The sequence below is a fragment of the Python bivittatus genome, unplaced genomic scaffold, assembly GCF_059951505.1.
Source record: "Python bivittatus isolate LINGU-HERP-01145 unplaced genomic scaffold, Pbiv_v1 ctg000020_np1212, whole genome shotgun sequence".
NCBI classification, from domain to species: Eukaryota; Metazoa; Chordata; class Lepidosauria; order Squamata; family Pythonidae; genus Python; species Python bivittatus.
Window position 1 is genome coordinate 12,879,739 of NW_028277030.1, and position 118,692 is coordinate 12,998,430.

Here is a 118,692-nt window from a genome sequence, read left to right on the forward strand (position 1 = left end):
GAAAGCTATGTGGTTCTTTCTTCTTGCTATATGGGGCTTGGAAATGTGAGAGGAAAACTGTTCATCAAATTATGATAACAGAAAATAAGAAGCAATTATACCATTATCCCTTGTGCAGTGATGGAGGATTTATACCTAAGGGCAGCACAGATATTCTGTAGATCACTAGCTAGTGAAAGAAGCAGCAGCGGAGGACAGGAATAAATGGGCAGCTTTCAAAATGGGAAGAAGCCAGCTCTCCCTGCCTTCCTGATGAATCTGCACTGGGAACAGTGTTGCTGCTTAACTCATCACTCAGTCACTTTGAGTAAAAGAGGAACAGTGAAGTGGCCAACTCGGCTGACAGGAACAAACTTCAGAGGCAAACTCTAGGGTCTGCAACTCCTGAGATGACCAAGCAACCATCCGGACAGTAGCAGGTGGTGGAAGTAGTGCCAGCAGTTACCTCAACAGACACAGCTCACTTCCACATCCTTTCTTATTTCCTTAAGCATTTTCTAGCTAGCAATGGCACACCAACACAGATATAATTACAAATACTCGTGAAACTTCAGTTTAACTAACTCATTGGGAAGAGGAGATAGCTGTTATTTCCAACTGTCCATTAAAGCACAAAATACGTCATTTGCAGTAATTTCTGTCATTTGTGTAAATCATTATGCAGACAATATAAATCGTAGCAAATGATATAATTTGCATCAGTGATCTTATGCAAATAACTTCATTGGCATGAATGAAGTAAAATTAACTTAAGTTTAAGTGCCAAATCCAGACTATTTTTGATGCAATGGACTCATTTTATTGTGGGGTAATGTTCAATCGAATTTGGATAGTTGCACCCCAGGCCCACTGAATGAGGGTTCCATTAGATTGAGGTTTCCCTGTATCCATCTCTATGTTTTTTTAATTATTTTTTAAACTGTTATTCTCTTCTAAAGCAAAATGGGGCTTATTCCCAAGTAAATGAGTCCAACATTAGTGTAGGAAAAAAAATTCTTTTATTCCTGGAGTCATGGTGGTATTGTGATTGGAGTTTAAAAAGTAAAAGTGAACATATTCATTATATTGATCTTCTTCAAATCAGAGTCAGCACATAGCGCTTTTGCTTTTGAGTGTTTGCTTTGCTTTAACATTTTAGGAGTGTAAATGCAGCTGTTAGTGCAAAGAAGACGGAAGAAGAGAGGGTAGAATAGGAAAATGACTTATGTATCTCCCAGCAACACATATGGCTCTGTAATGAGACGGAGACTATTATACCATAAAGACCAGATGATATCACATTATAAAGGAAGTCTTGATTTACTGGACCAGTTGAGGGGAGGGGTCCCAAATATCCATTAAAGGGCAAATTACATCACTTGCAATGATGTATGTCCCCTCCATAATGACATCCTTATGCAGATGTTATGAATTAGTACAAATGACATAAAACCAATGAAAATTTAACTGCCCCACCTCAGACTACTCTGGACACATCGGACTTATCTGTTATTTTGGGGGGATGTCCAGACAGGAATTTGGTCTCTTGCGCCCAAAATCTGTTAAATGGGGGTCCATTAAGTTGAGCTTCCGTGGTATGTTGAAGATTTCAAAAACCAGATAGTACTGGAAAGACTCCAAAAGTGACTTTCAGATACAGAGCTACTGACTACGATGGCTGAATGGGTCTTCCATCTACAGAGGTTCTATATCACTATAAACTCTTTGCTGAGATGCAGCGTTAGGAAGAGTGAAGCTGAGACAGGAGTTGGGGTCAGATGGAACTTGATTGGCTCCCCTGATCCTGTTGGGGTATAGGCTGTAACAAACACCTCTGCAGGGTGCACTAGCTGTGGCATCATCTTTAGTACTTCAGTTAAGCAGGCGAGATTATTCTACTAAGCAACATACCAGCTATAGTATCATTACGAGAAGGGTACTACCAGGCAATGAAGTAGATTAGTGTGACTGAAATACCTTTCCACAACTGTGTAGATTGTCCTTACTTTCTGTCCAGTCTTATTAGAAATCCATCCCAAGCTCTGGAACCATTACTCTACCCCATTGGAGTTGGGCAGCCAATAAATTTAAATAAATAAATAAATAAAGCAATACCCTGCTTTTTCCAAAATGCTAAAACAGGATTTCTCAAACTCTCTGCAACTGTGGGTCACTGAGTAAGCATTCAGAAAGTGTAGAGTCCATCCAGTTAAAAACCTCCATGATGTTTCATCTGTAAGAGCATGGAATTTCACATGTTGGGTAAATAAGATAATCAATGTATTTGTATATGCCTTCTCATCCCCTCCATTTTAAAGGAATTTTCAAAACTAATTTTTGTACCCAAAAAGTCAATCCAGAACTATTTACTGATTTATTGTATGCATCCTGTGCCATAATTTAGCATAAATTTTCTATCTTTAAAGTTCTTCAGTAGAAATATCTGAGTCCTAAGAGTAAGTAGATATTTAGCCCAGTAAACCACATGCTTAGATACTCATCACTGTATTTCCTGTTCACGCTTTTCTTTTTCAGTTGCTTGCACAAGACACTGTTCCACTTAGCTTCAGCACATGCAGAGTCACACTTAGTAACTCCACTTGAGACCTGTTCACTATTGTCAGTTTTCTGAATTTTAGTAATTGTGTTGCAAGTTGCATGCTTCAATGAACTAATTTCAGCCACTGAAATATTCTCATGAAAGCACCTAACTCTTGGTGCTCATGGGGGAAGCAGGACTGAGGCAGTGAGTGGGCTCTGGTCCATGAATATGGGGAGACTGTTACAGACCACCTGGTAGACTTCTGTGGACAACAACTCTTTGAGAATCACTGGTCTAGAATCCGAGAGAAATATTACATAGATAGAGGAGTTTCTCAGCTGATAAGTACATGCACAGTAGAGGATGGAAGCAATGGCAGATAAAGCAGAGCTGGGACATGCATTCCCAGTTCTCCTAATCTTGTCTAGGATGGAGAAATTAATTTGCATAAATGTTCTAGGACAGTGGTGGTTTTATTCACCACTGTCACTGATCACTTTCCTCATGATTCCCCAACAGAATTTGCTTATTCATATCGGTTGGGTGAAATTTTTAGTGGATTGACATATTCTTTTCCCCCAGCCTAAGACTCCTTGTCTTACTAGTCACTACCAGCTCAGGACCCATCAGAGTATACATAAAATTAGGATTTATCTCAGTATTTTACCAGTTTGTTTAATTTGATCCATATTTGACCTTGTAATGCCCATTCTTTATGTTTGGAAAAATTCTTGTAGAATTCTTTGCTATTTATTTTGCCTAAATAAATATTTTTTCTTAATCATTTAATATCATCAGTACATTTGGCCTTGTCAATGCTCACCTTTATAAACAAATTTAAAGGCACACTTTACAGATCCTTAGAGGAATCCATTATTTATTTCTTCATTGTGGGATTTCTCTCAGTTGGTTCAATACTCTTTTAATTTTCTCAAAGCATAAATTAAAGTAAGTGTAATTTTGTAGATGGCTTTCTAAAAATCTGTGTTACACTGGCTGCTTTCCAGTCCTTTGGCACAGAAGCAGAATTTAGGAATATGTGTTGTACATTTTTATTGGAAATTAGCCATTGAACATGTGAATAACTTAAGAACTTTTGGATAGATGCTATTTCTTTGACTTCTAATTTCTCTGTAAATAAAATCTAGACCTTCACCTCTTCTTACCACTATTTGATTAATTCCTTTGAATTCTGAATCTGCCATATGTCTTCTGTAGTAAAGACAGATGCAAATAATTAATTATGTTTCATTGCAGTTTTCTCATCTAGCACACCTGTAGTCAATAGTTCAGCTACCGTAGGTAGGTAGGTAGGTAAGTAGGTATGTAGGTAGATAGATCAATCAATCTATACCAGGAAAAGAAATAAACTTAAAAGAAGGGAGTTAATATAACTATAAAAACTTTTTTTACATTTATCATTTTGGGATAGTAGCAATAAGGATTTAAATTGCACTTATTTATCTCAATATGACTTTAGGAGAAGTTATGCACTCTTGACCCAATAAACCTCATTTATGGTTTAGTGAATATCAAAGTATTTTTTGCCTCTCTTTGGGCACTTGTACCTGGATCTTTGTTTTGTTTGTTCCTTATTCTGCCGTCTCTGTTAATTGAGCTGACAAATTCTAGGACACTTGTGGTCTCTTTGAAATTGCTAAAAAAATTGTGTTTTCATTTGCAAGGATGATGTTCTGCAGAACCTTCAGACAGTCTGTTTTCTCATTGGTGGTAACTCTTGCCTCAACCCACCCCTCAGCTTCAGATCAAATAGCATTCTGCTCACAAGTCCTTAAAAGAGGAAAGGTAATTTGATGGCTTCACAGACCCTCCTTCATAGCAACAGCTCAGAACTTCAAAGTACGAGACTATTGCTTAATTTATTATGATTATATTTAAGCATCTGCTCATTGAAGTGGTCTGACCATTTTTGTTTCTCCTCTGAAATAGGGGAAGTCAGGAAGGGATTTTTATTGTTGTAGGACCATCATTTCTTGCTCCTACAGGCAATTTTTTGCATCCTGTTCCTGTTGCCTGTGCCTAGGCATTGTTTCTAATGTATCTTCCATTCTCTTCTAGTTCTGCCATTGCAACAACATAATACATCTAAGCAAGTATCTTAGACATACATATCTGAGCTGCAAAAACCCAGATAGCTACCAGATGGCAATAATGTCAGCTGTCTACTGACATCTCATGGTGGTCCAGATTTTTGCCGTTCAGATATGGCATGTTCAACAGCCCATGTTCAACAACTAACAGTAGGATTTTAAATACAATTCAAGAATAGTGGCTTGGCAGCTTCACAGCTCCATCTTTACAGTAAGTGCTCAAATTTTGTGCATGCATATGAATTATCAGACAAATGTACCTAATACATCCTGGAAGTGTGCACTGTTTTATTTCCTTTCTGTACAGATGAAGTTTTCTGGATCCAGGAACTACAGCAGCTTGACATGGCTCACTGAACCAATTACGGTTTGTTTCTTGCTCTCTCCTATTGGTTGGCTGGACACAGGGCACTGATTGGCACTCTCTCTGTTCTCCACATTCAAGGGCTGCAGTTGTGATGTCAATCACACAGCTGGCTTCAAAACAGCTTGGAGAGATTGGGGAGTAGAAAGGGTGAAGCTTGGATGTGCCCTGTTGCTGCCTTTTGCTCGTGAGAGGTTTCTGCTTCTCCTTAAATCGGGTTTTCATTCCCTGAAGGAAGTCTTTTCTAATAGTTTCCTTGATGTTGCTTATTAGCTATAGGTTTTATGGCTTTGATTTGATTGTTCTTTTGCTGATAAATGATAGATAATTCAATTTCTATTATTGGTATATGGAGTGACCCCATTCCCAACTTTTGGAAGTGATTTGACAATTCAGTTATGCTGGGTCTAGGAATGCCAAACTGGTGTGATGATAGAGAAACATTGTAATTTGATTTTGATATGAAATGTTTACTTCCTAGTCTATGTGCATAAAATCAAACGGTAGCTTTCACATATCTTAATTTAAATGGGAAAGGCACATTAGAAGAAAGGAGATGTATTTATTTTTTCCTTCTTTTTCGTCTTCACATCCCTTTGGCTTCATGTTGGTATAATTGGAGAGCACTGAAATTTTATATTTCCTCATTTTGGCAGCTTCTTTTAAAATGAGTCCTGCTTCATGATCTAACCAGTGACAAATGGCACAGAAGTTTCACTTGCAATACTAAAGCAGAATAATCTTACTTCCTAGGGTGTGATGGCAAAGGAACGTGTGTGTGTGTGTTTGTGTATAAATGATTTTTTTCACAAGAGCAATGAGGACTGATAGAGGCTCTACCAGCTGAGATTTTGACCTAAATAGTTTCGGCAGCATAACACTCACTGAGTTTTCCATTTGTGGTTGCACATTGGAAGCCAATTAAATTAGGCGGCTATTTGTTTCAGAATATCTGTCTCCAAGCTGCTTAAACAGAAATGCAAACAATTGCTATTTGGAGAGTTCTCTGCACAGGGAAATGGATGCTATGCTGCTGGTTTGCAGAAACCTCAGCCAAAGGCCAATTTGTTATAATTTGCAGGATGCATCATTCCCTCACCAATTCCCCCTCCAAAAACAACAACCCACCATTCCCCAATTTCTCTGCAGTCAGCTTCTCTGAATTTGGCATATACTCAGTAGTGCTAGTATTTTGCATCATGGAGAAGTATTTCTTTGCATATCACAAATATACAACGGTAATAATGTTTGTCACTACTTTGTATCTCGTGCAAATTGCTCATATGTAGTTACTGCCTCTCTCCATTGTCTCTGCTGTAACTGCACAGCAGAGGCAACACTGCAGTCTTATATTTTCATGGCACTTTGTCCATCTTCTCCTTGGCATCCTTCCACTTCAGGCCAAGATTCACGAGGCCAAGAACCTTCTCCTGTTGCCAAGGGATCCATAAACTTATGAGAAGGCTTGTTCACACAGCATCCCCCCTGTGCTACATATACAAATGTTGGTTGACATACAGATGCAAAAGCAGGCTTAGCACCACTGTGCTACATATGTACAAGCTGGTGAAGAGGCCACATTTTGAGAGTGAAAGTAAGTACAAAATGCACCAGCACTGCATGCTATTTTGAATGTGCACTACGAATGGAAAACTGATGCATATCCTCTGTTTCATTATGCACATTTAGTATTTAGACAAAAGAATGTATATTGACCTAACTTTAACGCAGATCCTAGCTGTTTCTTCTCCTAGGCCTTCCTTTCTTTGGTAGAGGGGTGAGGAAAGGAGTTACAATTACCAATCAACTTCTGAGTCTTGCCCTTTGCCTTTGGGGTTAAAGACAGAGATCTGGAGATGGAATCAGGATTTTGGGAGAGGGGGACAAGTGGGACTTTGGAAGAGAAGGAAAAATATTCCTAAGGGTTTGAGGCCTGAATTGGCCTTTTTTAAAGGGTGGGTTCAGCCTGTGATCCAGAGATTTTGCAGATCTTCCTCAGATAGCAAGATTTTCCACCATTACCTGTATATTACCCGAGGGATAAAAGGGAATCCAAGGTATGGTATCCCAATCTGATAGCAGCCCTACTATTTGAGTCTTCTTTTCATCTGTCAAAAAAGAGAGAGGGTTGTCTTTTTAATATACAGGGAAGAATTATTTGCTACTTAAATATAAATCAGGAATGATTGTGGATGAAAACACATAGCATTTGAAGCCTGATGGAAGCAGATCTATAACTATATATCCTTGCTCTGGATGGACTGATAGTGTAGAGTTCTGCACAGAGATAAATGAAATGCCTTGCCAAATGACAAGTGTCTGAATAAATGCTCAAAAATTCCAAGGGTTATTCGTTATGGCTCTGTGTTGCTCTTTAAAGTTTAATTTCTGCTTCAAGGGAATGACCTTCATACTAAAGGGGAGGAAAGGGACTTTGAAACAGTCCTCTAAGTGGGGGGAAAGGGAGGAGGCTTATGATGTGCCTTTTGGAGATCAGTTCTGCTGTCTGGCAAGCACAAATTAAAGTCTTCTATCATCAGTGGTGGATCAACTTTTAAGGCTGTCCATAATGGTCATGGTTCTGAAAGGTTGCTGCTAGAGAAGATGAGGTTTAGAACAGCAGAAGCAACCTTCATTACAGTTTATCTGGACATAGCTGGCAGGATGTAATAAACTGAACGAGACAAAAATGACAAGTCTCTGGGCTTGAGATTTTCAGACAAAAAATGGCAATTTAAACAAAATTGACATACACTTAACTCTATTTTCAGCTGGGGGTAGGGAAGCACTGCAGAGTAAGAATCAGGTTGATGTGGTTAAAATTCATTTCTCATTTCCAGTGCAGTTCACTGGTAATGAAAAGTAATGGCTATTTGTAAATCACCAAGAGAATTAGCAATGATAAAAATTTAAAATCTATTTATGGGCCTGCTCTGCTTTTGAAATGCTTAAAGAAACATACCTGTTTCTGCTTCAGAGCCCCATAAATGCTGGTTGCTATCTACATAGATGCCTCTGAATTTATTTTAGTACATTGTGGTGAATCTATCATTTGTAGTTATCTCTGTGTGTCTCTGTTAAAAAAAAAAAAACTTCAAAAGTACATGCAAATGAAACATTTTTAAAAATTATTATAAGGTACATTAAACTAACTTTGGGAATGGTTTGAAGTATTATATAAGTTTGCTGAAACTAAGCATATTTCAATAATGGAATGGGAAGCTGCCTGAGAATCATACATAACAGCACTACTTTGAGTTTGATTAAATCAAATAAACATATTCAAATACAGAATGACAATATCAAATACTAACCCCAAAATTAACCATTCTGTCTTTGAGTCATTAAAGCAGCCGTGTCTGTTTCCAGAATTGTATGGCTATAGCATGAGCCTGGAAAGACACAAATGCTTTAATGAGTCACAGACAGGTGCTGGGTTTGCATTCATTACATTCTGAAGTACCTCTTCTAAATCATATTTGAAGCACTGCTCAGCCCTTTTTTATTCCTATAAAGCTCCATCCAACAGTGTGCTATGTTATGTATATAATTTAGGAATCAAACATAAAAGGGACACACTTTGTAAACATCCCTGTTACAATGCTAATACATTTATCAGAAGAATTTAGAGTGATCAATCTATTGGAGCGGAAAATTGTTTTTAGTCACTAATTCATTGTATTAAGCCACAATGCAGGCTCCATTTTATTCACACCAATTTCCAGCCAGAAACAACATTTGGGATACATTATGGCACCTGAAAGGTATTTCTCAGGAATTTAAATAGTAAGGACTACATCAATGAGACATTTTTATGGAGTCCTATCTGCACACTATACATAAGTGGTGCTTGGGCTTTAGTAATAAATAATTTAATTGCTGCTGCCTGAGATCTATAAGAGGCTTGAATAGACAACGTTGATCTCTATACGTTCTGGAGAGCATGTTTTAGATGTGCATTCCATCTTCCTATAGTTTGGAAGAGTATTCCCAGATCCATAGACAGAAGCTAAACAAGGCAGGAGCCACAGTAGGTCCAGTTATTAAATAGTTGTAACTCACATCTATTTAGTTTTCATCTGTGGACTTTAGAATTCTTTTCAAAGACCATAACCTTGGTTTTATCATAATCTATATACTACTAAAACTCTCCTGTCTGTCTGTCTGTAACCTTCAATTAGCTGAAATGGTGCATCATAGCACAACAATTTTTGAAGGAAGGTACTTCAAATCGGCTAACTTAAAGAATTCGTACAAAATCCGGGGCCCATTACTCTCATGTAATTGAAATTTCAAAGATCCTCACACTAGTTGTATTGGCAAAGTTGTGGCTGCTGCAATGCCGTTGTGCCGCTGCGGTCAGCCACGGCCATGTGATCATGATTTCTGACACTTCCTGCCAGCTTCCCACAAGCAAAGTCAGTGGGGAAGCTGGCAGGAAGTCAGAAATCGCTCCCGCTCCCACTGGTTTTTTGCCCTTCCATGGTCATTCTGTTGATTTCTTTAGGTAAGTAAATTTTGACCTATTATTGAAGCTTGTTTTCCACTACAATTATTCTTCTATTTATGATCTATGACCCAATGGGTCATAGGTTATCTAGATAATCTCTAAAACTTCCTCTGTACAATGTTCTGCAAGGAACATCAAGGCTCTTCTTAGGCCACCCTGGGTCAGTGCCAACAGGACTACATCATTTGCATAAAGAAGGGTTGAAACATGTTCGTGTACCAGTGTTGGGCGGATGATGTGCCAAATTATATAAAGCCAAAACCTGGAGATTTATATTAATACAATAAAGAAGGCAGAATTGAACCCTGCCTAACTCTTTACCCATCAAGATTTCCCTGATATAATGGCCCTGCAAAGAACACCAGATTTTTATTCCAGAATTTTCATGACATTTTTGCAATAAAAAGAATTCACATCTATTGAAGGAGAATTCCTTCATTCTTTGACATACTCTATTCCTGTAAATTAAGTTAAAGGAAGACTTAAAATCTACTCAAGGAAACATATAATGCTGCTCTGGGATTAGTTGTATATTTTGAACCAAAAATTGTAGTATTAAGGCTTGGTTTATTAGAGAGCATCTGCCAATATGGATTCTGCCTCAACCCAATCCAGTGTCTTCTATCTGAAATAGATAGCATACATTTTGTTCATAAGTTGACAATAGAATAGATTGTTAATTAGAAGGAACATTCATTTTACCTTTTTAATAAATAGAGACTATTATTGACAAACTCTATTCCCATGGAAATCTTGCAGTACTACCTGTACATGTAAAAAGGGAAGCTAATACAGGGATCCACTAACATAAAGTACCACGTATAATTGCTGTAGTAATAAAAGCATTGCCTGCTGTTTTTTCCATTTAATCCGTTTAGTCCATTTCTGCAAAGGTTACTTTACAAGTAGTCCTTGTAAATGAGCACAACTGGGACTGGAATTTCTGTTGCTAAGCAATGCAGTCATAAAGTGAGATGGCACGTGACTGCTTCGCTTAACAACTGCAATCCTGGCACTCCCAGTTGCCGTCGTTAACTGAGAATAGTGGGTCGTTCAGTGGAGGGAGTCCCAGGTAAGGAGCATGGGGGTGCCATAAGGATGTGGGGGAGGTCCTGGGAGGCCCAGCACAGGCTGCACACAAGTTGGGGGGGGTTTGCTGCAATGCAGTGCAAAGCCACAGCTGCCCCTGGAAGCCTCAGCCGCTCCAGCCCGGCCCACCAGTGCTCACGACTGCAGAGGCACTGAAACTCCCCCACCTGCCTATCTCCCCCCCATCTTTGCCCTTTTGGCTGCCCTCACAGCAGTACTCAGTGGAAGGGCTGGGGCTGGGCCTGGGCCTGGGGCTGGGGCTGAAGTAAAGGCCCAGGGCCTTCAGTAGTCTCAGCCAGTTGCCACCACCCCCAGGCCTCTACTTTAGCCCCACCACTGCTGCTGTCACCAAGAAATGCTGCCTCAAGACCCACACCACAGCCAGCCACCCCAGCACCATTGCACAAAGCCCCAGTTGCCCCCGCTGCCCTATACACCACAGGCTCTGCCATGCCCAGCTGACCTTTGCCATTTTCTTCCTGCTGCTGACGAGGTGCACCTGGCCTGACCCTACTATATGCAAGACACTGCTGGCTGTGCCAGGCCTTCTTCCTGAGGCCGCTTGTGCTGTTCTCCAAGCTGCTCTCACCATTCCTTCTCCAAATCGCATGTCCCATTCTTGCGACCTTTTGGAAACCTTTTGGTCTTCCCCAGGTCTTGCAAGAACAGGCTCATTATTCTTGGGAAGGCAGGTAGACTGGTCCTGCCTTTGGCCACTAGGTAAACTGGGTGAGCCTTAGCCCTCTGGAGCTAAAGCTTTTTAGCTTTTTAGCTAAAGCTTTTTAGCCTTAGCCCTCTGGAGCTACAGCTTTGCAAAAAGCTCCTGGAGTGCAATGTGCCAAAAAGCTTTAACTCCGGAGGGCTAAGGCTGGCCCAGTCTACTTGTGGGAAGCAGAAAGCAGAGGGTTGAAGGGGGCCATGAGAGCCTGGTCAACCCACCTGTTGTGGCTGGAGGACCAAAGTTCCCGAGAGCGGGCCAGTCTACCCATGAAGGAAGAAAAAAAGAGGAGAGGGAGGGAAGAAGGGGTGCTGCTGTGAAGAAGCTGACTGTGAAGTGCACAAGTGGCAATCACATGACCACGGGGATGCTGCAATGGTCAGAAGTGCGAGGATCGGTCGTAAAGTTACTTTTTCAGCGCTGTCGTATCTTCAAATGGTCACTAAACAGGGCAGTCATTAAACAAGGACCACCTGTTATCCCTTACACCACTTCTTCTGAAATATTCTTGGGTACTGTAGCAGTTCTTGGGTTCAACCTGATTCAACCTGGGCTTTGCCTAGATAGGGCAAAAGATATTGGTGCCCTTTTTGTTCTGTAATCTGAATCAAACTATGACTTGGTGTTGCCTTCCTTATTCCTGGGATTTTATGGGATTTTACCTTGCTTAACATTGGTTGTGAGTGGAGGTGGAATTAGATTCATTCTGGTGCATCTTTTTCTCCCTTTTCTCCAGCTATGAAGTGAGAGGTGCTGTACATTATCTCCAAGTTTAATTAAGGCACATAAGCAGAAAACAGTAAAGGCTCCTTACGTTATCTTAGTCAGAGTTATTTATTACAACGGAAGCTAGATAAACCAGCTACAGGACTGAACAACAGCAGTATTTCTGTTCTATTCCAGTTTTTATGGTATTTATCTTTGGGGGAGAGAGAATAAATACAAAAGAAATCTTCTAAAAAGAGGAGACTCTGGTGGTAAAACACAAGCTGACGCTGCTGAAGGTTAAGCACTGTCAGCCTGAATCCAGTGTTTTTTAAGGACAACATAGGAAGTCCAACTAGCTCCATTACTGCATTTCTGCAATTATCCTCTCTTAGAGAATCAGTCACAGGATGTCTTTTATGATTTATAACCATTAACAGTATTTAATGCACAGAGTAAAAGTCATGATAAGGAGAATCAGGTCACAGAGTCTAATAGCATATGTTGTAGGGTTTGAAGGAAAAGTAAAGCATACCTCGTTAAATTCAAAGACGTACATAATATATAGCATGGGCTGAGAAAATGCCACCCTTTCCTTAAATCAGTATTTCTCAACTTCAGCAACTTTAAGATGTGTGGACTCCAACTCCCAGAATTCCCCAGCCAGCATGAATTCCCCAGCCAGAATTCCCCAGCCAGCAGTTGAAGTCCACACATCTTAATGTTGCTGCCTTAAATTAACGTGGGGGGCATGAATACCAGTACATATGCTCACACGCATGTATGCATAGGTGCACACACAGACTTATGTAATCCTCAGCCTTTCAGATTCTATGTATTTAAGATTTTAGCTGTGCCTATCATTTAGTGCAGCCACTGGCCAGCTTTTTGTATCACTCAATAGCCCCTCATAGAAAAAGTTGCCATGCGTGCCTACTACATAAATTGATTATGGCGCTTTGTAAGGCATTAAAGACCTAGATGTTCCCCCATGCAAAGGCTCCAGGAAGTTAAATCAGCCCTATTGGTGGATTTGTTGTTTGGTCTGTATGGATTAAGATTGGATTTTTAGGCCCAGGCTTTTGTTATGTATTATTATTATCATCTTTTCCAAGTCAGGGAACAGAGATTTATTTTTATTAATTCTATAAACAATTTATATAGCCACCCATCTCATGCCGTTGATTCTGGGCAGCACACAAAGGATTAAAATCCACAAAACATAAAACAACAAAGAAACATCTAAATTAAAGATGAGTTTGTTCCATAAGTGACTTGTAGCTACTTTGCAGGAGCAATTTGCTTGCACAAAATCTTGCAGTTTATGCTAAACAACTGAAGGGATCAATAACTAAATTGGCAATATCTAAATTGGCAATGTTAACTTCATAGCTTTAGAGCATGCGCAGAGTTCTCTATAGCCAAGCTTCAATACTAACAGCACTTAGCGAAATTGCAAGAGGAAGCAACTAACCACAGATGAGCTAGCTCAGATAATAGGGAAAACTCCTCCTGAAGAGACTAAGTCTGCGGCCTGATAAGCGGAGGGAGGACCCAGAACGAGGGTCTGCAGGGACTGACAAGGTATAAGAGTTAGGGGGAACTCCTTTAAATTAATGTAAGCAAACAAGGGCGGGGAATAATGTATTCTGCTAAAGTTTCTTTGACTGGCTGTAAAACTCATCTTCATTATAATGGTACTAAGATCTGCCTTTTTAAAAATACTATAAAAGGCTGTGGTTTTGTCTCCAAGGGTGTGCCACCCTGCTCTCTCTTAGTGCATGGTGTGAGCACCCAGACTTTTGCTTGGCCAAATAAAACGCTGCTTAGAGAAGTCCCTGCTTGAAGTCTTGTGCTGTTGATTGATTTCAAGTTTTCTGGGTAGCCGAGAACCTTACACAACTATAATGACTGTTGCCTTTTGGTCTCCTTTATTATTTTGTCCCAGTGAATTGTTCACTACCATAGGTTTAAATCAAGTCTGTTAGAGAACCATCAAACCTAAATTCCTGTGGTTCTTTCCTTAGCTTTGTGTAACAACTGGATTAGGCAGCAATACCTTAAGAGATCATAGAAATGGAACATTTTACACATGTCTTATTTTTGGATTATATTCTTTTGTTAGGAGGGCACTGAGTAAAAAAAAAAAAAAAATTAAAAATCATGAACTTAATTTAAATTGCATCTCTGTCACTAATCACAGTTTAGTTTCCTTTGAGAATTAACATAATCCCAAAGAAAGGCACACATGCTTAGAATACAAGTTATTTGAGAGAGAGAGAGAGCTCTATTTAATCATGTAAAATTAATGTAAGTTATCTAAGCACATAGATTAAACGACCAGGCAAATGTATAAAGAAGCAACCGCATAGCTAGTAGGTCAGGAAATTGGGGCTTCAGTTTCCAAAGATCAGTTGTCAGAAGAATTAATCTTAAAAAAAAAAAGAAAAAAAAGTGTCTTCCCTGCCTGTCATTTAAATGATATTTGCAATCATTCCAAAGAGCAATACAAACTGTTTTACAGTCAGAAAATGGTGAGTTTAGCCCATGGTCTTCCTGTGAACGCTAGTTCACAACATAAATTTGCCTCTCTGTCACACAAGACTTTGTCTCTTGCTATAACTTTTGTTTAATTATTTGCTATTTATGGCTTTGAAACAAAAGTCGTGTCCCTGTTATCAGTTTTAAAAGAAAAGAGACGTAGCTGGATTTCATTCCATCCAAAGAGAATCACACTTATTTTTTGTAATATTATTGTATAGGATATGTATATGTATATGTATATGTATATGTATATGTATATGTATATGTATACATACACACATACATGCACATATATACATACATACATACAAGTTGGGTGGGTTCACACATTGTGTAAAGTCATAATGGTTGGTTTTATATACTGCACTGTACCATGATCTTAAGCATGGTTTGTTCTATAAGTCAACTTTACTTGTAAGCCATATAAACCATAATTTTGGAGCCATGGTTCAAGCAATGCACTAAACCAAAATCAAACAAAACACCTTATAGATTAACTGGGATCCCTGAATTCACCATTGTAAGTTGTAAAGCATGATTTATGGCTTAGCATTACAGGTTAATGTAATTTACACCATGGCTTAACGTGCAATGTGAATACAGCTAAAGAAGGTATGATAGGTGAAAAAGAGCTGAGTGAAAGATTTACTAGGTGGAAAGGAGGACACAATACACTGTTGCATTTAATGGCTGTACAGATGAATTTTGACACCGTAGTACTCACAAAGGAGAACAGGGGGAAAGAGGTGACAGCTTCCTGGTCAGGCAACAGCTGCCAAACCTCCTGAGCCCCTTACCCCATTATGGCATGAAGCATAATTCACTTCTTCACTAAATGTGGGAAAATAAGATCCCATTGACAAATGTCAGTATTGCAAAGGAATAGAACAATGCCGGGAAGTTCAGTTAGGGCTGCCACATCTGGGCTGCTAAACTCCAGACTGCAAAAGTCCAGATGATCACTATATGGCAGAATTGCTGCCATCTAGGGGTCAACCAGATTTTTGCCACTCAAATATAGCAACCCAATTCAGTGACAGAACTAACTAAAAGATTCTGCATATCTGAAGTTAGGACAGAGGAACTTCCAGCTCTTAAGAAATGAAACCATGAGATAACGCTGAGGATTTTCAAGCCTCATTCAATGGCCAAAGATTTCCCGTGGCTGACAAGAGAAGATGATGGGTGATTCTCCCTTTCCTACCTGGTCTCCACTGAAGATCCATCCTTGAGGGTGAAGAAAGCCAGAAGTAAGACTTGGGGGATCCAGTAGTAGCTAGAGATGGGGGGGGGGGGTTAGCAGCATTCACTGAATATGAGTAATCCAGTATGTATATAGGAAAAAACACATGCCCTTCCTTCCTCTGCATGAATTCTTGAATGAGTTCACTAAAGAGGCCTTAAAAACTTTCCTATATACTCAGGATTGGACCTCCTGAATAAGCTGATTTCTTTGGAAAGAGATTTGGGACTTAGTCTTTCTGGAGTGACCTTCTGGTAATCAGTTCCGGCAGTATGGATTCCAAAGACCTGTTGTCTGATCTGCTGGGTTTTCGTTCATGCTCTCTAGAATCTATTATGCTAATAGTGTAGTGACTACATTTCTCCCACAGAAATCTCTTGGAATTTCTGTAACAGTTCTATGAAGTTCCATTTCTGAATAAGTTGGTGAAATACTCCAGTCTTGTTTTATTTCATTTGTTCCACACAAAATTACTTTTCACCATTCATTCTTATCAAGCCACCTATAGTTTGGTCCTGCAAAAATGAAGCAACGCAGCCTCAGTTAATCACCAGTGACAGTGTAGTGATAACATACCATATTATCTCAAGGTTGCTGTTTTACAGCATCCATCATTTTCTCCACAACTAGTAAAAGAAAGGACTTGAAGTTGCATATTTGCAAAGAAATATCAGTTCATATTTCAGTACACCTATATATCTTTTAATGTCTTGCCAATGAAACAAGACAAGAAAACAGAACTTTACAGTGTACTGGGATAGAGTATCTAGTTCAATAATCTGGGGAGAAAACAACAACAACAAACCTCTCTATCTACATAAATGAAGTAAAGATGGCTGGATATAAATCTATTCCTCCCTTAAAAGATTTGGCAAGCAAGCTTCTTAAAATGGCCCAATGGACAACCAATTCAGCACTTGGAATCTCAGAACTGCATCAGTAATGTTGCCATGTAGCCTTAATGTGAATTCTGAGGCTAAGCAAACTGTCTAGGGTGATGAATGCAGAATGCGTGCTTTCTAACTATAAAGAAGCAAATATATCTTTTTATTATATTTGTAATCAGAGTTCATAGCTGATAATCATTTTTCAACATTATTTCTATCATAAAAGGCCCTGTAGTAGCTCAATAAAGCTTCAGGAACTCAAGGCTTTAATGTTCTGGCGAGTAGTTTTGTTTTTCTCTCTGAAATGAACCCTGTGTAAATCACTTCCCAAGAAGTCCTGGTGTGGAGGATGTTGATCAAGAAGGGGGCAGGAGCCGGGGGAGATTTAAAGAACAATTAAAAGGAATAGTACCTTTCCAGAGTCAAAACCATAAAAGGTTTCTCAGGGAAATTACTAGTGGTATACACAAAATGGAAAACATGCTTTTGTTTGGAACTGGAAACCAAATTGCATCCTGGAAGTTTCATCTTACTGTTTGAGATCACCCACAGTACAGCAGAAACAAAATTCAATACAATTGGAATGTTTCAGGTTTTGGGTGATTGGTCCATGGGAAACCTCTTGGACTGCAACAACTAGATAGCAGCAAAGAGGTCCTGAAGATGCTGACACTGCTGTCAGGTGGTGGTCCGCTGGATTTTTGCAACCCAGACCAGATTGCCTTAGCCTTAGCCTTCCTTTAGAGGCATCATTTGTCCTGGAGGGTCTAAGTATGTTAACTGAAGGGAATGCAAGTACAGACAGGTTTTTGATCTCTCACATAAGGTACAATTTCAATCAGATATCTTCCCACGGCAGGAGGGCATCACAGCAGAAAATATTAAATTTATTCCAGTCAGCCCATTAAGGAACATTAAAAAAAAAGTTTTAAAATAAAGCTGCCCTTCTAAATCTGTGTGGTCTACACTTCTGGCTAACCTTGAAGACAGTCAGGAACATGAACTGTCTTCCTTCAGCCAGTGCATTTGTTAGACAGACAACTGGCAGCACAGCAAAGTTGTGAACCAAACAGGATGGGGCTACTTGCAGCAATGGCAACCACCACATATTCTTCCCCATCAGAACCTGTCAGCAGGAATGGATGCTTGTAGAGGTACCCTGAAGACCAGTGAGAATCCATAAGAAAAAAAAATAGCTCATATTTTGTTTATGCAAAAAAGCATAACTTCAGGTTTACTATGTGTTAGCTATCCGGTTTTAGATTATATATATTTTTACCTCATAGATTGTAATATTTTAGATTTACACTTGCACAGGTAATTAACACACCATTATGGTAGCATATGTTAGATTTTTATTATAAAGACTCCTTGTTATGCTAGTATTTTATCTCACGCATTTGATTTTACTGTTGTGTTGTATATTTTCAAATCTTGATGGTCTTTGACCAAATAAACAGTATTTCATTGTGTTCAGAAAAGCATAGGAAAATTTTCTCAGTGTGTTTAACTTTGTAGATATTTTATTCGGGTAAGGCACTTGAGATCAAGAGATGAGAAGAGATATACATGTATAATAAATACATGAATAGATAACGGGAGAAAGATGTATAATTCCTATTTGCATTTTGGATCAAGGAGAGAAGTGCGGAAATCCTGTCTTGTCAAAGCAGATGGAGAATAGCTGCTGAATCTTCACTGGATTTTTTGTGCTCTTGAAGGATAGGAGGACTTTTCACTGACCATGAAAAATGGTTAAGTAGGAACCCCTTCCCTTGCAGTTGAGGATCAGCAGGAGTAGAGAATCTACAAAATGGTCAAATATGCATAGATGGAATATGCACTTAGTTGAAAGTTTACTCTGAACTAAAGTCAGTACATAAAACAACTCTGAGAAATTCTTTAATTGCAATCCTGTATCTGGTTAAGTAGAAATCCTTTGGTGTGAGACGCATAGGTGCAACTTAATTTGTGAGATTATACTTAATATAGAATTATGTTTCAGTCACTTTTAATCAAGAAGGGTTTTTGTTTGTTGGTTTAATTAAGGGTGTGAAAATCCTGTGTACTAAAATTCAAGGCAAGGAGTGAGAAGTGCAGCAAATCCAGGAAAGGCAGTACTTTGACAGAGGAGTTGGTCAGAATAGATGGAGCTAGTCGATAGTGAATGAGTGAAAGAAAGAAATTCTGGCTGAATGAATACTGAGCATTCCAACTTGCCATAATAGATGAACATGCCTCCGATTGAAACAGGGCCCAAAAATTGGCTGTGGATGTTTGCATAATACAGTTTGGAATTACTGACTTAAAACTGAATTCAAGATATCCTGTTTCTGCATAGCTTACTGGAGTTCTTCTGAATCAATCAAGGCCATAGGTTTCTCATGCTCAAGCTAGAAAGAAACTTCATTTAACAGCCAATTATGTCCTAAGACTAAAAGAGGCTTCGCTTTCCTTTTCTTTTCGCTCTTGCCTGTTCTTTCTTATTTTCCAGCTAGTATCCTATTGATTAATTTCTGTATTTTGCTATGAAATTGGCAAATATTTTACTGGTGCGACAGGCCGATGCATTTTGTTTGATTTCTGCAGGCTTCTGATGCCCCTCGTCACCATAGCAACAGTGTCTCGGTGTGTAATCCATCTTCAACGTGTACCCCAATGAAGAAGAAATGTGTTTTGGTTTTAATTATCTCCATTTGGAATACAAAGAGAAAGCAACTAAAAATGCCTGTCTCTAGGTAATAAGGAGAGATAAGAATGAATGAGCGTTAGTGACCCAGGGTCAGGCAGAGAAGTTAGCATAAGACAAAGTTTTAAAAATATTCTTGACTGTTTAAAAAGAGAGGAAGACATCCATTGTCACTGATCCATAAATGGCAGCAAAATTTACGTTCTTCTATTATCAGCCCTTATTCATCATCTGCTCTGTGGGCAGGGCTAGAGTCAACCTTTGTCTATTTGTTATTGCTTCTTTTGATAAAATAGTGGAGATAAAATCTTACTAGGAATGTTTCTTACCATGTTCCCTTCTGGCTATTCCTTTCTTAGAGGAAAAGCATGGTTAAGAACCATAGGCTGTTTGTGGTTCTGTAGCCTGATCTTATGGAGGTTGAACTAACAGCCAATCTGAATTCAACAGAACTCACTATGATGTACCACGGCTGTTAAATGCCCATCAGTGATTGGTTCCGGAGGGCCTTAAAGACCTAGCTCTTCTCCTGGGCTTTGGGCTAGGGTGGATGGAGCCCCTTCCTGGTTGTATGATATGTTTGTTGTTGTTGACCTGTGATGGAAGGCATGAGCGGGGAAGGTTCTGGAATGGAGCTTCAAGGTTGCCAGGAGGGGGAGAGACATTCCAGGGGAAGCACCTCCTCAGACCCCAGCTGGAGTGTGTGAAAGCCACAAGAATGAGACTGGCTCCTCCTTAGGGCCTCATGGTTATAGTAACTGTTGCTGTGGTGTAGATTTAGCCTGGTGAGATTCTGTCTATTAGGTGTGAGCTAATAAAGGAGCTTAACTGTTCTGGACTGTCTCACTGTTGTTCTTGGACTGAACCTGACATCAATCTCGCCAGACTCATACTCCCATCAAGAGGGAGGAATTCTTAAGCATGAAGAATTATGAGAGGTCCCAAGGGGTTCCCTGGGAGATTGTGATTTATTTTAAAAAAGCATAGACCAAAGAAAAACTCTCCAACTTTGAACACTGGGTTGGCCCGCTGGAGTGTGCACAGACCCCGGGCAGGGGTGGGGATTATGCACAGGCATGCGTGAGCTGAGGAGTATGAGCTGAGCACAGGAGTGTGAGAATGAGCTAAGTGGAGGAGTGTGATCCGGGTGGAGGAGTGAGCAAGGAGTGAGCCAAGAAGAGAAGGGGAGAAGCAACAGGTAATGCGAGGGTGTGCATGAGACAGAGACACTGCCGGGGCCTCTGTGCCGGGGCACCTACCCTTCTGAAGATCTGGGGCTGGCCTGGCCCATGCACCAGCAGCAGCAGACACACACTTGCTGTCTATTAGGTGTAAGCTAATAAAGGAACTTAACTGTTCTGGACTGTGTTTCTGTTGTTCTTGGGCTGAACCTGACATGACCAAATTCACCATCTTATTACTGTTATATGTTCTACTTTTTGATCATATGCATATACATATACAGGGTCTGGCAGCATCTAAGGTGAATAAAATAAATAAATAAAATGTATTATACAGTTCAAATGTTATTGGCTAGAGAAGCTTGGTGAGCAGAAAAATATATTGTTCACAAGAGCAGCCAGTTACTATAGCTAAAACACATAACAGTTCCAACACGTGAGTTTTCTCTTGTCATAAATTCTGATACATTTAATGCAGTACAACCTTTTACAGAGAAGAACAGTCTTTGTACAGATATTAGAGCACAAGCCTTGCTGAATCAGAAAGGAAAACAATGTGCCTATCCTCATTAATGTTACATTCACACAATTATAGTTGGATGACTCTAGAACAGGGTTTCTTAAACTTTTTGCCATCACACCTCCTTTTAGTGTAATCTTAACATACATACTTCTCTTGAAAATCCAGACATCAAAATAAACACAAATGAACAATGAAAACGATACAATGAAACTTTATTTTTAATTAAGACATTAAAAATACAAAAGCAAAGGTTCTTCGCACCTCCCCTGGACTCTGTCTGCGCTTCCCAAGGGAGGTATACCTCACAGTTTGGGAAATCCTGCTCTAGAAGATACTATGAGCAGGGGTGTCTGTGGGGTGGGAGGTGGGGTGGGGTTGCCTGTCCAAAAAGACAAGGTGGCAGCTGTGACTGTGTCATTGAAGCACCCCCCCCCCTTTTTAATGCACACTGTCCATGTGACACATGCAAAATCACCATATTTTTAAATCAACCCCCCTGTGGACTTTCCCTGACTATAACTCATTAGTGGGGAAGTGGTAAAATTAGGAGGTACATGAAATGGGACAAGTTTGGTTTTGAGCTCAGAACAAAGTACAGGTAGTCCCCAGGTTAAGAATGCCTGGTTTAAGGATGACCCATAGTTAAGAACAGAGCCTATTGTAACAAAATTTAAGTTAAAAACACAATAATTTGAGTTAATTACACAATACTACTTATAAGTATTATACAATAATACTGTTCTGGCTTACATACAAATTCGACTTAAGGGCAGACCTTGGGAACGGAACTCATTCTTAAACTAGGGACTACCTATAGCTACACTCAAACTGTTCTATTGAAAAAAAATAGTTGGCTGCATCCCACCGGAACATTTGACATGGCTTAAATATTTTGTTTCAACCTAGAAACAACACTCTTGCAACGTGTGAGCTAGGAACACTCAAACAACCTGTAGGGATAGTTCATTTCAAGGTTGTCCTCTAGGAGCAGAACAGTCAAAACAGCCAAGTTTTGTACCTGGCTACTCAAAGCATTTGTTTTAAGAGTGAAAACTTTTGAATTTGATTTTTTTCTGAACCTAGAAATTCCATATAGCCCTCACAACGAGTAGTCTTATTTTCAATTAAGCTACCTAATAAATCTTTAAACTATTTTCACTCACTATGTTTTGTGGCAATGAGTTCTAAGAAAAAGTGCTTACCATAGTTTCTTCTGACTTTCCTGCTAAACCATTTCGTTGGGTGATACTCCCTACAGTATCTAGTACAATGCAGAAGAAGGGGGGGAAACCTAGCCTCTCTTTCTTGCTGTCACAAAATAGTTCTCAAAAATGATTCAGAGGCCGTTTGTTACCAAGTACTTCTCAGAGAAAGCTGAAAAACAATAACCTCTTTAAAGTGAACCGGAATGAGAAGTGTGTACAAATCGTCTCTTGGTGAGGATGAGGGAGAAGTTTAAATGCACTTTTTTCTTTTCAGGTCTTTCTGTAAGCAAACCTTTCTAGTCAAGTAATTTGGCAAATGAGTGACATTTTTACTTGCAATTATAAAGTGGCTGCAAGGCATTTGAGTCAGCAGGAATGCCAGCCAGAAGTCTTGTGGCTGTAAAAATGAACCAACAGCAAACTTTCTTCTAACAAATGTCATTTTACCAAGCCTGTGAGCTTTAACATTTTGATTTATTGGAGTGAAGAGCAGTAGAAAACATCAGACCTACTGAGGTTCTTAAGCTTTTAGCACACTCTGTTCTCATACTTGATTTCAAAGTCAGGAAACTGGTCAACTGTGCATTCAGAAATTGAGATTGGCAGGTGCTTGGTCCTTTCTAAAGAACCCTTTTCATTTACTTTAAACAAAAACTCAGCATAAAAATAATTAGTGCTCCTTTTTTGTACCTTCCATAAGTATTCTGTTTTTTTTCTGATCACTGTCCTTTTGCAGAATACACTAGAAGTCAGAAGCTTCAATTCTTTTGCAGTGTTCAGCTGACTGATTAATTGTATATATACACACCTATCGTGCTATTTTGTTTTTGAGGTAAGCAATCATATGTAAAGCATGGAAAAGGAGTAAGAAAAAGTAAGACCCCCAAAAGAGAAAGGAAGGAAGGAAGGAAGGAAGGAAGGAAGGAAGGAAGGAAGGAAGGAAGGAAGGAAGGAAGGAAGGAAGGAAGGAAGGACGGACTAGTTTTCATGTACCATTCAATGTACAGGTAGTCCTTGTTTAGCAACTGCCTCATTTAGCAACAGTTTTCAGTTACAACGGTGATGAAAAAGTAACTTTATGACCAGTCATTGCATTTACAACCTTTCCAGGTGTGTAAAGCAAAGGAAAGCTGAAGTAAGGTCATTAGCTCAGTCATGGTTTCACTTAGCAGCCGCTTCACTTAACAACCAAGCTGCCGGTCCCAATTGTGGTTGCTAAACAAAGACTATCTGTATTCCTCCATATTTTTTTATCCTCACAAACTAGCTTTGTTTCCACAACAGCCATAATTATTTAAAAACAAGAAAATAAAAGCTAAGAAATGCCTTTCTTCCCTTATTATTTCTGCTGCTTTATCTGCTTTATCAATTGATTTTTAATTGTATCAGTGCTTTTATTTATTTTTTTTAATGAACCTTTTCTCACTTGCTTCTGCTGTGACATAAACATACCCCAGTAACCTTTTCTGTGTGCTCCAGTTTATCTGGCCCCTGACCCACACCAGAGGCAGACTTGAGTAGTCCTTAGCTGTTCCAGTTCTAAAATAATGTTTTTTTTCTTCCTTTTGTTCTACGGGTATTCTCTGATCAATTGATCAATTTCCCCACAGATACTATTTATCATATTTCATCAACCATTGTGCCAGTTACACAGTCTGGTGACTTCTTGGCATAAGCATAGCTCCTATTGGCCATTTCAAGTTAGTACAATATGACTTCTCCCCTCTGGTCTTTGGGCACTGTCCTCCATGGACATTCTATTTTGAGCAACAAGAGAGTCTGATTCTTTCAAGTCCTCAACTTGGAGATCTGGATCAGCATCAGCCTGAACAGCAACTCAGCAGAAGTGGTGGCAGCAGAGGGAGGGGAAGCAGGAGGTGAAGCAGGTGAAAGCAGGAGAAAGAAATCTGGCTGCCATTCTGCCACTTCACAGTACCATCTTGCCAAGTCTGCCAGCTGTTCTTTGAGCTGCTTTGGAACATGGGCTTAGGGATCTTCTGGAGTAGTGCTAAAGAAGTGTTCAGCTTCTGAGTTCTCTTGTGGAAGAGCACTCAACATTTTCCTCAAAAATCCCTATCATCAGCTGATACACGAATTTTGACAGATGGCTAAATCTGTGAACGTTGCCATCTATTAAATTTGCCTCTTCCCCTACCCTATTCCATATGAAGGCAAGTGACTAGTAGATGTTTTCTTAATGACTGATGGTGTTTTATGAGAAGTTAAGGAAACAAAGCCACCAATCCTTGTTCTTAACACACCCTGAACACCATAAAGAAGAGAGGTATCATTTGTGGGCATTATGTGGATCACCAGTGGTGGCATCAAATGTTATGCCAGTATAGTTATCTGCTGGCTCAAAGACAAATGGTTTAACTTAGCCATGAGAATGGCCTCTAAATCAGTGATTTACTTGTATACTGATTTACTCCATTACAAATGCTATCATAAAATGCCAGTAATTATAAACATAAGCCTCTCAAAATCAGTGGCAGATGGAGTGGCATAAAAGCTCAGTAAAATAACGAAAGAATATTTCCTAAAAATAGATAATCCCTAAAATTATCTCCAGTTTTATTGCTATAATAGCTACATCATTTATCTCTATCTCTATTTTCTAGCTACTGAGGAAACAGTATAATAAGTGATATTCTTTTAACCATCGGCCTAACAAAATTAAAATAAACTCAGCTTCAGGTAACTTTCATGCAGTTTTCTCAGCATGATCAGAAGGGGTTTCTTATAGCCTTCTCCTGGTAGGGTTTTGGATTTCCCAATCTAGTTTACAGTACTGGACTTGTGACCCAGCTACCGATGTACAAGTGCTCAGAGAAAAAAATCAAACAACAAACACTAAATATAGTGAATAAATCACTGATTTTTCAGAGCCAATCCAGAAAACATAGAACTCAGTTATTATTCTACTTTATACTACTCTACTCCACTCACATACCCACCAACTCAGTTGTTGACAATAACCAAAAAGTTGGCAAGGCTTTGAGCAAGTCCAACCACAGAGGCAGGCAGTAAATGTATTTTCTTTTGTTTGGATCAACCCCGTTTCCCTTCCAGGATAAAGGGTAAATATTTTATATGGGCTCTTGAAAACATTGGACAAAATTTATTGCCAAAAGAAAAAGAGGAATATCCTCTATATTTTCTTACTGTGGGGACACAAGCAAAAGTTATAAGGAATTTCCAGTATCAGCCCTCAAGTACTGCTATAAAGGCATATGCTGTATCTTTAATCATGTCAAGAGACAGTTGCTGAAAGAGGAAGGAGTGTGTTTCAAATAACTTTCACATTCAAAAGTATTTATCATTATACAGTACTATGGAGCTATATTTTTATCGGATATCATAAACTGGTCAAGTTGGATGGCTAGTTTATATTTGGATGCACCCTAGTTTATATTTGTCTTGATGTAAAAGGATGTAAAATTGAAATAAAAAAAGCTAATGGAACAATCCAAAAGTAGGGATAAAATAATAGCTCTCTTTTTACATATTTTAACTGAAAATAAGGACTTGTGTGGAGGCTGGAAATAAGGAGTTGAATGGAAACAATATAATTTACAAATAAAAACTAGTGGTGCAATGATATATCCTTGTTTGACTTCAGTGGCATTAAAAGAAAATTTCACTTGTATGTTAGAATTTGGATATAATGATTTTATCCAAATCAAATCAAAAGAAGCCAATCAATACTGGAGATGGCTAATTTAATCCAAAACCTATTCCTATCAATCAAGTCAAATGCAGCTCAAGTCACCACAGTGAATGTATAGTTTGAATATACTTTACATGACATGCTTATTGGCCAGAAGGGTCAGCTGAAACAATGGTCTAATGTTCCATACCCTCCTCTAAAACTAGCTTGTTCTTCCCAAATATGGTTTGAGGCACCTAGCCAACTTTTTCTGGGCTTGAAAGCTAAGTAGAGTAAATCCTGATTATTACTTGGATAGGACACCAGCAAAGTGTACCAGCCAGTAGGCTAAACTGAAAGTAAAAAAACTTCCTGGAACAAGGAAATGGCAAGCCATTTCTACACTGTTGCCATGAAAATTACATGAGCATGTCCAAATAGTCACCAAGAAGATTTAACTTCAGCACATTGTTACCTATTAATCCTTCAATTTATTCAATTAATATTTTGCAGACAATTTAATAGCAATGTTTTCAAGACTGATCTCTAATTAGGTGGACAAATATGATCTTTCTTGAAAACAGAAGCAATGGTACTTGTGTTGCATCTCTTAGGAAATGGACTGGATGTGCTGATAATTATTAAGGTAGCTGGTGTTTTGGTGTGCTAGAGACAGATGTGAGTTGCATCTGGATCTTACATTTTTAAAAATTAGGTTACAACATGAATGTCTGTAGTCTCCTCCCACTTTCCTTCTTAGCATCCTGATCATGTAGATTTCATGAGTTTTGAGAGCTATAAAGAAGGCCATTCTTCATTCTTTCTCTATGCCATCTACTTGATGAAGGGATCTGGAGATCTGCAGAGGCTGCACATTGCTGGTGATCTTTGAACAGACTCAAGAAAGGTTGACTGCATTTCCTTTTTATGTAACATCAGATAATTTATTGTATCTATTCTAAATTATTAATAATACCAAGAAGCCATGGAATATTATAAACAAGAGGGAAGGAAGGAAGGAAGGAAGGAAGGAAGGAAGGAAGGAAGGAAGGAAGGAAGGAAGGAAGGAAGGAAGGAAGGAAGGAAGGAAGGAAAGGAGTCAACACTTTTGACCAATTCTGATCTGTGTGATAGGGTGCCCCAATGTTAGAAGCTCCAAGTTCTCCTCTTCTTGCTGGCCATGGATAGCAAAGCAAAAGTGGAAGTGGAATTTCCACACCCTTCAGAATCTACACTTGCATTTTCTGTAAACAAATTGCTGTTAGAGGTTTTGAAAATTGCACAAATGAATAAGTTAAAGTATTGTTTACAAATGACACCTGTTACTTACATATTTGATTTAATTCCCCAGTGAATTTCAGGACAAAAACATTGCAACTGTGACTAGTGGACTTTCTCTTGCAGGGACACTAGCTTGCAAGTATCACTGGTGGCCAAGAAACCCCTACCCAAATCACACAGCAGCAGCATGGTTTTTTTGCAAATTAATTTCCCTCTAATCCCCATAACAAAATTTGAAAAGAATGGTCTACTGATCACATTTTGTGGGGAGATTACCCAGAGAATGGGAAGGGCATTTGGGGACACTTTGAAACATCTATAAAACCAATCAAACAAGAAAATTCAACAGCTACATTAGTCAAACAGTTTTATGAATTGTTTGCCATTTGAAATAAAGAGATTGAAATCACTTTGTAGTCTTCAATTGACCCTTGGGGTCTCCCTTTGAGCTTTTACATCTGACAGTAACAATGCTAACTTAACTGAAAAGCAAACTGGTATATGTGTGAAGTCATACACACATACAACTGAGCTATAGCGTGTCCGGTAAATAACCTTCTCATGACAGAAAGTGGAAATGTGCATTCAATAATTTTAAAAGAGTGGAATTAATTAGTAAACACCAATGTTGGGGTATAATGAAGGAAGGAGGCTTGTCAGTTTACTTTGATAAACTAGAATGCGACAGTTTCCTTCTCTTCGCTGATAACAGTGTAATGCTATTAGCAACTGATTCAGCGTTGAAGCCTGATATCTGGCAATGTGCTTCATATGTAGCCTGTCTGCTGACTAGGGAAATCACATTGCCAGAACTGTAAATAATACAAAAGTCTCACAAGTAGTTAGCAATAAGGCAAGCTTCACCCTGACATCCCCCCCCCCCCGCCCCACACCTCCTCACAAGACTAAATGGGATTCTTGGTGAGACGAAGGTCTCCATGTTTTCAAAGGTTCCTGGCTTAGTTAAAATGAAACAAATTGCTTTTCCACTCACTCCTCTCCAGAGAATAAAGGAGGCTGAAACTGAAGAAATATGAGTCTAAAGAGACTGTATGCTCAAATATCTATCTGCCTACCTATCTAAATGCATGTCATTTAAACAAATGGCCTTTTAAAGCAGAATCTTACATGCTAAAGAGATTCATTCAGATATATATATATATATATATATATATATATATATATCTGAATGAATCTCTTTAGCATGTAAGATATATATATATATATATCAAGACATTTATGAATTCATTACAGACACAGGAGGAAGATGATAGAATTGTTTTGACAGATGTCCTGTGAGATGCCCTTTCATTCTGATTTTTCTTAACTGCCAGAATATTCCTCTGAGGATGTCCTTGTATAATGAAGATCTGAGGGATAGAGTATTTGATTACATGCTACTGTGGTGACAGATATGATGGCGGAATGGCTGGGCAGAGTCATGGGTTGTTCTGCCAACATCCTCAAATAACTTTCTTCATGCAACCATTGTTCAGTTACCAGGTCTCCAGAATATCAGGATGAAGGAAAGAGAAATTAAGAGGTAGGAGAAATCAGATAGATCCTAGTAGTACTGGACATAATTTATAGAGATCTGGTTCAGATTCATTTTAATCCAGACTAGAGAAATTGTCTTCTCAGCCAGCCACCTAGCCACCTGTGGAAAGAAGCAGTAGAAAGCAGACAGGTTTGAATCTTTCTACTATTTTTTTCCTCCCTGTCCTTCCTGTGGTTCATCTCACCTCACCTCCTTCCCAGCTCATGGAAATAAAATTTTCTCAAAGGCGATGCTGGTCACACATGAGCCAATGTGACCTAGTGGCTAAGTTATTACATTTACATAGAAGAGACTTATGTTCAAGACCTCTTACAACCATAGAAATTCACCTGGTGTCTCCAACCAGTCACTTGCTTTTTCTCTGTCCAACCTACTTCACAAATGAAAGGCGCTCTCTGTGGAATCCCTATTGAGCTCCTGGAAAAAAGCCAGCATATAAATCTAAGATGTAGAGAACAGCAGAAACCATGGGTATTTCTGGTGCTGCCATTGAAAATATAGTCTATAGCACTGTTTCTCAACCTTGGGAACTTTAAGGTGTGTGGACTTCAACTCCCAGAATTCCCCAGCCAGCCATGAAGTCCACACACCTTAAAGTTCCCAGGATTGAGAAGCACTGGTCTATAGAGTAGGTGTTGCTATCACAATAGGAGCAATTGTCACAAGTGGGTTTTGGGAGGGGGCAAACAATTATAAAGCATAACAAGCTGAATCTCATTAGTTTTTACAGCCCACTTGTCCTCTGGGCTTCTTGGCACACCTAGCCTTTTCCCTAAATATGAATGATACCTGAGTCCTCTTGCACAGGAACCCCATTTTCTGCTCTGAAGGTATGCTATGACTACCTATTTTATTTGATTATATTTCTCTTTGTTCCTTGGGACCCATGCAGACAGGATGTCCCTCTTCCCTTCTGACTTTCCAGTAAAATGATACTACGTATATAAAACTCTGATAGTGAAACCCTACAAGCAATATCTTGCCTTAGGAACTACCAATTTATAAGTAAATTACTTCAGTGAATTAAAATAGATATTCACCCCAGGTAGATAGAAGCCCATCACAGTATATGTTATTGTGGACAAAATTAACCTAAAGAACAAACAGTGTACATCTAACCAGCCCCTACCTTGCTCAGCGTCTGAGTGCAGCTGGGGTCAGCCAATTTGCCATCTGTTGAATCATGTAAAACCCTGCTCCATTCCAAAATAACATAGAAACCATAATCACATTAAAATGCTAATGGTCAGAATAAAGTAATTTTATAACACCAGCAGCTAAAGCAAATGTTGCTATGGAATAAGGAAGATTATTAATCAACCTGCCTGAGTAAAATTTAAGATCACACGACTAAAGGTCTGTTCCTGAGATCTATGTACTGCAGACAAACATCAGGTGACAGCAGATGCTACACACTCCATGTTTGGTATTCCAAGTACTGTAGCACCTTTAGATAGTTTGTTTTTTTTAAAGAAAAAACATAACTTTTTTTCTAGATGGAAACAGGCAATATTTACAGTAGAATAACCCTCTTTCCTTCAGTAACCTGCTCAAATAGCTGGTTTTTAATTCAGTAGCCCTGTTAGAAGGTGCTCCCTAGATATACCCATATACTTCCTCACCAAATGCCAAGCTCAGTGTCCATTCTGGAGTTTGCCCAGCCAACACATCCTAATGAGACAGGCATCATCCGTCTCATTCAGCCTTCACCAGTATTTAAGATAAAGCAGGTTCATCCTGGCTTCAATGGAGGATAAATCAAAGTCAGTTCTGAGATGAGCCACAGGAAACCTGGTGAGGGAAGGAGTCTGAGAATATGCTTCATAAACTTGCTTTGTAGTGTCTCTAAATCTTGTTTTATCCCATCCTCCATATTTCTGCAGCAATCTGGAGTGTGGGACCTTGTGGTGAAAGCATTAATAAGATTTATTAACTGGCCTCCCCTAAAATAAAAGAACTGAGATGGCTCTACCATTTCCAAAGCTGAGGCTGAACAGGCTCCCAATTATTGCTCATCCCAAATATCTGTTCCCAACTGAGGTTCATCAACTGAACATTTAAAGTTCTTTGGCCATTTCCAAATGCTGTAATTTTGGTTTACCATAACTGAGCAATCAATTTGCATCTCTGTAGTTTCGGGCCAGGATTCTCTTAAGACCAATTTCTAGTAAGAATTAGAATGACATCAATAAGATAAAACAGCTCTGCAATGTTACAGGAAGCAACCAAAAAAAAAAAGTTTGTGTTTGCAGAATTCATCATAGCATCATTAGATTTTAAATATTAAAAAGAAAAGGAGCCAGGAACCAAGTCTGACCTTCTGTTTCTATCAGTTAGCATCAGGGAAATTTCATAACCAAATTCAGCTTGCAATACATTAACTAGGAGCAAGGACTGATTAAACCATAAAGTCTCTTGTCAATGCTTAAGGTGTCTCACTCAGATCATAAACAGTCCCTGTCCAATGGATCAGTAGCAAAGGAAAAACTTGATGAGGATCTGGGTTTTAGAGACCTTGAAATATTTTTAAATTTTAAAATGATCTGATACAATATGAATGCCTGATCAATGGTATTTAAACTTATGCCTTCCCTAAAGGGTGCCTCTTCTTCATAGATAATCTGATTTTCAAAATCCCTATGTAAATCAGCAAAAAGGGATTCATCCAGAGTACTCTAACCACAGGTTCTAGACCATTAAGTTACATTCACATACCAGGTTTAAGCAAGTCCTGGATTAGTTATTTATTTGTAACTAATATCAACCACTTCAATCTAAAAGACTCCAAGCAGTGTACAGGAACAATGGTATACAATCTAATGCAGCACAATAATACAATTATAAAGTACACTAATACCATGATAATAGAATAGCAGCAACAACACCACAATTATCCATGACAATAGCAGGAGCTATTTGTCTCTTTCTGCCCAAGAACCTAGGTGCTAGGAGGCTTTTTGAAATAGTCGAGTTTTAACAAGTTCTTGAAGGCTGCAAGAGTGGGAGATATCTTGGCCTTGGGGGCAAACTGTTTCAAAAGAGGGGAGATCCCTCACAGAATGTCTGCTTTTGTGCTTCCTCTTGTCACACCTCACAATGAGTGGAAACTTATTGCTCACTCAGACTGGGCAGGCAGAGACCAACTAGGAGAGGTGGTCTTGTAGATACCTAGGCCCTGAATCAAATAAAGCTTTATAGGTGATAACCATCACATTGAATTTTACTTGGAGCCTATGTACAGGTAGTCCTCATTTAGGAACTGCCTTATTTAGCAACTCTTCAGTTACAACGGTGATGAAAAAGTAACTTTGCGACCAATCCTCGAATGTATGACCTTTGCAGGTCTGTAAAGCAAAGGAAAACTGCAGTAAGATCGTAAACACAGTCACGGTTTCACTTAGGGACCTCTTCAATTAACAACCAAGTTGCCAATCCCAGTTGTGGTTGCTAAACAAGGACTACCTGTACCTCGTACGAGTGGTGTTATATGACAGTAATGGACTGTCTCATAAGCATACAGGCTACTGCACAGTGCACCAGCTGAAGTTTCTAGGTAATCTTCAAGGGAAGCCCCATATAAATGAATTTCAGAAATCTTGCGGTTTTGATGGCTCCGATCCTTTAGGCCTTCTGTAAGGCCTTAAAAAAACTGATTATTCCCTTGAGCAATGGACTAGGACATTGGACGATTTCATCTAGGAAATGGTTTTACAATATGAATGTGCTGCAGTTTGACCTTAGTTGTGTGGCATAGTGCTGTGTTTTGATGGTTTTTATGTTAATTAGTTATTTTGTTTTGTGTTTTTAATCCCATGTTAGCTGTCCAGAGTTGCAATTTGTGAATTGGGTGGTTATATATACATTGCATGCATACATGTATGGATAAATAAATAGATGTGGACATAAGTGACCTCCATTTATTATCCTATTTGCGGGGCTGCATAATAATTTGAACCAGAACTAACTAAATGGACTGGATTCACACAATATGCATGCACAAACACACACACACACATGCAAAACGATCAGTGTTAAAATGAACCAGGCTTCATACCTTCTGGAAATGCAGCTGCTAGTTTCTTAACTAAGCAGGGTTAAGCAGGGTTATATAATGTTATATAATTATATAATATTGTCAACCCTTCAAGGTAGATCAGACTACGAAACCAGTACTACTTTTATTCTAAAGCTATTGTAACAGAATCTTGCAAGTCTGAATGTGCTTCTCCTCCCTGTCTTTATCTTCATGTGATCTAGGGAGGGGTTTGTCTGAGATGTTTATTCATGTTACATTCTTGCCCCTGCCTCAGGCCCCTTTTATTTGACCATTGCCTTGGTAGCAATTCTTCCTTCTGTCCTTCAAGGCCATTCCCTCTTTCTCTCCAAATATATAGCATTTGTGAAAGAGGCAAAACCAAACTTTGCCAGAGTGGTGTAATGGTTAGGGTATTGGAGTCTTAGGCAGGCAACATCAGGGTAAGTTCAAACAGTCTCTCTCTCCCTCCTTCAGGCAGGCAGCAGCATGACATCAGGATAACTAGTTTTTCCTCCTCATGCAGGCATTACCAACATACAAACACAACTTTTCCCCCCTGGAGAAAAAGGCCACTAGTCTATGTGGTGTGGCAGACTCCATTTTGTATATTAGCACAAAATCATCCTTGCCAATTTCTCTCCTTCATGCATGCAGAATGAGCCCAGAATATCCAGTTTCTAGTTCCTGAATATGAATAGCATTCTGTAAAATATAGGTAGTCCTCATTTAGTGACTGCCTCATTTAGCGACAATTTGCAGTTACAACAGTGATGAAAAAGTAACTTTGCAACCAATGCCTGCTTTTATGACCTTCACAGCATGTCCCTCTCAATCACGTGTTTGCCATTACAGTCAGTTAGTATGCGCTGTCTTGTGTAAAATTGTAAGCACAGTCGTGGTCATGTGTTTTTTCACTTAGCAACCGCTTCGCTTAACAATCGCGTTGCCAGTCCCAATTGCAGTCACTAAACAAGGACTACTATATGTTTGCCAGATTGAGGGATAGGGGTGGGGGGATAAAGCAGGCTGTCTTCTCTCTTCTCTTGTCTCTCTTATTCCTAGGCATCTGCAGAGAGAGCAAATGACAGCATCTGCACCAAGATGTCATGATGTGAAGCAGGTGACTCATATACTCACACTTGATATTAGGATGCAAGTACAAAAGCCCAGTGTTTGTGCCATGACGTCATGATACCCATTTCATCATTTTCTCATCATTGCCGATTATACCAGATGCCAGTGTTCACAATGAAACAGATCAGCAACAACAGTCTGTTGAGGCACAGTTCAGCAATAAAGAATTGATGACCTTCAGTTGGTTTGCATGTGGAAAATCTCATACTCATCCCCAGCATCCCCAGCTTGGCTAGAAAAGATCCCTTTCTGAAGACCTATGAAATCCAGATAGATAAGTTTGGACTAGAACCATAAATCTGATTCACTATAAGATAACTTTGCCAGTGGTCTGCCTGGGCACAGCTTCTTTCACCTACTCATCCTGAAAGAGGAAGAAGTAAGAGCATGTTTGCATGTCTCTTTCTCAATGTCAGGCAGGAAAGGGTTGGCGCAGTCAATGCTAAGGTGCCCATCAGTGCTCCTTTTTATACAGATGGACAGCAAAGTGTTGGCAGAGAAATGTGGTTGCATTTCCCAAAACCGTACTACAGGCTTTAGTACAGTTGCAGCTCCAATTACATCCTAGATTTTCCCTTCAGCTGAAGACAACCTTCTTGTATTACTCTTTTCCATTTTAAGAAACTCATAATTGTTTAAAGACTGTGGCTCAAGACAAATCTGAGTCCATGATATCTAATGGATATCTCCCTTGCTTGATTCCCTCTGCACTGGAGAATGTTTCATTCTCAAATATTTCAAATATTCATTCATTGATGTTGTAAACTTAGAGTAAGGGCTTAAAGCACATTTATACTTATATCTGTTGTAAAAGAAAGTTGGAAGTCATTTTTCTTTTGTATTTCTTTTTCTTTCTGCACTTTTGACCTTATTTTCTTTTTCATCCTTTACCTTTTTCTCTTCTCTACTTTCAATCTTAGTTATGAGTTCTTGCTAGTTTTTTTATCTCTTTATCTTAAAAATCTAACAAAGTTATTTGAAAAAAATCATTCATTGATTAAGGGGAAAATCATGCCCTTTATTCCAATTAGGATTCATTATAACATTTCAGCATCAACATTTGATTAACATACAGATTTAGACACCCTCCCCTTGCTCTACATTGGCTTCATAACAGGATCCCGTTACAAAATCTGCTTAATTCTGCCACCACATGACCTCAGGTTTGACTCTGATTGCCAAGGGAGGATGTGAGCATTTGTAAGAAGGGTACCAAACATTAGCAAGTGGTCTTTTGTGAAACTTTTTGTCTCATACAGTGCCTTTCATTTTCTCAGGAGTCCATACTGTAATCTTTGCTTAAAAGTTTTTGCCAGGTTGCTACATTCTCAGTGGAACTTCCACTGCCCACTCAACACAAAAAGGACAATGGACATTAAACAAAGAACAATGAAATCAGACCTGGGGGAGTGGAGAACCTGTTGCTCTACAGATATTGCTGAGATACAACTTGCACCGCCCTAGACAGTATAATCAATGGTAATACTGGAGAACAGAAATCTGTAGGGGGGATAAATCTCTTCACCTACTCAGATGATCAGTTTCATGCTTATTTTCATTTTGTGGCTCTTGCTGAAAATATAGGACCACATGAAAAGTTATGGATGCCTCCCACACCTCCGTTCGCTAATAGAGCAAAGAGATTTCTAGAAATATGAATATATCCGAAGGAACCATAGATGCCTACATATATTATTAGCAGCTAAAAATAAAAGAAACTTGGCCCAGGATAGCTTTCAGATATTCCATTCATGTTTAGAGTAATGTCTCTGCTATCTATCGGAGACAAACAGGTTTGGGATGGATTTCTCACCACCTCCCCCAACCCCCACCTCCCGGCACTCCTTTTAATACTGGTTTGAAAGAGAGTGATTTGCAGCCAGGAAATTAGAAACATGACACATTTAATGCAGCCACTTGGGACTAGCCCCAAATGACAAAACAGCTTGAAGCAGTTAAAAGCTTCCGTCAAAGCTCGTAATTTGCTGCCTTTCTCCAATCAAGGGCTTCATTGACAAGGCCAGTTCCACTAATGACCTCTGAAAGAGCTTTTCATTCTGCCCTTCCTTGGCTAATCTGCTTCTCTAACTAGGGTGTCTTAGCAGGAGTTTCAGAAGAGCAGGTGTCACCTGCCCACTCTTTCCAGAAGCAGGACAAACAGATTTATTTTGTTACATCACACAGAGGCTTTGTTGGGCTGACCATTTTCTCTTTTTTTCTCTATGCACATATCCTTATCAGCTGGTGAACATATTGTTTCCCCACCCTGTGAATATATATCTTCTCTCATTCAATCTATTGGAACATAGAAATTAGAAATGTAGAAAAGCTATTAATCCATCATTTCTATCCCATTTCAACATTGTTCCCCAAGGTATCTTTTTCTATTAGATATCACTTTTAGTTCTCTGGGTGCAATTACGACTAGTTCCTTTCCCAGATCAAATTACACTCACACGCACACTCCCCTTCACTGGATGCTTCATTTCAGTAAATTTGATTTCAAAAGGTGTGCTGGAAACAAGGCTGAGGCTGGTTAGCAATTTCATTTTGTTACTCTATATAATTCCTTTTCCGCCTCACTGAAATGCAGTGTCTAGACCAGGGTTTCTCAATCTTAGCAACTTTAAGATGTGTGGACTTCAACTCCCAGAATTCCCCAGCCTGCCTGCAGAACGAAGCATGATATACAGTCCAGTCTCCCTATTGTCCTCTCCTTCTTTCCATCTCTCCATCCTCACAACTGCGTTAGCAAAAGCATTTGTCCAAGTGCTGAAGTATCTAAAATGTATGCCAGCATAAATGGCTCTGCCCTGACATCACATCTCTAGTCTGTGTCAGTGATGAGGCTGGCGACTGGTCCAGGCCTTCCACTTTTAATCTGGGATAATGTAAAGGCAGTGATTCGTAGATTCCCTTGGCTGTGTTTCCTTTTCCATCCAGCATCACCACTGATATGGAAACAAAATTGCTTCCCTTGGTGTGAGGTGGAATGGGCTTGGATCACTACGGTAGCATGCTTGGGATGGAGGTTTTAACCACCTTTCAGATTTCCGGAGTAGTTGGCACCAGCATGGATTCTGCTTCCCCCTGCACTCTTTCTCCACTCCGTTGACCTGTCAGCTGGGCTATTTTGGGACATAGGTGTAGTGCTTTTTCAAATGAACACCATACCACAAGTCACCAGGATGGTGGAAAGGCTGTGAGAAGCAATGGGCAAACTTCCTTCTGCTTCACCCCATGCCTCTCCACTAGGATGTCCCAATATCCTCTCCTACCAAGAATCCTCCTTCTGGGTTGGCTTCTTGTAGTGAGAGATTTGATCATTAGAAAAATCAGTTTGTGACAGATGTGTAGACTTTATGGTGGCTTGCCTGCCTGGTGCAAAGGTTGTGGACATCACAAGTCATCTAGAGTACTGGGGAGGAGACAGTTGTAGTGCACATTGGTACTACTGATACAGGGAAGGTAAATATTTAGGCTACTAGGTAGAATAGCTAAGTCCAGGATCCCCCATGTAGCATTTTCAGAAATGCTGGCTTTTCCACTCATCAGGAAAGACAGGCAAGGGAGAACAGGGTTCTCAATGCTTGGATGAGATGGTGGTGCCAGAATGAGGGGTTCAAATTTATTAGAAATTAGCATACATTCCGGGACATGTCAGCTCTGTACATAAGGGATGGGCTCTACTTGAATAGGCCTCTGATGCTTACCACTAAAAAGGTTGCAGAGCAGCTTTTATACTGAATTTGGTGGGAAAGTCAACAGGAAGTCTCAGCTACTTCCTATATGAATATTCCTCTCTTAAGGATAAAGGGAAAAGCTTTGGGAGAGTGGGTCCCAGAGGAAATAAATCTATCCATAATGATCAGTACATAGCAGGAAAGTAAAACTGGACCAAGGGAACAATAGGTGGTGCTAGCAGAAGGTATTGGAGGAAAGGAATTATGTATGGATGTCTATATGCTAATACTAATGATCTGAGCAAAAATGGGAAAATGGGCATATTTGTTAGGAATGAAGAGCACAGAATACAGACATAATAGGAATAACAGAAAACCAGGGGGATACTATGATTTCTAGGTACAAGCTACAGAAAGGACAGGGATGAGCCTACAGGGTAGCGCTCTATGTTACAGAGGAGAGAAATCCAACCAAATGGAAGGTATGGAAGAACAGGCAACCAACAAGATTGGAGGGCAGGATGCAACCGTTGAGTTTTCTTAGCTTAGATGGAAGATGTTTAGGAGGCAATCTGAATGAGTTTTGTAAGATTACTAGACAACCCATGACCCACTGAGTCATTGTTTCAAAAATATTGTTTCAAATATATTTCCTTATCTAATCAGAGAAACAGAATGACCAAGGGCAAAAAAGCAGTGGGAGTGGGAGTGACTTGCAATTTGTAACTTGCTGCGAGTTTCCCCATTGACTTTGCTTGTGGGAAGCTGGCAGGGGGCATCAGAAATCTTCCTTCCTTCCCTCCCTCCCTCCCTCCCCCTCCCCTCAACAATATGAGTTGCTCCGATTTCCTATTTGTGGGCTTCCTAGATGCATCTGGTAGGCTACTGTGGCCTGGACCTGCTTGAATGGGGCTACGTCACATTTTCATCAATGAAGTTTTATGGTTCATTCATATGGTAAGGGTTGTGTCAAGAGAAGGGGGAAGATATTGTCCCCATAGCAGGCTGGGAATGAGACAAAGGCAACATCATGAGGACATGACAGTTGGTGGGGCACCTTTGTGTTGCAGTTAGCAGGATGTCAGGATGAGCTATTTTTTCCCTTTTGGGGACAGTTTTCATAATGAAGTTTTATGTTGTCCTTTGTCCTAGTGTCTCAATAAAACTGTTAATTTTTCTTATAGTTCTTGCATTTCTGTTATTCCCTTTTGAACCTTACAAAAGCGCTCCTATTCCTAGATTTTGACAATTTTGTACACCGTATTCTTCATTGCTTTGATTAAAAGAGCTAGTTTCTGCACAATTATTGGAAAGCAGCAAATAGAGCTGGAGTAAACCATGTTCAACATACATTCACCAGCATCTTAACATCCCAAAATCATACCACTGAAATTTTAGCAGCAAAGTGGCAGAACTTTGGTAATGTAGTTTCTGTGTTAAGATGGAGAAGTGGAAATGCAAGGCATCTGGACTGTGAAATCCTCTAACTCCCTTCCGAAAATCTCATGATGCTTCATGTCCATCAGTAAAGAGGCCAAAATCCAGAGGCACTACCAAGTCATTGGAAGTTGTTCTGTGATCTGCTAGCAGGTCAGACGACTAAGTCACAAATCCTAACTTTTACAGTAAAGGGTGGACAAAGTGGGACAAAGATCTATTAGGCTTGTGATGGGCCAAAATAGTGAATTATTTTGGCAGGAGTGCAAGGACTGTGATAGGTATGGTGATGATGCAAAGTGGATTGGACATTATGCTTCTGGGCAGAGCTGGGAATTTCAGGGGCTTGATAGAGTGTCTTCTCCTTTTTTTAAAACCCCACCCTCACTCCCACAGTATTACCAGTTTTCAGTATACGCTTCATGGTTGTTTCCTGTCTCAATATGATAGGAAACCAACTTTCAGTGGAGAAGTTAAACAAAGGTCCAGGGTTTGCAGACTGACCACTCCTACCCTAACAGAGTCACCCTCCAGGGGAGATGGATGGCATACAAATTTAATAAAGAAACAAACATGTTGAATTTAAATTGCCCCAAGCATTTGCTCAGAAAGGGATTACATGCAAACCTGAAAATTTCAAAAATCCTTAAAATATGATACATATTCAATGCTGAATGTGATACCATGGATGAAAATACCTTGAAAAGAATTAAAGATGCCGAAGCTTTTTTCTAAAAAGATATTGAAAGTGACATTGCTGTAACTACAACAGTACCTTTTAAAATGAGGTTTTCCTTTCTCATGAGGCCAAACAATCCACAGTAAAAGCCACATATGTTTCTACTAACAGGTGGATCTAAACTTTGTTAAAAGATACAGCCAATTTCTTTGTCAAAGGCCGCATCCCATTGACCTGAAAGCATTGCTGTACTAGAAACCACTTGAGGAAGCACTCGAAAGACACGCAAGGGACAGCTACTGGGTGGAGATCATCCTCCTCTCTTCCTATGCACGTGTCTTTCTCTCCTGGGGCTGTTGATGAATTGGATCTTGCCTAGAAAATATGTAATGCACCACACCAGTAAGCATTTTAGCATTTCTTAAACCTGAAATGTACAGATCCCTTGTGCATTAAATTCAGCTTTAAAAAAAAAATCATTCTTTTGTTCGCTGCAGTCTTCCTTCACGTACAACATCTAAAGTATACCAAGATTTATTGGTTTCCAAAATCCAAGAAATATTTTTATACAAGTGTTGGGATCCCCTCCCAATCCTCAAAAAGAAGGAATTCAAAACCAAAAGAAGGGGAGGGGGAGTTTCTTCATATTCAGGATTTCATTTATTTAAGAAGGTTCAGAAGCAGGCTGGAAACAGTGTAAGAACCAGTTTCATTTTTATTTTTCTTTTAAATGTGATTATACACATTCATGTGTCTACTAAAATTCTGCACTATTACATTAAAGATACAGTACGGTAACATTCGATTTGAGGTACTTGTATTTATATATGTCCTTCATAAATAATGCCATCGGTTGCTATAGTCAAGCACTGTTCCAAATACAGCTAGATGCAATTGTGTCTGAAATAACGGAGTTTAAATTTTTCATTTTTTAAAAAAACAGTGCAATAGGTACTGTAGAAATTAGAATATTTGCTTAAATAATATGTCAAATCAGCTCAAAATATATTACACTAGAAATTCAGTAATAACTTACTTTCCCCTTTCAGTACAGCTTGCAAGATGATACTCAGAATAATTTCAATAGTATCTATATTTTCTCTTTATCTCAGGTCCTTTTGTTTTAGATAAACATATTGGATGGCTCCAGAAGACTAAACCAATATATTATAAATATATTATCTTAACAATTTAGGGTGTGAACTTTCTATTAAGGGTGCAAAGCCCTAATTTGGGGACAATTCTGTAATCCTGCTGAGTTAGTTCTGCAGTACAGTTTGATGCTGGAAGTCTTCTCTTTCTGTCCACAATCTACACAAGGTAACATACTTGAGTTTAATGAATCTAATTTAGCTTTGATACTAACAGAGTACAGGGTCAAAGTTAAAATACCTGATCCATTGCTGCCAGATGATGGAAACATATTAAGGACCACCCAGTTCAATAAACACTCCCTCTCCAGTTCAGAAATGTATCCTGCATTCAGAAGGATACTGAATTAAATGAAGTACAGGTAACTACATTTGTTTTATTCTATTTGGCAAGGAAGACGTAAGTACTCAAAGCTCTTATCAAGTTGCTTCCTGGGGGGACCAACAGACCCAAGGCTAGATAAATAAATACAGTCCTAAAAGTCGTAATTATCACCTTCCTAATACCATTGCTATTCATACAATTAAATCATCTTATCAATTATAAATTTCATTATATTATCTATAGAACAAAATTTGAAATTTTCTTCTTCTGTAACATGCGAAGAAAACATTGGCTTCCTTCTTACTTTTTTATGTGTTCAAAAGCCAATACATATACAAAGCCCAGTCCAGGTAGCATCTTCCTAATCAGTATATTAGTACTCAGACTTTTCATTCTGATTTGACAGCTACTTCAAATAGTCATTTATCTTAACAGCCTCCCAAAGGAGATCTGCTTGGCCCCATTATAGCTTGCTTTTAGACTGGTAGTGAAGTCGGTTTTTATTCCATCCGAGTTTTTACAAAATACCCCTTTAAAGTTGTCATTAAATGTTGCTACTACCTTAGTTCTAATTTTCTCAATATTTCCTAATATTGAATATATGCTATTTTAGAATTTAGAAAGGCAGGTTATGTATGCTGAAAATAATTAATTAACATTAGGAGTCTTTCCAGATTCAACTACAATTTTGAAAGGCATTAAAACTGCAAAAACTCATGCAATACACACTAAATAGTTTACTGTTTAAGACTGCAGCTCAGCACACTTACCTAGGAATTAATCCTAGGTAAGTCAGCAAAAATGACTTCTGAACAGACATATGTAGGATTGCACAGAGAGGCACTGAACATCAGAAAAAATACACTCTACTGCACAGATTTCTTAGCTTATTCAGGATCTTGTGAAAATCACAAATGTTTTAGTTCTCACAGTTGCAGTTGTGAAAAAGTATAAACACTTTTGCAGCATTGCACTTGAAAACAAGTCATTTAAAAACAAAAAGCAATATAGTAATTGTAAATCAGATTTAATACATTTAAAACTTTGAACTCATCTCATTTTTTTTTCCATTTGGGCTTCTACAGTCCTCCTGTACAACTTAGCTATCTTACTTGTGTTCTATTTCTTGCAGACCTGCCTACTGCTCCATCTATTTCTCAGGAGTAATTAATATCCTACTTAATTTTACCGCAAAGTAGGACATGCATGTGGCTATCATTTTTGACATATGGTGATACATGCAGGTTTTACTGCCATTACATGTGTGGAATAAAGGAAATGATACACTGAAATGCAGTGAAGCCCTGAACATAATTTATAATTGCACTATTATATGAGAACTGTTTATAAAGGTAAGCTAAATATTTATCCATATTTATTCTGGCAAATTGCCTACTTTGTAATCAATTATGGGAAAAAGCAAAGAAGGAAAGATTCAATACATGTCTGTGGCCTTCTTAAAAGGGAGGGTGAGCTGTGCAACGTGGTGTCAGGGACAATTAATTCATTTCTCTCTTCAGGAATGATTGTGACTATACTAATTCCAGTTTCATTGTTCATCATCCACAAATGTCTACTGGAAATACAACAGATTTTCCAGAATAAAACTGAGACCTTTCAAACATCATGTGCTTCAATGGGGTAAAGCTAAGAGTAGCAGTGCGCAGATGCCATCTAGAGGCTGAGAGGGCACAGGGCAACTGATGTGACCTAAGTCTGGAAACTGGCTCTATTTCATCTTAAGGTAATGCCAGCAGTCTTCCTTAAACCATGCCATTCACTGTGTTTTTATTTGGCCTATCTGAAACATCTAAAACCTAATTAGGTAAGGGGAAAAAAACCCTACAAGAAGAGTTTTTTCTCCCAAATTATGGGAGAAAGGGCTTTTATCTGGCCCTTCCTCCAAGGACCTCAGGCAATATGCATGATCTACCAAAATATATCCTCACATTGGCACTGTGATAAAAGTTAGATTGAGACTAACTTTCTCCATAAGAACTCAGGAATATGGAACAAATTCTATGACTGAAAAGAACTTTGACCTCTGGTCCCTCTAGTCTAAATTCAGTATCTGAACCATACTTGGCTTTTAAGATGTGAAGATGCAATCCTTTACATTTCTTCAAAAAGCAACTCCCATTTAATCTAAACATATTTATACTTCTGAGAAATATAAGCAATTTTTTAAAATAATATCATTTGTGATAATAAAAGTACAGGAGATACAGAAGCAGCATTTGTTCTTAAAGGACAGCTTCTGACTTGTGGGTGTATTTTTTAATATGCTACATTGCTGACAAACTCTTACTGTCCAATTTTCTCATGTTCAAGTTGCAGCTCTAAATAGTATTTGGGGCACCACAGATATTTAATGGCACATATACAACCAGAAACCAGGATTTCAGCCTGTAAAAATATTTAGAGAGGCATTCTGCAAATGTTTCGGGACTATCAATGGTTATGCTGGCTGGGAATTTTGGAAGTTGTAGCTCGAATTCAACAAGAAGCCATCAAATTGGGAAAAGCTGATATGGGGTAGGGACTAGAGGCATCCACAAGGATGGGGGGGGGGGCAGGACAATGAAAGTAGTGTTGAGCCATCATGATGGAAGCCCCACATGTGCTGTGATGTTACATATATGGAAGTAGCAGAGCTTGCAGTCTGACACTGCCTTTGTCATTTTACTGAAAACTATAGATTCTCTGGATGCCTCAGGTAGAAACATTAACACAAAACCACAATTCTAATAGCTATGACAATAAAATGTTATGCTAAGGAGGTACACTGCAGTGGGAAACACTTATATTTACTTTATTTAAAAAAAACATGGAAGTGAAATTGCACATTCTTTTTGTAGACAGAAAACTGGGACAAATCAGTTTCAGACTAATACTATAAGTGACTTCCTAGACTGAAAGATTTAGGGGCTGCCTTTTTGAGACATGCCTTTAATTTCACAAACACGATGTTGTTCTGTATTATTCACCTATACTCCTTTTTCCTTCTCTTCTTTAAAACTATCTGCCAGCCTGCACCTTTTCCTGTTAGGAATGCACATAGTCCAACCAATTAAAAAAAAAAAAATCTGGAAAAGGAAACTTTGACTGACATCTGAAAGACCATCAAAAATTAAACAAGAAACATTTAAGTCACAAATATCCCTTCTTTAAAGACAAGGTTGACAGATCTGGAGGGTTACCAGTTCTGGGTTGCAAAAATCCCTGTTAGCATTTTTTGTTTGCTGCCACATGAAGTTTTGCAGCCCACATTTGATAGTCTTACTATGTGCTGCACAAAACAAACCAATAATTTACACTTGTGCTAAAAAGTATTCTTTTGTAGTTAGAGAGAGAACCACAAGCAGATTCACAAGCAATGCTAATGTCCACATTTACACTTAATGCTAAACTAGAAGTTTTTAAATTATACTCTGTTGAAGAAGCCACAGTGTTGAAACAAATATTACTTTGTATGAGCCTGGCAAATATCAGATCCCCTCAATAACTCTGCTGCAACCTGTGTTAGATTACAAATGTTAGAAATCCCTTTGCCATACTGGCTGGGGATAGTAAAAATTGTAGTGTAACACATGTGGAGGGAATCAGATTAGGAAAATTTTTAGCATCTAGAAATCTGAGAGATGTTTCAAAAATTTGTAATTGGGTGAATATTCATATTCTAATTGAACTGCATAGTATCTAGTCTATGTGCTCATCCAAAAACAGAGCTTTCAAACCTAGTTGCTTCTACCTGTTTAAATGTCCCACTAGTTGATTTAATTTGCAAAGCATTAAAATATTCAGCCTTGAGTTCAACGAGAAAAATGTCACTGCATGGTATACCGAATAAATACATTCCATTGCAATTTCTAATAATAAAATGCTCCAAACATCTGTATTTTTACTACTTGAAGAAAAATACATACATTTAAAACTGTATTTGGGCAAATAAAACTCACAAAACTCATTGCTTGCTTTTTGCTACACATTTTCTGACAGTGGAAAAAATATAGATGATGCTTGAAAGGAAGCCAGAATAATGGCTACTAGACTTGATTAAATGAAATACATTTAATCCCTTGAAAAGAAAAGTAACTATCAGAGAGATTTTGTAATGGTGTAAATGTCATTTATTTAATACATTAGAGCAGGCTCTCCTTCTGTGAAGGGCTTTAACTGCCATCATTCCCATCCAGCATGTGCTTTGAGGATTGTAGGCACTGCTCCAATACATCTGGAGAGCACCAGCTAGGGAAGGCTTCCCAAAAGTAATACTGAGGAAGCAAAAATTCATGAATGTATTCTAAACATCCAGAGTTTGCTTGAGGAAGAACTTTGTAGAAACGTTAAGATTAATTAAGAAGCAACGATGTCCCCAAAGACCTTGAGTTTTTGCTGCAGTCATCCACAACATAAACTAAATGTGAAGTGCCAGTATTTCCAAAGCAGCCCAGTGCAAACCAAACTTTATGTATTTTCCATTACTGTAGACTTCTCCATTTAGTTGTGTCAAAATCAAGGAGATCATCTCAATTAACCCACTTCTCTGATGTTCCCTCAACCAAACCTCAGCCCAGGCATAGTGGTGATGCTGCTGTAAACCAGCATCAAAGTGTGAGCTGCATTCAAACGGCAAGAGGCTAAAGCCACCTTTAATTCTGAGGTGTTCAAGAGGCCTACAGCATGGAGGAGCAAAAATAAATAAATCATAAATCAAAATGACAGGAAATAGCAGCAAATTAGAGACCCGAGAAGAACGTCCCTTGGAACACTGCATGGAAGGAGGACATCTCTTTGCTCCTTTCCCACTAATAAGGCATCCCATCTGTGCTAAGGCTGGAAATCTTTAACACTTAATTTGCTAGTTTGATCTTGGGAGCATCTAGTAGAAGAAATACATGTAGATGGTAAACAGTACAGCAAGAGTTAAAACTGTTCACTGCAGTTCGGAGTGTCCTACTTGTACTGACCATATATCTGCAGGCAACAAGCTAAGCATGAAATTGGCCTGAACCAGACACAATACATCATAGAATCACACAGTGCTCTGCGAACCCACCTTTTCCTTCAGGCATAAAAAATAAGTTCTGGAATTTGCCCTCCCTGAACCCCTGTGCCATTGGTACTGTCTGAAGAACATTGGAATTGCACAGTCACTTTACCACATTGGACTTCTGTCATTCCTTCTTGTCCAAAATAGCTGAGTTCATTACCATCCAAAATCACACTAGCTGTGTAAAAGGTATCTGGTTCGATTTGCACTGGGTACTCAAACCACACGGGGAAAGTATTGCTAGATCCATCTGAGAAATATTTGCTTAAGTTTTGTCCGAGGATAACACCTTGCCGTTTGAGTTCAATTTTGGCACTGTATTCTGCTGATCCGCAGCTGGAGCCATAGAGACCAAACCCAGCAATGAAAACTCTCTTGTCGACGGCAAACTGGATGCTGTCACAACGGCCCCTGTAGCGCCACTGGTTGCTGCGGTAGGCACATGACTGGAAGCGATGACAGCGCTGCGGGACCAGGCCTTTCCGGGCATTGCTCACAAACTGCAGCTCTGGTTTTTTGGCAGCTGTGTACCAAAGGAAGATATCATTTGTTTCACTGAGGGTCAGAAGACCAGACTGAGCAGCCCCATTGGCAAAGTCATCCAATGCCATTGTAGGTATGCGAATGAGATAGAGCGCCTTCCCAAGCACTTTGCGCTTATTTTCAATGCTGATGGGCAACTCCTGCCGTTGACACTCTATTTCAGCCCAGTTGAGGGCAGCTTCAAAAACTACAATCTCTTTGGCGTTCAGGGTCTCCCTTTGGAGAATGCTTTCAAGGGTTTGGAAATCAATGTCACAGAAGCCTTCCGATTTCAGAGCCAGCTCAGCTTGTGCATCGATCACTTCCCAGCAACGTTCAGTTAGGTCAGGTTCCTCAAACAAGCAGCTCTGGGAAAGCAGCACACAAGCATTTTTTGCACTCAGGCTCGTCTCTAGGAAATTCACACAGGCCCGGGCAAGATGAGGAACAATGTACTTCTTGGCAGCATAAAGAGTTGCCAGAACTGTATCAGCAGCCAGGTCAATTTCATCACAATAAATATATCTGTAATAAAAATATACATGTCATGCTAATTTCTAGCAGATAGGGGAAAAAAACACACATTTTCCTGCAATACTGAAAATAGAAAGAACATGTCTGGGAAACACTAATATATTCATTCAATCACAGCTTGTAAATAACAATTTAGGTTCCTGACCAAATAACACCCCCCCCCATTTAACGAATTCTTTATCATCAAAACCTGCCTGTAAGTGTAGAGTAATTTATAATCTTTGCTGCAAATCACCAGTAGAAGGCAAACTTTAATATTTTCTTTTTTCTTCCCCAGTACTGTAATAGATAGCTGGCTTGCATATATTTGAGCTATGGTTCTTTTGTAACTTTTCTAAACTCATTTAGGAAGCAACCATTATTTGTTTAGGCCACAATATAAAGAATTTAAATTAGTCTGAGGTTGTTTTACAAATCCAAGTTTCAGTTAACAGTAGTTTCTCATTACATCCTTAGCCACAATCTAATCCTGCTTTTTGTATCTCACCCTCACCTTGAGCCTAGGCACAGAGGCACGAAACAAATGCAGTTAGAAAATGAAACTAATCTCCTGTCTAACCTATCTAACCTAGCTTACCTGACAAGCCCATCTCCCTAGCTTTGAATGGTGGAAAATTTAAAGCGACCACTAGATAGATTTACCAACACCTAACTGGTCCGTTTACTGCATATATAGCTGTGATTCACCATGATAGCTATTATTTTTGGTGAAATAGGTTGGCGATGACCAATGTTAATTTCATGTGGCCACCATTATATCATACACAGCAGATTTTGCAGAGTGTATCTTACATGCCTGACAAATGAGCAGAGATTCTCAGGGTTAAGGACCTGTCAGATTAAAAAACAAACACACATATATTTATAGAGTTGCATGCTTGCATGGATGCACTAGCTATTGGTAAAAAAGGGAGGATTTATGATGATTATTATGGTGTTTTGTTTTTTTTTAGTAACATATAAGTCCTATAAATTCTGAAGGGAACAAGATGTTTTAAGATGTTGTTGCACAAATCTCCCCATGCATGGCTTCTTTTGCTGTATCAGCCAATAAAGGTGGTTGTGGGCCAACCATCTGAAGACCATAGCAACTGACTGGAAAAAAGGATTCTTCCACTTACTATCATGAACCTTTTGCATCAGTTTGGTGAAAAATGTCATGGTTCTGTATCTTGCTCTGTGTAAATCTCCATATAATGGTCCATGGTTATTTTAATACCCTATTTGCCCGAAAAGACGACAACACTGAATTTAAGAAATTTCCCACCCAACCTAACAATATACAACTATTTAGATAAAAAAAAAAACTTGTGCAGTGCCGAACTTCCCCCCTTGTTAAACTTGGTTGCCAATTCCAGTTGAAATCAATCTTGGAGATCCTTCTGCCATAAATATGTGCATGTGATATTCTTGTATATGCATATATGTATCTATGTAAGTAGACCTGCCAAAATCTACATACCCTAAATAATACAAAAAATAAAATTTTATTAATTGAACTACAGGTAGTCCTTGGGTTACAATGGCAATTGGGACCTGGATTGCCATCACTAAACAATGCAGTAAAGCACAATGTCATGTGATCCATTGCTAAGTGACAACAATCCCAGCAGTCCCAGTTGCCGTCGTAACCCCAAGGTGTGTGGGTTGTTAAACGGGAAGTGGTGGGAGTCCCACGTAAGGAGCATGAAGGTGCCACAGGGGGATGTGGGAGGCCCGGTGCAGGCTGCGTGCGAGTTGGGGGAGGCTGGGGGAGGGGAATGATGTGGCACTGTGCGTGTGCAGGAAGGCCATGGGGTGGAGGGCATGGCACTGTGGGAGCGCAGGAAAGCCGGGGAGACTTACTGGAATGACTTGTGACCTTCCCTGCGGCTTCCCTATTGACTTTGCTTGTGGGACACCAGCAGGGAAGGTCGCAAATGGCAATCACGTGATCATGGCTCCCTGCAACATCGTAATTGCAAGCCAGGCACCTAAGTGCTCAGATTGCAATCACATGACCACAGGGATGCTGCAACAGCCAGAACTCTGAGGATCAGTTGTACGTCCATTTTTTCAGCGCTGCTGTGAATGGTTTGAATGGTTGCTGAATGAATGGACACAAGCCAAAGACTACCTGAAACAACTACTAATTAAGTTCAACTGCCTTTCAAATAAGATGTCCATTTACAAAATTAAATGATTCTCCCTCTGCATATATGAACATTCTCTCATGCAGAAACCATTCTCACACAAAGGACATACACAAATTCCTCCCTCCTTCCAAAAGGAAGATGAAGAAGAAATACAGGATGGAGATGGGGTAAGAGGAAAGAGTCACTGTAGTAAAAAGGGATGGAGAAAGAAAGCAACAAAACTGGATGGAGAGGTGGGAAGACACAACTGGACAAGGAGAGAAGCCTTGTCTAGTTGTTACAAAAGGGCTAAATTTCCAAGGAAACAACCCTTCCCAAGCAGCAGTTAATTTTTAGCTTCAAATTCATCACCTCCAGGTGATGTCTACATTACTTGTACCTCATACTAATTATTTTGTTTCCAACGTATTTTTCTATTCTTATTAGAGATCCCAATTCACAGATTTAATTATTTGAAAGAGAAAAAAAAAGATAAATCTGCTTGGATGGCACACAGTCCATCAGAGAAACATTCAGATGTCTTTTTGCTTCTGAATTAAGCTGCCAGTAGACATCCCTAGGAAGGGAAGAAGGGAGGCAAGGTTTTGTTTTTTATTTTTACTTGCAACCAAAAAACTCTTGAGGAGAACACACAGATATACAGACCCATTTTTGCAACCTGCCACTGGTAAGGGAGCTGAACATACAGCAAAGTCACTGGTTTGAGATGGGCAGCTATATAAATTGAATGAATGAATAAATAAAAGTTATGCCAGACAAGGTTATCAGATGGATCTTGTCAAAGGAGAGGACAAGCCAAGATTGGATTTGGTTTTGCTCATGAGAAAGATTGATTTTGGCTTCTTCAGTGTACCACAGTTAATAGAAACAATGAGTTAACTCTCTTATGAATGCAGCCACCATGACAGAAACAACCTAATAAAAACTGCAGCTTTAATTCCCAGCTCAACCAATTAATAAACTAAAGCTCTGGCAGCTCCATAAATTTTCCACTACGGTGAATTACTGTGAAAGTTACACTGGGGGAGATGGGGGGAGGGAACTGATAATGATGTTCACCACCGATGAAAGACACTTCCTCACAGCCATATGGATTCTTCTGCCATAAGACAATGCAAAGGCCTTTGGCTTAGGTGGCTTTAAAAAGACTGTAAACAGGTATTTGTATTGAATGACTTTCTACACTCTTAGATGTAGCTTATTCCACTACTACTTCTGAATTCCAGGAGGAGTGGGAAGACAACAATAATTTCCTGATCTATTGCCATAGTTGGCAGGACACTAGATTAAATTTTTCTCCTCCCCCATTAGGTATTTAATCTAGTAGAGTTCTTATAACTCTTATCAAATGTCAGAACACTCAAGGAAGAATATTAGGCTATCTCTGTCTTAAGTGGCTTTCTTCCTTGTGAATTCAAGTACTTCAGAGACCTTGTTCCATCACTGTCTACACACACATTTATGAGGCATGCTCCAATATGCCCTCTCAGGGGAAGTAGCTAGACTTGAAGAGATTGGGGGGATTCCCTAGTGAGCTGTGCTTCAAAATGCCTGCTGCAAAACATGCCTTTTGTGGTGCTTGTCATTCTCTGATTCCCAAATCCAGCCATGAAGCTAAAAGGAAAATGGTAATTGGTTTGGAAGATGTGAACAGAGAGAGGATTCTTCTCTTACAACAGCTTTGATCTTAACTTTGCACATATCTTATGCAATCCATAGCTGAAGTGAAACATAATCAGATCACACACATTTAAAACTGACATTCTACACAAGATCTGCAAATTACAATGGAAAATATGATTTATAACAAGATTCATAATTACAGAAAAAGATGGGAGAATTTGGTGTTGAAACTTCTGTTTAAGCACTATTGATTTCATATTGGAAAAAAATGAAGACAGCTATGCAATCTTTTCGACATATAATTCCAAATAATAAGTAATATGGAAGTGGGAAAAGCTTCAAATGCAGTAGAAATGTCAATTTCATGTAAGCTCTTGTTAAAAAGAGTTCCATGTTTATGTCTTTTCTTTCCCCCTAGTGGGCGCTGATTGTTTATTTCCAGGGCAGCCATAAACTCCATAGAATATTGATGCTGTAATCTGTACCTCCAGTCTAAAGCAAAAAGTCAATGAATTAAAAGCCTGGTAAGAGAGAAATTCACTTGAGTAGAAAGCGGGGCTTTCAGTTGAATCCATATATTCCTAAACATGGATTCTTATCTGCTAAAGATGATTAGGGTACAATGAAGATACCTCTTTTCTAGCTTTTGCTGATGGGGAGAGCTCTGCTACTATGAAGTCTCCCACTGTATCTGTAGAAAGAAACCACTGTAGCAAGCATAAGACCGTAAAACGGGGCATTCTGGGCAGGGAACAGAATGTCAATCTACTCAATCTAATGACACTGTTTCTCCAAGACATATCTGATTCAGGCCCCCCGGTTATGAAGCTGATAATTAGGGAGCTGATAATCCCCTCCATTAATTTCAGTGAATGGGAAACAACAATAATAAAAAAGTCTGCCAAGCTGAAGCTTAGCAAAACTGCTCCTATGTCAAATCTGTCTCAGGATGGCTAGAAATTTTGAGAATTGTAATCCTAACATATTTGCAGAGCCCCTGGTTTGGAAAAGCTGTTTGGTCTTAGAACTTCCAACTTAAGATGGATCGTGAATATTAAGTGTATTTTTATTAAATGAAACAATTTATAAACTGTAGGTTTTTAGTACAGTATACATCAGAAGCATAATCAAGAACACTGCTGAAGACTCCAGAACAACCCTGAAATCAACTACAGAAATACAGTAGGCATGTGTCAATGGTACCTTGCCAAATACATTTCCTAATACTTGCACTAGCAAGATACAGTGTTGTTGTCTTGTTAAAGTCGATCAAGCAGTAAATTACTTTTTCTCTGAACATACTATTGAAAGATTTACCTAAAGATATTTAACTAAGGCTCATGCTTATTATCTAAATATATAGTAATATTTAGGTGGTAAATCTATGTAATCAAAACCTAGCACTTATATTTAAATATTACAATCATTTCTAAAAAGCTAGCCACATGTAATGACACAATCATTTCTTATTGCTGGTCATTCTACTTTGTATAACTTCCTTTCATGTTCCTCACACACTGTGTGCTAACTGGTGGTGCACTTCGTTTTAAGGAAGTTACAATATATTTGTTTTATTATCATCCAGATGATTTAGTTAAGAGCTTAATAGCTAAGAGATAGTTATCCAAAGTTGGGGAAAAAAATCAACTGCCACATTGATAAGACTCTTAATCAATATGATTTAAAAAAGCATGAATGTTCACAGCACAAATCAATGAATGTTTCTAAATAATAATAAATCTTTTCAGATACACCTTCTACTTTAATTCTTGACTGTATAGAAAGCACAGTAAGAAAGCAACTTGTGTTTTTTGCATCCTACTCATCATACGAGAGAAGCCAGATGGAGTGAAGAATTGCTAAAAAAAAAGCAAAAAATGCACTTTCTGTTTTCAGTTCCATCTTAAAATGCAGTAATTACACTTGGAGAAACCAATTGTTAACTTTTTGGATTTCATGCAGCCGATAGGGGGAAAAAAATGTTATCACGATTTCATTTGACAGATGTATGCAATGACAGTTGCATTGAAGAAGAATGGGAAAGCACCATGTATTTACCAAAAGAAGCAATGCAAACCATTGTACTAGATATGATAGATATGAAATCATTAGCTTGGATTTTGATTTCATGTTTTTAAACTTCTCATATCCCTCCTTTTTGTATAACATATTAACAGTTTGCCCAACGTTGTCAGTGACACACAAAAGGTGTCTGGAAGTGGGAGAAAGGGGGAAGAGGGGAAAAATACAAAATTTGCAAATTAAAAGTTTTAATAATTAACACATAACTACAGGGACCATTTTTGGAGTAAAGATGGAGTTTGATATTTCTTTTTATAATGATACACAACTTTTTAAAAGTGACATTTCTAGAGCAGAAAGAAACGAACTCATTTCCAGCAACTGAAGAAGGATGCTTGCTTACTTCAGCATAGCGAGGAAAGCAGGAGGCTCCACATCTGGGATACGGATTTCATCTTTGTCCTCAGCAAGCTCTCCGTAAAACATTGCGTGGAATACAGAGCTTCCAACGGCTAAGACATACTATTTTTTTAACAAAAGGAAAATATTAGTTCATGCTTTAAAACAAATCCAAACAAAAAACAGATATGCTAGAGTCACATGAGTATTAAAAAGGAGGCCTTGAAGGCAATATAGGTAAGGCAGGTTTTCATTTTTCAAAACTAAGTAGGAGAATGCTGGGTTTTTCTTTTTAATTTTAGGAAATAGTTCTTCAATATATCTATTGCTTTCCTAAGAGAACTTAGGAAATTCATGCTGAGAGCTAAGCAGCTGTAGCATTTTGGAGCAAGCTTGCCCATCTTGTGCCCTCCATGTCTGATGGACTACGATTTTAACTGCCTCTAGTCCCCATTATCAGCTACAATTATTAGAGGTGAAGTCCATCATATAGTATTTAGACAGTGCCTACATGAAGAAGACTTTGAATCAAATCCCCACTCCTGCAGTGACCTTGGGTAAGATACTATCTCAGACTATGTCATAGGATTGTTGTAAGAATTAGAATTGGTTGTGGGGGAAAGGATGGGAGCAATCTGGAAGAACATCAGGATAGTGTCACAAATCACATGCAATATTCTGCAACAGATCTACTACTATTGCAAAAATGTGTTAACTAGAAGGGAAATTATTAGAACTTTTCACCAGGCAAAGATACTTAACAGTATTTCTAATTATACCAGGTCCAGCATTCAAGCCATTTACATGAAGTTAAAGCGGCAAGTGTAGATATTTCCCTCACGCTTCCCATGTCAGATCTGTTACTACAGCTGTTGCTTACTTTGTGTCCTGGTAATCGCTGGGTCCCACCTGGTGGCCCAACCACAAAATGAACATCTGCCATCAAGTCGTTGTTGAACATCACTGCATTTCTACAAACAAAAGCAATATGTTAATTGGGGGTGTTTAGCATCAAGCTTTACCCCCCAACGCATGCAATTCATCTTGCTGGAAGCTCCTTAAAAGAATTTCCTTAAAATCAAGCCAAGAAAATTAACCAGAAAACAATGATAATTAAATAGTCTAAGGTTCAGTGTTTTTAAAAGAATGATACTATTAAAAGAAAAACTTTGGGAAAAACTTTCATCAACGTGAATGTGCCAAACTGTGCAAACATATGAAAGTTAATACACAGAAAATACGTTTTTATGAGTGCAAACTATTATGAGGTTAAAATAGCTTGCATGTGAATGTTTTTCATTACTAGAAGATAAGAACTGTACTGTTGGAAAGGGGGGAAAAAAACCCCTTTTTCAGTTTTAATGCATGATCCTGTGCTAATAAAACATTTCACTGCATACTGCTCCAGAACCTGTAACCTCAAGAAAAAAAGACCCAAACTTCCTTACCTTTCTCGGATGGTGGGATAAAGTCCTTGCCAGTTGGGAGCTGGAATAATATTGTTGTTATTGATATTTTGCTGGTGATACTGCTGGACAGCTGTCGTGTTACTGTTAGCTGGTTTCTTTCGGGGGAAAATATCAGCAGCCATCTTTTTCTTCTTTTTAGTCTTCAAGGTAATGATTTCATAGCACACTGGAGATAATTTGCTGTTGCTGCCGCTGCTGCTGCCGCTGCTGCTGCTACTGCTGCTGCTACTGTTTACCTTCTTCGAGCTTTTCTTGGACCTGTTCTTAACTGTCTCTGGAAGCATCAAGAAGAAGGTGAGACATTTCATGTTCTTTCCCTTGTCATCTACCATGAGTATCCCTGTCTGTGTAAGCAGAGAGCCTTACTTGGTAAACAGAGGGTGCAGAAGGTACAAATAGAGAGAAGCAAAGCTGAGAGATTATGCTTCTTTTTCAGCAGGACAAGGTGACCTTTTCCAGTGTGCTGAATAAGAGATCAGCTTTTTTTTTTAAGTTTGATCCAGGGCTTGATTGGTTAAACATCTCCCCATCATGATTCTCAGTTTTATTTGCTTGCGAGAGCTTTTCCCCCAAACGTCTGGAGGCTGAATCACCTGAAACTGCTATGCTGTGGCAAAGCAAGTAGGAGAGCAAAGACGTGCTGCCTGCTCGTCAGCTGGCTCAACTTGTGTGTTGAATGGATCTGCACACAGGAGGCATTAGAGCCCTGCAGATGGAGCCAGACAAGCAGCATCCTAGCCCAATCGCCGAAGTCACAAATAACAATTGGACTAGCAGCACAGTGACACCTATTGTAGATGTACAGCGCCCAAATATTAAAGAGCCAGCCGTTGCAATTGCACTTCACACTGTTTTAAAAAGTAAGAAGTAATTGCACATGCAAATGCACGTGCATGCTTATGTAAGTGCTAAACTAATGAATGTGACTTAATGCCTGGCAAGTTAGCATAGAGGAAAATCATTTAAGAGAACAGCAGGATTCTATGTTAAAAAACATGAGAAATATTTTCAAGCAGACACAATAAGCCATAGTATTAATGCAGTACTGATTTTTTTCTGCATTTTCCCCATAATTAAAATTGTTAAATGAATTTGGTATCCATGTTAAAGCCAATTAATTTGCAGCATAAAATGGACTGATACAGTTTCAATACTCCTTCTCCAATGTCGTTTGTATTCCAGAGCTTACTGAATAGAGATGAGGTCATCACATTAGTTTTTAACTCACTATGTTTTCTGCTAACAGTCTTTGATAGACATCTCAAATCACTAAGTAGAAGCTAATTAGACGAAATTATGCCAAATATAATTGCATAGCATCATTGAAAAGTATCTACAAGTGTAGACCAAATACAAATAAATCAAATTATATATGCATATTTCAATTGTTTAGAGAAAAAAAATTCATGTACATGCAAATAGTTCATATTTTTGAACTAAAATAATTATAGTTTTATTGGAATTTGATTGCTAGTCCAGAACCCAGAGAGAAGCAGTAAGGAAAGTATATAACCACTGAAACAAATTACAGGATCTGCATAGATGGCCTACACTTTTAATCACATTGCTTCCCTCAAAAGATACCAGGTTAACATGGCAAGATTTGAACTGCAGAAAGAGCTACTGTGAGTATTCAAGCAGAGGCAGAAGCACAGCACCTCCACATATAACAGGATGTCATACAATAAGATAAGATGAAGCCATGTGGCTAAATTAAGGACAGGCTCTGTTCCTGCAACCAGAACGATGAGTCCTAGACACAGGAGTTGAATCCTCATTGCAGCATATGTTTCATCATATTCTAGTTTCTCCCTGTAATGTATCACTGAATGAGGGAGGCACACAGAAAGATAACACTATTATTAAATAGTAAGCTTTGCAGTATGGCAGTGAAATCTAGAAGAGGGGAAAAGTAGGTGGAGGAATGCCATTTCCTCAAAGCAGCCCTTTGGCTTCCATAATGGCTAGCTGCCCCACCCTTAGCATCTTAATGCTACAGTACTTATTTACGTAAGTACAATGCCCTACATTTCAAATATGAACCTGTATCATGTGCTTGGACAATCCCATAGGCCATCTTGGCCATTAGCTGTAACTACATTATGGTTTTGCTAGTATATTGAATATTCAAGATCGTAATGATCTACCTTGATACATGGTGGTCAACGAAATATAAAATGTCATACAGATTAATGGTAAAAAGTAGCACTTGTTTGACAGATTTGATGCCAAGCAACAGGGAAAGGTGTTTTGTCTGTTACTGCTGTGGTGCTTTTTAATATGTGTTTCATTAGTCATTTCAAGAATATAAATTAGAGACGAAAAACAAGGACATAAAGCATCATTACTTATTTGTAGATTGCAAATGCAATTATCTATAATCCTATAGATCCACATAGTATTAGAATGCAAAGCTACCTTCCTGCTAGAGCAGAAAAGTACAGAATATGCACTTTTAATGAATGTGTTGTAGTATGGGATGTCTATTTTCATTAATGGACTCCCCTAACTATAAAGTTCAAGATTTTGGACAATATGCCTACACTCTTAAAAGATTAGCTGTATTATGAGAGAGCAATAACGACATTCACACTATTGGGAATATTCTTCACAAATTTTGGGAAGGTATGTAAATTAGTTATTGTATATGCGTATATGTTATACCTATATTTAGATGGGTCCAAAAGCATTTACATTTAATTGTGTGTATTTAAAATTATTGTGTACTATATGTGTATTAGTAATGGAAGTTATAATTTTGGAGGCTTCTATCTGCAGTTCTAGCCACAAAAACTTATACTATATTTATAACGGGATAGATTGGACAGATTTTGTTAGCACATACAATGGATATCACTATCCAATCCACAAATATAAAATGTTCATTTATTAAATTAAATCCTTTTTTGGAGTGATTGATAGAATATTGAAAAAATGTGTATCTCACATGGTTAAATATACAAATAGTGAATGGAACTGCAATATGAATCTCTCTTCTAAACTGAAACTTAACCATGCCAAGATAAGACGTTCTTCCAGTCAGCAGAGTAACCAAACTAGAAATAGTGGTGGATATTCCCTTTGAGAATTTGGATTTTTCATTTGGGATTCTCTTGGATTCAGCTTTGATGTTCAGGTGATACCCAACATCAGAAGTTCTTTGGTCATTACATATCTAGGGAGGGCAGATCTTGCTATGGTAACACGTGTACAAGCTACATTACACACACTACATTGGTTCATTTTAAAATTCAGTTCAATGTGTTTTATTGATTGGAGTGGGGTATCAGGAAGATGTCAGTAACCTATCTTTTTCCAGGCCCAATTCAAAGTGCTAGTTATGACCTTTGAAACCTCAGAGTTTAAGATGAAGGACTTTGAAAGATCGCTTTCTCACATATGGCCCTGCCAAATATTAAGATGACTTCACACTGATTACAAGGCCACATATTGCTACAAAAATGAAAAGGGCTTTTTGTTGTTGCTGTCAAACTCTATAATTCCATATCTGAAGAGGTTTGCCCTTGCTTTTTTGAATTTCTGCCATCACAGCCTTATGACCTTTCTGTTCAGGAAAGTTTTTTTTTTTTTTTGAAGTGGCCTTCCCCAGTCTGTTGAACTGTAAGTTCTAGATGTTCTTATCAGCATTGCCAATAATAAGATGCTGAAAGTCATAGTATAGCAACATTTGAAAATCCAGTTTTCCCAACCCTGTTTTAGACATTCAGTGGTATCAACCCCCAGAATCCCACAGCCAGCATGGCTGCTGATAGGAATTTTGAAAGTTGTAGTTGACATACCTAGAAGGTACGCTCGTTGGAGAGGGCTGGTTTATGCTATAAGTTAGTTAAATATTAAAAAAAAAAAAAACCAGTAGGATAAGAACAGATAATGATGGCTAAATGGAAACTATGATATTTTTGTAGCTGAATCAGTTTCTAATTGTTATTGTTTGGCTGAATTATGGATTTTAAAATGATTTTCCTTCCACTGCCCTTGTTATTACATCATTTCTGTTGCTAGTCACTTTGAACTACAAATGAAAAAGTAGGATATAAGTTTTTTGACAAATGGATAATGATATGTTGTTAGATCAATGGTCATTCTAAGCCAGCAGTGATAGGAAATTGAAAATCTCCACCAAATGCATTTTTCACTGGAACTCTTTCTGGTTTTAGAAGCATACTTCTTTGTTTAATAAAAGTATAGGAAGCATGAAAATACATATTTAATAAATAATCATAAATGTAATTTTTTTCAGGTGACCATCTTTGAGAATTAATAGATACCCAAACATGTTAAAATTAGTATGTTAACCATTTATAACATAAATGAAATTAAATCATGCCTAAAGGTATTTACTGATATTTCACTGAAAATAATTTTAAAATAGATTTGTTTTTCCATGAATATAATATTTAAGATTCACTACTTTATTGATCCTCTGTTTTTTCAATCATTTAACTTCTCCTATTTTAAGCTTTCAGAATTTTCAACTTATATATTATGCACATTAAAAAGATGATATACTTTCTAAAAGGTTTTGCATATTAGCTGTAAGATAAATCAGGTTTCTACTGATTTTGCTAAGGGGAAGTTTTCCCCAAATCAAACATTATTTAAAACATAAGCCACTGTAGCTCGATGTTATTAATATGAGTTGCAATCATTCTCAGATTTTGTTGTTGTTAAAGGTTTTCCTCATCTCCACAATTCAGCCAATTTTTCCTGCAATCACAAAATAGCACTAAAAAGCCAGCCTTCTCCAATCAATAATTTCTTGAAGTGTTCCTACTCTCATATGTCCCCAGCTAGCATTTTTTCCCCATATTTTTGTATTTCAGTCTGACATCTGAAATAACCTCAGCATATATGGTAGGTTATAGTTCCCTCTATTCATCCTAACTCCACCTTTGTTCTGTATTGGTTCCCACACTGTTCCCTTTCTTCTAACCAGGTCCATGCTTCTACTAGTAATCGTCTGGGCTGCCTCCTTTAGAAATATCCATGTCACACTTGGAAAACTTGAGTGTCACAAAGATGGAACTTTCAGAATTGAAACTGCTTGTAGACTAATTAGCTTACAATCATTCTGTTCCACAAGGCAGCACCAACTGGAATAGAATAATATTTTTAAGTCTCATTACTATGCTGCATTATTCTACCAGAATAAGAATACTTATCTTCCTATTGTGTATTTGACAAAATTGCCAGGAAACATTTATAGTGCTAGTTATGCATAATTTGTTTCTTGACAACACAATTAAGGGAAAAGACAACTATTAATTTCAGAAACAAATACTGGAACAAACAGATTCAGCCCTATATAACTCAAGAGTTATTTTCATTAAAGTCCATTGACATTTTAAAGCAGCAGCCATCATTTCCTTCACTTCAGGTATGTTAAGATCCAGCCAATTCAGTGGAATTTGCTTCTCAATAGGTGTACACAGGATTGCACTGTTAGAAAAAAGAGCCATTTTCAAGCCACAAATACTACTCTACACTGCAATCAGCTGAGTTTATCATATTCAAAAGATTGCTGACATCCATATATTATTTTAGGAAAAGCCTATTCAGAAGTGCTACCACTAATTACACATAATTCTGAAACTTAAGTTGTTTGAAAAATATAAATAAATTAAAGATGAAAGACTCCATATGACAACAAAGATTTCTAAAATCTAATCTGAGTCAGTGTAATACAATGCACAGTATTGAAATTAAGAGTGGGGAGACTCATTCTGTTGTGAGCCCAAGTTCAGTGAGGATAGTGGTGGTAAAGAACTGCATGGTAGCCCAAGCCTTGTGGGAGCAAAGAGTGGGATAATCTTTCAAAACTCTGCAAAATAGTACCATGCTTTGTCTTTATAGATAGCTTTTATATATAGCTCCTGCCATTATTATTTTGATTAATAACATCAAAATGTCATTGCCATTTCCAACAGAATACTACTACAATATAACAGAATCCAGTTGTGGGTGAGAAAAGAAAATTTATATTTATTAAGCAGTAAATTTGTGCAGAACTCTGTGGGAAGCAATTGTTTAGAAATTAATTGCAAGTTTTGCTGGTGCTAGGTTTAAGTTACAGGCAATCCTTAGCTGGCATGCATAACAAACATCTAACCTGATAGCTGAAGGATACTGTCAAGTACTACTATGCTGAAGCTTGGTCTACCATTTCAGACATAAATGTTGGCCAAAAGCTTCTAACTGTGACTCTCATTGTGGCCTGTCATATTTTTAACTCCTTTGGATAACAAATAGTACCAATCCCTCTAATGAGAGATGTATATGTAGTAGGATGGATGTAGTCCCGTTGTTAGAATAGTTTTCTATATCTAGGGTGCTGCCTAGATGGATGTTTACTTTTTTGTATACATTATATTGTTTTAATTTGTGAGCCACCCAGAGTCACTTTGCAGTCTAAATGAATAAATGAAAGGCAACTGTTATTCCTTTAGCTTCCAGCAGAGGGAGGAACACCGCACTATTCTATTAGTTCTGCTGAAATACCAATTCTGTCTGGTTTTTGTTTTTCTGAACTCTTTCAATTCCAACTGGGTTTGTATTTTTGAGTATAAGCCTACAGGAAGAGACAGTTGTTTTCATTTACTTTATGGAAGCCATTTTGGGAGCTTTTTGGCTGGAGAGCAGGTGTACAATGCTATCTGCTTGTAACTGCCCAAACATGAGCACCTCTTCTTTTGCAGCACCCTGGCTGTTATCCTTAGCAAAACTAAGGTAGAGCATCACAGCATCAGATTTAGTTTACACTTTTACTTAACACTTTCAAACAATGTTGGGATGAAAAAAAAAAAGACTTATGAGACAACATCAGTGAAAAAAATAGAGTTTACCCTGACATTCATGGGAAAAGTTAGAGAGCCCAGAACTAAGTCAGTTAGGTAAAAATCTGAAACACAGTAGCAAAAGATAGCAACTTCTGTGCCAGATGTAAAGTGAGCAACTAATATACACACAAGACATTTCTATACAATTCTATATTTTGGTTTCTTTAGGTAAAGAAAAAACAGGTTCTGAGAAATTCTAAATGCCTTTTGCAGTTAAACACAGAAACACTGACCTATTTGATTTTGAATTTTAATCATAAAAGGCTTCACAAAGCTAGCTTTAAAATGCCACAAAGCAACATAAATGAGTCAACTTGCCATCTACAGTATGATATGCAGTTAAACTGTTTGTTTAATATTAATTTCATAATTTCAGGAAATTAACAAGATTCCAATTTGCATAAATCTTTTCTATTTTGTGCATACTTTGTTCTCACTGAATGCTTCCAAGCAACACAAAATATCAAATAGAATTTTCATTTTAAATGGAAAAATATTAACCTATTATTACACTTGTTAATATTTTAGTCACGATCTTGTCTATTGATGCACTTATAATCCAACATTTTTTATTGTAATATCACTTTGCATCACAGAATTGTTCACTCCATATTCACAACTTAGCAAAAAATAATGCATAGTTTTCTTAACTCAGTGTTTCCAAGTATATGGACATCTCTCTAGAAGTGAGAAATAAATCCCTTATGAATACAATCTTCACGACAGATCAACACATGACAGCTCATAAGGAAACAAATTTCATTGGTGGATGGGAAGATCATTTTATATTTAATGGCCAGGCTCCTAGAGCTATAAGAGAGTCTAATGAGCTTCATAAGATTCCTAAACAATACAATAGCTTTATCCTACTAGAAGTCTTATAGCTGTACTAAATTGTAATTTCCCCAATACATAATACACTAAGACTCTCTTTTTGATGGGAATTCAGGAGGCTGAAGTCCACTGTATTTGTTAACCACAAATCTGAGGAAGCTGTCCTAGGGGAAGCAGGACAATATTGAATGATCAAAGGCTCTCTTACATGGTGATTGGTAGCTTTGTGATTCAGCAAACCATTCCTTAATACATAACTCAGTTAAACAAACAAAAAAACTTACCATACACATGGGGACTATGGGGTCTTCCAGCCACTTTCTCTCTCTTTATGCAAGGATATGAAATAATACCTCTGATGAAGATACAGACTCCACTTTTATTTAAGACATCCATTTACTTTCAACTCTCTGGACCTTACTTCTGAGTACTATACCTTTTAAATTGCTTAAACCAGAGGACCATTCATTCCCTGCACTAATACTTCCATGCTTAATAATTAGCACTGCATTAAGTGCCCAAACATTTTTCAGGGGGCATTTGAAACACTGTAGAATATAGTTGCTGTCCTTGCTTGATTTTCAACTAAATGAGGGCCTGTAGTAAAATTAGGAGAGCCAGTCTGGTGTAGCGTTTAAGGCACCAGGCTAGAAGCCGGGAAACCATGAGTTCTAGTCTTGCCTAAGGCCCAAAGCTGGGTAATTTTGGGCCAGTCACTCTTTCTCAGTTCTAAGAAGAAGGCAAGGGTAAACCATTGTTGAAATTACTGCCATGAAAACTGCAGGCAGTCACCAGGAGTCAACACTAACTCAAAGGCACAAATGTAAAAAAGTAAAATTATATTCAACAACCCTGCTTTTTAATTATTTTCAGAGCAACACCCATGTTAATCTACTGCAACACAAATAATGAAGAATCCCCTGTCTCTCAAAGATCAGCTTATTATTATGGTACAATTTTTTAGATGTACACAGACAAGCACAAACAGATAAAAACAGAGCATGTAGGAAAGCACAACAAGTAATGAAGACAGAAAAAATACAAAATACAGCAATTTTGTTAAAGCTTAAAGGCATGCTTAAGTCACCCTACACAACTCACAGTATTTAAACTTAACATAGTATTGTATTTTTTTGTATTGCATTTCTTCTGCTCTGTGTACAGTACATTTTTTCCTACAAACAGTGCTGTCCACTGGAGGGATCACAAAAGCCAAGAAGGCAGTTGTGACAGTGTGACTGAACCCACAAACCTTTTGTACAAATTCATGAATACTGCACAGTACACAAATACAAAGGGACAGAGCTTTGAATGCACTGCTGTGACCACCATCTTGACTTTTTTAACTCTTGACTTCTTAACCTGTCACATATGCTGCTGTCCATATAGCAGGATCTTAATTTTTTCACCTGATAGATTCCAGTCCTCAATTTCTTGGCATTTAAACTACCCCATGACTGTTGTGCTCCTATTTTGATTATAGCTTTGTACAGTGGGATTATTTTAGTTTTTGATGTTTTAAATCTTTATGCAGTCCTATATCTAGGAGCAAATCACTGAGCTCAATGGGATGTCTTCTGAGTAGACAAGCTGGGATGCATTATTATTAAACAAAAGATTAAATAAATCTATGAATCTTTGCCATTGTTGTTTTTCTTGGTGTTTTTTGGAGGGTGATACAGCAAATTTGTCTTCAGTATACAGTAACATGGCTGCTCCTTTATATGATATACAGTTGTATATCATAATTCCTAATACTTATTTTAACTTGAATATCATTACTCAAAAACCAGAAATTCTGTAAGCAGTGAAAAATATAAAAGACTTTGTGACAGCATTCATTTTAAAACAATATGTGTGTTTCTTACCCTATATCATAAAAATAGTGATTTTTGATGGTAACTGAGTTCACAGAAGATAATGTAAAAAAAATCCTGTGGTTTTTCTTTAAACACTTTTTCTTAAAACAAACAAACAAAACAAAACCCTAAGGTGGTTTTAAATAAAATGGATATGCCTTATTTTAGTAACAAGTAAATCTTGTTACTAAATGTTTTCCCATTGTTATTTGCAATACACTAGTATATTATGTTATAGTACCAATAGTTCATATATTATATGTTATTTAAATAAATGTCAGTTACTAGTTTCTCCAACAAACATTAAACTGAACCCAAAGTAAGTATATACTGAGAAATTTTGATTATATGTTATATGTTAAAGCCCCCTGCAACAAAAAATTATTACCCTATTTAGTATTGATGTATTTCATTTTATATGGGAAAACCAAGGTTACAACTGTATAAACCTGCTATAAATAAATAATCACTACCAAATAAACATGCTGAAGAATCAAATGCAATGTTTCAGACAACGGTCTAAAACTAGCATTCTATCTTTTAGATGCTCAGTAAGGATCTGCAAAACTTTTTGATCTCCTAATAGTCCCCCTCTGGGGAAGATGGGCGGCATATAAATTGAATAACAAATAAATAAAATAAAAATCTCAAAACAGCCATTTCTAGCATTCCAAACTTGAAAGAAAACACATGCATTGTGAGATTTTTTTTGAGGTTGGAACAAAATATAGGTGTTTTGAGCATCATCATTTTGAGAATTCCAATTGTTCCAAATGTTATAATTGAGTTAATTTTGTGGATTGTGACAGAGCTGTTTTTTCCAGCCTATTCAATATTGCAGCTAGGATCACTCATTGCTGCTATTAGACTGCAGTAGACAGGGTGATGTTGGGGTGGAATGCTCAGAGTAAGGCAGCACTTAAAACACAGGATCAGAGAGAAGACTTCTCACAGCTGCAGGCCTGCCAGGTTGCAAGCTTACAACTGTCCTTTAAAAATTTCTCCGCTATGGGAAGTTGGTGAATGCGTGGGTTTAAACTGATGTGGATGATGCAGGTGAGCTGTGTGTGCATGTGCAGGGCCTTAATTTTACAGGTGGGTAATACAAGCCTTATGTTGTTAAAATATTAATATTTTTCCACACAAAAGCATGATGCTGTTTTGGTTGTACGAATCCAGAATCTATTTATACAGTATTCAAATATGGTGTACGTGTGTGATTTCTGCATGTGCTCTTGTGTTTTGAGCTCCAAGATGCACTAAAAATACAAAGACTGATAGCTTGGGCTGGTTTGTTGAATTCTGCTGTGTGCATGCACTCTATGCATGATGTTGTGTCTTATTACTGTAATGTTAAAATTCAATAAGCAACCTCCCTTTTTTTTTGCAGTCCTGACCCCCAGATTAGAACAGCATATAAACCCCAATTTAAAAAGGGTGATTGTTTCATACAAACAAAAATATTTACAGTTGCTTGTGCCTTATAGGTAAACTGCAAAAAAAAAGTATTGCTTGATTTTGCTAGACAGAGGAATGGCAATTCCTATAGAAAAATTAAAGAAATTTAAACAACAAAGATAGCCTTATAGAAATGGAAGGTAGTACAACTTGAACCCAATTATTTTGTTTATCCAGGCTGGGAGAGGTGCTAATTGAAAGGGATATTAATGAGATTATCACCTACTCTGTTTTCTATGGGAGTTTGTTTAATGTTTTTAAAATAAACATTGTTGCTAATTTTTGTGCAAGTTGGCTTGTGGGTAGTAGTAAATGTGGAGTATCACCCTACGCATTCCTGTGGTCTTGGAGTAAAAAACAAGGGAACAATGGGCAGGGGTACCTATGAGATCCAATGCTTTCATCAAAATGCCAAAAAAAGCATTGCAATGAAAATTCCACCCCTTCTGTACATGCATGTAATACTGTATCACTGTGATGGAATGCATCTACGAAGGGGTGTGTGTGTGATGTGGTGGATTGCAGTAGAGAGCAAGGTTCTCAGGAAGGAGGGGGCACATTCCAGGAAGGGCAGAGAGACAAGAGACAGCACAGTCCAGAGCAGGAGCATGGGAAGCGTAAGAGATTTAGAATAGCCACTCCCAGGGTATATCCACTAGTTGCAGTAGTACAGATTTAGTCTGGCAAGATTCTGTCTATATGGTGTAAGCAATAAAAGAACTGAATTTGGATGAACTGTTTCCCTGTTTTCTTGGACTGGACCTCACAATCATGATGTACATGTAAAATAGCAGAAACTATGGTACAATGCTGCTTTCACCATTTGCCTCCTTTTAGTGCCCCCCCCCAACACTTCTGACAATGGGTTGGTTTCAAAATCCAATTTTTCTATGCTTCAATCCCATTTTTTTCTGTTTTCTTCTAAGCTTGAGATTTCAAGTTCTGTTCTTTTGGAACACTGCCAACTCAAAAGTTCTACAGAATTAGTTTTCCATTGTATATATACCCTAATGTTGAATATTATCTGTGTCTCTTCTGGTTACTCACTTTATTAAGTAGCTTCAAATTTTATGGGTATTTTTTTTCTTAACTAGCATAGGGAATCGTAATTTCAGTATAACCTTTTCTATATCTTTTCTATAATTTTAAGTGCTTCAGTCCTAAGTATTTATACCTATATAATATTATGGATTGTGAGGAAATGTTGTAATCTTATACACATAATATATATATTTTAATCTTTAAGGATACAAGGTGCTTCAAGGCTCATTGTTAGTTTGTGAAATTGCACAGTGATCACTGTATCCTATTCTGTACAGTGAAATCTTGCTTTAGTGGATATTGATAAAACAGACTTCACATGCAGCATATCAAATTTTCACAACAGTTTATGTCATTTGCTTAATTACATCATTATCTGAATAAGATGATTTGCATCATTTATGTTAGGATGTCATCACAAAAATAAAATAAATCCCTATGATGCCCTACTTTCCAATTCAACAGACTTTACTCAATAAGATACCCCTCCCCCAATTCATTAAAATTAGATTTCACTGTACCACATTACCTCATTGAGACAGAAATTAAATCCTTAATGATATGTCCAAATGTTTAAAACAATTAATACAAATAATATACAATAAATATTCACCAATTCCCCAGTCCTTTTAATTTGCTTCAATCTCTCTCATGTGTCTGTTAGTCACTGTAGGAAGACATGAGTCCATTTAATAAAAGTGACTTCAGTGTACTACCAATTTTAAGTTAAGGATTTGCTCCCATGATTTTGCAGAAATAAAGAGTTTTTGGTTTTTAATTTCCTTTAAAACACAATACTGTGAAATCTTGATTTACTTAATAGAATAGGTTACTGACAGAAAAAGATCCAAAGCAACATGTACCATTTAATTGAAGGAAACTGAAACAGTGATCACATGCTATCCACATTGTGATAACTAAATGGTTTGAGACCAGTTTTATTCCTAGTTTGGTTTTCTTATTTTTATGTTTAATTCAGTTACCATTTTATAGAAATTCTATTAACTATTTTTACAATATTTAATTTCCCACTCCTTCCACTATTCTACATATTCATCTCCTATCTTCCTCCCTTAAACATACATACATACATATAAATAATATGTTTGTTTATGGGAGGAAGATGGAAGATGAATACACAGAGAGAAGTAAAAATAAAAGTAAATAATCATAAACAAATAAGTAAATAAAAATATTCTGATTAGGGTGGAAGTTCATTATGCCTCCAAAAAAATTCTTATACATAAGTTCTTATAACATGTTAAGCCATACTTTGCTTAACCGTGATTTACTAATGAAATTACAATTCACTGGGATTCATACAACATATTAATGTTTAAAGCACAGCTTACAACCACATAAAGTCTGGGTTTGAGCAACACACCAAGCCACATAGAAGCCAACATTATGACTTAACATATAGTGGAACTTGGGGGGAAAGTGGGCATTTAGTACAGAGGAGTCAAGGAACTGTGCAACAAAACTTCAACACTGCTTATCTGATACAGCCTTATCTGCAGTTATTCAAACTTCTTCAGGGACACAGCTTTCAAATACATACTGTATACAAAAGGCCTATCTTTAATTAAAATCCCTGATCTGGATATACGTGTGAAACAAGGCTTATGTGAAAGGAATATTTGCAGGTTGAGACTTGCAGTCTTTACTGGTACAGTTCAAGTCTTCCCCCGCCCCCAAGAACTAGGCCTAATTTTCTGTAGTTGATGCCAAGTTACAGCCTAAGAAAGATTAATTATAATTAAAATGCTTGTCATCTTACGGCGTTTTGGAAAAGTGTCAGGGTGCGTGTGTAAAATCTTTGTGTTACATGACCACAATGTCCTGTGCCATCCTCCTCTTCACCCCTCCTCCTCGCATTCCCAGCAAGCTCAGTTCAGTCTTGCCATGTTGCCCAGAGGAAGAGAGGAAACAAATGGAGCTAATGCCCCCCAATTCTCACCCAGAGAGAAAGAACAAGTAGAAATATCTGACAGCAATTAATGCTTCCTTGAATGTATGAGAAAAGAACAATGATGGCAGCTGTAAGACAAAACAGCTACCACCTCTCCCCTTTCACTTTCTGGACAGCACAGAAAGTGGGATATAGCAATGACAGTACATGGGTACAATGCAATGCATGCCCGAATAACATCAGTCAAACTTTGTGGACCACCCTTTAATAATATGATATCCAGGTTTATGGTCTAACCTCTGATGCAGAAGAGGAAGCTGATGAGTGTTATGATCCAGTTCAGATCATAAAACAACAGAACATGCAAATCAACAGAACATGCAAATAAGATGTGCTTCTTGTGGCTGGAAATTGGAATCCAAAGTTGGAAATATTATGGAAGAAAATCTGTTGGACTGCATGGACTAGGAAACTGAAATGAAGCAGGAGGATGACTTATAAATTTCTGCCAATTTAATGATGATACAGTCTTTTGAAAACCAAAATGATACCTACATGAACATCACCAGATAAAGTACACAGAAATCAAATTGACTATAAATCAGTACAAAGAGGTGGAAGGGCTCAGTTATAACAGCAAAGATGTGTTTGGGGTTTGACTGTGGAACAGATAATGAACTGCTCATGGATAAGTTCCAATTCAAGCTAAAGCAGCAGAAGAAAGCCAACCAGTTTCCATGACATTCAACTATTTTCAGGGAGAACATCAGGAATCACATTGGAAGTCTTGAACCTCATTGAGAGGAACTGTGGAATGAAATCAGTGAGGTTAAGGATGAATGGGAAGAGAGACTGTCAAAGACCAAGAAACAGAAGAAAGCAAACTGGATGTCAAAACAAACTGGAATTGCCAAGAAGAAAAGCCAAAGCCAAGAAAGATAAAGATCTCAGGAAGGAACTTAACAAAGAATTTCAAATAGTTGTTAGAAGAGGCAAAAAACAGTATTACAGTATCTGGAAAGATACTGAAGATACAAACAAGACATGAAAAAAGAAGAAAAGTCTTCCAAAAAATCTCTGAACTCAGAAGGAGATTCCAACCTCAAACTGGTATGTTGAAGGATGCCAATAGACAGGTTAATAACTGATTCCAAGAAGATCAAACAAAGATGGAAGGAATATACTGAAATTCTATACATGAGGGATGTCAGCATCCAAGATACCTTAAAAGGTATTCCCTACTTACCATAAACTCTCTTATGGGAAGGTGACATGTCATTATCCTCATATAAAATCTATACATAGTTCAGGAAGCTACAGTCCAGACAAAACATGACAAAACAGACCGGCTCCAGGTTCGCAAAGGAGTGAGACAAGGCTGTATACTCTCTCCTTGATGGCTTATAATCAATATATGTTGCAGAAAGGAGAAAACACTGACCCTCCAAAACTTGAATTACAACGCCCAGCACATATGACAGTGCCAATATAATTCCATTCTGATTAGCGCTACCAGAGCTGGACTACATGACACTGGAAAAAACACCACATGGCAGAAAAGAGACACAGAAAACTTGTAACCCTTAGTGATCACCTGGATTTTTGCAGCCCAGTGCTAGTAGGACTGACCTAGCCTTTCCCTAACATGTTAATTTCTATGGCCTAGTCCTCACTAATGTGTTCAACATATAACTGAGCTGCAAATGGGGAGTCAATTGCTACTACTCCAAGTAATGATATCTATATACCAAACACCCAAATACCAGTATGAGAAAAAGGTTTTAGGGTAACTTTTTCCTTAATGTGCTGGCTTTCTATGTGCAGGAAAGCTGTAGGTATGTCACCACTGATAAATAGGTTCCCCTTGCTTTATGTGAATTCACTTTATGTGAAAAAAAAACCACACTATTATGAGATTTGTACCAGCATAGTCAATTTGCATCAAAGGTCTGGAAACATGCTAAGATTTCTTCCTGCCCAAACTGCTTGAATACTTTCCCACCAAAACCTTTTTATACTCTCACTCATGCACTTACCATTGTGCTATACAGTTATTCTAGCTGTGCATCCTATCTTCCACTTATTTCTCTACCTGCAATAGCCATTACTCTGGGATCACGGTGGTCAGCAACTATTTGTCCAATCCCCTTACTCAAAAAGAATAGAAATAAAGTTGGGCATATAAAACTGCACTAAAACTGGTAAAGGATCTTCAGCCCTAGAACAAGTTTTTGACTTGGGTGAATCTACTGTGCACAATATCTTGAAGAATGCTAATAAATGGCGACTGCTTGGACAAGTCCCTGCAGATATTTTGGCAAGATTTTGGAAGCGGTTTGCCATTGCCGCCTCCTTAGGGCTGAGAGAGAATGACTGGCCCAAGGTCACCCAGCTGGCTTTGTGCCTAAAGCAGGACTAGAATTCATGGTCTCCCAGTTTCTACCCCGGTGCCTTAGCCACTACACCAAACTGGCTCTCGTATTAGAAATACAACTGTAAAAAAGATGGAGAAATTGCTTTCACTGTACACAGAACCTGAGACAAGGAAGAAAACATGTTTGAGCAGCCTAGTACTTAAAAGAAGGCTCTAAAAATGTATGAGCACATTTGACAATGCATTTGAGTAACAAAATTTGACACCACACCTTGCAACACCCTTTTTTCCACTAGTTCAGTGTCTTGCTTCATGTAAAGTTTTGAGGGAAACATAACCCTGGCAAGTACTGCAGCATGGGAGGACAGTGGCCCTGAAGGTATTGCTCATTATAGAGGTAGTCCTTGTTGAATGACTGCTCATTCAGCGACCGCTCAAAGTTACGACAGTGCTGAACAAGGGGGACTTACAACTGGTCCTCATAGTTGTGGCTGTTGCAGCGCCCCTGCAGTCACCAGCTTGCAATTACAATGGTTGCAGTATCCCATAGTCAGGATTGCCTTCTGCAATCTCCGCTGCTGACTTCCAACAAGCAAAGTCAATGGGGAAGCTGGCAGAAGGTCCCAATGGTGGTTACATGCCTGCTGGACACTGGACTGCACAGGATTCGCCTAATGACAGCAACTGGAATTGCTGCAACTGCCATTCTAAGTCGGCACAGTCACGTAATGTCACGCTTTATGACCGTGCCATTTAGTGATGGAGCTGTGGGTCCCAATTACCATCATTAAGTGAGGACTACCTGTAATGCCCAGCAACCATGGCCAGGGACAGTGCATGCTGGGAGTTGTAGGTCATCAACCAACATCAGGCTAGTTCCCACAGGTGGGTTCTTTCATCTGGTCTGACTCCGACTACCACACCTGAGGTGCAAAAAACGCAGTAACTTTTGATTGCCATCTTGTTCCTGTCCGGATGTTGGCATAACCAGTCCTGTAACCCTGGACGTGAGTTCCCACCTGCAGCCTCAGGGGCACCGTCCAGACCACAGGAAAGCTAGGCCCGGAGGAAAACAAAAAAGCTGGAGAAGAAGAACGGCCCCAAAGGGCGGGCAGCGAGGCCTCCTGACCCCCAGCGGGGTTGTCCCCAGCCTTCGCTCCCCTTCCCCCGTCCTGGCAGCACTCTGGCTGCCCGGGTCGACCTGCCCCTCCGCCGCGGTATCTCCGGCCCCGCCATTTTCCGGCCAGGCCAGGCCTCGCCTCCTCAGCTCGGCCCCGCACACTCCCGCCGCCGCCGCCGCCGCCGCCCGAGACTTCCCCGAGCCAAGGGCGGGCCGGGGAAAGCCGCGGCGCACGCGAGCCCGCCTCCGCAACCTACCATCGCTGCCCCGCCGTCCTCCTCCTTTTCCGCAGACGGCGGGTCCCTTCCCCGGGCGGAGGGGGAAGGGCTGGGTGGGTTCGCCCGCGGGAGCGCGCCCGCCATCTGCACGTGCCCGCTCCCGTTGCTGGAGGTGGGGAGGAAGCGGGACGGAGCGCGGGGGACTCCGTGAGTCGACCTGGGGTCGGGAAAGGCGCGCAAAGCTAGGCGTTTTTGCGGTGGCGGCCGCCGCTAAACTAACCTGACAGGGAAAGCACCGGAGCGAATGCACGCCGCGTCCCCACCTCTCCCATTCGCTCCGGTGGGCGCGCGGCAGCCGAAGCGGCGCTCGTGGCTCCTCAGGGTGCGGGCGTCTGTCCATCGGGACGTGATTTCGCTTCATTTTCGGTTAATGTTCCACGCTGCCGCTTCTTTCCACCTCAAAACACTGTTCCCGTTGTCAGCCCTAGACGAACCCATTTGGGAAAGAGGCGCACTGACTGTACGGATGCACAGTATGCGTTTTCTATGCCTTTCTTCCTGAATACCCCGATGTGGTTTACAAGGCAACTAAACTCGTAGATGAAGCCATCATAATCAAGTATAAACGATGCTTAAAAAGTATATATGTAAAATGCATGCTCACAGATCAGGCTATCTAAAAATCAGCCCGAGGTTGGCATTAATCCGACACAATTACTAATACAGGTGCAGCAAGCCATCTAGAAATGGTGGTGAATTCCATCAATACAAACAGAAAATGTTGCAGGTAGCCCTCCTGCTCACAGCTCCAGTCAGTCAACAATGTCTTTCTGCAGAATACCATTTCTTCTTCAACTCAGGCTCCCGGCCTCTCCTCTCACAAGCAGTTTCCGGAGGATGGTATGACATATCACTTGTTGCTTGCTTCCCTTCCAAAGATTTAGCCTCCAGCACACTGTAGGACTTAACTGAGCTTGCTGACCCTTGTGTGCACATGGAGTTAGTTAGAAGCATCAGCACTCATTTCTAAACAGTAATGGTTAACATTAGTGATTATTTAATTAAACTTAAGTGTTGTTCTCTTCTGCCTGACAGTTATTCTACCTAGGCAGTATAACAGAGCAAGGATTGGGGAGACCTGGGTTCATATCCCCAGTGTTATGCACTGGAGGATTTGAGGTCTCTCAATATATCTCAACCTATTTATTTCACAGTTTTGCAGTGGAGATAGCACAGAAGAGGTCAGAGAGGGGAAGGAGAACCCTGTGAGCTGTCATAAACTCAAAGGAAAAGCAAGACATGCTGGAATTGATCTGGAAATTTCCCCTCTCTCTTTCTGCAACTCCCCCAAAGCTGTGGCATTTGGAGGGATCCTCAATCTGGGGCATATGTGGGGAGGTAATGAAAAAGGGAGAAGAGAGGAAGGAAAAATCCCATTGTAAGTGGAAATTTTTTTACATAATGGTGGATGCAGCTTAGCATTAAAAATACCATACAGAAAGAACATAATCAGGTTTGGAAACGGGTATTTTTAAATAATGAAATATCCATTATTTACAGGCCACAGTTAAGATCATAACTGAAATCAAAGCAATATCAGTTCCTATGCTGTATGCATATAATATAAACACAAACTTAAATACAAGTTTGCCCTTTGCCTCAGAATGTCAGGGACTTTTAAAAATAAAGTTCTTGTGCAACAGCACTACTTTTTTTTCCTGAAAATGTATTGTCTTCTATTTCAGTATGTATGCTGTTGCCCAACAAAATAACTAAGTGCAAAAATAATTTTGCCACTTGCTTTTATTTCTAGGGAGTTGAAGTCTAATTAAAAATCAATGCTTGCTTTTAGCCTTCTAAAAGCTAAAAAAGAACCTTTTTTCCAAATATAAATGCATAGGATTACATTGCAAGTAAATTAATATTCAAAAGCAACTGCTAAATTAATATAAGAAAACAAGGCCCAAGGCCACTTTTGAATAATCAGGATCCAGTTCCCGGTTTATTCACTTAAAAAAAAAAAACAGACTTAAAATTGCTGATGCTGTCTAAACACAAGGGAAATTAAAACATTCTGCTGGCAACTTATGTTGAAACACATGGCAAAATGATTGGCTTGTGGATTCATTCTGGAGAAGCGTTTGTTTCTACAATGAATGGCCCTCTCAATTTAAATTACAATTGGCAGTCACTTACCCACATTACACATAACTTATTAGTGGATAGTTTTATTACTGTGGAATCATACAGCACTGTGTTGAATTAGTACCTTTTTTCTGTTTTATCTTGTCAGTTTTATTTAGGATCAAGTCCCATTAAACAGACACCATCAAAACTATACCACACACTCACATACATTTTATAGCTATTAAGCCTCCTTACGAGATGTACATGTTTTGAATTACAGAGTGAAAATGATAGTTTAATTGAAGCCTGGGTAGCTAACAAAATATTCATTGTTTGAAATGAATTTAAACTGCTTGCTTAAGATAACTACTGTAATTTTGTCTTATTTTCTGATTGAAATTTAAAGCATTATTTTAAAAGCTGAAATCATAGCAGGAGTGTCTTGTTAATAGTAGATGCCAGATGAATTTCTTATTAAATGATAGGTTATATACATACAGCTGAAATATTAAATTCTTACTTTTTTTATTAGGACTGTTGCTAGTGGAGTTGTCCTTTTTATTACTGTTCTCAGCCATCCCACAGCCCTATGCAGAGAATCTGTTCCAGGTGAGTCTCCAGGTTTGGGGGGAGGGGGTGGAGGCACTGGAGAGGAGGGGGAAACCACTGCAGGGAAATATGCTGTTTTGTCAACAAAGGAACAAAATTGGTGTTCAAGCCTATGACTCACAGGATACCTACAGATGAGGTATGTTTAGCCATATTCTAAACATTTTTAATGATCTTATTGTTCTTGTTTATTCTCCTGCAGCATTAACTTTGCAATGCTGATTCACGTTCCAGGGAAGATATGATAATCGCGTGGCAGGAATCAGAGAAGAAAGAATAGCAAGCAGCAAAGCTTGACATTTCTTCTGCCATTTTCAATATGGGTGTAAAAGTCCTAGTTGGGTAATATTTTTATAGGTGTTTGGATTGTTTTAAAATAAAGTGCAGAGGAGCTAAAGGCTACTTTATGTATCATGGATGAAGTGTAAACTGGTACACCTTGGATTATTCAGTTCAGTTGATTACACTCATAGACCAGCTCAAAGTAAATCCAAAAATAAAACATCCAATTTGCCAATGGTGAATAGTGAAAATAAACATTGTGAATATTGAAACCTAAATGTGAATAACTAATTGAAATAAAATCGTATAAGCCAAGACTAAAGTAATGAGCCTGTCTGAGTGAAAAGGACCCCTAAAAGATGCGTATTAATAGGTTACAGAGAATACCACTGACAGCAAAGCAACATTTGGATACATTCAGTGAGACAGACTGGTCACATAGTAATAGGTGAAGATAAAATAGAATGATTAGAGCATTTGTCTAGAAAGAGAGATAACAGCGCCTGACGTGAAGCACTGTATTAGGGACTGTACAATGCCACATAACTCAGCGTCTTGATTATAACATAGGTGCGTAGTCTTTGCTCAGATGAAATATCCCAGTATCTCCCCTCAGTGACAGCTGTTGAGGGGAGGCATTAAATCTGGCCAAAAAGATGGATTGTTTAGTTATGCTTGAAATCTGAGAATTAAGCATTTACATACTGTGCAGAGGATGTGTTGTGTGCTAAAAAAAGGAAGAAATGTACATACTGTATGGTTTCTTGCCTGTAAGCTTTTGTGCTGCACACCTTCTCCAGAGAAAATGGAAATTCAAGGTGCTAGCATGAGAAAGCACAACCTGCGGTCTCCAAAAGCCTGGAGTGTCCCTGTGTCATCCATAACAAGCTGGGATGACATCGAGATAGTGACGTGTGTTATGATGTCATAGCACAAAGGACATAACTTAGTGCATGTATCATAAATCTGACAGAATTACACATGTTGCATCATTTGTGTCATGTCCTGCCCACGTGTCATTTGTTTCTCCTCCGATGCTCCCCCCCAAAACCCCTGGTTTGGCCCCAAACTCCTTCAAAAAATTGCCACAAAACTAAAATTTTAATGGGCCTGAAGTGGAATCTTTAAATACTGGGGGAGTACATATTTACTCATTTCATTTAATTTTAACTTACTGTAAGTTAAATCACATTATCATTAAATCATTAAATGTTGTTAGCCACCCAGAGTCACTTGATGAGATGGGTGGCCATACAAATTAAATGAATAAATAAATAAATCATTTTGTTTTGGCCCACATACAGTTCCTGATATGCCACTCAAAAGCCATAGGTTGCACCTTCCTGAAATATGGCAGGGAGGATATGCTTTTTGATTACAACTGGGATTCTTTGTTCTGTGCCAAATAAATAGAATGCTCAGCAGACAACATAGTGGAAAATACATAGAGTTAACTAAGCCATAGGCTATTACGTTGGACTGCCTTAGTATATAGTTAGCTATATACATACAGTACATACATACATACATTAAAAAAAATCCCCTCTCACCCCTATGGGTGGTCTGTGTCTTCCTCAATCTCAGGTCCTCTACCAGAGGCCTGGGAGTTTGAGGGTTCTGCGCAGTATCTTAGGTGTTCCTAGCACTGCTCTCTTCTAGACAGAGCTCTCATGTCGTTCCTGGGATCTGTTGGAGCCACTCTCCCAGTTTAGGAGTCATAGCCCTGAGTGCTCCTACCACCACCAGGACCACTTTGGCCTTTACTTGCCACATCCTCCTTCAGGTCCTGGTACTTCTCCAGCTTCTCATACTCCTTCCTGATGTTGCTGTCACTTGGCACTGCTACATCTATCACCGCCACTGTCTTCTGGTCCTTGTCTACTACCACAATGTCTGGTTGATTGGCCAGTACCTGCCTGTCCATCTGGATCTGGAAGTCCCACAGGATCTTAGCCCTGTTATTCTCCATGACCTTCTATGGAACCTTCCATCAGGACTTGGGAGGGTGTAGCCATACACTGTGCAAGTTTCTGTACACAATGCCAGCTACTTGGTTGTGCCATTCAGTGTATGCTGTTCCTGCCTGCATCTTATACCCTGCCACTGTGTTGGACTGTCTCTGAGGCCTCTTTGCACAATCTGCACCTTGGGTCCTGTCTAGTGTGGTAGACCTCTGCTTCTATAGATCTGGTGCTTAGTGCCTGTGCTTGTGCTGCTATGATCAGTGCCTCAGTGCTGTCTTTTAGTCCAGCCCTTTCCAGCCACTGGTAGGATTTCCCAGTGTCAGCCACCTCAACCACCTGTCGATGGTACATCCCATGCAGGGGCTTGTCTTGCCATGGTACTTCCTCCACTTGAACTTCCTCCCATGTCTGCTGCTGCCTGAGGCATTCTCTCAGCAGCTCATCTTTGGGTGCCTTCTTAGTGATGTACTCCTGGATGCTCCAGGTTTCATACAGGACAGTGGCTTTGACGCTCATCAGACCCCGCCCACCTAGTACACGCACACATACACACACACGTACACACACACAGACATGGTTAGTCATGATGGATTCAATAACTTAGTTGTTTTTCATATGCACAGCAATCCAAATTAAAATATGTAAGGGCAGCTACTAGACATTAACAATTCTGTTAAGGCTTATTTTGTCATGTATATGGGATGGCAAGAATCATACCACTTTCTTTTAGGAAAGTCAATACCAGCATTTTAGAATTGACTGGACTTTGCATTTTTTCTATGCTAAAGAAGCCTGTCTGATTTATTTCTGCAACATATGGACACATCCTCATTAGTATTTCAAAGCCTACAAATGAGAGTTGCAGATACCTGGACAGATCAATTCATTATTGCCTTGTATCTGTCAAGCTGTAATCCTAAACTACTTATTAGGCAGAAGCTGCAAGTGTTACATTTCCAAATAAACATATTTAAAATTGAGCTATAACTTCTGAAGATAATTATAGTATGTGTATGCTCAATAGCTTCCCTGACAACCCATATATATATATATGTGCGCACACGCGCGTGTGTGTGTGCACACGCGCGCACGCAACATTCCCTTGTATCTTTTTTTTAACATTGTAGCACCTACCAGAGCTTAATTTCTTAAGATATAGATAATAGAGTGGCATACCCCCAGCCTTCTCTTGATTTCCTTATACTCCAGGTCCTTTTCCCAGCTCAATGACAATCAAGTGTTACAGCAGCATCCATGGGACTTGTCATATTCATCAGAATGATGAAAGCAGTGTCATATTGTAAGCTCCACCTTTTTGACTAGGCAGATGATGTCATGACATGCATAGAAAAAGGGTGGGGTTTATGTTGTGACATTGCAACATTACTTACATCAGTTTGGCCCCTCTTAATACAACCACCACCCGTGGATAATGCTAATGGGTTGCCATCATTGGGGGAATGTTCTCTGGATAAAATAGGAACATTCTCGGGATTTGGGATTAAGAACGATATATATGATAGTCAGTCCATGCTATTGGACGTTATTTAAGATACTTAGCCCTTAAGGAGCAATTCAGTCAAAGTTCATGAATATTGTTTTAATTTGCAAATTATTAAAAGTTTTACCCAAGAGTTATGTCCCAAGAGTTATGTCTGGAGATAACAATTATGCAAGTAAATTTTCTAGGGCAAATTCAACCTGCTAACTATCACATCCTTCCTATGACCCCTTCACTAATCCAGTGCTGAACCTGCTCCATGACCAGTTGTCCCCAAAACCAGTTGCTGCTTGTCTTCTCTCAGAATACCTTCTCCATCACTTCCTGAAAGGAAATTTTAACTATTAAATGACATTCAGACACTTGAAAATAAAGCAGAAAACTTGCATTCTTCTCAGTTCCCCCACGAATGACCTGATCCATAGAAATCAATGCAAGAAGGAAGTACAAACAACATACTGGGGAATATGTTAATGGAACAGCCTGTCCTCTTGCTAAAATGAGGGCAGGACTAAGGATCTGAGGATAAAGTTCAAGAGTTTTTAAAACCTTAATTAGCAGTCTTGCTGCAACTGAGAGATGTGTCATCATTAGCTTTATTCTTAAAACAAAAGAAAACAGAGATCACTGGAAACCTAAAGCATTTTGTAATATTTCATTTAACCATAAAACTTTACATACAGAGATATGTCCCTAGATATTAACTGTTAGCCAGGACTGTATTTACCCCCAATTGCAGATGACCTTTCCCCTCAAAAAGATTAGACAGAAATATTTGTCTAGATCTAGAGAGGCTTTCTTAGCTGGACTTTTCCCTCAAGTGTCCCACAAGTTTATCATCACACTGTGATAATTAATAAATAATACTAATAATAACTATGTAGTAAGAATCCTAGAACATTGTTGAAAAATAATATTGTGTTCTTTAAATCATTGCTTATACTGCTTTTTGAAAGGTGAGGTATAAATAACATAGTGGCCAACATGCCATGAAGGGGAAGAGGGATGTGGTTTGTTCAATTTTTTATTTGTTTATTTTGAACACTACATACACATATCTGATGCATTCAATCTCTCATGCCTATATATATTGCTGCTAGATAAAATAAAACAGCATGCACAGACTGCATCATAAATTTTGCCAATATTTTCTTCTGTAGAAGCTTCAGAAATATATTGGGCTTGCTAATCATTATAGAGGCATTGTCTGAGGCAAAACATACAATTCTTTAAGCTGAGCCCTGAAGCTGACAGATGTTTTGAAATGCATTTGCAATATTATCATCATCTGTGTGGTTTACTGTGGAATACAATAGGAGCTTCTGTTGTCATTGTCCTGGAAATCAAAGGTTTTCTTTCTTTTTTTTACAACCATTGTGGATGTAGCCTGTTTGTCATACTGAAGCAGTATGCTCTAATAGTGATATGCATCTCCACAATTTTCTGTTTTTTGTCACATACACAAAGTCAAACTCCAGCCCATCCCACTGCTAGGAAGGAAAAAAAAAAAAAAGGTAATTTAAAGCAAAATACACAAGTCCATAGACAAAAGCTGAAAAAGAGTGGGATTTATTTTCTTCTCAGCAGCCTTTAATTAAAGTGGAATCTCCCGCCCCAGCTGGCAGAAGCCTAGATATATGAAGCAGACAAAACATCTATTTCAGAAAGTCTTTTATTTCTGAAGACATGGGTAAAATGTTCAGCCAGGTATTTCCACAAGTCTCATTTTCTATATCTCTCTGTAAAAGTTATAGAAATGGATGTTTAAAATTCAGCTTTCATCCATCCTTTGGGCTATGTTCATTAAGTTATATTTCTGTAGAATCTTCCAAAATCTGAAATATTAATTTGAAACTTATCCAATATTTTCTCAGAGATTCCATCAGAGAAATCTTCATTTGTAGCAGACCACTGCCATCTTGTGGTCAGTCCAGAGCTTCATGTTTTCTTTTGATTTCATTTAACTCATTTGCAACTTCGGTATGCTGTCATTTGGGCATGTCTGTAATTTATCACCATCAAGATTGAATGTTTGCTTTTTAATAATTAAAATCTGTCTTACATTTTGTTTTATTTTCTAAAATTAATTATTTATTTTGTTTCTTTCTTGTAAGATTGTTCTATCTCCTAAGGAGGGGAGGAAGGGCTGAATCATCTAGAGGCCATGCCTCAATGTTTACCATTATTTCACTATTTGATGTTTAATCACCAGAAAGCAGCATAGGGTATGACAGTCTCATCTCTCTCACAAACCAGAGTCAGGATGTAGATGCCAGATAATAGTTGGTAGCAGTAGGACTTACCAAGCCACTACCCCAAAAGAAGCAGGGTCAGGGAGTGAAGACCCAAGAGAAGAAATTTGAGTCCTTCATCTTTCTACCCTATAGGCTCAGATATCCTGTACATCTGTATACCTATATAACTACTGACTATTAATACTGCTAGATTTATTGCACAATTTTAAAGATGCCTAGAGAATATAATTACGATCAGATTGAATCTTTTCTGGAATTTCCTTTGAGGTCTTGAATGAAAGTTAATGCAGAAGGTGTTTCAACATCCAAAAGGCCTTTACTTGTTTAAGTATATGAAAAAAAACAAAGCACACAGAAGACCAACTGATAATTGGTTTCTAATATCAAGGTATGAGACTAGTGGTAGAAGGAACATGTAAAAAAAATTAGCACTGTGCTTTTTGTGATGCTGGACCTGTGTTCTGAGTCAATATTAATATGAGTTAATAAATAGACCTTAAATATAAAAATAGAAGATATCTTTTTCACTTCGTTTTACAAACTAGCAGGTATGACCTTTGATTTCATGAGAATGAAAAACTGGAAAACAGCCACATTGTAGTTATAGACTGGATTATAATTTCCCAAATATGGATGGTGACTTGATGGACTATAACTTCACAAATGTAGATGGTGGAAATCTGGACAGGAGTAAACCAACAGAATTTGACCTATGACCTTAAGTTATGACCAATAGAAATGAGTCTACTGTCAGGATTTGAACTTTGTCAGCAATAATATTGCATCACCAAGCAGTAAAATGGTTTTACCCCAGTGCCACTCTCCTTGCATCACCTTGTTGTTTTTCAAATTTATTCAATGATTACATCAAATACCTTTGTGATGTTTGTTCATTTTTAAAGAACCTCGCTGGTAATGTTTCATGGCTTATCTTGATGCAGTGGCAATGGATATTAAAGTAATCCATACAACTCTGAAAATATTGTCAAAGGCCTGCAATGTCCCATCAGGGTACATGCATGAAGAAGTTATAGGAAAAGGTAGCTCCCCGATCTTGCCCTGTACTAGTCTTCCATAAATGGCAAGTATTCACATATACCATACCAACCCCTTTGTAGAAAATTCTGTCTCTACAGGAGAAGAGTTTACATCTTTGCTGGTTAAAGGACAACGTAAGATATGGTGGGAATTGATTGAGAGAATGGAAATGACCTACAACACTCTTCTCCCTCCCCCCCCCAAAAAAAAACCCCTTGAAGCATGATAAGAAAGACCCAAAGAAGATGGAACACAGCTGCAATCTAACAACCAACCAAGTAGTACACCAATCATTGCTTTAACACAAGCCTCCTAACAGATTACTGAAAAGAAAACAGCAGGAATGTGAAGTAAATGAGTGTTTTTAAAGATCTCTTTACAGTTAGCATTTTAAAGACCTATTTACAGTGGTGGAACTTGAAAATGTCATTAAACATATAAAATCTTATAGCATTGCTAGTCTTTTTGTCAATAGAAATAAGCAAATGAAACCCTTTGGGCTGGACAATAGGAAGCAGGTCCTGAAACTGTGCAGCCGATATGTATCATACCTAAGATATGGAGACAGTCGTATGTTTTAGTATTGCTGAAACCAGGCAAAGATTCTTCAGATTCAAAGAGTTGCTCGCCAATCTCCTTCCTAGAACACCCTCCTAGATGGCACTGCAATGCATGTACAGTGGCTGTGTTTGGTGAGTTTGATTGGTCCTTGAATGTTGGAGATGGTGTGTAGATATTGGTTAGGGTCTCAGCCAGAGTAGCTAGCTACCAGGAGGATCTTTGTGTGAAGTCTGGGCTGGTGGGAGAAGCTGACAGGCAGTGTGTGGCGGGAGTCAGGAAGTGCTACAGCTCAACAGAGGAAGTAGCTGTAGAGTGGAGAATTAGTTTCCACCCTCCATCTTGAGGCTAGCACCAAGGATGGAGCGGAGGATGGGTGGGATGGGCAGGCACATTAGAGTGACTGTGGCAATGGCATCCTGGCAGTAGGAAGTCTGTGTGAAACAGAGGACACAGTTGTACAGCTGGATAGAGGCAGTGGGAAGATGTCACTAGTTCTGCAAGAAAACCAACCTGTGTCCTGCAGCTTCTGCTTGACCAGCCACATGGTCCAGTGGCCATATTGGCAGTCTCCATTGCCTTCTTCCTGGGGCTCAGGAATTGTATGGATGGGGTTCTGCTTAGCTGTTGGGATGCTACGGAAGACCTGAAAGGATTCTATCATGGACTTTGGCAGCTTGAAGGAGAAGAACTGGATTGTTGCCTATGGCTAAAACTGTTCTGGGAATGGAGGTTGGGTGGGGTTGGCAGATCTTTTAAGTGTGGGGTTTTCCCCCATCTTCCAGGTAACAGTGGGGTGTCTGGGGGAAAGTTGTTGAGAGGGTGGTAGGCTCCCAGCTTCAGAGGGCTCTGGATCAAGCTGGTAGTCCTGTGAGATAGTTCAGACAAGAAGCACAACTACCTGTATCTTTATTGTAAGGTTACATTAACAGAATCTTGCAAAACTGAAAGCATTTCTCTCCTCCTTTCCTTTTACTCCCGGGAAAACTAGGGAAGGTCCCTTCTGAAATGTTTCCATACCCTCCCTCCTTCTGTGGACTGAGATATCTTTTACATACTGGTTGTCCAGTCTGCAGCATTCCTTCCTGTCTCCCAAGGTCATTCCCACATACTGTTACATCAGTGGATTATCTAGACCCTTTCCAGTCAAAGTTCAGACTGGGTTATAGAATTGAGATGGCATTGGTCACTCTTGTGGATGATGTCTGGAGAACTCAGGATGGGGGTCAGTCCTGGCCCTGCTGGATCTCTCAGCACTTTCAGTACCATCAGCCATGGTATCCTTCTGGACTGGCTCTGGGGAAGGGGGGGGCACTGTTTTGTAATGGTTCTCCTTCCTGTCCTGTTTCATGTCTGAAACTCTCTCACACACACAGTTGCTAGGTGAAGAAAGCAATTTAATTAAGGCTGAGCAGATTACAGCAGACAAGGGAAGAAATGTAAAGCAACAAAATCTCTTAGAAAGAAAGCTTGCCTGAGTGGTTTCATTTTCAACAGGACCATACAGAAGAGTACTCAAAATCCAGTCCAAAGTTCAGAGAGCCAAGTCAGGTTTGTCAGCTAGCCCAAGGTCAGATTTTCACAAGATTCACAGGAACAACATACCAGAGCAGGAAATTAGACAGTTCCAACAAAGGAAAACGGGTCAGGACTGCCTCTTAAATCAGCCTGCAGCCAGCTGTCTTTAATCAAGAGATTTACTCCCTTGTTTGGCAAGCAGCCTCACAGAACATCTTTGCTTGCTCTCCACTCTACTTGCAGGTGTGAGGGCTTGGAGGCCTTTTGTCATCATCATCTGACTATTCCAGCTGTTCAGGTGGTACCTGTGTTTGATCAGCCTCAGGTGATTCTTGGCTTTGTGTCTCCTGAGGCTGACATTCCACAGGTACAGCTGGAGCAGCTTCTTCAGAGTCAGAATCTGAGTCCTGGGCCATGACACTTCCTCCCTCCCTGGCGAGTTCTAGTTAGTGTTGGTTACAGGGAGTCGGGGAGGGGGGGAGGACTACATCTATAGCTGTCTTATGTAGGGTGCCTCGGGGCAAGGGTCTCTCACATCTCCTATTTAACATCTACAGGAAGATGCAGGGGGAAGTCATTTGGTGGTATGGGATACAGTATCATCAATATGCAGATGATACCAGTTATGCATCTCCACCCCAGGCCTGGCAGATCATGCCATCCAGGTGCTTGCCCAGTGTCTGCAGGCTATAAAGGCCTAGATGGGGATGAGCCTCATCCAATATATTGAAGATGGTTTTGAAAGACATCAAACAATAAGCATGGCATTTGTTGATCTCTCAGTAGCATACAATACTTTTAACCATCAGATATTGCTATGGAAGACTATCTGACACATGATTTCAGACTAGAATACAAATGATCCAGATCCTCATTGAAAATTGTCATTTCTGTCTTGAGCTTGGAGGCAAATGAAGCTGATTGTATATTAGCAAAATGGCTTATCAGAAAGAAGTGTGCTGACACCACTCCTTTTAACATTTATAGAAATATTTAGCCAGTCCACCTAAATGCAGAAAGCTTCATCCATGCTGATGACTTTGCCATAGCAATGCAGGCAACAGAATACAACCAAATTAAACATATATTAACAGCAGCATTAAAAAAAAAAGTTGAATAATGGCTGCCAAATAATCAGATTGTTTGAAGTCCACTAAAATAAATACATTGTCTTCTCACTAGAATATCCCCTCCAGGCATCTACAGAACTGTAGCCAGTCAGAATGAGGGAAGAAAATGGATGAATACTAGATGTATTCTATGTAAGTACATCATTTGAGACATTTGAGATTACACAAAAGGTTTTTATGGCTACAAAAGAATCAACTACAAGACTTGATTTTTTTTCTAGAGAATATTATACCATACATGACTAAGAAAGCACACAGAGGATGACATGGGCATTGATGGAAAAGAGCAGTTTCTAACTGAAATAGAAGAGAAGTGGATAATTAGAAGTCCCTAAAGTGATTTCAAAGCAATGTCAGTGAGTCTACAATCAAGAATGTCAAATTGGATCAGAGACCTGTCAATGTACCATCCAAAGTATCATCTCGTACTTTGTCTTTCATTAACAAATAGATATCAGAAGAAGAATGTAGACTTTGCCATTGAGTTCTAATTGAACCTTGAGAATTTTCAAAGGAAGTAAGTCCTTGTCAAAACTGCCAGCTGTACTCAGAGAAAAGTTTTGGTTTTTGTTTTCAATCACCAGGATTTTGTGATATCGTTTTAGAGGGGGGTTTGCTGACTCTTTCAATACAATGGATAAGATCACTGTTTCTTGGGTCTCTCCATCCATTCTTCTTAACTGTTATATTGACTCATCATTAACAGCTCATTCAATTAAAAAAAATAAAAATAAAAAGCTACATTTTGCCATCCTGTACCTGACCCTTCTTCCAAAAGAATCCAATCTGAAATGGAGTATTTGGTTTTTCATATTTCCACTATCCAAGCATCCTGAGAATAAAATAGAATGCATGTTTAATTTGATTGATATCCTGCCTTTTTATTCAGGAGCTGAAGACAGCATACATAATGTTCCCACCTTCCATTTTTCCCTACAACAACAATCCCTTGAGGTAGGTTTGGTGTAAGAGTGTGATATGCCCAAAGTCACTTCAGTGAACTTCCGTGGCTAAGGGTGGACTAGAACCTGCCTTTTCCTGATTTCTAACACTTAACCACTAGACCATACTGACTATATTAAAATGTAAACAGGTTTGCCAGTCTTTACAAAACCAGCAAAGGACCCCACAACATCTTAAAAAGATTAGTGCACACAATTCCTTGGCTCAAGACACCCTCCAGAGGGCAAAATGATACACTGGATAAGCTGGCTTCCACTTTAGGAAAACATCTGCCACAAATTTGTTGAGGCCACTGGTTCAGTCAGACATACGAACTTTGAAGTCCTGTGTGCTTCCAATAGAGAGGCACATGCTTCAAATCAGTATCTCAAGGAGATATTTTAGTTTGATTATTATTAAAATAGTTAAATAATTCAACCTTTAAAAAAACAACCAGGAATTAGGTTTTGGTAGGCTGCAGTACAGCTTGGCACAATCTCATACAGGCGTAGAATGGTGACTGAAGTAGTAAGTTTCCTTCTGAATATGAATTATGCATGTACTAACCTTACAATGATCCTTTAATGATTTTTCCCTCAGTGTAAGATTTTCAGTTGGAAAAGAATTCGGGATGAGAGAGAGGAGAAAAAAGTCATGCATGCCATATGGAATGTTATTTCAGGGTTGCAATGCTGCTACTAAATTAGAGGAAGGATGAAATAGGTGAACACTCTATTTGTCCCATAAGGTGGTGGGAGGTCACTCCTCTTCTTCTTCTTTTTTTAATAAGAACTTTATTATATTGTATTTCAAAGTACAGTTAAAATTCAAAACAGAAAGTACAGCAAAGATAGAGGATAGAACTAAAAGAAAAAAGACAAAAACTATAATAGTGAAAATAGATAAAAAATTGAAACAGAAAATGACTTCCGACTATCTCCAATACAGATATAAATACAAATTAAAAAAAAAAAAGAATCTCTTACCACTAATTAATCCAAGTTCACATTATTTCTATCAGCGGGAGGTCACTCTTCTTGACATGAAAAACACCCACAAAAGTTCTTGGTTTTATCTGCCTGAACTTTAGATAGCTGTAAGTGAAGGCTAGATGAACCATTACACTAGCCCCTCAGCATCCACATGGTTAAGCGATTGGGATAGATGGCCAGAAGTGCCAACTCAATCAAGTGGAGTAGTCCTGTCAGCAAATGGCATTTCCTCAAGACTTGCATAGCAATGGCTACATCTTTACACATGGAGCAAGCACCACTGATGGAGAAGATGTGCAAAGTTGTTGCCTGCTCCTTGGAAACCGAGCACGAGTGAACTGCAGACAGGCTACTGCCTGCCTGAACTGATTGGCAGAAGGAAGGAAGGAAGGAAGGAAGGAAGGAAGGAAGGAAGGAAGGAAGGAAGGAAGGAAGGAAGGAAGGAAGGAAGGAAGGAAGGAAACCTACTCTTGCTTTCTGGCAAGATTTCACCTGATAGAGATTGTATTACCTGATAGAGATTATGGCTAGGGTAGGATTTATCACATCTTAAAAAATGTGGCTGCACAACTTTCTAGGTAGATGATAATGTTTTAGTGTACAATAAGCAATTTCTTTGATCCATTTCTGTAAATTTCAAAATTTTAAGCAAATATTCTTGACCTGTTTGACTGGACTTCCAGCACTATGCTTGGCCCACCTTCCTCAACATGGTGCTTTCCCAAGGTGCTGAACTACAAATCCCAGAATTCCCAGTGAGCATTGTCAACTATATTTGTGGGAATTTTATTCAAAAACATTTGAAGACCATCAGATCAAGGAAGACTGTCTGTTGACTACAAACTGGTACTTTGTTCTATATTCTCTATCCTGAAAAAGTTTTGAAAAAGCTTGTTTTATGCAAAAGAGAGCTCCCATTACATTACTTCAATTATACCCCAGTACACAGGCAGTTTATTTTTACTAACACTTTTATGAGAATTTAAATTTTTTATCTTGAAGTTTTTGTGTAGCCTTACAAAGTTAATAGATGAGCAATAGCAAATATGCATTTCTCTTTGACAATTTGGAACAAAGAGTTAGAGATTATCAGGCTTTTGGAATTCTGTTTTAATTACCTGTTTGTTTCTAAAGAATTCTGCATGCTGGAGAAATTTATTAGTTCAGAATAATATTAATTGCATCTCTCTGTCTCTGTCTCTCTCTCTCTTTTCACTTGGGAACTCACCATATTTTCTTTCTTTCTTAAAACTTCAGAGGATGCCAATTTTGGCATCCTTGAAAGGTTATTGACCTCATAATGTCCTAAGTTTAACAGGAGGAAAAGACAGAACAAAGATTTACTGTAAAGTACAGCCATTACTAGAGCAATCACCAAATAAAAAGAACCAAAGAATATGAGAAATTATCTGTTTGAGTCAAATGCCTGACCTGTGAATCTGCTCCATAGAGCTATTGCTCCCCCGCCCCCCTGCTGTTGGGCATTGCAAATGCAACTTGCTGACCAAAAAAAAAAAAAAAAACTTAAGTAGAGAAGTATACACTGGATACTTTCCCATAGCCCAAAGATGCTAGTAATTTGCATGAAATTGAGCAGAATGAAATAATGGCAAAGCAGGAATCAATGAAAAATTGTGAGGATATACATCCACAACCAGGCCTATTGTGACATCTAGCAATCTGATACTGACATCTCTTCCCAGACATCATGCAGCTCTTCTAGCACCATTAAATCGAGCAATAGCAGTAGTCTATTTTATAAATGATGGCAGGATTTCAGTGGATACGCAGCGGATGGGATAATGTCCATCAATTTGCATAGGGGCATAGACAGCCAGAATTAATTGTGCATGTTTTGTGAACTAAGTAGCTGAAGATATTTCAGCAGTTGAGCTAAGTAACTTGATCACATGGTAAAAAAAAGTTCTGTTTTTGGGGAAATGAGTTGTGGTAAGCAATCCTGGCTCAGATTAAGTTTTGAGTGTGGGACTGATGAAATGGAAGCAAAAAGAAGTGTGTGATGTTATATGTATTGCCCAGACAAAGAGGCAGACACTTCTAAGGATGTCTGGAAAAGACTAAAGCTAGAGAAGTATATAAAAAGAGGCGACTCAGATTATGGAAGATATGAATTCTCCCTGCAGCCGTAAAGCATTTCTGAGAACAGAAATGTGTGAGCAGACTTTCATTTAAGGAAATTTTGATTTGCTCAAAGTTTGCAATTTTATTGTAGAAAACTGTCAAATTAGCAGGTTTCTTAGGGTACTGCTAGTTAATCCTTCCTGCCTTATTCACAGGGTCAAATATCTTCCATTTGTAACCATCTATTTTCCTACTCTTTGTTTTATCTGTTATTTCTTCATACAAGTTGAGAAAAATATTTTTTTCAAAGGGCCAGCTGGAGCGTTTAGTCCAAAGGCTCTTTTGCAATTTTTAAAAACTTCAGGAAATTATACTCCATCCGCAAAGGCCAAGTTTTTTTAAATCTTTCTTAGGAGAAATCAACACCAAGTTTTATTGTCAGCTGTCTACTACAGGCAATGGTTAAGATGTTAGAATAGAATTTTAAAAAAAGGCTCATCAGCCAAGTTAGGTCAACTTTCAGGAAATCAAACCACAATCTGGACTCCTAAGTCCAAAAAAGAAGTTCAGTAGCACAAGAGTTTCCACTACAAGCCATGGCAAGATAGTATAGTTAGGCTAGGGGTTTGGGAGGCTAAAGACAAACATTGATCTACCAGCCACTCAGGCTCAATTTAGGGTTTTTAAAGGACTCACTGCTAAAACAGGAGAAGCTCCTGAAAGCTATGATTTTCCTAGTCAGCCTCACAGTTGTAGGGCTTTGTTGTTTTTTTCAGGACCTCTTGGCTTGAGGAGGCTGGGGTCTACACACCTACACTGGAAGAAGAATTTTCTGGAAAGCGTGATAGTTATTTTGGAATTACTACATATGAAGAAAACATTTCATAAGAATGATTAAATGCTGGACATAAACTACAGGTTTAGCATCATCTCTGTATCGTATTTGTTTATTATAACACCTTGCTCCCAGATATTACAATACTTGATATCATGCTCGTCTCACTGTAATTAAAAAGAATAGAGATATGCTTAACATCAAGTCATCAGCCTTTTTAAGTTGCCAGTTCACTTGCAGCCATAGATTTTCAATTCCTTCTCAGCCAAAGGAAAAGCTTTCATAGAGGAAACCTCAGAGAAGTGTCCAAACAGCATATGAGATCTATCATTATTAATTTAATGCTCCTTGAGACGCAAAACCAGCAAAATTTTGTAGCTTCTTAAATACTAACAAAAAATTATTATGGCTGATGATTTGGGCTGTGATTCATGATATGTATGCTAGAATAACTCTACTAGTCACAAGAAACTGTCATTCTTCTGCAAAGACTCACTTGGCTATGGGTACAGGATTCTAATTTTCTCTATTAAATCAGACGTGTCATTGTGTAAAGTGCATATGTATACACATGGGAGAGCATAGCACCATCTCCACCCCTCTTTGGAATTGTGAAGTAATTCTACCCAAGCACAGGTTTAACATACAAGTGAGAATTAAGCCAATGTGTTGAACTTTAGAGGCAAAAATTGTTGGTATTTTACACAGAAAATTAGAAAGGAAAATTATTCCATTATAGTACACCTCTGCCCGCCTACCCTAGAACAGAGCATTAAACGTTCAGAGAAATTAAACTGGCAGTAAGAAAGGGCAAGTTGTTAATTGCAGCAGAATTTTCCTAATTTACAATAGAATGACTGCACACTAATTCTCAAATGTCAGTTTACATATCCCAGAAGCTAGAACGATTGGGTGGATTCTTTTGTTTTTTTATTGCAATATTATAATAATATAATTGTTGAGAAACAAATTAACGAGAGCCTCAAATCCAGCATTTTTTAAAATAGCATCCAGCTACATGGCAGTGAAAGCTAAATGTAGAACACGGAGACTATAACCTTTCCTCTCTTCTCTTGTATCTCAGGAATGGACAACCTATAATCCTCCAAATGTTACTGAACTATAACCTTCAACAACCTCAGTCAGCATGGCCAATGATGAGGGAATCTGAGAAATGTAGTTCAGTAACATCTAGAGAGCCATGATTCTTCATCCATAATACATTTGTAGGCTTATAAATATATAAATTGAAAGCCCTTTAGCTATTATAAGAATGGTCAAAAATGTCATCCTCTGAAATTTTGAGAAATAGGTAAATGGCAGGAGGAACAGGAGAATGCTCATTAATAATCATGGGATGGAGACAGAGAAGTCTTCACCTCTTTAATGGGGCCACTTCCCTAGCAACAGTGATATTTTCCACTTCTTTGGTTACTGAAATTTGTCCTATCATCATGTACTAGAAAGAACGCAAGAAACATGCTTTGCAACAGGAAACAAAGATCCTTAGGAAACTATATTCTGTACTAATTGTCAAATTATGTGGGAATAGGTTGAATCTGCAGATTTACTCATGCACACATCCCTAATGAAATATATTGTACTCTTGCTTGATTTCTCAGGCAAGTGCTATTGACCATGGTGTTTTCTTGGATCATCTTTGTGAGTTGTGAAAGGTACATTTAGGGCACATACCAGATTACTAGACAGGGATATTTATTCACAGTTAGGCATGCACTGATAATCTTTTGTCTCAATTACAAAACAACTGTTTCTGAGCATTATCTTACAATATACATGACCTGGAAGCTGGCACTAAGGATATATTTGCATTTACCGTTTAAGCTGCTACTGTTCTGGGCTCATGTGAGAAGGTTCTCCATCCATTTACATAAAGTTTTCCAAAGTGGTATGGCATTTACAGTGCTAACAGGAAAAACACAATGTAGAGTTCATCTGTACAAACTACATGTAGGATGGGTCATAACAAATAGTGTACTGGATCTTGTGTACTAGTCTCAGACTGAGGCAACATAATTTGGACCAAATCTGCTATGCCTCAAGTTGTAACAGAGCAGTCTGTACTCAAGCTTCAGGTTGCTGCCATGGGGGGACAAAGATGAGTATTGGATTTCAATGTCTGAAATATCTGCCCTCAAATCCTGCTTTATTTTCACCAGTGTTTCATCCTGAGTGGTTGTTGAAGGTCATTTCATGCTGCATTAGCAAACAGATCTAATTAAGCAATTGATTTTATTTTTTTATTGACTTTGCATTTAACTCTGTCTTCCCAAAGTACTTTTCCAATGTCTTTTTTTTCTTTTCTAAAATGGAATAATCATTTTTTAAAACCTGGAATATGTATTCAGTTCAAAAACGATAGATTCAGAAGGGGTAGGCTCTTCCTCCTAAACTTCTCTCAATCAGCCTATCACATTCAGGAAGAGGCATCATTAATCTAAATAAAACTTAGAGTGTGTGTTTCCACACTAAGCATCGCCATTGCTGCAAATTGCATCAATGACATCCTGTGTGAAAGCAACAAAGTTATGGTAAATAACTCCCCCCAGAAAGTTGACAAACAAAAACAGACTTTAAAAGATTATTTTTGTTGTATTTGGGACACTGTACTTCTGTAAAGATTGAACCTTATGACAAATATCGCCTAATTTTGAACTTACCACCTCTAGAATAGAGGTATTTTTTCCTTCTTAGATTCAGGTAATACAACACTGTTGTTGTTTTTTAAAATCTTCTTTAGATTAATGCAGTGTTTCTCTGACTGGATTCCTTCCAGCTCAGTTGAACCAGATGAGCCATTTCTGAACCTCTGGATCAGATTGCTGAATTAGGTTGGGTGATTTCTCACAACTGTTACAACAACTGAAAAACCAATGCAGCATTACTGATTTTTAGAACTGTGTTTACCATCACATTCATGTCATGTCAGTATTAGCACTGATGTTCCTATTCATCAACGATATTTCTCACCTTTTATAATAAAATCGAAAGAAAGAGTGGGTATAGCAGGATGCAATTGCAACTTTTACAGAAGTATGCTCTTATTTTCCCCGAGCGCAAACCGTGCTAGGTTTTTTTTTTTTTCAGCCAGACATCTTCCACTGAGGATAAATAAAATCAAATCCTGTTGGATTATTTATTTATTTATTTTTAAAAGCTACTCCCTTTTCTTAAGAAATGGCACTGGGTTTAACGAATCCTCTTCCTATTTATTTTTAAATATCTATGGAGAGAGCAGGTAGGATTTCTTTAGGTTAAGGTTGCATATATTCCACTTCGCTATATGCCCCATGTTTAGAATTTATCAAAACATCAAGAACTATAGACTTTTTGTGCCTAGGAAAGGGCCAAAATAACTGTTGTACAATAGTGGTAGATAAATCTGCCTATGTCTACATTGCAGCAGTGGATTGTTGACAGGTGTAGTGTGTCAACTATGAATTAGATTTCCTTTCCTCCCCCCCAACGAAGGGTCAAGGCATGAGAATTTTGAGCAATCTGGCCAAATTTCCTGGATTTGTTTACTTATTATATCATTTGCCAGACTATTCCCCTTCCCCAGTATTACTTATTATATAATTTGCCAGACTATTCCCCAATATTTTCAAAATTTTGCTGCTATATCATAATATTAATACCAAATATATGCAATCTTTTACTTTTCTGTTAGTTTGATATATATTTAAACAGCTGTTCAGTATGTCCTTAACCAAAAATATAACCTAATGTAATTTCCCTCTCATTCCCTTCTTTACAATGATTTTTGTATGGTTTTTTCTATTAAAGCTCTCACAAGGCAGAACTATCCTGCTCTTCTTTTACTTTTCCCCATCCATTCTCCTCTTGGAATATTTCTCTATCCCTTCCTGATAAAGTGAAAGATGTGGCTCTTAGTGATAGTCAACCACCACAGATCTGTCAAAAGTACTTGAGAATCTACATGGCATGATGGTAATTTGAGTATTTTGTTATAATTTTATAAATAAGGAGTTTTCACTGTTTTCTCTAGGACTTGTATTTTTAAAACCATGCAAAGATTATGGCAATTTATGAATTCTCTATTCCTCCATGTGTATTGGACAGCAGTTACCAACACCCCTTAGCCAGACATTGGGTATTCTAATTCAATGCATGTAGAAGAAATCTGGTTGCGAAAAGCTGCTGTAGGTTGTGAAGGTTGTTTTTTCTGTGTGAACAAAGCAGAAGTTTGTCTTTCATAAGAAATCTAAGGAAGGAAAACAATCTGGCTGAAACTGGAATGTCAGAACAGAAATAACAAATATAACACTTTAATGGAGCAAAATCTCTGAATGAAATGGAACTCTCCAAAAAAGATGGTATTTAAAAATTTTATACATGAAAGAGACACTGTTTTAATTAAAATGTAGTGGGATATTAATGTGAAACTCTTTCTTTGATGTACTACAGCCCATATTTGAAGACTAAAACTACCATGCCCTGGTACTGGTTGCTTAAGAATCTGAATCTTGGATTATAAATGAACACCTCAAAAGTGGTATCAGGAGCCCTGAAAGCAGTTAGAGGATGCTGTTAACCATTAAAATCTCCTAATCCAGTTCAGTTATTGAACTGATAATCTTAAAATTAAAATATGCGGGGCTAAGCATGGGAAAGGAAAATAGGAAAAAGGTCACTTTACCAAGGACCAGAGATTCAAGGACCTTGATCAAGGCTATGACCCAACCAGAGGGATTATTAGAGCAGAAAACACAGCATTCTGAAAACAAGTCACTGATCTACTGTTTTCTAGACTAGAATCTTGAATTCATGTATCTCACTAAGCCAGGATTGTTTCAACTGTGTTTACTGAATTAGCCATCAGAATCAAATGAATCACATTAGTATGATGTGTCACCCTAGCCCCCCTTCATCTGCCCTCCCATTGGCTTTTCTTTCCTTCCTAGAGTCTTTCTCCCTCCACCATCCTTGAAATTCACAGAGCATTTTTAAACATGAATTTGATATTCCATGAATAGAGTGACCATATATCCTACTTTACAGATACAGTCCTGTATCTATTCAGATCTACTCCAGTATAAGGCTGTAAAGAGAGACCTTTAATTCATCCAACCATAATTAGCTGTTGGAAAGCAAACTGAACAGTCACCGAGCCCACTTGTTCTAACCATGTCCATTACCGAGGGATGCATTTCTACTTCAGTTATAGCAATTTTTTTTTTATAATTACATCTGTATCTAAATCAACATGTGCATATTTTATGTGGAAATATGTCCTTCGCTCTTTTTGTTTTAGAAGCTAAAAACGTGCTATCCTAAAAATGAAAGGCTTGTGAATGATTCAAATTGGGGAATTATTTATTTATTTCATAAATTTATATGGCCTCCCATCTCATATACATGGCTCTGGGCAGCTAACAATTAAAAGAAAAAGAAAAACAGGATAAAGCAACCACAATTTAAAAACAACATCAGTAACAAAGAACAGCTGCCAAGACTATTCACAACATCCCACATTCCGATCAGCCACAAGACAGGCTCACCCTTACTGCCAGGGTCCCAGGCTAGATGGCAAAGCCAGGTTTTTAATGCCTTGCAAAAGGCCAGCAGGGCCAGGGCAAGTCTAATCTTGGGGGCAAGGATATTCCAGAGGGAGGACGCCACGGCAGAAGAAGCTCTCTTCCTGGATCCCACCAGAGGGAGCTCTCTAGTGGTGGGACCCAGGGCATCCCTCTCCTGCCGGATCTAACAGGACGGCTAGACACCACTGGGGAGAGGTGGTCCCACAAGTAACCCAGCCCCAAGCCATGAAGGACTTGAAAGCTAACCCCCAGCACCTTGAATTGTGCCCAGAAGCATGCACATAGCCAGTGCAACTTGCAGAGCAGAAATGTCACATGTGCCGAACAAGCAGCACCCATAACTGCCTGTGCTGCTGCATTTGGCACCTGCTGAAACTCTTCAAGGGCAGTTTTGTGTACAGCGTGTTGCCAAAATCCAGTTGGGAGGTCACTAGGGCATAGGGACTATGAGCAGGACTTCCCGGTCCAGGAACAGGCACAACACAAAGCTGTGCAAACACCCCCCCGCACACCCTGGCCACGGCTGCCCCGTGCTCCTCAAGCAGGAGCCATGAGTGCAGGAGGACTCCAGATTGTGCACAGGATCTGTCTGTTTCCTACATATACCAAATTTCTTTGACTGTTCCTCTCTTCCTCCTCCCCACTCACACTTCCCATCATGTTAACTTTGCATTGTCATTTTCTACTGGAAAAAAAATCTTGCTGATCTGATTCTGGCTCTATGTTTCCAAAGATCAACAATATCGGACTACTCCCAAACACACTAGCTCTAACCCATTCTTCTTATTTGGCATTAATTGGAATTTTACGGTCTGAAAGAAGCTGCTTTCTGCCTCATCATAAGAATTAATACAGTTTGTATTAACTAAAGGATCAGGAGTATGAAATGCATAAGAAATTACTGAACAGGAATATATAATATTTGAAAAGTTCATTAATAGTGCTAGGCAAAATTAGGACAAGAAAGTAAGGTGGATGTAAATTAAACTAAAATTTAGTTACATCTAGTGCAATGAATGTAATTTTTTTTTAAATTTAAATTTACTAATGCTATTTGGCCTTGTCTACATTCATTTATGGCAAAGTATTTTACTCCTCAGCCCATCTCCTAATTTCAGTTTTGGAGGAAACCATTTATTTAAAATTGTACAAAAGCAACCATAAAAAGGAGGCACGTTTTTATTCACTAAACATAAATTGGAAACACTCCCAGTGTACAGTCTGACTAACATAAATGTTAATATAATTTGGACTTAGAACATTTTCATTTTTCAGTCATTCCCAAAATGCTATCATCAGCAGAGTACTCATAGATTTTGCTTTGTTAAACAGTCACTTGGAGCTCATTTCACATATTCCTTCAAGCTGCACTTTTCTGTCCACATCACATTTCTCTACTATGCACTTTGTCTACAAAGTTGTTCTTTTAGGACATCTGAAAACAACACTTGCTTTCTGAAACGTGGAAACTGATGCCAAAGCGTGTATTTATTCACTGAACAACAGTCTTGTTATAATGTTGCATTTTAATGAATTTTAACTGTGCTGTAAACTGCTCAGAGTTGTTTGAATGAGATGGGCGGTGACAAATTTGATTAAATAAATAAATAAATAAATAAATAAATAAATAAATAAATATCCAGAAAATGGTCTGTCAAACAATTGTTGAGTTTGTAATCATTAACTCCTAGAGTAAAAGAAAAAAGGAATTGGGCACAGATGGAATGGAGATACAAACATCGAGGTGAAGGGACAGCTTTCCATACACATCATTCACATCTGGACTCCTGGGTAACATGACTAAAACAGCACCTCTGACCTACTGCAGATCATTGACAAATTTACTTAACATGAGATAATTTCATCATGTTGATGGGTAGGTGATCCTCCATCTCTAAATTAGTTGAGCTGACACCTCCACTCAGTTTCACAGGACTGGTAAACCAGATCAGGCAGTTATTCTGATCATATACGTGCCCATGCTGTAGAGCTCTAATGTTAGAGTCCAGTTTAAATCAATTCCATTCTTGTTATTTTACAGACTACAAGAAAGGAGGCTTTGTCCCCATGAATCACATTCATATGCCATACCATAGAAACAGAGCATATATTCAATCAGAAATTAACAACTTCTTCCCCATTGACATGCATTAGAGATCAATTTCCCTTGAGATCCATCTTATCTGTATAGAAGGATTCATGGTGTAACAGCTTCTACTCAGGTTATTCCAGAGAATTTTAAGAAGATGGTAGCCCCATTATAGTTAAAAACCAATGATAGAGAATAGGATTGGCACAGGGCATGTCTGTTTTTAGATACAAAGTGAAAAGAGATCTGAATATGATATTATACTACAGAATACACTCCTAAAACAATAGAATCAATGCCTTCCTGTCGTCTTTGCTGGACAAGTTTCTTTTCTGCAACTCTATGTGTAGTGAAGATGTTACTGTTTTACTTTTGTGTCTGCTCCAGTACCTCCACTCAACTCTTGCTTCATTGATCTGGATTCAAAATACTGCCATTTGGGTTGTTTGGAAAACACTGATATAACTCTACTAGATTTGAATTTATTGCTAAATGAAGAGAAAAATCATTGGAAGGCTTCCTGCTATATTTCTTTCAAAAGTGATTCAGCTGTAATTCAAAGGGACAAAAGATCCCTGAAAATGAATCATATCAATCAAAGACAATTGAAGAACACGCATGATAGAAATGTGAGTTTTGTATTCACCTTTCCCCTTCCTTAACAAAGGTATTTACAAGCCTAAAGCTTCCAGTGATTTTAACCAAATGTGCTTATATACAGCAGATAGATTGATTTTCTATGTTTGTTGCATTTCAGAGTTCTGTTCATTTCATGGGCATGGCAGAGGTTGTTTTATTTGTGTAGGATATTTTGTAAGCTGCCTTCTGGGAAAATAAAAATGCTGCTTTATAATATGTTGTTCTTTTTAGAATGGTTCCAGATATTGGCCAGGAGATCCTTCTGGATCATCTGGGAGAAAGTATACACGAGGCTTTGTAGTACTGTAGTTCTGTTCCTCTCTCTCGCTAGTTCCTATCTGAAAGGTAGTAACTGCATCACCTGGAGACAGTTGCTCTGCTCTTTGAAACAGATGGTACTGTATACTGTTTCTCAGGGCTCCATCTGGCCTCCAGTGCTTTCTAATAACTATGTGAAACCACTGGGGGAGATCATCAGGAGACTTGGAAAGAAGTGCTATCAATATGCTGATGACATCCAAATCTGTTTCTCTGTAATATTGCCAAGAAATAGGCTGGCTCTTCTAAATGCCTGCTAGGAGTCAGTAGTGGGTTGGATGAGAGATAATAAATGGGACATCAACCCAACATGGAAATACTTGTGAGTGTGCACGTGTGTGTATGTCACAGTTCACAATGGAAGCAGTGGATTCAGAGCATGGGATTACATTCTTCATTAATCAAAGAGTCTGATTTTCCAGAGCCCTCATTTGTGTAAAGAGGAGGTTCTCTCCTGCAGACTCTCATCCTCTAGACTTAGAAGATGACAAAGGAGGGCAGGCTAGCTGGTTCATCCTGTTTTTAGCAACCTGTTTTCATGGTTTCCTCCTCTGCCAATTCACTTGCTTTCAGCACCAGCTTCTTTTAAGCCTGTATTCTCAGTGAATGTATGACAATTCTCTCTTCCTTCACCCCATTGTCTAGGCTGAATCTCTGGAAGAACTCATAGGGACTGTAGAAACACCTGCACTTAAGGTTTATGCTGGCTGCCATTCTGTCTCCAGTTGAGATGCAAAGCGCTGCATATTAGCTTTAAAGTTTTAGTTTCTTCAGAATACTTTTTTATATATTATCCCCTTTGCTCAATGAGTGTCTCAAGAAAGTATTTGTCAACAGTTGCCCTGATCTCACACTGAGGTTTAACCCATCTTTTGGAATACATTCCCTGCAGAGTTGGGTGGGGTGGGGTGGGTTTACCCTTTTGCTTACTTCTGAAAGCCTTAACGTGTATCTCTGTTTTTTTTTTAAAGTGTTGTAACTTTGAATGGTCGTTAAATGAGGCAGTCAGTAACAAGGAGTTCCTGTAGGCTAACACTGTAGTTCTCTCTTTTCCTATCCTCCCTTGGAGAATGAGAAGGAAATAAGTGCACATCGTGGGAAGATAGAAGAGTAAACCATCTACCAGTATCCCTACAAAGACTAAGGGTTAAACAATTCTAGTTGAAGAAAAAGATGCTGCATTGCTTAGTATATAGAATTACAGTAGCAGAGAGGAGGAAAAGATGCAAGATGTCCCCATAATTAACAAGATGGGTGACTGTGATCTGAGGGAAGAGCAACTATTAATTGAGAAAAAAAGAAGGGAATATAGAGAGAGAACCAGAGCTGGGTACATATGGCTTCCAAAATCATGTAGCAGGTTGGTGAGCAGGGAATTTGGATAAATTATTTCTCCAAATTTCTCCAAGGGAAGAAAAAACCTCACAACAATTCTCAAGTGCAGGATACCTCTTAGGGATGAGAGAAGTGCCATTACAGCAAAAGCCCAAGAGAAAATGTTCCTTTCATGATGTGTTCCTATAGGGCTTTATTGGAAGTGTGAGAAGCCAAGGGCTGAAGACCCCTGGAGAAATAAATGTACTATGAAAGGCAGGATGTCTCTTAACTGCCTTGAAATGCTGTGCAAGAATGCCATACTCCACCCACGACAATGTGTCTTGACTTTCTTCTCCTGTGAAAACAGGAGACTGGTAGCACCTTTTCTGACTAACCAATTTTATTAAAATGCATAAGCTTTCATGAGCTGCAGCTGCAGCTGTATAGAGTGGCTAGACTGATGCAGGATTTAAATTGGGGTGAAGTGAGAGGGGAAATGGGAGGGAAAGGGGAAGGGAAGATAGGTTGATTATACAGATGCAGGTTACAGGTAAGACAGGTTACAAGTACCTTATCAATTAACAATTATAATATGTTAAAAACCCATTGTGTTTGTTGAGATTGCCTGAAACCTTTTATGAACATGAATTCAACAATTTCTCCCTTGATGGTGCTGTTACTCCTGCATTTCCAAAACAGTCATTTTGAGATGTGCTATGGAATGTCCTAGGAGATTGAAATGCTCTAATATTACTGTGTCCTTGTTTTGAGTCCTGGTGTCAAATTTGTGCCCATTAATTGTTTTGCACAAAGTTTGTCCCATTTGTCCTGCATAGAATCTAGAGGGGCATTGTTGGCAGATGATGGCATAAATCACATGAGAGGAAGAACATGTGAAGGCTTCTGTAATCTTGTATGTTTACTTGTTAGGACCTCTGATGGTGCTGTTGGTATAGATGTGGGGGCAATAGATGTCTAGATTTGTTGCAGGGTCTGGTTCCTATGTTGGCATCATTGTCCTGTTGTTTCTTGGGACTTGTGAGAATCTGCTTCAGGTTGGGTAGTTATATGTATGTAAGTATGGGCCTGCCACCCAGTGAGAAAGTACAGTGTCTTTATCCAGTATGGCTGTAGCTTATTATGTTCTGTTGTTCTGTTTCTGTGGTCTGTCTTTTAATAAGTCTTCCCAGGGAATTGATCTGGTTCTATTGATTTGTCTATTGGACAGGTAGTTCAATTTCCTGAATGCCAGGTTTAATTCCATCAGATGAACCTCTGACAAGTGGGTCAGAATGTAATTGATAGCCTGGCTATAGATGATAGATTTGGTAGTGTGTTCTGGGTGCAAGCTGAAAGTATGTAGGGATGCATGGCAATCTGTAGGTTTCCCATATAACATGCTATTTATGTGTCTATCATGTAGTATTACAGTGACATCAAGAAAGGGGACTTGTTTTGTAGACAGACTAAGGTTGAGGTTGATGGTGGGGTGGGAGTTGTTCAGCTCATGATGGAGTTTGATGAGAGTTTCATGGGTCTAGATGATGAAAATGTCATAAATGAATCTCAAGTAAAGGAGGGGCTTGGGGAGGTGAGAATTAAGAGTTTTAGATCAGCCGTGAAGATGTTGGCATATTGTGTGAGCCCATGGCTGTGCCACTCATTTGCAGGTACGTGTTATTGGCAAAGATAGTTACGGGTGAGTACAAAGTCACAGAGTCTGGTGGCAAGGTGTGCTGTTTTGGCATTAACGATAATGTTCTTGATGGCTTGAACCCCATGATTCTGAGGAATGTTGGTATATAGCACCTGAACAACCATGATGGCTGAAATGGTATTGTTAGGGAAACTACTTACAGAGCTCAGTTTTCTTAGGAAGTCTGTGGTGTCTCTTAAGTAGCTGGGAATGCTCATGGCATAAAGTCTGAGCACAGAGTCCATGAAATCAGATATTCCAGTTGTGATAGTTCCAGTGCTTGAATCAATAGGACAGCCTAGGTTGCTTGGTTTGTATATTTTGGGAAGTAGGTAATGCAGTGCTGGCATTAGTACTGACATATGAAATGCCTAGGATGTTGTTTCAGGATATGGGCAATATCTTCTTTAATCTATTATTTGGTCAAGCTTTACACCAGACAACAGTAAATCTTTACTCTTAAATCCTTAATCAGAAATTGCCCAAGGAGAAGCTCACAGACATGGCTAGATTAGTTGCTTTGGTGCAGATAAGAATGAAAAGCCATTTACACAAACAAGATCTGCCTACTGCATTACATAGAAATCAAAGCCTATATTTATGTCTATGCTCCAGAGCTTAAATTCTAGGCCTTTCCTCCCACCTTTTTGAGTCAATAGCTGTTCACTTCATGGTTTTGAGAATGGGAGGTGCCAACTCAATGCTGGCATAACAGTTTCATCCAGCCTGGGAACTGCTAGAATTGGGGTCATCCACAAGGGGGGAAAATGTCAAGATGAGTGCAATCAAAGTCTTGCCTCTTTGTATGTGTGTGCAACATCTATGTACTGGCAGTAGTTACTCTTGTAGCACTATGGAACTTACAGGGTGACCTTCTCTCCCCATAGAAGTGGCTCGTAAAGGAGGGGAAACTCTCAAGAAGTTTTTTTTGGATGCAGACCCCATATTGAAACAGCCTCTTTCTGGAGATTAGGCTGGCGCCTTCATCGTTGGCTTTTCGGAACGTATTAGAGCTCTTCTGGAGGCCTTTGGGAATTGAGTGGTCACTGTGTTGCCTGTTTTATGGCAGTTTTGTGTTTTTATATTTTATGCTGTAAATGCCAGGAGTCTTTTTTTTTTTTTTTTAGTTTTACAATAGGTAAGCACAATCATTCAATCAATGCTAAATTATGGTTTGTTTAACCACCATTGGCTAAATTCACCAATACATTCAATCATAAATCATGGTTTACAGGGCCCACCAGCTGGCTTCACTTAACACACTAAACAAGAAATAAATCACACTTTGGCTCAGCTTAGCTGTATACATGCTTACTTTTGATGAAAAATAAACGGAGGCTTTTCTTGGTAAGAACGGATGAGTCTATTAAGAATAAATCCTGGCAAATAAAAGTCATAGGAGCGATGAAATAGGGAGAGGCCAAACAATTTCTCATTGTGGAACACTGAAATGGAGGCATGTGGAACAAACCTGATACTTGACAGTTACCTTAAATATGCTGTTAAATGGACTCGAATAATCTTCTTACCAGAGCTTTATAGCCATTTATTATGGGTTTTCACAGGTCTTTCCTTTCCTTTCCTTTCCTTTCCTTTCCTTTCCTTTCCTTTCCTTTCCTTTCCTTTCCTTTCCTTTCCTTCTTTTGAAATACCTTGTACATCCCCATATTTTTTGGGGTCCTTTAAAGGCAGTCCCCACTCCACCCCAAGCCTTATGTGAAATCCTTAGTTGTCCAATGAGCTGAATGGCAAAAGAGCTGTGGGGGACCATATGAGGAATGGCACATCCACAAGCAAGCACTCGCTGATGCCAAATGAATCCTTGTTCTTTTTTTCTACATGACTTTGTTGGTGGGCTAGATTAGTTCTGATCAAAACGACACCACGCAGTTGTTTCAGAACCAGGTCAATAGCTTCTTGACTGCTGCATTTTGTCTTCTGTTTAAAAACATTCAGTGCCTCTAATTGTTCCTGTGCAGTTAACATTTCATGTACTAGTTTTGCATCAGTCTTGTCCTTGCTAATTTCATTATTATTTTTCTGAGACACACGGCAGATTATTTGTCTGCTGAAAATAAGGAAACTTGGCAGAATTGTTTGGTTCAAAAACCCAACTTCTTGGCTAGGCAAAAAGCATGGAATAGTTCATCATTATAGATTCATAATAACTATTTTGGAATAAGTGATGAATTGCTTCCTCAGCAGAGAAGTATCATTTTTCCTCAAGCCATTGCTAGTAAATAATGCATAGTCTACCCTAATTGGTGCAAAGCTTACTCAGCTTAGAATGTCTGCCAGGATATAGCTTGAACAGCAAAAATGTTAATTATTTTTAATTTTACTCCTTAATTTTATAGAGATTTGCTATAAAGTAATAAATATAATTGTTGCAATATTATAGAGAAAAGTGCTGTGAGCAATTGGGACTTTGGGGGCATTCCTTTTAAAAAGTGTGTAAAAACTTTAAACTTTGAAATAAGCATTTTTTCCCTATATTTTCACTTCCCCTACTAAAAAAAGGTAATATGATTTCTGGCAAAGTTCTTAACCATGGGGGAATAATCTTGATCTTTTAAAATTGTAGTAAATATGGGAAAGTGTTGGGATGGAGGAACTTTAGAAACAGGAAGGTTTCTGTAAATACTATACTAATCTGCAGTTTGTGATAATTAGCCAAATATTGTTTATACAGTGAAGTTACCAAATCAGGAAAAAAAGTGAGTTATACATTTATTGTACCACTAGTGTTACATATTACAACATATGAAGGATCCAAACATTTTTATCAGGTCTAAAAGAACAGTTTGAATACAATTTGACATTGAAACAGAACTTTCCCAATGTGTTGGTTTTCTCCCCAGGTCCTTGGCTTTCAGAACAATAAAGAAATGTGAATGTATGTCATATAAAATAATTATATTTGCTTTCATTTTATTTAATTTTCTCAATCTCTTCTACATAATTCTTCATTCTTCATGTTGACTTTTATAACTGATGGAGGTAGAATCCTAGGGTGGAAAGGGGCCTTGGAGGTCTTCTAGTCCAACCGCTCCCCTGCTCTCCCCATCCAGGGCTGAATCTTCATTACCATCCCAGACAAATGGCTCTCCTGCCTTTGTTTGAAAACTGTCAGTGATGGTGCACCCACAACTCCAGGAAGCTGCCTATTCCATTGGTTAATACCTCCCATGGCCAGGAAATTCCTCCTTATTTCAAGTTTGGAACTCTCTCTCTAGCTTGGAAAAAAAAAAAAAAAGCTTGCTAATAAAGTTCTTAATCTTTTTTACAAGAAAAATACCATTTGTTAAAATAGTTTTAATGTCTATGTCTATTTTAATGTCTATTAGTATTAAAAATCTTTCCTGGTGTTTGTAAGGGTCTAAATGATCTGTGGTCTTACGGAATCCTATTTCTTTCCAACAGAAAACACGTAAAAGGTGTTTCTCATTTGTATCTCTCTCTCTTTAACCCTAATAGCAGCAATGAAACAAGAACTTCTGCAAAGGATAACAGGGAAAGAGAGAAGAGGCTTTAAATTCCAGCCTCGAGCACCAAATAACATTTGACTGTTTTGGAAGGACGAGGATGCAGATACATGAGTAAGTTTTTCCTACCAAGTCTGGAAAAGGCTCTTGTGCCATTTTTTTTTTTAAACTAACAAGTTCCAAGGCCTGAAAAAGTTTGAAAACCCCTGATCTAGAAGACCAAGTGTTCAACAGACAGCACCCTTTTGATATATTTGCTGCATTCTGAGGGCATGCAGACTTACAATTTGAACAGATTAGTTTTAGATTAAAGCCGTCATCTATGTTTATAAGAGAGCCAGTTTTGTGTAGTGGTCGGCATCAGGCTAGAAACTGGGAGACCATGAGTTCTAGTCCAATGTTAGGCACAAAGCCAGCCAGCCATTCTCTCTCAGCCCTAGGAAGGAGGCAATGGCAAACCACTTCTGAAATCTTGCTAAGAAAACTTCAGGGACTTGTCCAGGCAGTCACCAGGAGTCAACAATGACTTGAAGGCACACACACACACACACACACACACACACACACACACACTATGTTTATAGAAATATTTTGCTAACAGTTAAATAATATTTTGTTATACCCTTATTCTCCACCCTTGACTAGTTTTGCTGCCTCTAAAGAATTCCAGAGAGGTCCAGTGCAACCCACTAAAGCAGCAGCATTTTTTTTCCTGGCTTATAAGGAAGACTGAAAAATGCACGGCTGCTTTAATGACTAGCTGAGAGGTGCTGTGCTCACATTTGCACTGGTCCAAAGGAGCTCTTTGGGAGCACTTTTAAAGCATGCATAGCCCTAATATGTGATGTTATTACCATGGCTGAATGCTTACATATTTTCATTTGTGGATGAAATGTTCATTTTAGGCCTTAAAGTGAAGATAGGACTACAGTGTTCACAGCCCCCATGTTTTTAATCAATTTACAACTTCCGTGACCTTGCTCATAAATGTATTGCTGGAATCTGTCAGCATTCTCTCAGGATACCCTATTTAGGAGGATAAGTCAGTAGCTCCTGTTGTTCTACCACAAGAGATTGCATTGTCCTTGCCTCAGGTTACTTTAGAGCATAACCAACCAAGATACATTGTTGAACACTACAGATCATCCAACAGTCTAATAACAGACATCCTCTCCCGCAGCCAAATACCAAGCTGGTGTATTCTGAGCACTACAGAATCTCATCTCAGAATAGTACAATACGGTCTGGGCTAAGAATCATCATGAATTGCCTTTGCCCTTTGGACTGGGAGGTGATAGATACCGTCTAGAGATTTTGATCAAGTGTGACGACTCCTATGTGACATTGCATCATAGGTATGGAAGGAGTCATTTATGTCACTAAGTCCAATCCTTAGATCAGGGTAGAAATCCAAATGGGTTTGTCAGGGAGAATTCCTGACAAATAGCTAGCCATTCTCTGCTTGAACACATTCAATAAAGGCCACAGCCTTTGCAAGGGAGGGGGTCAAAAAAGACAAGATGGTGGTTTGTGCATGTGACATCAACGTACCTACCAAAACAGTAGGGCTTTGATTGTACTGCTGCAACCACCATCTTGTCTCTCTCTCTTTTTTTTTTACTCCCTGCCCAGCAGACGCTGGTGAGCAAATGGAGCCCAATTACCACCTAAGTGTTTGGTTCTACTGCTAACCCGCTCTTACTATTAATTTTTCCCAAACCTTCAAGAAGAATCCACCTTCCTGGATCTTAAATCCTGTACTCTCTCCTGTACTCTGACATGATAGAGAATAGTTCTTGGCCTTTTTCAGTGAAACATGCCTAATAATATTGTCTACCAGTCATTTTTCAGAAGGCTAAACATACCCAGTTCCCTCAAGTTGTCCTTTTAGGACCTACAGTAGTTTTCAGTTCCCTAATCATTCAGAGCTTCCTTCTTTGAAAAGGTTTATCTGAATTCTTCTTAAAATATGGTCTCTTCAGCGGAATACATTGAACACAAGATGGGGGCAGACTAACCTACAATAGAGTACAGCTGTTACTTCTTATTAGGCGGAAATTATGCTTTCTTGCTACAACCTAAAATTGCAGTTGCCTTTTTCCTGCAGGGTTACACTGTTGACTCATATTCGATATATGATGGAGTATAACACTATTATCTTTTTTCTAAAGTTCTATTACCCAGCCATGTATCACACATTCTGTGCCTGTTTCTTTGATTTCTTTTGCCCATGTGAAAAACTACTCCACCTGATACTGTAACTCACTCCTGTTTGATGAGGAGCTGTTGATGAGCAGTGTTGGAATGCAATTTTTAAGCCAAGTCTGTCTCAATTTATTTATTTCACAATATATGTAGACTGCACCAATCCTGAAGGATTTTGGATGGTTCACAACAAAGCAAAACTAAAGTAAATTGAAGCAATACAAAAACAAAAATTCACAAACCAAATTATGACACATGAAGGTGCCCAGAATTACTCAGGCCAAAGGAATATTTGAACAGCATGCTTTTACAGCATTTAAAAGTTATCATTTACAAACCAGATTAGGCTAACAAAAATCATGTTTTCAGGTCTACTAAACCCTTCCACAAATGTTCAAAAAAGACTAGTTCTCATCCTTTTAATGCTGGAGATGAAATAATGGAATAATTAATATAATGGAATAATGGAATAATGGAAAAATCATAATCTCCAGAAGGAATGTGTTTCATGCCATGCTGAGAAGTTCTGCTGCCTAGCCTGCTTCTCACGTAGCTCATGAAGAGGCCCTCACTAGATGTTTGGACTGGATAGGCAGATTCAATTTTGACAAAGTAATGCCTGATGTGTCCTGGATTCATGCCATGTAAGGTTTTAAAGGAAATGACCAGAATTTTCAACTGGATGTGGAAACCTACCAGGAACCCCTGCAATAACCATAAAATCAATGTTATTGCTTGTTGGCAAGGCTGTACTAGCAATAATCTGGCCAACACATTCTGTACCAGCTGCAGCTTCTAAGTTGTCTCCAAAGTCAGCCTGATGTAGAGTGTGCTACAGTAGTCGAGGCAAGCGGCAATTAGGGTGTAAGTTATTTTTGCCAGGTTATTTTAGTACAGGTAGGGTTGCAATTGATGCAACCAGCTGAATGTGGGCATGTTGGCTATGCCTTCCATCTGCTGCTTAACAGGAACTGTGAGTCCAGAAGGACTCCCAAATCATGAGCCACCTCTTTCAGGGGGAGTCTAATCCTGTCCAGATTAACCACTGGGACCAATGCTATTGGCTGCTCACCAATGAATAGCAACTCCAGGAAGACACTTAATTACCTTACTAGTTGGTGGTCTCTTAAATGCGATGCTGAAATCAAGGTGTATTATGTCTCAAGCATTTCCACAATTTTCTAAGAAAATTACTTGATTAAAAAAATATGTAAAGCTTGTCTGGAAAGACTTGCTCTTGACAAGTCCACACTGATCTCTACTAATCACTATATTGTTTTCAAGGTGCTTACAAATCAATTGCCTTATGATCTGCTTGGCAATAGTCCTTGCTGCCTACCTCAGTCTTACTGGAGTTTCCTACTTTCCCCCATTTTAGAAGATAGGAACAACATTTATGCTCCTAAACAACATTTATGTCCAGCCTTTATCATTCCCTAGGATTTCTTAAAGTTAATATACAAGGTTCAGCCAGATTATTAAGTTTTTTTACTACCCTAGGATAACAAGCAAATCTTGTGTTCAGTGATGAGTCTTTTCCAAACTATTCCACCTTTGGGGATTATAATAGTACTATTATTTCCATGTAAATTGGACACTTTCACATGTATATATTTGTGCACAGTACCCAGTTCAACAGGTAGGAACATGGTATGAAAATATGAAATGCGCAAATGTCCAAACCTTTTTCAGCACCGAGCACTACTGTGGAGATTCAAGGTTATTTGAGATGCCAGCATCATCTTGGTAGAAATGGAAGTTGTCAAGAAGCATAAAGAGTGGGAAACTTGAGGATAAGCAATTTCTTTAATAACAGCATTAGGTTGTCATTCAGACCACAGTGGGAATGCAGAACTCTCTGCTGAATTACCAGGATGTCAGTAGCTTGCTTACCACATGCTGCTTTGACTGAAGGAGAGGGGGGAAAAAGAAACACTCATCAAAGCATGTCTTTCTGCTAAATGTAAAGAGCACTTTTAAAGACAATAGACACCTGATAAAGTCATTTGTGCAACCAATTCTGGCACTTCTGTTTTGGTGCTATCTACATTAATAAGAGCATCAATGTATCTTACATAGATGGAAGTATTAGCTCTTCCTACCAAGCAATCTGATACCTGCCTGACCTGTGACAGACATTTTCTTTTTGCATAAATCTCAATTCCTGAGGAAGAGCCTGTGGACGTTTGAAAGCTTGATGATTTTTTTCAAAATATACTGTGGCAACAACACTTTTTTTTTTTTACTCTCATAGTGGAAGCTCCCTTAGGTGGCCATCCATTACTTCTTTGTAAAGCACATCATTAACTTGGATGTCAGCTACATTTGTAGAAAGAAAGTGTTATTTTTAAAGAAAGAATAATGGGGCACAATCAACACCTGTACATCTGCAGCCAGCCAAAGTGAACTATAAAAAACATTTCAAAAATAAGAAAAAAAGATGCTGCAGGAACCAGCATTGGAGTCAGTAAATCTTCAGCATACCTATGCTGCTATGTTTCCTGCTGGCACATTATCTACCATTCTGTATTCATCTATGGCTTCTCTGAATTATGCAGCTGTGGACTTCACTCCTGAAGTGCACTGCTAAGAATATTCTGTGGTATCAAATAATTCTGAGGGAAGCCAGTGGTTCTTGTTGCAAATTCCAAACATAAGACCTTGTGCATCTACAAGGGCAATCTTTCTTATCATTATCATTAGAAAAGCCAAGTCCACCTTATTTACAGTATGATTCCACCCTAGTCCTTGAAGGCTTCCTGGAGCAACCAAGGCTTCATTGCCTTCCTGAGTTCCAAAAGGGTTGGATATGCCTTAAACCAGGGTCAAAAGTGTTCATTGGGGTGAGGGGCAGCATCATCTAAGAGAGAAGACAGCCCAGGCTCTTTTGAGGGCTTTGAAGGCCATGGAGGTTTTCAGCCAAGGTCTCACCGGTCAATCATCAAATAAGCTAATTTCTGACAGCACTTTTGATTTGTGATTGGGGATGAATCCTCTTTTATTAGTGATGGCCAAATGCTCTACTCTGCTCAGTGCTGTGAGATTGCCAGTGTAAGTCTGTGTTGTTTGTCACACACATATGCACAATTGTAAAACTTCTCCACCTCTAAAATCTGTGCAAGTCATGGCTATAGCTAGCCAACCACAGGGCTGTTGGTGGAACCTTATAATGAAGTATCAAACACTGGGGACCGATCAAAATTAACTGCCAATAAAAGTTCAGTCGTACCTTCAGTGTACTTTTATTTGATTCTACACTACAAATCATTGATCCATAGAAATATAATTTTGCCTGAATCCAGTTGGTTCCTTATAAAGTAATTCATTTGCAGTGATGCACAGGGTACTTTTAGAAAGAAAAAAATTCTATATATTTTGGCCAACACCTCTAGGAAATTATTTTCTTCCTCCTTTTGAATAAATGCAGTACATAATTTTCAAATTTCATCAAGATACTACTAATCACTGTAAACGTTTAAATCAAAATAGGAGTCCATCACTACAAAAATTTTATAAACCTCTAGTTGTTTTGTATTCTTACCCTTGGCTTTATTTTAAGATACGTTCATTTGTGTTTAGAAGCTTTGGATTCTCAGGGAATAAGAACTTAACTCACGCCATATTTAGAGGAGTAAAGTTTATTTTCTAGATTCTTCCTTCTACTGTACCTAGGACAGAGTGACTTTCCTTGCCAGTTCATATTAATCCTGGAATAAATGATCTGTAGCTAACCCCAAGCCTTTCTGAACACCTTACTCAGATCTAGGAATGCATCTGCCACTAATGGTATATTATTTTGTTTGTTCAATCTCTTTTCCATAAACCTCAGAGAAATGTGCTGAGGCTTCACATGCATTTTGTACTTCTATTAAAATTCTCATGCCCTCCACGTGAGTGATCACTCTCAAAATGTGTTTTCTTTCTTTTCTTTGATTGGAGCTTAAATGTTTCGGTTACTTTTTGTTATTGTTGTAGTTTTAAAAAAAAAAAACACTTTATCAGTTTTAACCTGCTCAAAAACAGCCATTACCTTCAATCCATGCATTATGCATTTTGCCTACTAAAGTTGTGTTTTTCTGAGTGAGCAAGCAAGCCTTTGGCTACTGAAGTTTTCAAAATACATTGACACCGCATTATTATTGGAATAATATTCTAACTTGGCAACTTGCAAATAATGTCAGCCCACCTGAGTTTAGATGCTTGAGATCTTTTGTCCTGCATTTAATTTCTTCAGCATTATGTGCATTTCTTGCATTATAAAGGTTGATTTTAAATCCAGGTCAGAGTGAAAGCAATACACTTTCACTCTATCGAAGAAATCTACAAAATACATGCAGAACAATGGGGGAAAGTTAAAATATAATTAATATCACTTCCTCTTTCTTGAATCAAGTAGATATGATTACCTTTGGATTGGTCTAAACTAGCGCTATATAGAGTAAACAAATTCCAGTGTTTGTTTATTTTTACCATTCCTGCACCTCCTAACTCTTGAAAAAAAGTCCAAAAGTTGAAGGTATCTCTTTTGGGATTTTTATCAGCAGATGTATACCTATTACTTCTTTAAAGTGTCATAATAATTTTTTTCTTTATACTTGTTGAAAAACTTCTGAAGATGTGACTCACAGAAAAGGTCTTTGTTCCTAGAACAATATAACTGATTAGAGTATTTTAAGTTATTTTTAGTGGCTCTCTGGTCTGAAAGCTCAAGATCTACTTACTCAATAGCTCAGCCGATTAAATATCTAGGGAACACCAGTTGCTAATTATAGGAAAGAAGCAGACTTTGAGATGCCAGAAGTTGTCACGTAAGTAAAAGTATTTGTTCAAATAATCAGAAGTAACATTTATTTGTCAGTCTACAATATAGTCCTAATAAGGGCACAATGGTTAGTAATTTAAATCAATTGGTGTGGCAGTATCTAACCTTCATATCTACTGTAATTCTTGAAATGATAGGAAATGATAATTAGGTAAAATAGACATTTCAGCTCCTCATATCAATGAGGATATGTGAATAGCTGCAAAGGCTCCAGAAATGCCAGTGAAAGTCAGGGACCCATTTGGGAAGTGTGTGGGGAGGGGAGGGGGAAGGAATTCAAAGCGGCATAAGCTTCTACTCCAGAACACCATTCCTAAAAAAAACCTAAGTACAGTAGAAAGAATATAGGCTTATCACACAGAATACAAAAAAGTTTTAAGTTTCTTCTCCTGTTGTTAAACAATAGAAAATACCAAATAACAGAACTCAAACTTTAGGATGTAGGAGGATGGAACTAGCTGGTAGTAAAGAGGAAGGAAGGGAACATAACTCTCTGAGCTGATTTTTGAAATATCATGTTCATTATATAATAAACCTTAGTTACTTTAACTTTTCTCTTTTTGCAATCATGTCATGTATTTGAGATCGGTAGCCATATAAATCTACTAAATCAATCAATCAAATAAATAAATTGTCCTAAATGTATCTGCAACATAAGCAGGCAATATTGATCATCAGGATACAAATGAAGTATGTTGTGATATGCAGTCTATCATTATAGAAATAATAAGTACCATGTTTTACTGATTACATTAGAGGGCATTTGTATGTTGTCTGATATTCTTCAAAAACATGCATTTCTTTTAAAAATAGAAGCTTTGCAAATGGCACAGTCACTTTTCCAATTGTACCCCATTCCAACAAGTCTATTAAAATAGATTTTAGTCATGGATCAAAATATCTAAATGAACAGTATCTGCTAGCAATTGGAAATGAAACTATACCCATGAATAGAACAAATAGTAAATTATACAATTTGAATTCCTGACAATCTGAACAACTAATAAAATAATTGCACTATATAAATCAGAGTAAGGAGCCAAGTACAATATTATAGTGTGAAGACAGTTATCACAAAAGAAATTTGTGAGCAAATGAAGTATCTTGCAGAAGTTCTTAATGCATTAAAGACCATACATTGTTTGCCAATAACATGGGAACTTAGAACTGATGCAACGTTATTGTCATGAGCTAATCTTGTTTTCCTTATTCTTAAATGTTGGCCTGAGGGCAATACTAATTAATATGCATTGCACAAAAACAAAACTGTTGACTAGGAAAAAAAAAACTATAGTCCCTATAGAGCTCCTTATTCATTTGTGCAAATATTGGGATAGCTTGAATTGGGCCAATTTATTTGAGGGAGTCTTGCACAAAACCAAATTATTTTTCATTGTTAATTAGTTATTGATTTTCATTTTGATTTAAATTATTTTAATTTTCTTTTATACTATGTAATGTTTTTATTGTATACCATGGTTCGTGTTGGAACAGGAAGGTGAGGTAGAAATTTAAAAATAAATAAAACAAAACAATTGTGATTTCACTGTTCAATTAGTATGTACAGACAGAATTACATATAGAAAGATTCAAAATTCATATTTTAAAATGCAGACAAATAAGAGCACGAACAGATGTGGATGTTTTTTGTCAGATGACTGAAACTAATTTATATTTTAATTTTATTTGTCAACTGACTGAAATTAATTTATATTTTAATTTTTATTTGATTATACAGATCAGTCATCGGGCTCTCAAAAAGTCAATTATTTTTCACACCAAAAAATCCCCTTAATTATGGAAAGTTTCACAGCAAATGAAACCAACCAACCAGGAACAGAAACCTTGCAGTGCTACTAATCAATCCTGGCAGGAGTGCATACATATGTGCCTGGGTTCATACAAGACACTAAGTTATAATAAAAAATTTGTTTGGTTTTGGCTCGGTTCACTGTATCAGTAAACCATAATTAAGCAAGCCAAAGTTTAGTGCAGTGTGTGGACCCAGTCACTATGTATTAGGGAGAAGTGTCAGGAACAGGGAAAATACAAATGTTCTCTAGCTGTACTGTGTCCTTAATCACTTTTAAAATGCAAACCTGAGATTCTTCTGCAATCCAAAATGGGGAACAGTGCTGAAGGCTGGTAATGCTATCAGTATGGACATAATACTGTAGACGCTTGCCATTTCTCTGACATAGGGTTTCTTTAGATTAGTGTTTCTCAACCGTGGCAACTTTAAGATGCGTGGACTTCAACTCCCAGAATTCCCCAGCCAGCTTGCTGGCTGGGGAATTCTGGGAGTTGAAGTCCACGCATCTTAAAGTTGCCACGGTTGAGAAACACTGCTTTAGATCATCATGGCTTAATTGTTCTTGGCATTCTATAAGCTCCCACATTCTTAGCTGGCAGGTAAGTATTTATTAATAGGCTTTGGTAAAGGATACTTCAAAATCCTTTGAAACTTCAACTATTCAAAATCTTAAGCTAAAGAACTCTTTTTGGAGAGAGTGAGGATATTGAAGGAGGAACTCCTTTTCATTTTTCCCTATGCACTTGGCATTAGTTCCATAGCTTGGAATAGAAATCTATCAATTCATGTCTGAGGAAAAGAATCTTAGAGCAGCATAAGGTCTAGCAGGGGTGAAGGTAAGTATCTTCTGAAATATGTTTTGGGAAAGATGAGCTGAAATGTTCTTTACCAAAGGAGCAGAGCTTGATTTTATTCAGAGCTCAAACCAGGAGTGTGACATACATCTTCCATAAATGTGCATTTTCCCACCTGACCTCTTCAGCTTTTCTCCTTTTTAGCATACATTCTTTGCCTAGGGAAACGATGACAGCTACAGTCAAACACATAGAGATTGGAGGAAAAGCTGCTATAGACAATATGCTATATAACAATATATATCAGAATAAAAAAAAGGGGGGGGAGCTGAATGATTTGGAAGTTTTCTTCCCTTATAACTAGTTACAGTTCCTTGGCTCTCATTTTAATCTTTTTCTTTCCTCTGGTGCTTTTTCAAATCATTCACTGCCTACTACAGGCCTTACATCCAAACTTAAATATTTCACTTGATAGGATTCAAATTCAAAGCCATACACATGCCAGCAGATAGCCATGGTCCCAGCATATTTGACTACGAGGCACACAGACTGAACATAATTCCATGGTATCTTGAAGGCAATTTTTTCCACTTCATTATTCACTTAATATGCACATTAATAATTAATAGTAAGATGACATACACTTATGCTACAGAGGCAGGTGTGGTGGACTGGAGTAAAATCCCTGACGTTACATAGTGTATAAGATTGGCCTAATATTTATTAGCATCCAAAGCCACTTTTTAAAACCGCATTATTTGTTAGTACCCAATTTTTTGATCAGAGAAAATACCAAGGAATATCATATGATGTAATCCAGAATATTAAGCAGATATATCATATGCAGATAGCCCAAACCTGTTTTAAGACAAAGGAAAATCTCAGTTTTAATTCCTTAATGAAGTTGCCCATGAAATTCTGTGAATAATAAAAGCATTTCAGCTTCATAAATCAAACTCTGGTAAGAAAAGCTTGCCCAATGCATTTCTCTTTCCTGGTTTTGTAGGAAATGGACAAATTGACCACCAGGGGTAATAAGTCATCTGATAGAAAAGAATGGGAGAACTGGACTGGGAGAAAACTGCAGTGGTTCAATCCACACCTTGGCTCTTTACTCCCTCCACACCCCAGACAGGACTGATTTGCGAAGAACCGATGAAGCAACTGGGAACATATGCTTGGATGTAACTTACTACAAACAATCTTATTTTGCATTGAAGAAATAATTAAAGATGTTGTTTTAATGAGTATGGACTCTATCATTTATGGCTCACACTCTACTCTTAGTTTAGCTTCCTGGCATATAAACTGTTGCCCTTTATTCAGGTCACTTATAAGATCCAAGGAGTGATGACTTTATACAGCAACTTTCTGCACCATGGCAAAGAAGCCACGATCTGCTTCAGTTTGAGGTTCTTCTCCCCCCAATCCTTGGGGTCAAATGAAACAAAAATCCCTTTTCTCTCCTGATTTTTAAGTGTGATGTGATTGTGAAAAAAAAAGTTAGGTAAATGTAGGAAGTGGCATAGTCATAAGGGCTCACTCTCAACTAGCAGGACGAGTATTACTTTAATTCATATAAAATGCTGACATTTACCTAAGTCACAGGCGTATCTAAATTAAGAAACTACCAGTTTCTGAGCAGCAGGGAATGGGGCTGGTGGAATCCATGAGCTCAGAGACAGCTTACTGAAGGGGACTGGGTAGCTTCTTCCATTCGAATCTCTGGGTGGTGGTACCTAGCCTTCTGTATAGTTCCTGGTGCTTCTGGGTTGGCATTACCAAGCACTTTTAGCAGGGCTATTTCACTGACCTTTCTAACCACATAAAGACTAAGTACAGAGGTGCCTTGTTTCTGCACAGCATCCAAGTCTGGACACAGCCAGTTTCTAAAATGGTGGTTCACTGTCATTCTCAGCTAGGTACTTGGGAAAACAGGAACAAGTTCACAGGAACTGGATCCAAGCAACTAGAAAACATTCCTTTCAAAGCAACTATTGGGTATGCTTTTACAGACAAAATTAGTCTGAGAAAATAAATTGTATCCCCTCCCCCACAAGATCAAAAATACAGTGTGACTGACCAATTGCAGCCTCATCTCTAGAATAACTACTGTCACAGTCCTTTCTCTTAGTGGGAACGTGATGGAATCTATCTACGAAGAGGAGGGTGATGTGAGAGATCAAGGCTATCAGGAAGGAGTGGGTGCATTCCAGGGATGGAAAGGAGACAAAAGACAACGCAGTCTGCAGGAGGAGTGTGGGAAGCGAAAGAGGTTCAGGATATCCACTCCTTAGAATCTCCCAGGGTATCTCCACTTGCTGCACTAGCACAGATTTAGTCTGGCAAGATTCTGTCTATAAGGTGTAAGCAAATAAAGGAACTTGACTCAACTGGACTGTTTCACCGTTGATCTTGGGCTGGGCCTGACATCAACCTTGATGGACTAAATCTATACTACTGCAACAAGTGGATATACCCTGGGAGATTCTAGGGAGTGGCTATCCTGAACTTCTTTTGCCTGCCATGCTCTTCCTGCAGACTGTATTGTCGTTTGTCTCCTTTCCCTTCCTGGAATGCACCCCCTCCTTCCTGATAGCCTCGATCTCTCACAAGGAATGAATGAATAGGTCTCTACCTTGGAAAGATATGCCCCTACTCCTATCATGTTTTTCTTCTCCCTTCAACCACCACCACATGCAGCAGCTCTTAACTCCCTTTGCTCAGAATGTTTCTCTCTCCTTTCCTGCCAGGAAGAAAATTAAATCCTTAATGACTAAGTAAATGACCTTACTCCAAGAGCACAATCCTGACCATGATGGAAATGCATTTTTCCAAATTATTTCCAGGAAAAAGTTCAGCCTAGCTCTATCCTATCCTGTCCTGTCCTGTCCTGTCCTGTCCTGTCCTATTCCATTAATTCTAAGGAGATGTGGGCTATAATTTTAAAGCAGCAAATTAGGAATAAACCCTATAGACCTCAATGGGATTTACTATGCATCCTTAGGATTGCACTATTTATGAAAAACATTAGGCTTGGAAAGTGAGGTGGAAGCTTGAAGGCAATGGCTCAAAGTGAAAGCACTGAGGTTGTATGTGCCCTTATGGGAGTAAGCTTTAATTAACACATTTTATTTACCTCCACTGTTGCAGAATTCAGTGCTACATTCCTATACACATTTACTTCAGAATAGTTTGATTAGGCTTACCTTAGAATAAATATGTTTTAAAATTGGTTTGTGCTTTTCCCCCCCAAGCAATCAGGCTTTTGTGCTGCTGTAAGGTACTAGGGGGATTTTGTTATAGCTCTGGATTTATGGATTTTACAGCTCTAGAAGAATAGATTACTTCTATTTTCTGAAGTGATTGAGACCCAATGGAGGTTTCTGACAATAGGCAATACGTATGGGTGTATGTATCAGAGATGACTACCACTGATTTCCTCT

The 118,692-nt window shown here is 38.6% G+C and overlaps 1 protein-coding gene and 1 long non-coding RNA gene across 4 annotated transcripts; one reads left to right on the forward strand and one right to left on the reverse strand.

The window, feature by feature from the left end:
• Window positions 1–38,463: 38,463 nt before the first annotated feature.
• Window positions 38,464–73,281, reverse strand: BTBD3 (BTB domain containing 3). Of its 3 annotated transcripts, none has more exons than XM_088134468.1 (5): window positions 72,934–73,281; window positions 54,960–55,254; window positions 54,392–54,482; window positions 53,516–53,634; window positions 38,464–47,323 (listed from the first exon to the last, which is right to left on the reverse strand). In XM_088134468.1, exons 1-5 carry the CDS (start codon window positions 72,983–72,985, stop codon window positions 46,291–46,293), a joined length of 1,590 nt encoding a protein of 529 aa, XP_087990594.1. In that variant the 5' UTR covers window positions 72,986–73,281; the 3' UTR covers window positions 38,464–46,290. The 3 variants fall into 3 exon arrangements, with proteins under 3 accessions (XP_087990594.1, XP_007425481.1, XP_007425480.2); XM_007425419.4 differs by lacking the exon at window positions 72,934–73,281 and adding an exon at window positions 72,693–72,843; XM_007425418.3 differs by lacking the exon at window positions 72,934–73,281 and adding an exon at window positions 72,693–72,813 and having other exon boundaries at window positions 54,960–55,324.
• On the forward strand, window positions 72,702–76,377 carry LOC112540331 (uncharacterized). Its single transcript, XR_003084397.2, has 4 exons — window positions 72,702–72,860; window positions 73,380–73,553; window positions 75,313–75,389; window positions 75,592–76,377. It is a non-coding gene; the product is annotated as an uncharacterized LOC112540331 (long non-coding RNA).
• Window positions 76,378–118,692: the final 42,315 nt, after the last annotated feature.

Excerpts from the sequence above, each read along its gene's own strand:
- BTBD3 (XM_007425418.3), bottom strand. The coding sequence starts at position 72,797 with ATGGCGGGCGCGCTCCCGCGGGCGAACCCACCCAGCCCTTCCCCCTCC. Across the intron at positions 53,635-54,391 it reads AGCGATTACCAGGACACAAA|TATGTCTTAGCCGTTGGAAG; the intron begins GTAAGCAACAGC and ends TTAAAAAAATAG. Across the intron at positions 47,324-53,515 it reads GCTTTCCTCGCTATGCTGAA|ATATATTTATTGTGATGAAA; the intron begins GTAAGCAAGCAT and ends TTTTTATTACAG.